At 44.5% G+C, this 127,627-nt stretch overlaps 2 protein-coding genes across 4 annotated transcripts; both read right to left on the reverse strand.

Moving 5' to 3' along the window:
• Positions 1-14,560: 14,560 nt before the first annotated feature.
• On the reverse strand, positions 14,561-16,277 carry LOC146019435 (uncharacterized). Its single transcript, XM_083151968.1, has 2 exons — positions 15,662-16,277; positions 14,561-15,577 (listed from the first exon to the last, which is right to left on the reverse strand). Exons 1-2 carry the CDS (start codon positions 16,064-16,066, stop codon positions 14,987-14,989), a joined length of 996 nt encoding a protein of 331 aa, XP_083008094.1. The 5' UTR covers positions 16,067-16,277; the 3' UTR covers positions 14,561-14,986.
• A 3,339-nt stretch (positions 16,278-19,616) lies between these two features.
• TTYH3 (tweety family member 3) lies at positions 19,617-117,218 on the reverse strand. 3 transcript variants are annotated; one of them, XM_083152958.1, is made up of 15 exons: positions 116,805-117,218; positions 77,168-77,337; positions 68,425-68,536; positions 64,643-64,863; positions 63,692-63,787; positions 55,041-55,113; positions 50,018-50,093; positions 39,434-39,489; positions 39,022-39,114; positions 38,375-38,467; positions 38,152-38,288; positions 34,742-34,918; positions 34,112-34,187; positions 29,802-29,903; positions 19,617-25,252 (listed from the first exon to the last, which is right to left on the reverse strand). In XM_083152958.1, the coding sequence occupies exons 1-14, from the start codon at positions 116,928-116,930 to the stop codon at positions 29,823-29,825; spliced, it is 1,587 nt and encodes a 528-aa protein (XP_083009084.1). In that variant the 5' UTR covers positions 116,931-117,218; the 3' UTR covers positions 19,617-25,252; positions 29,802-29,822. The 3 variants fall into 3 exon arrangements, with proteins under 3 accessions (XP_083009084.1, XP_083009085.1, XP_083009086.1); XM_083152959.1 differs by lacking the exon at positions 29,802-29,903 and having other exon boundaries at positions 116,805-117,217; XM_083152960.1 differs by lacking the exons at positions 19,617-25,252; positions 29,802-29,903; positions 34,112-34,187 and having other exon boundaries at positions 34,771-34,918; positions 38,148-38,288.
• Between the last annotated feature and the right edge of the window lie 10,409 nt (positions 117,219-127,627).

Consider the following 127,627-nt stretch of genomic DNA (forward strand, 5'->3'; position numbering starts at 1 on the left):
GGGCAGATGTTACTTGTGCAGAGAGAATTAGATTTGGGTGGGGTTTTACTTCAAAGTGAGATCTATATTGCAGTGCAAAAATAAAGCAGCCAGTATTTACCCTGCACAGAAACAAAATAACTCACCCAAATCTAATTCTCTCTGTACATTTTACATCTGCCCCTCTGCAGTGCACATGGTTTTGTCCATCTAAGAAGGATTTTGACAGAAAGAGTGAACTAGAATAAGGCCCTTAATAAGCCGGTACCATGGAAAATAATTTATGAGGCCTATAAGAAAACAGACATGTACTGTACTGCACATGCAGAAGGTATACCATAACTAACCACTGGGGGCGTCATTCAACTGATCGCTGGGATTACTTCACATTCAATGCACCATCTCCCACTGGGTGTGGGTCATTAGGTCAACATCCAATCGGTCGACCACTAAAGGTCGTGCCTTAGTAAACATGCCTTAGGTTGATACAAGAAAAAGGTCGACATGTTTAAGGTGGACCTGGTTGGAAGGTTGACGTAAGTATTAGGCAAGGTTGACAGTCAAAAGTTGACATGAGTATTTCACTTTTTTTTCCATTTTGAATGTCGACATGGACACCATCTAAGTCAGGCATGTCCAAACTATGGCCCTCCAGCTGTTGTGAAACTACAAATCCCATCATGCCTTGCCACAGTTTTGCTATTAGGGAATGCTAAAACTAAGGCATGCTGGGATGTGTCTCATTTTCTAGGCTGCAATAGCGAAATGATCAACAGAAACTGATCGGTTGCTATGAGCAACAGCACCTCATTTATAAAAGCTTTAGTAAATTTTACCCTTCAATTCGCTGCCATATAGGAGAGATTAATGTACCAATCCTTAGAGAGTGATAAAGTGGAGAGAGATAAAGCACCACGATTCCTAAAGCCCAGCACTCCGGTTGGCTTACTTTACTACTAAGATAAAATGAACACCAGTTGACAGTAGAACAGCGCCACCAAGAGGATAAAAGGTGACACTCTTTAAAGACACACTTGATGATATTCATTAAAACTGTAACAAGTGGAAGGTGATTGAGGGACCGGACCTCCATGTGGCAACCTCTGCCACTCTGGAGTTTGTAGTGTGCGTCCTCTCCATCACTGCCCGTGGGGGGGTGTCTGTGACAGCTGTTACCAGGGATACGGGAGGGAGATATCAGGGGATGGGGGTAAAAACCAGAAAGGTCCGGACCAGACAGGGAGGCTGTAATCTCTCATCACTGATTAAACAACACTACACTGATAACGCTGGGCTCACCGGACATCATCGCACTTCATATCATTGTGACTTTGGAGGTTATTCACACCGAATTTCCACAGCGATCAATTATTGAACATGCATATGGATCATAGCAGGCATATATAAGGCCACACAGACAAAAATCAGCTATTACTCTATGGAAGTTGATTGACAGGAAGCCGGTGTTTGTGGGTGGTAACTGGACGCTTTTGTGGGAGTGTCAGAAAACGGCAGAAAAAAACCACAGGCATGCCGAAGTGTCTCCAGGGAGGCTCTGTGACATCAGCCTGTGTCTATCACACACACGTGGAAGGGTCAGCCTTACACACACACTGTACACACTGGAAATAGTTGGGGTTATTCTAGTAGAGTCGCAATACTGCGAGTTCGCAGCCTTGCAAGTCCACCAAATGCCGCCACCAATTTGCAAGGGCGTTTCCCTCGCAGAGCCTGTGAATGGATGTTACACGCTCGGGAGGAAGTGGGTGGGCAGCTGACATCCGCCTCCCCACCCCCGCATCATCGTGGCATTTGCATGAGAACGCCCAGCATTCTAATGGGAACGCCCATGAAACGCAGGGCGTTCCCATATGCAAATGGCCCAGCCCGCCACCACACGCCCACTGCCCGCAGTCTTGGGTTTGTGCGCCTGGTGAACACCATGTTCACCGTGGCCACACACACCCTGCACATGCACAGATGCCAAATATCTCTTCCCGGGACCAAAATAAAGTCCATTATTCTATGGTCAGTGAGTTGCGATATTTTCGCAGGCCATTGGCAGACTTGCACAGGGCGGGATATCAGTCTGTCCCCCTGTCATGGCTTGTGGTTGGAACATTTGTGTTGATCACTGATTTGGTTATAGTCTACTGATGGGTATGGGTCATAGGGTCGACATACATTAGGTAGGCAATGGGGAGGTTGACAGTCAAAAAAGCTTGACATATGTTTTTCACGTTTTTTTGTCCCTAATTTCAACGGAAGTTGACTCTCTGTGCTCGCCATGCTTCGGTCACACTATTATGTTCACCCTCCACGCCCCCTAGTGGATGGTAGGGTATGAAATACCGCCTGTGAACATGAAACCTCATGTCAACATTTTAACTGTCGACCTAATGCGTGTGTCGACCTTCAACCCTGTCAATCTGCTTGATGGAATGCCAAGCCTCAAAGGGACTATGGGGGTTGATGTATCAAGCAGTGAAGAGTGGAGAAGTGGATTAGTGGAGAAGGTCTCCATAGCAACCAATCAAATTGGATGCAGCATTTATCAAGTACATTCTATTCTGGATGGGGATTGATATCTCTACGGTGTCTAGATAGACAGTCGGTAGGTCAACAATCAAAAGGTCGAAGTGAGTTTTTGTACATTTTCTGGGTGCCCACACCTGTCGACATGGACCATCAATTAATGTAACGCTAACCATCACATGTCTTGCTTCTCTCGCCATGCTTCGGGCTCAGTGCTTCGCTACACTCGGAACACTATATAATTCTCCCTCTATGCAGTGCCTCAATACGCTCGGAACACTATTATATTCTCCCTCTATGCAGTGCCTCAATTCGTGCGGAACACTATTATATTCTCCCTCTATGCAGTGCCTCAATACGCGCGGAACACTATTATATTCTCCCTCTATGCAGTGCCTCAATACGCTCGGAACACTATTATATTCTCCCTCTATGCAGTGCCTCAATTCGTGCGGAACACTATTATATTCTCCCTCTATGCAGTGCCTTAATACGCTCGGAACACTATTATATTCTCCCTCTATGCAGTGCCTCAATACGCTCGGAACACTATTATATTCTCCCTCTATGCAGTGCCTCAATTCGTGCGGAACACTATTATATTCTCCCTCTATGCAGTGCCTTAATACGCTCGGAACACTATTATATTCTCCCTCTATGGCGTGCCTCAATACCCGCGGAACATTATTATATTCTCCCTCTATGCAGTGCCTCAATACGCGCGGAACACTATTATATTCTCCCTCTATGCAGTGCCTCAATACGCTCGGAACACTATTATATTCTCCCTCTATGCAGTGCCTCAATACGCGCGGAACACTATTATATTCTCCCTCTATGCAGTGCCTCAATACGCTCGGAACACTATTATATTTTCCCTCTATGCAGTGCCTCAATACGCTCAGGACACTATTATATTCTCCCTCTATGCAGTGCCTCAATACGCTCGGAACACTATTATATTCTCCCTCTATGCAGTGCCTCAATAGGCGCGGAACACTATTATATTCTCCCTCTATGCAGTGACTCAATAGGCGCGGAACACTATTATATTCTCCCTCTATGCAGTGCCTCAATAGACGTGGAACACTATTATATTCTCCCTCTATGCAGTGACTCAATAGGCGCGGAACACTATTATATTCTCCCTCTATGCAGTGCCTCAATAGGCACGGAACACTATTATATTCTCCCTCTATGCAGTGCCTCAATAGGCGCGGAACACTGTTATATTCTCCCTCTATGCAGTGCCTCAATAGGCGCGGAACACTATTATATTCTCCCTCTATGCAGTGCCTCAATAGACGTGGAACACTATTATATTCTCCCTCTATGCAGTGCCTCAATAGGCGCGGAACACTATTATATTCTCCCTCTATGCAGTGACTCAATAGGCGCGGAACACTATTATATTCTCCCTCTATGCAGTGCCTCAATAGACGTGGAACACTATTATATTCTCCCTCTATGCAGTGCCTCAATAGGCGCGGAACACTATTATATTCTCCCTCTATGCAGTGCCTCAATACGCTCGTAACACTATTATATTCTCCCTCTATGCAGTGCCTCAATACGCTCGGAACACTATTATATTCTCCCTCTATGCAGTGCCTCAATACGCTCGGAACACTATTATATTCTCCCTCTATGCAGTGCCTCAATAGGCGCGGAACACTGTTATATTCTCCCTCTATGCAGTGCCTCAATAGGCGCGGAACACTATTATATTCTCCCTCTATGCAGTGCCTCAATAGGCGCGGAACACTATTATATTCTCCCTCTATGCAGTGCCTCAATAGACGTGGAACACTATTATATTCTCCCTCTATGCAGTGCCTCAATAGGCGCGGAACACTATTATATTCTCCCTCTATGCAGTGACTCAATAGGCGCGGAACACTATTATATTCTCCCTCTATGCAGTGCCTCAATAGGCACGGAACACTATTATATTCTCCCTCTATGCAGTGCCTCAATAGGCGCGGAACACTGTTATATTCTCCCTCTATGCAGTGCCTCAATAGGCGCGGAACACTATTATATTCTCCCTCTATGCAGTGCCTCAATAGACGTGGAACACTATTATATTCTCCCTCTATGCAGTGCCTCAATAGGCGCGGAACACTATTATATTCTCCCTCTATGCAGTGACTCAATAGGCGCGGAACACTATTATATTCTCCCTCTATGCAGTGCCTCAATAGACGTGGAACACTTTTATATTCTCCCTCTATGCAGTGCCTCAATAGGCGCGGAACACTATTATATTCTCCCTCTATGCAGTGCCTCAATACGCTCGTAACACTATTATATTCTCCCTCTATGCAGTGCCTCAATACGCTCGGAACACTATTATATTCTCCCTCTATGCAGTGCCTCAATACGCTCGGAACACTATTATATTCTCCCTCTATGCAGTGCCTCAATAGGCGCGGAAAACTATTATATTCTCCCTCTATGCAGTGCCTCAATAGGCGCGGAACACTATTATATTCTCCCTCTGTGCAGTGCCTCAATACGCTCGGAACACTATTATATTCTCCCTCTGTGCAGTGCCTCAATACGCTCGGAACACTATTATATTCTCCCTCTATGCAGTGCCTCAATAGGCGCGGAACACTATTATATTCTCCCTCTATGCAGTGCCTCAATAGGCGCGGAACACTATTATATTCTCCCTCTATGCAGTGCCTCAATAGGCGCGGAACACTATTATATTCTCCCTCTATGCAGTGCCTCAATAGGCGCGGAACACTATTATATTCTCCCTCTATGCAGTGCCTCAATAGGCGCGGAACACTATTATATTCTCCCTCTATGCAGTGCCTCAATAGACGCGGAACACTATTATATTCTCCCTCTGTGCAGTGCCTCAATACGCTCGGAACACTATTATATTCTCCCTCTGTGCAGTGCCTCAATACGCTCGGAACACTATTATATTCTCCCTCTATGCAGTGCCTCAATAGGCGCGGAACACTATTATATTCTCCCTCTATGCAGTGCCTCAATAGGCGCGGAACACTATTATATTCTCCCTCTATGCAGTGACTCAATAGGCGCGGAACACTATTATATTCTCCCTCTATGCAGTGCCTCAATAGGCGCGGAACACTATTATATTCTCCCTCTATGCAGTGCCTCAATACGCTCGTTACACTATTATATTCTCCCTCTATGCAGTGCCTCAATACGCTCGTTACACTATTATATTCTCCCTCTATGCAGTGCCTCAATACGCGCGGAACACTATTATATTCTCCCTCTATGCAGTGCCTCAATAGACGTGGAACACTATTATATTCTCCCTCTATGCAGTGCCTCAATAGACGTGGAACACTATTATATTCTCCCTCTATGCAGTGCCTCAATAGGCGCGGAACACTATTATATTCTCCCTCTATGCAGTGCCTCAATAGGCGCGGAACACTATTATATTCTCCCTCTATGCAGTGCCTCAATAGGCGCGGAACACTATTATATTCTCCCTCTATGCAGTGACTCAATAGGCGCGGAACACTATTATATTTTCCCTCTATGCAGTGCCTCAATAGGCGCGGAACACTATTATATTCTCCCTCTATGCAGTGCCTCAATAGACGTGGAACACTATTATATTCTCCCTCTATGCAGTGCCTCAATAGGCGCGGAACACTATTATATTCTCCCTCTATGCAGTGCCTCAATACGCTCGGAACACTATTATATTCTCCCTCTATGCAGTGCCTCAATAGGCGCGGAACACTATTATATTCTCCCTCTATGCAGTGCCTCAATAGACGTGGAACACTATTATATTCTCCCTCTATGCAGTGCCTCAATAGGCGCGGAACACTGTTATATTCTCCCTCTATGCAGTGCCTCAATAGGCGCGGAACACTATTATATTCTCCCTCTATGCAGTGCCTCAATAGACGTGGAACACTATTATATTCTCCCTCTATGCAGTGCCTCAATAGGCGCGGAACACTGTTATATTCTCCCTCTATGCAGTGCCTCAATAGGCGCGGAACACTATTATATTCTCCCTCTATGCAGTGCCTCAATAGACGTGGAACACTATTATATTCTCCCTCTATGCAGTGCCTCAATAGGCGCGGAACACTATTATATTCTCCCTCTATGCAGTGCCTCAATAGACGTGGAACACTATTATATTCTCCCTCTATGCAGTGCCTCAATAGGCGCGGAACACTGTTATATTCTCCCTCTATGCAGTGCCTCAATAGGCGCGGAACACTATTATATTCTCCCTCTATGCAGTGCCTCAATAGACGTGGAACACTATTATATTCTCCCTCTATGCAGTGCCTCAATAGGCGCGGAACACTATTATATTCTCCCTCTATGCAGTGCCTCAATAGGTGCGGAACACTATTATATTCTCCCTCTATGCAGTGCCTCAATAGACGTGGAACACTATTATATTCTCCCTCTATGCAGTGCCTCAATAGGCGCGGAACACTGTTATATTCTCCCTCTATGCAGTGCCTCAATAGGCGCGGAATACTATTCTATTCTCCCTCTATGCAATGCCTCAATACGCTCGGAACACTATTATATTCTTCCTCTATGCAGTGCCTCAATAAAAAGTAATGATCATTTTTCCTGGAGTTATTTTTGAATCCACTTATTAAATGCTATGTTGCAACATCCTTTGTTTCACATGTCACCCAGACCCGTTACGGTTAGTACATAGGATTCTAGTCTGACATTATTTACTAAGATTTACTCAGTCAAAAAGTGCTCAATAATCTAAAAAAAAATAATAATCAATTCTCATATAAAAATTGCTCATTGCTTAAAAGTTTGGGAATTTCCATACTCCTGTGCCCGTTACATGTACTCTAAGTGGGTGTGAGATGGGCCTCCATTGTATGCTAATGCAAGGCAAGTATTAACAGAACATAATTATAAGTCAGCATTGGCAAGCTGTCCCAGCCTGTCACACAAGCAGGAATAAACATTAAACTATTGAAATACCAATGAACGTATTTGTTTTATTGGGTATTTCATTAGTTTCAAGTCATAACTTTCAGTGCCGCAGGGACACTGATAGTCTGGTAACCGCCGTAATGAATATTGGGGTGCACCGACGGCACCGTCACTGACATCCCCAACATTCGATGATTGCAGCCAATAGCAACAATTTCTTTGAAAGTGATGAAGAAAAACAAATCTGTTCCAGACTCACATAAATCTCCAGCAACGTGCGTGCAGTCCATTGTGGTGCTGTCGCCGTAGGGTACAGATGATTTCGGTATCATACCCTTTAATTAAAGACGATCTGTTATTACAAATAAAATAAATTTGTACAGTCAGACTTAAACCACAAGGAAACGCTGCAAATGTTCTAACCGAATAATCCATTACATTCCATGTTCTGTCAAATAATGTGTCATGGTATTATATGAGCATGGATCATAGTGTAGACAGTAATTAGGCTAATAGAGTCTAGGTCGACCCCAATTGGTGGACAGGCACAATATTTACCCTAGAAAAGTGTCAACATGAAATGGTCTACATATGAAAAGGTTAATGAGATTTTTTGGGGGTAATTTTGTTGATTTGAGCATATGGACCCCCAATTAGTGTATTGCGTACACTTGCATGTCAGGCCGATTTGGGCAAGGTGTGTTGTGCTGACTGCAGCTGCATTAAGAGATTCGCCTGTGGGTGTGTTGTGCTGACTGCAGCTGCATTCAGACATTGGATTCACTCCGGATAGACTGCTACACTGGGTTTAACCCCATATATTTGTGAAATCTGACACCAGAGATTGTGTCTAAGGATCGCTGGAAAAATATTCGATCCTAGATATATTAAAAGTGATGACACTTAATACCGGTCTTAAACAGTTTGCTCCCTACAGTTGACGTAGTGGTAACGGCTCCCCTGATGAAGTCTTTCATGACGAAACGCGTTGGGTCTTTTTCCACCTTGAAATAAGAAACTGGAATGCCATGTCTGATTGTGTATTTAAAATTTTAATAAAAAGTTTTTACATTGAACATACATTGTGTAAGGTTTACACTTTAAAGGTGGTGGCTAATTAGCGCACTCTATATCCATATATACAGTATATATATATATATATATATATATATATATATATATATATATAAAAATATATATAAATATACATGAGCTGACAGGAGGTGGCGTGTATTTGTGCCTACCCATAGTGTATATATAGAGATTTCCCCACTACGCTTGGCTTTCTGTGGGAATATTTTGCTATAAACACAGTAAGGCCGCCTTTTTCTAAAGTAAACACTGAACTGTATCTTCCACAGCGCCACAGGCCCTCTGTAATAGCATTGCCGAGATGTTTTACAATGAGAAACACTGTCCTGAGCCCCTTCATTTACAGAATATTCTATATAACATACTAGAGCCCTGAAGGTGGAATCTGTCTGACCCCAGCTCATCCCATTTTCACACTGGTTCCCAGGAAGAGTGATATTGGAAAACCAGAATGGTTGTCAGATGCGAGACAGATGTGAGTCTGTAAAAGTATTCCTCAGAGTGTGGTAGATAAAACTAGTCAGCGCACACAGAATATCACCACATGTCACTGATCTCTGCCTACACATGGACATAATACCACAGAAAGCAACACAGGCTGTGGGCCCGATTCAGTACTAATTGGTCCCCATCGTCTTGGTGCTGGGGACCAATGGTGCGGCTCTGTGCATGCGCATGTGCAGGGCTGCTGTACAAACGCTTTTGGTGATTATCACAGTCGCCGCGGCATTCATACGTGTAGGGGAGGGGGCCAATAAAAACGCTGGGTGTTTCCCTGAGAAAACAGGCGTGGCAATGCCTGCTCAGGGTGGGTGGCTGACATCACATGGCTTCAGCGTATGTCCTGAATTCAGCAGATAGCGTAATAAAATTTAGTCTAGACTGACTTTTATTACCGAGGGTGGGAGAACAATCATTTGATAGTCAGATAGTCTTTTAACCTGGGTCGGAATGCCGGGTCGCTGGACCCTGGTTTTTACAAATGACCCTTTAACACCGCACAGTGACCCGGGTAATTTGTGCAGAGTGAAAGGGGTATTAATGAAACAAAAACATCCTGTTGTTATTAGGGGTTGGGATCGTTTGGTCGAATGCATTATGGTCGAATGTCATTACATCGAATCCATTAGGTCGAATTGCTAAAAGGTCGACATGATTCTAGGTCGACATGGGAAAAGGTCGAAATGATTCTAGTTCGACAGGTCATTAGGTCGACAAGGTCATTAGTTCGACATTGTCTAGGTCGACATTCACAAAGTCGACATGGGGGTTTTCACTGTTTTTTTACCTGAATGTCAACACAGTCGACATGGACACAGTTTAAAGTGCTCTGCATCCCCTCGCATCGCTCGCTGCGCTCGCAATGCGTCGGGCACGGTGCCTCGCTACGCTCGGCACACTATTTTATTCTCCCACCACGCCCTAGTGGATGGTAGGGCATGAAATACCGCCTGTCAGCACATGTCGGCTCAAAAAACAGTGAAAAACCCCATGTCGACTTTGTGAATGTCGACCTAGACAATGTCGAACTAATGACCTTGTCGACCTAATGACCTGTCGAACTAATGACCTTTCGACCTAGAATCATTTCGACCTTTTCCCATGTCGACCTAGAATCATGTCGACCTTTTAGCAATTCGACCTAATGGATTCGATGTAATGACATTCGACCATAATGCATTCGACCAAATGACCGCATCCCGTTATTAGCAGTAACACTGCTCAAAGGCTGCACACTGCTGGTCTGTGATCAAAGAGCACCACCTGCAGGTGGTGAGAGAAACTACAATTATGAATAGGTAGAACATTAAAATACCACATACCAAATAAACTATTATATGTGCATACAAGAAAGTGTTATAGAGAAAAGCGGAATGTGTTGGAGAATACAGAATAGTTATTGGGCAGGCAGACTACCTGTTCTTCCAAAGGAATTCGTTTCAATTTACTAGAAGAGTGAGTAAATATCACGTTGAAGATTTCACGTCAGGGTTGATTCAGTTATTTTATTTGTCCCTAATGCGGTGTACACCTGGTGCAATGTGCGCTATCAATTTTGGACTATATAGTCAAAATCACATAGGGCAAATCATACTGTGTTTTGCAGCACCTGATCCTGATTCGATTCACTCTAAAATGCCTTGATAGAGGTTTCATTGTGCTATGCGCAGATTCAAGGCGCCACATTCCAGACGTAGCAAAGGAGCTGAAACATAGCCACGCCTCCTCTATGAGGTCACAGTATGTAGTTCTTTCTTTCAGATTTATTTTTTCATCTGTGAACAAAGATCTTACGTGACTTGCCAAAAATATTTGGCTCATTTGTCCTAAGGAAAACTCCTCCTGGGTCACCTGGTGCAATCAGATACAGACATACGTCCTCTTGGCATTTAGCTTGTATCTCTTTGGGAGTTTCCGTGGCCTTTTTTAATTTTTTTTTACCATTCAAACATTAAATGTAATCTGTGGTTCCTACCTCTTGCGGCCTCATCCAAGTTCCCATGAACTTTAAATTTTTTAATAATATTTTCAACTATAGTCACATGATCATCACTCGGATTGCCTAGCAGGTCCTTTCTGATCTATTCAGACCACTCCCTCGTTTGTTTTCGCTTTCCATTTTTAGTGTGGTGCACATGATGATACCAACCAGAGTGACTACTCATCTGTATTTAAATAGTCTGAATGATGGATTAGAGGGATAAAGACACATGTGATGGTAATGCAAGATATACATTTGTATGAAAAAGCACTATAATCCAGTTATATTATTGTTCTAATACAATACAGTATGTGTACGAGTGATCCTTAGTAATCGTATACAGCACTGTTGCAAACTGTATGAGGTGTGCTTTCAAGCTTCCCACTTGTAATCTGTTACCGAGCAATTAATACACTCACTTCAGCCCTGGGGTGGGATGTAATAACAAGCCGCAGAGAGAGATAAAGTAGAGTAGTTGCCCAAGGATCAAATCAGCTTCTGCCATTTCAAAGACTGTGCTAGATAAAAAAAAAAAAGCCAATTGGTTGCTATGGGAAACTTCTCCACTTTGTCTCTCTCGAAGGCTTGATACATCATCTTGTTAGCACATATCACACTTAGCAGGGCCGGATTTGTGCCTAGGCCCGTGAGGCACAGGCCTCAGGGCGGCACCAATCGAGGGCGGCACGGCAGGCTGTCATTCTTTTAAATAGCAGCATGGCAGAGTGGGTGGGCAGCGGCAAATGACAAGTGGCGCGGCCGCCGACATGATTCATCATATGTCGACGGCAGTGCCGCTTGTGACCCGCCGCTGCCCACCCGCTCTGCCATGCACAGTACATCATCACCAGCCATCTCCTTGGTCCTATGGCCCCCTGCTTGTCCGCCGCCGCTGGATGAGCTGAATTGCTGAGGCTCACTGCCGCCGGGGCCCATTGGCTGCTGTATACACAAAGCCTAGTAGCTGCTGTTTATCCAATGGGCGGGGAAAGCAGCTGAGCGGCGCAAACCTCCCTGCACTCAGTCAGTCACTGTTAAGGTGCGTACCCACGGTACGATTCATGTTTCGTCCGATATCGTATGCGATGTCACGGGAACGCACTATAGGCTAAAAACCATCAGATTTGGACTGAAAATAATGTACGATCTGCAAACGATATGGTATACGATCTGACGTCACAGCTACTTGGCTAGATCCTGGACGATCACAGTGTTTGCATAATGGGCAGGGATTTAAAAAAAATAACAAACCCCTCATTGGCAGGCTGTAGAAGTGGGTGTTTGCAGGGTTGTATAAAGGCTCAGCAGCCATTTTAAAATTATGGCATTTGTGCAGAGTGACTAGTTTGTATTTCCTCATCAGGTTATTGCAGCTAGTGTGCTAATCAACCTTTTCCAAGGTCAATAATGGATACTTTTCATTGCAATATGCTGGCAGCATATGCAGGAGCTGCTGTGATAGCAGAAAGGGAGAGCTCTAATGATGAGAGAGGAAAAGGCCCCAATAGGGCAAGGCGATCCTGCTGGACCAAGCATTGGCTTTTACAGAGGGAAACTCTCTCTCATATGCCACTACTTGTCCAGATTTGTGAAAACAACCCAGTAGACTACCGTAACTACCTGCGGATGGATGACAGTACATTCCAGGAACTGCTGGGACTGGTGAGGCCCTATATCCAAAGACAGGATACCACCATGCGGAGGGCAATACCTGCAGAGGACAGGCTGATCGTCACTCTGCGTTTCCTGGCAACAGGTAGATCCCTAGCGGATCTGAAGTTTGGGTCCTTGATTTCTCCTCAGGCTTTGGGCCGTATAATTCCTGAAACCTGCAGGGCCCTATATGCTGTCCTCAAGCCACAATACTTGAAGGTAAGGACAATTTAAAAGTCACATTAGTTGTAAATATGTATTCACAGCATCCTCCGTAGAGTATATGCTAATGCACATGGTCCCATTGTGTTCCCACTTAATTGCTTTATTTGAAGTGTCCTTTGTTCTCTATGTATGCTCCCCGCATGCTCTGAAAGCAGCAGCAGACATATACCTAGAGAAATGAGCACACACCAAATACATTGTTTAATGTTGTAAAATCTGAATTAAACCAGACACCGCTTAAGATTGCTGACCACCCCAGCGGCAAGGCTTACGGAGACGAGGAGGGGGAGAGTTGGGGTGGGGTGGCCCGTAACTGTGTGGTGGCTTTTTTATGGGGCAGGAGAAATCTGCCCAGGTTGGTTTGTTGTACCCCAGTAAAACACAACAAGCATGGGCTTAATACAGGCCTGGCCAACCGCTGCCTCTCAAGATGTTGTGCAACTACAAATCACATCATGCCTTGCCACAGTTCAGCAATAAAGAAAGGTAGTGTTTAAACTGTGGCAAGGCATGGTCGCATTTGTAGTTTGGCAACATCTGTCCATCCTTAATATATATCATACATGGTTTGCAAAGTATAATTATGTGTAGAAGTGTGTACTGCCAATCAATTGTCCTCCTTGGGAAGGCTCAATTGTGAGCATCAACAATGAAATATGCTATAAAGTGATGTAAATATAAACCTCAAATGAAAATCATTTTTCTTCAACCTTTTTTTCTAGTTTCCTACTACCCGTGAGGAATGGCAGGGTATTGCGGCCGATTTTGAGACCAGATGGAACTTTCCAAACTGCGGAGGGGCCATCGATGGGAAGCATGTCCGCATTACACAGCCACCCAAATCTGGTTCCTTGTACTATAACTATAAAGGGTTTTTTAGTGTAGTACTGCTGGCGATAGTGGACGCCAATTATGAATTTGTTTATGTGGATGTGGGTAAAAATGGCAGGGCATCAGATGGAGGTTCACTGAAAGACACTCTTTTTTACCAGCACCTTGCCACAAAGCGCCTAAACCTCCCTTCTAGTGATGATTGCCAAAATGGACTAAATTTTGTTTTCCTAGCTGACGAGGCATTCGCACTCCATGAGCACATCATGCGGCCCTATCCTCAGAGAGTGCTTAATCAGGAGCGTCGTATTTTTAATTACAGGCTTTGCAGGGCGCGACGCACTGTGGAAAATGCCTTCGGCATAATGAGCAACAAGTTCAGGATTTTCCACAGTGCAATCAATATGCGCATCGACAAAATCCAATGGATAGTGCTTGCATGTTGTGCCCTGCATAATTTTTTGAGGCGCAAATCAAGACACGAATTACCTGTAGTGTCAGAACCGGAACCAGCACAGCAGTCTCAGGACATCGATGGGTGGACCTCCCTTAATGCAAACCCACTGGCACATGGGTCATCACAGCGTGCAAAGCAGGTCAGAGACCAATACCTGGCCTACTTCAATGGAGAGGGTGCATTGGACTGGCAGCTTCAAGCAATTGCCTGATACTGAACCTGCTATTTGTACATATTTGTTTAAGATACATTACTTTGACTGCAATGTCCAAAAAATTTGCATGTGTTGTATTTTTGGAACAAATGCTATGTTTCAAGTATTAAATAAGTTTAGCTTACTATTTTATAAAGTTTATTGTATGTTACCCAAATGTATATTGTTTTTATTGAAAACCCAACTGTGATAGCTGAATGGTAGTGTACACAGATTGTGACGTACTTATCAATACCTTTGGGGAAAGCAGTAATTTATGAGAACAACAAAGTTTTGCAGAAAACAATATTTATTGCCCTTTCCACAAAAAATTGCAACCAGGCAATGTAGATTTTTTCTTTACAAAATAAAATGTGGTCCTTTCCACAAAAAATTGCAACCAGGCAATGTAGATTTTTTCTTTACCAAAAAAAATGAGGTATGATTTGTTTTCGGATCATAAAAACTATACTTCAAAGTAATGTGTTACAAGAACTTTCCATCAAGCCACATATCACTACTTCCTAACGGCTCAGCATTAACTTCTAGATATCAGGAACAGAGATATCTTAACTACCCAAAGGGACTGCATATATTATAACATTTACAAATTGTACAGATCAGGCTCACAAAGGAGAGTGGCCTGTGCACCCACCCATACAGAGGGGGTACCACTCGGGCCGGGAGTGGAAGTTTGATATTGGGGCTGTGATGAGGTAGCACTTGGGCTACAATACAAGGGTGGGCTTGTATGTTCAGTAAAACTTGGTGGTGGGTATGATGTGCGAGATGGGTATTGGTTAGGGGGAGGACGTTGGCCTTGCTGCGTTGTATATGATGCTGATGATGCAAGGTTAATATCACGCCTTAATTCGCCACTGCGACCCCATATCATCAGATCATATACAATCCTCTTGAAATGGATGCGCTGGTCTGGTACCATTGCCTCCAATTCCTGTGCAACATGTGTACCAAAAGCATTGAATTCATTGGGTAACTTATGCAGAACCTCCTCTGCACTTTGGAGAAACCGCTCGGCACGGTTTGGTGCTGAACTTGAGGAAGCTCTAGACTTGATTGTGGTGAGGGTCCTCTTGGGTCTTGACGGAGGTGTGCTTTCCACCACCACAGCAGTCTGCTCGGCTTCGGTTTGTTGGGTGTTGGGTGGCTCTGTCTCCGCATCCGAAAGAGTGACCTTGAATGTGCACAAAAATAAACTGTCAATAACAAATTACATCAAGCTAAATAACACAGTAAATAATATTATGTATACACTCACCACGTTGCTATTATCTGTTTCCTCCTCTGGCAATAGCCCAGGAGAGACTTCCATCATTGAACACTGTGACTGACTTAGGGGGTCTTGATCCTGTAGGAAATGGAGCTGATCATAGTACCATAAAGATGGTTTTTCAATCTCCTCTACCCCGGCTCCAGAGCGTTTGGAATCCTCATATTTCTTGCGTTCTTTTAAGTATAGTGTACGGAAATTTTGAATCTTCTTTTTCACAAACTTTATGTCGGCAGAAGCATTTATGCCTTTGACGTATGTCAGCATTTCCTGCAGTGCCTTGTTGCGTTTCTCCTTATTAGCATAATTTTTGTCCTTGACCCGCCACAGACACTCATTCGCCTCATACATGTCCAGAAATCCTGTCCAAAATTCCTGGTTTGGGGTTGCCATTTCTTAAAAAAAAAAAAAAAAATAATTTAATATCAACACAACACTGACATCACATATACTGTAATAAAGCACTTTCTTCACGCAGCTCTCCATCCCCTGTGATAATGCAGCCTCACCCTCCATCCCCTGTGATAATGCAGCCTCAGCCTCCATCCCCTGTGATAATGCAGCCTCCCCCTCCATCCCCTGTGATAATGCAGCGTCACCCTCCATCCCCTGTGATAATGCAGCGTCACCCTCCATCCCCTTCATGCAGCCAGGTCTCCCATCCCCAACCAAGCACCATTTTCTTGCAGGCACCCCCACCTACCCCTTGATGTATGCAGGCGACCCCTCCCAACCAAGCACCATTTTCATGCAGGCACCCCCACCTACCCCTTGATGTATGCAGGCGACCCCTCCCAACCAAGCACCATTTTCATGCAGGCTCCCCCACCTACCCCTTGATGTATGCAGGCGACCCCTCCCAACCAAGCACCATTTTCATGCAGGCTCCCCCACCTACCCCTTGATGTATGCAGGCGACCCCTCCCTACCAAGCACCATTTTCATGCAGGCACCCCCACCTACCCCTTGATGTATGCAGGCGACCCCTCCCAACCAAGCACCATTTTCATGCACGCACCCACACCTACCCCTTGATGTATGCAGGCGACCCCTCCCAAACGAGCACCATTTTCTTGCATGCACCCACACCGCAGCTGAAACACCCATGACAAAATGTACTTGCTTTTTGTGCCTGTCTCCAGCTCCTCGTGCCTCCTCTGGGTGTGTGCGTGCGTCATGGTTTTTTTCCCTTGCTCCAGCTCCTCGGGCCTCCTCTGGGTGCGTGTGCGCCGCGGAATGGCTGATGGGGAGTGTCTGGGCAGTGTCCAGGAAGTGGCCAGGGCGTGCCGCTGATGACGCGCATTGCTTGCTAGAAAGCATACGATACAGTGTGCCGTACGATATGCACTGTATCTTATGCTTTCTAGCCAAAATTCAGTTGCATGCTCACCCGACCAGCTCCCTCCCAGACGACCGGCGGGAGCGCGCATCGTACGTCGGATAGTGCGTACACACGGTAAGATATAGTGCACTATCTAGCATGCTATTCGAAACCAGCTAGATAGTGTGCTAGATTTTGCACTATATCTTACCGTGGGTACGCACCTTTAGACTGAGAGACTGCAAATAAAGTTAATACTCTGACTCCCGGCCACCCTCCCTCTGGGTCCTCCATACAGTTAGCAGTCCAGACTGCTTTAAATATTTTTGAGGTGGGCTACAGTAAAATGTGCATGAAATCTATAAATAACATTATATATATATATAAAATGAGGGATTGGTGGTTGGCACACCAGTGCCTAGAAGACATAACTGACGCCCAGTGCCTTCCGAAGCTTACCCTGTACACAGGGAGATAGGATAATACTGGTGGGTGGGCGGCACTCGTAGGCTATATAGTGTGCAAGTCACCCTGCTGCGTTCGCGGGTCAGCTGACGTCGGCGTATCATACTACATTCATCCAAGACCGTTATGATGTCTTCATCCGTTCCATGCCTGGCTGGCCCGGCGGTACGCGTCCTCCGACCTTTTCATACCCCCACTATCCACGTTGGCGTGGAGTTGACTTTGGATAGTGTGGCGAGCGCAGCGAGCCGAGCCCGTAGCGTGGCTAGCCCCGTGAGGGGACATGGATTACTTCACATGTATTCTGCGTCCGCTCAACACGCTTCGGGCTCGGTGGCTCACCACACTATCTAAAATCAACTCCACGCCAACGTGGATAGTGGGGGTATGAAAAGGTCGGAGGACGCGTACCGCTGCGCTCGTCACGCTTCAGGCTGGCGTTGATAGTGGGGGTGGTGTTAACAATGGGGGTGCATTTAACATAGTTATCACCCATCAGGGTGCTTGTACAATTAAAAAAATCACATCACATGCCATTTTAATGGTATGCGATGCGATATTTTATTGTACAGTGCGGGTCTTTGGACCCGAAAATCAGGTCCCATCGCATACCTTAATTAGTGGTATGCGATGGGCGCCGTGATAATACACAAGTACCGGGATTTCTGTTGACAGGCGGCTTGCCAGCCCAACTTGGCTTTGCCTTGTAAATTATTGCCGTTTTAAAAATACAGCCACTCTCCAACAAACTCTCACACCTCTGGCTTCTCGAACCCGATTACATTTACTCTCTAATGTCTCTCATTGCTTCCTATTCTACAAGGAGGTTTTCTCTTTGCCCCCTGCAGTGTTCCCTAGTCTTCCTTTCCTCATAGTTACCATGTAAGTGCCTCCAACATGATTTGTTCTGTTATCCTTATATTGCAGTTTAATTAGAACTTAAATAAAGCTTTAAGATGTAAAAAAAAAAAAAATATTGGGGCATATTGACATGAATATTCTGTTGTGGATAGAACCACAGAACAACTGTTTTGTGACTTTCCCAGCATGCACTGGGTCCACCTATATCTGGAGGGGTTATATAAATCTGTGGGGAGCAAAGTGAGCCCGCAAGGGTACAATCCAGCTGAAATAAAACACATACGTAAAATACAAATAAAATAAAAACTGCTGTGGGGCATCTAACCACATCCACCCTCGCCTAAAGTTACATCATACCCACAAAACAAAAGTGGATCTATACACAACCATGAATAATACAGTACATACAGCGCTCCTGACCCTAGTTGTGTCCTGTGGAGGTATAAGCCTTGGGAGGTACGTGCTTACGTTATAAGACCTATAAATTCTTTGATTACAGATGTACAACCCAGACTATTGAACACAAGAATACAAAAAGGTTTTTATTGTTTCAAACTTTTTATTTAAAACATGATACCCAAGTTGAATGGTAACCACAGAAATTACATTAATGATTCATTTGAAAGTTTTTGTTTGCAAAACAAAGCACAGTAAAAATAGCTAGCAACCATTCCACGTGTCACAGAATGGGTTATATCCTAACAGGATACTAGCAAAATACAGAGAGGAAAGTAACCGGTCCAAACATCAATGTGAAAAAAAAAAAAAAAAAATTAAATAAAAATATTGGCTTAAGTACAGGAAAATATCAATGAAATTAGCAACTATGTTAAAAATATATATTTAGAATTTTATGCAATAGGATAGACACTTTTTTCTGCAAGATTACATTTAGGAAAACAGTATGAATTTATGTGGTTATACATTTGGCAGAATGTTTTTTTCTGAAGTAGATCGGTTTGCAGAAAAAAACAGAAAATAAAAAAATTGCCACCATAGGCATTTTTTTGTAATGATCATTTCTTTTTCAAACGACACCTGCTTGCCCATCTGGGACACTTTAACATGCAACAGGAAATATATTAACCACACATGTACATTGCTTCCCCAGAAAAGAGACTAACGTCCAAGTACAACTTTATTTACATTTAAAAGTTCAGGTACCACTGCCAGAGAGAGAGATAGGGCAGGATCTTTCTGGTTTACATTATCAGGAGATCTCCACTCTCTGATTAGCCGAGAGTCATCCAATCAGATTATTGGACATTGAAGGACTTAATATCAGCAAGTTTGTTAAAAAGGGGGAAAAATACCATATAAAAATTATTTTCACTTTAATCTACGTATAAATGCAATAAAAACAAGTGAAAATGTGACGATACCCACACGCATGCACGGAAGGGCTTGGTAATTTGGCTGTGTAAGTGCTCTAGGTTAAGCATGTCCAAACTGTGGCCCTCCAGCTGTTGTGAAACTACACATCCCAGCACGCCTTGTCATAGTTTGAGCATTCGATAATAGCAAAACTGTGGCAAGGCATGATGGGACTTGTAGTTTCATAACAGCTGGAGGGCCATAGTTTGGACATGCCTGCCCTAGGCGGAACGGATCAATGTCCATTCATGAAGGAACTATTTGTGGTAAGAAAGTGAAGAGGCCCATAAGCTACGCCATTGCTAGCCTCACATCCGATATCCCGGCAACTCGATCGAATGTGATACATCAGATGCGGCCATTTTATGTACCATGTATTGCAGGCGATCCCATTCACAGCTCCGGGTATGACAAACCCTTAATGTGGCGATGAGAATCTCTTGATACAACGTATGATGCACGGGACCATGCATCGGATCAGAATCATATGTAAATGATTGTAAAAGGGCCAAATCGTTCTAGTGTATGGGCCCCTTTAGGGTGGGTACACACTTATATGACGGTTAATCTCACAAATGTTAAGGGCGATTTACCCATGCAAGATGGCCGGTACACCTCAGAAACAATTAGAATGAACTACAGATCACTGCTCCATCATTCATTCATATGCATCGGCTTGCTTGTGATATCTCCCGGTTGGTTAGGTAGCACTTTGCAATCGCTTGAGTTCCCTAGAACTCTTCCCTAGAGTGTACCCGCCCTTAGTTAAATCACAACTCACAGCTGCATTCCGACAAATTAGTAGATCGCACCATTGGTAGCCAGGTTAAGGGGGTTATTCAATGTGGGATTCAGACTGTAGGGATGTTCCGACAGTCGGAATCTCGGACTGTTTAAGGTCAGCTCGCCTGCAACTGGACAAGCAGAATTCAATGTTCCGCCTGCCAAGTGGCGAAAAGTGGGCTTGTAGGTAAAAATGGCCATGGATTTCGAGAAACGGCTGTGAATTCGACAATCCATGTCCGTTTCTGACAAAACAGATCCGACTTGTTTTAGTCAGATCAGCCTTCAATGTGGTCGGAAACGGCAGCATTGAATCGGCACTGGGCGCTACCCCTGCCTGACCATGAATACCGCCCTAAATCTCATTGAAACAGTGGTTCTGAATCATCTGGTAATTCCAGGCAGGTTGGTTTCATTTCAATGTCCTAGTACACAGATCTAATCTTCTCATTTAGATCCAAAGGCAAGAATAAGTCCTCCCACGAAAAAAATAATATAAAAATAATAATTATAATAATAATAATGATAATGATGTTTTATTAGAGTGGTGATTTCTCCTCCTTTGAAGCTTACATTAAGTGGCATATATATTACTTGATTGCATGAGTTAAAAAATAAATAAAATAATGATATGTGGCCCCTTACTGGTCCTACGGATGTGTGCATTGGCAAGAACACATGCACGGAAAGGGGACTAAAAGCAAACAAAATAGAAAAACACAAATAAAAACATTCCTATTGCATAAGAAGGAAAATATGCAGGTCCCTTTATACACAACCCCATCTTCTGAGGGGACCACATGTGAACAATTAGTGGCTTTAGAGTGGACATCCACAGTTAGGAAGAAAGTGATGGATACATAGTATGCAGTCAGAATACATAGCAGTTGCCAAGTGGGGTGGTAGTTACCAGGTTTCACATAAAAACAAAAAAAAATTACATAACATGTAAAATTGTGTGCAAAGGTTTGGAGCAAACAGATCAAACAGGATTCCTCTATAGCACTGGTTCATGAGGAGGCGGATCAGGCATAAAGAGACCACATGATTTGGTCATAATGATCAGGGAAGTGTAAAAAACACATGTGTATAGCCAACTCTACTACTCTGGAAAATCAGTCCGGAATTGCATAGCAAGCATCATGAAAAGATTACAAAGCACCAATATATATACAGTAGGATGAAGGACCGTTGCGTTCATATTATCCCATTCAGTGTAACTGGTATGGTGTAGAATAGACAACTTAAAGCGTAAATAACATTTGTAAAGTTCTAAGTGAGTGACTGGCAGAGATCCAGTGGGGGATCAACCCAATGCCCACGGTTACTAGCTGTAAATATTAGATTAATAAAAAACAAAAAAGTAAGGGCTCTACTAAACCTTAAAATTTCAAATTGGCATAAAAATTTAAGAAATACATAAGGCTGGATTCACAAAATTTACATTAATTTTGCCAGATCTCTAGGAACGTATTAGGTTTTGAAAGTACAGTGTATTTTTACACTAAGTCTAACAATGACACAATTCTAGGTGTGTATATTTGGTTATGGTGATACATATCATCATCCGTTCCATCGCTTTCAGAAAACTCATCTCTCTTTAAGAATACTAGTCATAAGATTGAACCCAGGGTTATAAAATAATGAGGTATCATGCTTGGATCTGGTTGGCAGGGTAGGGTATAACTGTACATAGGTTATCATCCACCCATGTTATCCACTTGGTGGAGGATGGGTTATAGGGAGACCTGCACAAACTAGGGATCACAGAGTCATCACACAACCGATGAGCATGGGCTTTCTACAGAGCGGACAATGTAGCATGGAAGAGTATCTTATACACCATCTCCCTTCCATAGTTCTCCATCCAGGACATTCCCTAGGAGTAGCACACAAGGCCAGAATGCAGCCCGACCTTGGTCTACAGCGTCCAAAGGTTGCATTTGCCTGATCAACATGGTAGAGCCAACCCAAATGTGTGAGAATCTTTCTAACGCATGTTAGCAGAACCCACAAGAAAAATCCATTTGTGAAGTCCAGACTTAAGCCCGAGGTCCTTTGAATGGCAAGCGAGGTGAACCTATTGACATCACTCACAGGATACAAACACTACAGTAATATGCTCAAGATGGCGGTCTTGAGGTGGTTTGCTTTTACAAATACAAGGCAGTCTTTTACACTGAGCACAAAGCCCAAACATGCTATTTACATTTCACATTTTTTGAGATGTCTGTTCTAGAACAGCTTTGTGTCCCCTCCAGCTGCTCTAATCTTGACCATGAATGAAAAAGACTGAAGTCAAAACCAAGGTGCCAACAGCAGCATTGTGCTTCCAATATGATGTTGCGTAGAATAATGATTAAGAAGTCTATAACGGCCTTGGTTGTACCAACACGGCTCAGTTTTATATCCTGTAGTCGTTAAGACTTTGCTGGATTGAAAAAAAAAATCCGAGACACTTCTGTTATTGAGTTCTCTGTAATATTTGTTTTTAGCAGTATATGCTTCAAAAACACACAATTCCATGGTAATCCTGAAGCGCAATACATTGATGACATTTATAATATATAATTATTGTAAAACGTAGAGGCAATAATTGTAATATAAAAAAAAAATAAAAGACTAGTCCAAGGTTTTTGGTGATCTGGCAGCCGGCAGCAACAGCTGAAGATCAAGCTCAACAGCCTTAGCACCAGTGGTAGATGTTGCTAGAGTTCTAGGTGTTATACTGAAGATTGAAAGTTTCCAGTATGGTCCAGCATTACAAAGGTGTCCCATGTCTATTATCGGCACAAGATTACAGAAATAAATTATTGAACGGTGTTTAAAAATAGGAAAGACTTCCCTAAGGAAATCCATGCAGTGAAGAGATGTGTGGCGCAAATCGCAAGCCTCAATTAAGGAATAAGAAGGGTGATCGGACGCCAGAGGGTACTGAGATCTCCTTCATTACATACACTGGAGTTATTAAAGTTTATCCGAATTCTACGCTCCTACCTTTAAAGCAAAGATAGGCCGATTAAATGGAAAGGATAAAGACGTGAAAAGGTATGGATTCCAGATTCCAGCAAAAATGCTTTAAAAGTAAAATATTTTAATACGACAATGCCAACCTATTCTAGAATAGAAAACATGGTTACATTTCATCACGGATAGTGGTGCACATACATGGCGTTGGTAACAGGAGGTGGTAAACCTTGAGTGTTTGTCAATGTGATCAATATACCATTAACTACCGCCCTTATCCATGTAATCAAGTAAATCAGATGTTCAGCAGTGCCAAGTACAGTAACCACAATTGGTTAGTTAGAAAATGTCGTGTCAAAATGTACATGGGGGATATTTACGGTGATCGCTCTACAATGAGACAGTGGTTATCAGTACAGAATATTAGTAACACTGAAAGCTAAAAGTAGTGGAACAAGCGCTGGCCGCAGTGGTGTAAACATTTGGCAAGAGTAACAAAGGCTATAAAGAATTATACACATGAAATAATGGCTAAAGTTGTGATTACAAGAAAGCGATAAGTATTCATTCCAGCACTGGTTGTGCAAGGGGACAAGCGGCTTGAGGTCACTGGCATAAATCTCTAGAAGTTGGAAAGGTTATGGTTAAGTCTATCACAGGGTTGCCTACCCTCCCGGAATGGCCGGGAGGGTCCCAAAACTCGTGTCCCCCTCCCGGACTCCCAGAAAGGTGGGAAACCCGCTCCTCCCCTGTTCCCAGCTACCTCACCCCTGCCTGCGCTGTTTAAATAACCGGATTGGCCGATCTCCGAGGGGGCGGGGCTAAAGTGTCAGAATTGTGCCATTTTAGCCCCGCCCCCTTGACGGCAATTTCCCATCATGGGACGAGGCTTAATGACATCACGCTCAAGCCACGCCCCTGAACTACAGCTGAACGTCTTCTCTCCGGGCTTTTTCCGGAGAGATTTAAAAAGTCGGCAACCCTGCTCTATCAAGTTTGGCGAGTGGTTACACTGCAAAACCTCTAACTTTGAGCCGTAAAGAGATGGATTATACACAATCACAGCATAGCTAAATGCTTCACACAATACAATGTGGAATGTCCATAGAAACACTAATGGCTGCTAAAAAAGAAAAAAAAACCTTCCAGAAAACCAGCACAAAATTTAGTGCTTATACCCCTCCCCCATCTACCCCTTTTTTTAATTCCATAGATATCAGTACTGGCAAGTGTATAAATAATGCTGAAATCCAAATATATGATTAATTTAAATTGTAGAGAAAGGTTAAAAGTTCCATTGTATTTTTGAACCCATAACTAGTTACATTGCAGTCACAGGATGGCTTGAAAAAACAAACAAAAAAAACTAACTTATAAATGTAGATCTTTAAAAAGGCAACACGAGAAACAAAAATAAAATGTAAAAAAATGACTAATATAGGGTTTACAAACCCCAGACACCCTCCGGGTGTTTGATTCAGATATTATTTGAGAGAGATTCCTGGGTTGAAAGGAAATTAACGAATGCCTCATTGAGGTGAACAATTTGTTAAGCACTTCCGTTTCCATTTCTCGGTTTCCTTTGTCTTTCAATGTACGGGAGCCAGGGTTCGAAGGCATGGTTTGTAAGTTGGGGTGTCTACGAATGCCAACATTTACTGAACGACACACTGACTCACACGGCGGGAGCTCAGGATAACAGTAGGTTGGGATCGGTCTGACAACTCATGAACAACAAGTAGCTAGTGTGGAGGGTCGGTTTCCGGGCGGTTGGTGGCCAGATACTTTGCTCTCATGCTGGATGTGTACTAGAGAAAGACAAGCAAATCAAAATTAGCACCAATACCTTTGACTATAAAACTTGACTTTAAATGTCAAGAACAAAACTGACCAATCAAAACATGCAGGGAGAAATGTATCAAGCATTGGACAGACATTCAGTGGAGAAGTTGTTCAAAGCATCTAACAGTCATCGATCTAGCCACAGTCTTTGTTAAGACTGACACTAAACGTTTGCGACGGGCAACTACTTCACTTTCTCTCTCCAAGACTTGATACATTACCCCCTACAGTGTTTAATGAACATCCACCTATAGGCAGAAACAAAACACAGAGGGTGAAATTTAATAGGATGAGAAATTCAGAAAGTGAGAGATCAGGTAAAAAGTGGCAATAAAAAAAAAACCAACCTGTTTTTGCAGTATAAATGATTGCCGCTGTAAACAAAACTGGAGATCTCTTACCAAATCCTCACTTTCTGAAGCTCTCATCCTATTAAATTTCCCCCAAGAGGTGGTAACCTTTTACAAAATATTCCGTAGAGTGTTCTTTTACAAACTAAACTTCGCAGCTGCCTAGGTCCAGATGTATGATACAGTATAGGTGTGTACACACAGTACAATCGGTGGCTGCCAAAATCAATCCCAATATCGCGGCTCTGGGACCCGGCGGGAGCCATGCTGCATTATGCAGCATGGCCCTCACTACGATATAGTAGAAAAACACTGTGTGGCACTTGCGATACCGATTACGCGGGGATGCGCATCTGCTTTAAAAGCCACTCAACACAGCGCAATTTTGGCTAACTTGCTGTATTATTTTGCACCATAAGTACACACCTAATGGGGTCCCCCCCAACCCCCTCCCCCACACACAAAAGAAATAAGAGCCCTTACAGGGATTCCCAAGTTATTAGCAACATGTGGATCGGTTATCACCTGTGGTTATGAGATTTGATGACAATAATGTGAACGCTAGTAATAACTGGGGGGAAGCATTGGACACAATAGCAGCTTGAATTTAGCTAAGACAGTATATAAAGAGGGTTTGTAAGGCAGAACACGTACAATCGGCTTAATTGCCCATATCTAAAGGTGCTGCTGGAAAACATTTTTTTCTTCTTGCATTTAAATGAATGAGAAATCCTGGAATAGAGAATTACATTTTGCACACGTATTTGTAGGTTTCCCCGGGCGGATGGATGTCATTCGAACACATTGAGGTATAATATAGAACATATGAAGCACATTGACAATAGGCAGGTAACAAGCCGCTTGTATACACATTACACAAACCATTCACTGACATAAAAGGATCTTGCCATAGGAAGATACCTTGGCATTCGTTTTTCTTTCACATGGGACATTTCATGTTATGAGAGAACAAAGGGGTTTTCCCCATTGATATACAGTAGTGTTCATTCTAGCACCCTGCATCTTGCAAAAAACCCTGCAGTTTCTCTTCTCTGCCTGGGGTGTTGCTCTCTTTACCATCCCGGTGGATGTGGAGGGCTGACCATAATAAGCATGGTGAGCCATGAAGGGACACCTTTCCTTCTGATTAACTGCTACCGTTACAGCTGAGCAGCACCACGAGGTGATTCAACGAAAAGGTCATGAACCTGGTTCATATTAGGATAGGGGCAAACCTGCCTGCGCGCTTCTCCGCTGCAGTGGCACTAGCCCCATGCTTATGTTGGCATCTAAATGGGGTTCTAAGTTCCTGCAGATGACATTATAACGTTTCCACATTATGGGAAGTTTGATGGCTTTAAAAAATAGATCTTCTGAATTGTTCCTAGACCACTAACGAGCGTTATCGCCAAGCACCCTATATTGCGGCCTTTTCCTTGATTGCAACTGAAACTTTACTTCATCGTTTTAATTTTCCAGCATAAAAACAAAATCGGAAAGAATATGGTGTACATTTTTATATCTGTTCCCCAGAGATGCCGGATTCTCTGTTTCCAGATCACCCTAAAATAAAGTGTAATACAACCAGAGCCATGAGAACAATGGAAGGGGGGGTGGGGGGAAATGACACGATATCCACGGAATGGCCATTGTATTCTGCAGAAATGAAGGTCAAAATGTGTTAACACCTGTGGAGGGGAAGGAAACAGGAGAGAACAGCACACAAGGATTAAAGCCCCAGAGTTATCACAGTGATGGGGGGGCACAGAAAGGCAGAGGTGTGCAAGCCGGGCTGATCCACATGCACGCAGCACAGCTCTGCCAAGTTGTAGGTGGCAGCAGCCCATGCCAAACCCGGAGAGGCACGCAGCAAGCAATCTGACACAGCACAAGCACAGATAGCATGAGTCCGGTGCAGGAAGCGGGCAAGGATGGAGCAGACAAGTTCAGTGAGGGAGAGTGTGGGTTATGTGCGAGTGTCAGGGAGCTGAAATGTGACCATGGAGAGGTAACGTAGCTGCTCCGGCTCATTACACCCATCTGATCTGACTGCTTAGCTTTTTCATACAGGTCCCTAACAACCCCAGAAATATGGCTACCCTAAAATTGCTCCTGTGGTCTTAAACACTGTAAAAGGGCCCCCGGAGCAAATCAATATTCACAAATATGCTTTCAGCTCACAAAAGGGGCACCTCGCCCTGTTACTAATCCTCCGACTATGGCCAGCTCTATAGTGCATGGGACTATCATTTGGGCAAGGGGCTTGTTGGCAGTCTATCAGGATCTTTGCTCTCAGAGAGCCTGCGGAGAACAATCAGTGCTCATTCTATCACCCTGCACCTATCACAAACTGTGCAGTTCCTCTTTCTTGCCTGTGGTGTCACTCTCTGCTCTGCTGCTTTTAGAACATCTCTGGTCTGTGTGGATACAGTGATATACACAGCAGAGCCAACAGCACCACCACAGGCAGGGAAGAGGAACTGCATGGTTTGTAACAGCTGCAGAGTTCTAGAATGAACACTATAATGTCATCACCGTAGCCTTGCAAATGCTATGGGGTCAATTTACTTAAGTGCAGGTTCCTAGAAGTAGAGATGTTGGCCATAGCAACCAACCAGATTCTAGATATTGATTTCTAGAAGGTGCTAGGTAATATGTAGACTCTGCTTGCTTTTCTTCTACAACTTTAGCAAATATATCCGTAATTGTATAGATGAAATATTAACTCTAATTGTCAACGTTGCTGTGAGATCCTCAAAATATCTGCTAAAAATGCCAGCATCGTTCACAGCGACTGTTTCTTTTTTTTGGATGCAGTATTTAACTGGACTTCAATTTATTGACTTGTTGGAATTTGTATCTATCTATACTAAAAGAACGACGCTAGCATTTATAGTGGATATTTTGAGGATCTCTTGCAGCAATGTTAAACAAACCCTAACACCCCAAAATCTTACGTATATAAAATTCAGGATTGATCTCTGAATAGAAATGTGCCCTACATCATGCAAATATTTCAAGATCTCCAGCTACAGTAGGACAACAAGAGGCCTCTTACCAGTGAACAGGTAATAAAGTACTAAGGTAATAGGTGATAAAGTACCGGTACAGGGAAACACACAGAACAAACATAGAAAATAAAATATCTGGTATGTGCGGACATTCCCCAAGTTACTCTGTAAATAGGTCAGGCTCATTTCCAAAATATCTATATAAAGAGATCAACAACTTAATAAAACCATTAAGTAGGATGTTCCAAACCCAACCTACGACATTACTATGGTAGAGCCTGACAACGGGACCGGTTCTGCACGCTCAACGCCTCGCTAATTCCGCCTACTCATTTGGCCTCTGCAATGGCAAAATCAAAGCAATAAACTAATCTGCATATACGTATTTAATATTATGTGCTATGAGTTATTCTTTCTATTTTTGGGAGGCGTTAAAAAAAGGAGATTCGCTCAAGTGTCACACCGACAAATCCTGAGCGTACGGGTACGGGAGCGTGCGCCCTACGCACCGCACACCCAAAATCTGCAAACAGAACAGTGATAACAATGTAGTCAGTGCTCCCTAGATCCAAATCCTCTCCACAACATAAGACTGCTCATACAGTATCAACATCCTGTTATGTTACAGGACAGGCTATGAATGTAACAAGGGATTTCAAGCACATGAAGAATATTCTGGCTTAATAAACAGAATGACTAGGGGAAGTGTCTGACTGAGCCAATGTGAAACGCTTTGGGGTACTTTGTGATGTGCTCTCTGCAGTGAAAATGGCCGCCAGCAATCACAGCACCGTGTGCTCATTCCTTGCAACAAGTTAAGAGACACGCAACAAAAAGAAATATCAATGTACACAAAAACAGAAAAATACAGACGCAGACACTTACTGAACATTTTAGAGAGACTATCCATACTCATATCAGAGCATCAGACAGGTGTTCCGCTATTTATGGTGGTCTCTGTTGCTTACTGGCAAAGCATAGATTTGTGCCATTTCAGGCCTGGTCGGGGGGGAAGGGGAGGTGTATAGGGAGATTGCGGAGAGATGTGTAGAAATTAGGCGCCGGCCAGGGATAAGGAGGAGGAGAACAGTGCAGGAATGGAGGGCAGGGGAAGGGTTGAGTGAGAGGGGGGGAGGAGCACCTTTGTTAAGTACCTGTTCCAATAGCGAACGCTGTTACCAGTAGGTCCGTGCACTGTCCGAGGGTTTAAACTGCCAGCTCAAATGGCTGCTACTGTCCATGGCAGCCAAATACAACTGTGATGTTGCAGGAAAGAAAGAGAAAAAGAGAGTGGAGCCTCAACGTGCATGAAACATGATACAGTGCAGCCGACACGTCATGGGGCTTAGTACATCCATGAAGTGTGCAGGACGGAGGGCTCTATCGCTACAGGAATAGCCCTGGATCAAGAAGGGAGCACACAGGGGAGAGGGAAGACTGGGAAAGAGTTACCGACAAACACATGAGCATGTGAGGAGACTCTAGAGCATGGTCATCATGATGCAAATCAGAGAGGGGTATTTGCATAGCTCCGCCCTTTACATCTCAATACCACAATGTATTGGTGGAGCCCACGGACCCTGCTCAATATACATTAGTGTCATACTGACATAGAACACATTTAGACTTCGTGTGAATTATACCACCTCATTATGCCGTCCATGCAGGAGAACCTGCTCTGGTCATTATGGAATGCCTCGGAGCACTGCAGCACTTTGGGGTTGACCAGCTTTAACCTCACCATTCTAGTCATGTGCTCAAATTGACCTATGAACCCACAGAGCCATGGGCTCAGGCTCTCGTGCTTCCATTGGTCAATCCGAAGACAGACGCTAGTACGTCCTGCATTTCAACAGTAGCTGCATTTTGTAGTTATTAGAATTGTAACTTAAGTGCAGATGACTCAAACGGTTTTTCCTTCTGTCTTAAGTCCAGTCTTTAAACCGGACATGAAGGTTTCTGTAGACCATAGGCAAAGTTATTGCGTTTTGGATTACCATGAATTTATAGCTGGGCAGCAGTGCGTTTACCACAGGGACCGTGTGGTCATATACCATACTGATGTATAATACTGCAGTATAAAATGGGTAACGCTAAACAAATCAAAAGAAAATGATAATATAAGGTAATAATTATAGACAGATGCTGGCCATACATTAACCCCGTGGTTCTCAAACATAGCCATGTTTTCCAGGTCACCTAGCACAGTCACAGGTGTATCTCCAACTATCATATTTTAAACATCCACAGGTGACCTGGAAACATGAACTGTTTGGAGGCCAAATTTGAATTTGTGTCAAAATTAAACAAGGTCATCAAACCATCCTCCCACTTTATAACATTATAAATGTCCTTGTGTATTGCTTAAATGAATACTTTTTTTTGGTGAATACCTACACCGAATGGGGAGAACGGATAAGAATAGCACAAATCACTTAATAAAATCTGTTTTGCACAGTGCAGTCGCCAATCTCCCACCCCATTAATATACGGCTGTAATGAGCAGATGCAATGAGGGATGTCAAACCAATGCATTTTAATTAGTCAAGCCTCGCATGGGCCATTCAATCTCCTTGTTAATTTTCCCGTTAATGAGCAGCCCCAGGGAGAAGGCAGACAGTGGAACTACGGCAAGCTGCGCTGTGGGGTCATCTGTAATTGGCAGAGAATGGAAGCACGAAGTCAGTGGGAATAGGACGCTAGTAAAACTTATATAACATGATCAGCCATTGAGCGGTTAGCAGCGCCTATATTCATACAAGCAACCTGCATCAACGTCACTGTAAGGGGTAGATGTATGAAGCAGGGATAAGGGAGAAGTGAGCCAGTGGAGAAGTGGCCCATGGCAACCAATCAGGTGCTCTGTATAATTTTATATTATGCAAATTATAGATGTTACTTCAGTGCTGATTGGTTGCCATGGGCCACTTCTCCTCTGGCTCCCTGATCACTGCTTCATACATCTGCCCCATTGATCTCTGAATTACTGTGCTACATGTGGTTTTTCAAATATTATTGCTAATACCCCATGGTGTCCTGTCAGGCTTTGTGTGTCTTTACAACAGTGGTAGCCAACTCCAGTCCTCGAGAGCTACGAACAATTCACAACCTAGCTTCTGCACAGGGGCACTCATTACTCACTGACATACAGGTGGAGCTAATTACTTCACGTGTGATTCTGTGAGGAGACCTGGAAAACGTTAACTGTTGGTAGCTCTCGAGGACTGGAGTTGGCTACCTCTGCTTTAGAACAACCCCTCCTTGCCAGCACCTGGGGGGCATTACTAATTTGATTGGGCAGCTAGCACTTTGCAGATTTGGGCGAGGTTTAAATGCTCCGATTTAATGATCACTGTATAAAGTATTTCCACAGCAAACAAAAGGCTGCAAAGAGACATATACCAACAAGAAAAAAAGTATATTAAAAAATATAAAGCAAAATGTTACATTCCACTTTAAAAACACACATAAAAAAAACAGAAAGACATTACTACTTCAATTAAAAGTCAATTAAAACAAGATAGAATATACCATATGGTAAAAACTCATTAAAAAAAACTGAAATAATCTGGAATCCATGCTGATAATGGGAAAGCAGGCCATAGCCTATAACTATAGCATAATACTGCATTTTATTACCACAAATGAATGTACTCTTTTACTGCGAGGTTTAAACGGTGTGGAACTTTCATTTGCTTTCTATTCCCTCCTACACAATGGAATTATCTTTCAACACATGAAATAGGGAATTGGCAGTGTGGTTCAGCATTAGGCGTTTATTGGAATTTCAAACCACCGGGATGGCATGTGAAGTGGTTAGGGGTGTTCTAAATTGCTATTTTGGGCAATAAGGAGTATTATAAACTTGTAATTTTGTCAACAACACTTACTGTATGGTTAAGTAAAAGTGCTACATAAAGGCTGCTTCAAAAGTTGATGGTATTTTAGTGTTTGTGCATTTGTGCCACTAATATGTTATTAGTCCGTGCGTACACGTGCACTGCGGCTCTGGTTGGACGCCACAGAAAAAGATGGCCAACACCAGTGTCTGCATCCTCTGAACTAGATTTACTGCCCTCAGCACCATATGACTAACATCTGTGGGTCTGCCCTACAGTACTGGCATTTATGGCAAAGTATATATTACTTACCCCAAATATATTCCTGGACCCTCACCAGCTCAACCAACTCCGATCACAGCAAATGCGGTATTACAGTATGTATTACAGGCACACATATTGCTATATACACTTTCCTCACATGGCATATAACAGTGGTCAGGGAACTCTGTCCTCATTACCCCATGCAGTGCATGTTTTGCAGGTCTCCTCACAGAATCACAAGTGAAATAATTAACTCTACCTGCGGACCTTATAAAATGTGTCTGAGTAATTAGTACACCTGTGCACCTGCTGGGTTACCAGCAAAACATGCACTGTGTAGGGTAATGAGGACCGAGTTCCCTGAACACTGGCATATAGCTATAGGGCAGGCATGAGGAACCTTTGGCCCTCAAGATGTTGTTAAACGACACATCCCAGCATGCCCTGCAACAGTTTTAGCATGGGTAAGGGGACTGATGACTCCTATAAGCCAAACTGGAGAGATCCAGATGGAAGGGACCAGCTACGCTGAGAATACTACTGGAATAATGGTAACCAGTGTGTTTAAAGAGACTCTATCACAGCTTTCACAACATGTATAACAATTTGGGAGTGAATGGCTGCGGTAAAAGGAGATAAATATTCTGACGAGCAATCTAAAACGCTAAAGATATACCACACAATTTGGGCAACAAGCACAAAGCACACGGAGACAATTAGGCTTCTCACACACAATGTTACACAAATAAGTTATGTATGTGCCCTGCCCACGACAGCCATTTGTAAGTCACATGTGACATAATTAGCTCCACCTACACAAGCTGTATAATGTGTCTGTGGGTAATGAGTACACCTGTGCACTTGCCAGGTGACCTGCAAAACATCAATTGTTGGGGATTCTCAAAGAACCACTGTTCTAAAGAGTACAAGTGGAGGTTCTGCAAACCAATCAGCCTCTAGTTATCATCTGTCTAGTATATGCTATAGAATGATTGTTCGAAATGGATTGGTTGCTATGATGCCAACACCTCCCCTTGTTCTTATAATGGATGTTCTGCTTTAAACGCTATCTTTAATCAGATGCCATTTAACCCAATTATCAAGTAGTTTTAGCTATTGAAAACTTGTTGGGTATGATCAATGGTGTTCCAGCCAATCAGCTCTTGTCATGTGACCATCAGGAGCTGATTGGCTAAAGCATCAATTCATATACATCACAAGTTTTTAATAGATAAAACCTGGATTTGTACTTTGGCATCCATCGAGTGGGTCGATTGTGGCCTCTCCAAGTGTTTCCTCTGGCCCTAAAAGTCACTTCCAGTTTTGGCATTATGCATGGGTGGTATGAGAACATAACTTACTGAAGGAGGAGGTGATTCACGGCCAATCAGAGGAGTGTTCTCACAGCGGGGATTTTGGAAGTTCGCATTTTGACTCCTGCAAAGAAAAACATCTTCTATCAATGCCTTATGTAAGTTGTTTTTAAGGGAAGCACATGGAGAATACCGCAGAGCTGGAAATAGTAAGAATGTGGGTGAGTAATTAAGTTTCCAGTTGTATCCGCCATATTGGGAACACGCCACAACCCGCCTACACCACCTCACTGTTCTGGGTGATAGGCAGAAGGAGGAATTTAGCATATCAGGTCTTATGAGCTCTTACAGACCAGCCTTGCATGAGGTCCTATCTGGGGTGTAAATCTTAGGAGACAATGGTCTTAGGAGACCAGGAGCATCACACACACGTAACAGCAATTAACTCCATAGGATGCGAACAGAAAGACACGATACAAAGCCATTCCAGCATCACCTCACCTGTTCAGTCCACAGTACTCTCCGGGTAATAAAGAGGAGGCAGTGATGCTATATAAATAGCTAATAGAACACATTTATATTCTTGATAGCTAATTAGAGGCAGTGGAATATTCTATAGAGGCAGCGCGCAGTGGCCAATAGCAGGTAATCCAACTCCACAACATAATGGTAACTCACATGTACTCTGTCACAGGTGCGTTGCTGACTGTGTGCGCGGCTGCGGGGATACTGGTCTCACTGCCATAGCTGCTCCCACAGCTGTACAGACTGGGCATGTGCACCCGGTACAGATTATCATGAGTCTGTCGTGTCCCCGGTGTGGTGGTCTCCTCTTCCCCCTCTTCATAGCTGGCCCTAATAGGCAGAAAGAGGACACTCACATGACCACAGCAAAGAAAAGGATTCATTTCTAAATGAAAGCAACACGTAATGGCACAGAACATGCAAATGATTTATCCTGGGTATAACCCAGAGCCCACGTCCTGCTGCCTGTATCTATGTGCCACAAGCAATGTACAGCTTTGTAAATGGTAACATGCAGTAATGGAAGTTCTCAGACTGCTCCGTCTTATACATTAACAATAATTTTGGGTAAAGAAAATGAATTTGCTAATTACATTTGTATTGCAATATTAATAAATATCACGACTATACTAAAACTCGTATCCCTGAACAGAGATTATACATCCCCTCCCCATCCCTTTTGGGGTCTGCACATGTGCCGGATACCCCTCTGTGTGCTCCTGTCTGAGTCTGCCCCAGCCCACACCTGGATGACCCCAGAAAATAATCACTAAGGGGTTGGTCGTCTCTTGCTTGGAGACTTGGTCTGTTCCTCTGTGCGGTTTCTTTTATTTTCTATTATAACCAATTTATATTCTTTGTTATCAGCCTGTGGGATATTAGACAAAAGCTCTGGCTTCAGGCTCTGCCTGTCAGCAATAAATAGGTAAAAAGACCAAAAGCCTCTATAACGCAATCTGAACATGACATTATTTTCATAAGGCTCCCACCCTTATTATTTTACAAATGACTTTAAAGTAATAAGTTTAGTAAATGATGAAATAATAAATCTAAAACAGATTCACCTTACAGGTATGATATATGTTAACCGCATACTAAAATTATGCAAATTTAAGGCAATGGAGGATCATTTTGTGAATTCTCCTCCAAAAGCCCATTGATACATTTAACAGATACAAAAACAATGTGAAACGGGTGTGAAGACACCTGTATTTGCACAGTATTCTGGTAAAAATTATATTTATTAATAATATGCCCCTTTCTTCCCATAGAATAACCACAGAAAATCAAATTTGCTGGTCACAAAACAGCCACAAGGTGGCAGCAGAATGTCAATTTGTAATTCTATCAAATGGTGCAGGTAACCATTTGCTGAACAGAATTTTTTTTTTTTTTTTTAAAGGGTTTTATTATCCGGCCTAATATAGAACAGTAGTTAAATTCACGTTAAAGTGACAGCTTCTGCAAAGTACTTTCACTTTAATCTGTGTAAGTTTTTACTTTCACTTTGAGCTGTGACCATTTTTAACATTTTAACTCTCCGCCCCACCCTCTGTCCCTATCTGCTCCTACCTCCAACCTGTCTTCACATCTCCATCTCTTCAAATCCAGCAAGTTTGAAACAATTGCTTCCACTTTCTATTACGGAGTAATTTGGCCCGTCGAGTGGTCATTGGCGATATTTCACCTCATAGTTAGCCATATATACAACGTATCAATGCCATATCATCTCCCTATTACTGGACTGCAGAAATCCTACTGGTGTGACAACACTAACTTCGTACACTATAGAATACCATCAACTGGCATCTGTATGGGTGCAAGGTTGCTATGAGGGGGTGGAGTGGGTACTAACTCCCCAGGCCCTGGTTTGTCTGGGGTCCCCGGAGAAAGTGGAGAATCAGGACTGCCCCTCTCACCTCAGCAAAGCACATGGTATTACTCCTACTTACTTTAACAAACGATGACAACGCCCCTGTGTTTGGCCACACCCTTGTTTTGTAGCTGTGCCTGCAGTACGTCTCCGTGGCTTTTTATGGTTCGGATAATCATTATGTAAATGTAATTATGTCTGGGACTTCAATTATATTTCTACATTCGTTGCAACATTATTTTTCATAAAAACATCTGATTCACTAACATTATTAATTATTCTATAGGTGTCAGCCCTTGGCAGTAAACTATAATATTATTAATAGGAAAGTGTACAGTACTTGGAGGATTACTGTGTAGATTACCAGAATCCAACAGCACCCTCTGAATATCTCCAGGGGACCTTATGTAAGAAGAGCTGGCAGAGTAATTACTTTACCAACACTGAGTTCCACCACCTGTAATGTTAGGGGGAACTCCGTTCCACCTCCACACAGTGCTTGTAGCAGGAAAGCCTGTCCCACCAGTTTCCTTTTCCAGCACAGCGTTTGTGATGTCATGCGGCTACTGCCACTGAAGTGATGAAGAGCCACTAATGCTGCGTTCTCGTTGCCGCCCCTGCAAAATCCCGGGTTTTCGTTCCCGTATTTTTGGCGGGGCACAGATCATCTCAGCTCTACAGACCCCATTCATACTGCACCTCAGACCGGGGAAATTCCCGTGTCTGCCCCGTTCACACTGCTTCCCCTGGTATGCCTGCCATCAAGTGTGTGGCATCTAAGAGCAGCTTTGATTGGATCTTTAAAAAGTATCTTTGATTGGCTGTTTAAAAAGCAGCTTTGAGCAATGCAATGAACTTGCTTTTTTGCATTTTGTGAGAAAAACCCGGGTCTAACCTGTTCATTCAGGGGCATAACACCCGTGAATTTCACAAAGACCCTTTCACACAGAGACGTGACACGGGAAATTACTGCTCGTACCTGGCAAATACCCGGGTTTTTGCGGCAGTGAGAACGGGGTATAAAAGAAGCAGGCTCTATACATGCTGTAGTCAAGAGTAACAGCAGGCTGGAGGGACACAGAGAGGGTGGGAAGCCGCTGGAGGGACACAGAGAGGGTGGGAAGCCGCTGGAGGGGCAGAAGGCATGGAACTGCAACAGGGACATGGACAGGGAGCTGCTGGAGTGAGACAGATATGTATATAAGTAGCACTACTGTGGACAATATGAGTATAAAGAGCACTACTTGGGCAATAAGCGTAAGGAGCACTACTGTGTAGCGTAAATTGAATAAGGGGCAATTCTGTGTGAATAAGGGGCGACGGTATTATATGAATCAAGGGTGCTAAATGCAGTGTAATGTGAATATGGCTGTGCTACTGTGACAAAGTTTTAATTGGAGCTATGATTGTGTGATCACAACCATTCTGTGAAGGACCACTATCCCTTTATTAAGTATGGGATGTAGGCACAAATTTATAGTTTGCAGGGGGTGCCCCTGGCACTGACCCTATGGGGGGGGGGGTTGTAGAAAATGAGTTCCACCACCTCTCCAGGACCACTTTAAGCCCTGAGCGGATCAGTGTTGCTATTACTGTCCCTGATCTTCACACCCGGGCCCCTTATCAGCCTCTTCTGTATGCAGATGAGAACACACACAGACACAGAAAGTAATTACTGTTACTCACATACCTCCTCTGCTGCCAGGTATGGGGCACGCTGCAGACAATGGAGCTGAACATCAGGGCAGTGACAAAGGAGAAAAGTACCAAGTAGATGAGCCCCTCCACGCCATCATAGCAGAAGCCAGTGAGAGACTGGACATAGTCCTTACAGGGAACAAACACAAGTCACAACTTAGTATCCTGCAGGGAGAAGCCGGTGAGACCAATCACAGACCCTGCCGGCCGCTTACCAAGTGCAATCCGCGGCAATCCACCAGAGCGGTGAGGTGCTGCAGGTTAATCTCCGTTGAGTTAAGGACCCCTTGGATGTTTACAAGTTTGTCCTATAAGTGATTAAGGAAAACGTTATGTGGATAGTTGGTTTGAATATAATCAGTTAGCAATGACTGTCTACGTACTAATCGTAAGACCCAAGGCTACAATACATGCCACTCTACAGGATCATAAGCAAACAGGATCCTGCCCAACAGGAACAGCAACGAGAATAAAACAAATCGGTGATGTAAAACAGAACAATGCCTTGGATTAGGAACAGAGCTCCTTTTTCTATTCAGTTGTCATCTCAATCCTATCTAGATTGGTAGCCAATCACAAAATCAGACTCACAGAAGCACAGAGAAAGTCAGGAGCTATTCTTATAGGGGTCCCTGTTACCTATCCTCAAAGTGACTGTGCCAGCGTGGGACAGTACCAAAAGGTGCAGAAGAACCAGAAACACCAGCCAGTGATTTATATACAGGAAGAAGCAGGGTCCTCCCCCAGTGTCAGGACTAATATTGTGAAGCTCCGGTCACACGGATGCGGACAATGTGTTGAGACCAAGACCATATTCCACCTTGTTAAAATATTAGCAAAAAGAAAATATGGGGACTCTTACCATGGACTTTGGGTAATCTTTAACCGCTGAACGCAAGAGATCCAGAACATCATCCTGCATCTCCACCAGAGCTTTATGGCCGCTTGATAACATCTATAGGAGACAGACGGGGATGTCATGATCAACTTATACAAAGGAAATACATCTATAACCGGTGATGAGAAAAGCATGCAATTGGCTGTAACGTGTGTGTAGGGGGGAGTGGTCAAGGGCTGCCATTGCTATGGGTCCCGGAGGCCTAGGGAGCCCTGGACCCAGGTTATAAAGTTGCATTAAGGAGTTGGGTCTGATAGTGAATTGTGTGATATTATATGGTCAGTGACAGGAGTGTGCAGTGGATGTTATAATGGTAAGCAGAACTATAAATGTGTAAATGACATTGACATGTGACTACTGCGGCCGAGCCACGTACCTGTTGGAAGGGATTAGCAGATCCAGGGTTACAGGAAAGATAATAGTTTAAAATGTCTGAAAATAAAATAGAAAAACAAATGTAACATTTGTGTACTGAGTGCCTGACAATAAAGCAGATTGCAGCACAAGTGATATGATCAATATAATAGAAAACACAAGTCATTTTGTATAGAGAGCTGGAACCATGGGGAATACAGAGCTGGAAATCCTTTTACATTAAATATACATTGTGGGTTTACAGCCAACAGCTCTAGCGCTGCCATTAGACCCAACAGAAGTTGTAAATGGAAGCCTAAATACATCTGTAGAAAGTTAATTTACAGAAGCATTTATCATTTAAGTAGGGATGATAATAAGCATGTGGATGTGTGTTCTGCATTCACAGTTCAATTTCCAGGAGTGTTAATGTGCACCCAAGGGAACACGGCTTATGTTATGGTATGCTAGCTCTCCTATGCAGCCAGTAATACATACACTGCTTACCTGCCTGCTGTACAGGGCACAGGACAAGCAGTGCACGGGTAACCGGGGAGCAGGACAAGTATTACCAGGGTAACCGGGGAGCAGGACAAGTATTACACGGGTAACCGGGGAGCAGGACAAGCATTACACGGGCAGCAGCTCTACAGGGCACAGGACAAGCATTACACGGGTACCTGCTCCACAGGGCGCAGGAAGCGCATTACACGGGCAGCGGCTCAACAGAGCACAGGGCAAGCATTACACGGGTACCTGCTCCACAGGGCGCAGGGCAAGCATTACACTGGCAGCGACTCTACAGAGCACAGGGCAAGCATTACAAGGGTAACTGCTCCACAGGGCGCAGGGCAAGCACTACACGGGCAGCGGCTCTACAGAGCACAGGGCAAGCATTACATGGGTAACTGCTCTACAGGGCGCAGGGCAAGCATTACACGGGCAGCGACTCTACAGAGCACAGGGCAAGCATTACAAGGGTAACTGCTCCACAGGGCGCAGGGCAAGCACTACACCACAGGCAGCGGCTCTACAGAGCACAGGGCAAGCATTACATGGGTAACTGCTCTACAGGGCGCAGGGCAAGCATTACACGGGCAGCGACTCTACAGAGCACAGGGCAAGCATTACAAGGGTAACTGCTCCACAGGGCGCAGGGCAAGCACTACACCACAGGCAGCGGCTCTACAGAGCACAGGGCAAGCATTACATGGGTAACTGCTCTACAGGGTGCAGGACAAGCACTACACGGGCAGCGGCTCTACAGAGCACAGGACAAGCACTACAAGGGTAACGGCTCCACAGGGCACAGGGCAAGCATTACATGGGTAACTGTTCCACAGGGTGCAGGACAAGCATTACACAGGTAACTGCTCTACAGGGCACAGGACAAGCATTACACGGGCAACGTCTCAACAGGGCAAGCATTACACGGGTAACTGTTCTATAGGGCACAGGACAAGCATTACATGGGCAGCGGCTCTACAGGGCAAGCATTACATGGGTAACTGTTCTACAGGGCACAGGACAAGCATTACAGGGGCAACGGCTCTACAGGGCGCAGGACAAGCATTACACGGGCAGCGGCTCTACATGGCACAAGATAAACATTACACGGGCAACGGCTCTACAGGGCGCAGGACAAGCATTACACAGGTACCTGCTCTAAGTAGTTCCGGTCAAGCTATACAGGACCATGATAGTACCTACTGCCCTACAGAGGTTATCCATTGGCAATCTCCTATCTGGTATTTAGTCACAATGTGGACATCAATTTCTCGACATAGTCTGAATAGAGAAATTCAAAAATTTGACATGGAGGATTTGTCAACAGTTAAAATACTGACACTAATCATCTACATAGTGACTCATGGTGGGCACAATGTCACCAGCTCATGTTCCGGTACAGACCTAAACGCCAATAGTGAACAAACGGTCTTCTATGTACTCTACCTCGTCTAGCACCCTGCATCTTTCAAAACCTGTGCAGTTCCTCTTCCCTGCCTGAGGTATCACTCTCTACTGTGGTGCTTCTAACACAGTCGGGCCTGTATAGTAGTGTTGAAATACAGACCATACCGTGCTTGAAGCATCATAGCAAAGAGCGCCACCACAGGCAGGGCAGAGGAACTGCGCAGGTTTTGAAAGATGCAGGGTGCATCTTTCAGGGAGTACATAGAGGACCGTTTGTTCACTATTGGCGTTTAGGTCTGTACGTGTAGAGATGCAGGGTGCTAGAATGAACACGAGCTACATAGTAGCAACACCATTACAATTACATTCAATCTGTCTCCAAATCATGTTACATGCATCTAAAAAACATATCCAAAATACGACCCTATCTCACACAAGACACTACCAAATCTCTTATCCATGCACTCATTATATCCCGCATTGATTATTGCAATAGTCTACTAACTGGTCTTCCCAAGAACAGACTCTCACCACTGCAATCAATTTTAAATGCTGATGCTAGGCTGATCTTCTTTGCAAGACGCTCATCGTCTGCTGATCCGCTCTGCCAGTCCCTCCATTGGTTGCCTGTATATTACAGTATTCAATATAAAACACTTCTACTTGCTTATAAAGCTATTAACCATACTGCACCAGCATATATCTCTGCACTTATCACAAAATATCCCCCATCTCGACCACTACGCTCTACACAAGATCTGCGTCTCTCTTCTGCACGGATCACTAGCTCCCATTCATTATTACAGGACTTTTATCGGGCTGCTCCCATCCTATGGAATGCCCTTCCACGCACAATAAGACTCTCCGCTAGCCTCCAAATTTTCAAGCGTTCCCTGAAAAATCACCTCTTCAGGCAAGCCTATCATATTTAAGTTCTACACGCATAACCCTCTGAGGCACTTATGCGTTATATAGCTTCCCTTCTGGATTTGTAACTGCTATGCTATTACTGGTGCCTTATGTTTCCCCCCTATATCCCTATAGATTGTAAGCTTGCAGCAGGGCCCTCCTACCTCCAAGTCTGTCTGTTACCCAGTTTGTCTTATCACTGTCTACTATTGTAAAGCGCAACGGAATCTGCTGCGCTATATAAGAAACTGTAAATAAATAATAAAATAAATAATAACTGTGTAACAATACAGCACAGATTTACTTCCAGAACAAGGTAAAACAGCATCATTTAGCCAATGTCTGGATGAGAGGACCATAGTTTTTCATTATGCGGGTCAGTCTGTTTATGGAAAAACCAAGCTAAAAGCCTCCTTGAACAAGGGGTAAATTTACTAAGTGTGAGGTTGCCCATAGCAACCTAATTTTACTTGTTCATGTAGCACCTTCTAGAGGATAAAAGCTAGAATCTAATTGGTTGCTATGGGCAACATCTCTTCCTTCTAAAAACTCACACTTCAGTAGATTTACCCCTTGATTTTTGATTTCTGGGCAAAAATTTTACCAGGCGAAAAACCTGCAATTTTTTGGGCTAATTTGGACTCGCCCTATTCAATCCAGTGCCGATTTTTCGCCTGGGCAAAAATATCCAGCATGGACGAAAACCACGTGGATCGGCGCAAATCCACATGGTTTTGGCTGTTTTTGCCTATTTTTATCCCATGAGGTTTCACCAAAAAAAAAAAAAAAAACAGAACAAAAAACTGAATTGTTGAAAATGGACTTGAAAACGTCCGTGATTGAATTCTGATCTGCGAATTATTGCCTGGCCAGGAATTTCATCTGGGATTGAATACCCCCCCCAACAGGCAATTGCTTTCAACTAAATAACTGCTAAACGTACGTTTTTTAATTGAGCGATAGTCCCATTCTCTTTTGGATCTAAGGTGCAATGATCCTGTAAAACTGTGTTACCATTTTTTTTTTTTTAACACAACCAAATTATACCCCGGTGAGTGATTATTATTAGACTTTGATTTAGAAGGGGAAATAATAGAAATCACACATGCCTATTACAACAATCTTCAAAGAAGTTTCTATGCTCATTTCAACGGCTTGTTTAGCTACAGAGAGAAAGGACGCGCCATCAATAATTAAAGACTCTGCAGCAGGCTTGTCGGATTTGCAAATCAGATTTTGTTGGGAACAGACGAACGCTGAATAAATTCCAGGCGGGGGAAGGAGAGCGATATCTTGGGATATCCCAGATTTGATGCTCTCTGTTGTGAGAGAGCCTGTCAACATCACCTACCCACAGCTAATTAAAGTCTTGCTTGAACATTTTGGCATGTTAATGAGCTGTTCTTCAGTCAGATCAGCCCCCAGTTCTCACCTCCACCAGGCGGGAGAGAAGAATATAGCCTTCAAAATGAACGGAAGGTGCAAGCATACCACAGACACAAATAAAGAAATCCTGTTGCAGGATATAGTCGTTATGCAGCATATTAGCAAAACAGCTATTGTAAAGAAAATATAATGTTTTATGTTGCAAAAGACCAGGACAGGCCAACCTGTGCCTCTCCAGATGTTGTGAAACTACAAATCCCAGCATGCCTTGCAGGCCCGCCGCTAGAAATGTTGGGGCCAGGGACTGACCTTCAGTCCGGGCCCCCATCAGCACAGCGCCACCCACGAGCACCCCGCCCCCATTACTTACCAGCATCAGCGTCTCCCTCCTCCACAGTCCAGAGCGCACTGCAGTGCACAGTGCAGCCTGCAGAGCGCCGAGTCCCTCTGTGTCCTAGGCTCGGCGCTCTGCAGGCTGCTATTGTGCGTGCCTGGCTGGGGTATGCTGGGTGGGGGAGGCCCGGAGGCAGGATGCATGGTGTGGGGTGAGCCATGCCGCTGTGGGCAGCTGCCCAGGCCCCTCCAGAAGCCAGGGTCCGGGACAGCTATACCCACGGCACCCCCCTGTCGGCGGCCCCGATGCCTTGCCACATCCGGTGATGTCAGCTTCCTGCCCCCGGCACCCGTGTCACCGCGCAATTTCCATGGGAACACCCATGAAACGCTGGGCATTCCCATAGGCGCGACTATCTGCCGCCACCCCATGCCCGCAGTCTTGGGTGCGTGCACCTGGCAAACAATGTGTTCGCAGTGGCCGTACACACTCGGCATATGCCAAACATCAGTCCCTGTGCGAATAAACCAGAATAAGGGCCTATGTATGATCTGGAATGGATTTGGTCTATAGGAGGTACACCGGAAAATCAGCAATTTTGAGCTACTGTAATATACAGCGATGTGCACATCATTGCCCACCGTGTAGTTCCTTCAAACTGGGTCATTGGGTCGACACATATAAGGTCGGCATGCATTGGGTCGACCACTGAAGGTCGACGTGGTTTCGGTTGACTCATGAAATAGGTCGAGGTAGCCAAGCTCGACAGGGTTAGATGGTCGACACAAGCATTAGGTCGACAATGGGACGGTTGAGAGTCAAAATGCCGACATGAGTTTTTCACTTTTTTTTGTCCTGAATGTCGACATGGACACCGTCACAGAGCACCACTGCGCTCGGCACACTATTGTATTCTCCTACCAGGCTGTAGTGGATAGTAGCGCGTGAAATACCGCCTGTCGGCACATGTCGGCTAAAAGAAAAATGGGAAAAAACTCATGTCAAACATTTGACCTTCCTATTGTCGACCTAATGTTTGTGTCGATCTGCCAACCTATTTCATGTGTTGACCTACAGTCACCCTAGTGACTCTATCGCCCCCTCAAAAGGACAAAACAGCTCAGGCCCCTGTAAGAAATAGATAATCTATTGTTACCAGTGCCAGATTAAGCCTTCGGGGGGCCCGGGGTACTTTAGACAGGGGGGCCCCCCTTGCACTTGTCATTACTGGCCGCAAACTGCATGGGAGAATATTACACTGTCAAAACACAGGCAGAATAAACTTGGTCAATGGTTAACTGCAGGGGAATATAAATATATATATATATATATATATATATATATATATATATATATATATATATATATATATATATATATATATATATATATATATATATATATATACACATACATACATACATACATACATACATACACACACACGAAAAGCCTGTGTTTGTCCCTCTGCACACTCTCTGTAGGAGACCTCACAGTCCTAGTGCTGCCTCGGATTAAAAACCCTCCCATGACTAAGCTGCTGCTGTTCTCCATGGGCCTGAGAAGCATGTAATGAGTCGATCAGAGCTCAGCGCAAACCTCTCAGCCTCTGCCCTCTGGTGTAAAGTGTCCTGGGACTTAGTCAACTCCCGGTAATGCATAGCACACTTGTGCAGTCAGTGTGCCTTGGCTCCCGATGCTCAGCACCATTAATCATTGTCACATTGGCAGATAGGTGAATCTGCAGCACTGCCCCACTCCCATGCACAAAACCTTTTTTTTTTTTAAATGCATGCCAACCACAGGGGGCCCCTAGCTAGAGGGGGGCCCAGGGGCACTGACCCCTTGTGCCTCCATTATAATCCGGCCCTGATTGTTACATATCGCGGCTTTGGCTTGAATACGTTTGTGTACATGAATGTCACCTGCCGGCTTATCCGGCCCGCTGCTGCGCCTGAAGACGCATTGTGGGATCATCCAAGTAACCCCTCAGTAATGTGATCAGGATGGGCAGTGTCTTCATTCTGCCAGGATCAGTGAAGTCACGCCAGTGGCCTTGACAACCTTTGTGGAACGCTGGCCACCACCACCCCTGCCCCCAAGCTGCAGCAGTATGCCAATCACGGTGTGGCTTTGGGTGTACTAAGGCTGCCATTGCAGATAATCTGCAGCTCCGGAAATATCAGCGATGAATGCAATCAAATTGCGGCCATCTCTGAATGAGGCCCTTTGTTCTTTCCGATTACAGTTTCTGCATCAGAGTATTTCAATACCCAGTTGGCATATTACAGCGGCTCTCCCGGTGGTGAGACTGTGGTACGAATGTGTAAGTTACACAAAGCACTTATCCGTGATGCTTCGAACAAGAGTTTCAATATAAAGAATTAAAAAAAAAAAGGTTATTTTATGTTCTAGGCTGCTCAACATATAACATTACGTGTAATACAGCTCATGAAAATATGTAATTATGTGGTGGTGTAGATGTAGTAATGTCTAAGGAAACTGTAAAGAATGAGATCCAATGATTTGTTGAAAAGCAATAAAATAAATGCGGAGCTTTGTTGTTATGGAAAAACTACAAATCGGCGAATCACTTATTTTTGAACGATGACTTAATTTCTGCCATCTCGTCCGGCACAGATAAATCTATATAAACATGAAAAGGTTTAAACCTCCACCGACACCCTCACCACTATCAAACGTGTCATAGGAGGAGGGCGTGGCTTCTGTATGTAGATGGGAAAGGTGTGGTAGCATGGGACAAGACAGGAGGCTCCACCTATGAAGAATCGGCAGGTCATGTTGACCTTTTGATTGTGTGGACCTTTTCTCACAGCTGACGTGCCACCTATTACCTACATGGGCTGTAACCTAGTTATCTGTATGTCATTGTTACAGAAATACAGTTATGGCCATTCTATAGCAGCAGTGTTCCTTTAAGCTCCCAGGACCATCTCTCAGCCTCCTGTTAATGCTCTCTTACCTTATGTCTGAATGAAGACACCTCTAAATATTTCATGCAGCTCTCGGGAGACGCGGTGCGTGCAGGCCCTGGCGTATGGATAGGAGAAGGAAGCATGCAAGCGGCTTCTGGAAGCAGCCAATGGAAGCTGACAGATGCTCTCTATAATTCATTACTCCACTCTGGGGCTGATCCCACCAGCTGCTCACCTTCCCGGTACAATCTTTCCTGTACCTCTCTCCTGCTGCTCAGCAGAGCCATTAAACTGTAATTAGCCAAAGACAGCACAATTGCCCTCTGTAGGCTAACCTGCGCTTACAGTTTACAGAGCCATGTGCATTGTGTGGCCAAGTGCTTTCCTGGCAGTACAGTACATAATATGGAGGCGCTTACGCAAAGTCTGGACTCCATTAACTAAGAAATGTAGACGAAGCATCTAATGCAGTATGAGGCTGTGGCATTGGGCCAGATACAGTATATCAAGCTTCAAAAAGTGATCAATTGGAGAGTGATAAACAACCAGACAATCAGCTCCTACCTGCCATGTTACAGGCTGGGTTTGAAAAATGACAGGTAGATGCTGATTGGCTGGCTTTTTATAGCTCTCCAATTGATCACTTTTTGAAGCTTGATACATCTGACCCTTTGGGAGAGGACTACAATGAGAAACGATTGAATACATTTGTTTTATGCTGTTTATTGACATTTAAAAAATAGAGATAAAAATAGGTAAGGATAGCCAGTATCTATACTTTAATGGTCCACCGGTTTACTCTTCTATGCCAGGCTTGAGCCGGTGTATTACAATGGAGTTAGTGGTGTTGGTATGCCCTAAACAGCGCTGAACCCTGGCATGCTGTGACCACAGAAATAAGCCTCTCCCCTTATATGAGCAAGACTCCGCCTCCTGTATGCGCTGACCCGCAGAATATGCAAATTTCTTGTGCATGCTGCATTACACGTATGGAGTGCTATGAAGCGCACAATGGTTTTTAAATGGCTATAGGACAGTGGTTCCCAACCTTGGTCCTCAGGACCCCCCCCCCCAGGTTCCAGGTCACCCGGCAGGTGCACAAATTATTCACTGACACATTTTAAAAGAGCCACAGGTGGGGCTAATTACTTCACTTGTGATTCTGTTTGGAGACCTGGAAAACGTGATTTGTTGGGGGGTCCTGAGGACCGAGGTTGAGAACCACTGCTGTAGGAGATACTTTTGATCAGGTCTGCTTATTACTCTAGCGCGTGCGTGCGCACACACACACACACACACACACACATACTTGTATAAGCCATACATGAACAGCGGATCTTTTAGTTAGAAGTGTTCTTTCCAGGCCGCCGCCAGCCACATATTCAGAGCCAATCAAACACAGTACAATAAAATGCCAGTGGACTTTGTATGTTCTACACAGCTGTCCTCTATCATCTGGAGAACCCTGAACAATTGGCTCTAAGATGAAGCACAGAGGAGCTTCATGATGTCCGCAGTCAGCGTCTATATAGAAGACTAACGCCTTTCTTTCTCATGTCCTAGGATGTGCCATAGATTGTAACACAGGCATAAAAGCAGCGATCACCCCGGCTCTAATCTCCGTGCACCGCTGAGGCAGCGAGCAAACTTGGACATAATAACCCCAAGAGATGAGGGGGGTGGGGGGGTGCTGGTCTGTAGTGATAATACGGAAACACTACTAAGCGCCGTCTGTGACGCACAGAGTGCAGAAACTGGCAAGACCATTTCTCCCACATAAGGCCGGAACATCGCATGTCCTTTTTCTTTCCATCATCTGAAAAGTAATTACTGAGTATTGAAGTTTAGTGTGATTCCAGGATCTTCTGCAAACTGCAGGCTCTGATATATCAAACCCTTGTGCTGATCTTAAGACGTTTACGCGGCGTGCTATTATATAAGAAACAACAGGCCTTACAGATAAAGGCTATAACCTTACCAAGTGGCAGAGAATTGGGAGGGGGTGCATTATCTGGAGAAGTTTCCCATAACAAAAATATACTGTACATTCTATAAAATGACAGGTTGGAGCTGACTGGTTCTCTCTTACCCTCTAATGGACGTATCCCTTTAAACCCAGGTGACCCCAAGCATCAGCCGGTGTAATCAGTGGTAATGTAGGCTGGGGAGTAGCTGTACTATATGCCCAAAGGGAGAGGTTTAAAAAAGGTGTGTGGTGGGGAGGAGAGAACAGCCAGCGATAAATCTGTGACGCCTTCAGTGCTGCAACGTCCATAGTGGTTAATGGCGGGCCAGACCATGGAGCTTTGATTCAGGCCCTAACCCCCCCCCCCCCATCGTCCGAGCCCCTCTGCAGGGCTGCAAACGGATGTGTAGGGGTACACATCCGCTCGCTAGCACTCGCACAGAGGAAAAATCATTTGATGGTTACTTATTATCTAATGATTTCTCCTCCTGTCTCCAGTGCTCGCAGTCACCATGTGACCCCAGGAGTCACTCGGCGGCTGCTGGGTTCTTAGAGAATTCGGTGCGGACACCAACATCATCCACCCACCCCGAGCAGGCTCACTGGAGCTTGCCCAGTGTTTACCGTTTTGGTGGGCACACCCATGATTACTTATAAGCCCTCATTTGATAATAGCCAATATAATGGATTTATTTAAAAAAAAAAAAAGCCACTAACTGTGACATGTTCTTTTATTATGAATACATATTTACTAAGTAGGACAGTTACAGGGGCAGTATCTGCATGTCCTATCCATTTACACTCTATTTAAGATGGACTATAGTACAGTACAGTGGATATTTTGCAGTTATTGGTACATTTTGGGCTGACAGTAATATCACAGGCATCAATGTGCCGCCCCCAAACATGTGCCTCACGTGCCTAATGGGAAATTCGGCTCTGGGTCCACCCCAGAATGCCCCCTGCCTGTCACTCAGGCTGTGAGTACCTTGGCGAAAGGAAAAGTTGCCGAAGGCACTCGCAGCCGGTTCCTGCACATGCGCATTGGCGACTATGCGCAGTGGCAAACCATCGGTCCGGGTGCGAAATCGGACCTACTGCGAGGTGATGGTGCTGGAGAGTTCCAAGCTACCATATAACATCACATAAGAGAAATCTCACCTGTATTCAGGACAGATTGTTCTTCTACCACTTTGGTGACAAATGAGTTGGGATCCACACAGAAGTCGCTGGAGCCCTGCGCAGAGAGAGAGAGAAACAGTATAACAGAATATAAAAAACAGACAAAAGTAACTGTACTAAATGGGCGCACAAAATACATAAAATAACACAAAAATATGGTTTAGGTGCCAGGGATAATTTGAACAAATTTAGGGTATTTGAGGGTGTATGGATCATTGGATAGACACCAACAAGATAGACGAGCATTAGGTTGATACCACGTGGTCACTTTTTTTTTTTACTCGAATGTTGACATGGACAATGAACGTAGCACCGTGTCCCCTCGCATGGCTCGTAAGTGCTCGGCACACTATTTTATTCTCCCACCACACCCTAGTGGATGGTAAGGCACGAAACACCGCCTGATTGCAAATGTCGGCTCCAAAAAAAAAAAAGGTGAAAAACCCCATGTCGACTTTTTGACTGTCAAACTCCCCCATGTTGATCTAATGCTTGTGTTGCCCTACTCGCAAAGACTCAATATTAGATTTAATACTCACAAATGGTGACAGGATATCAGACATATATGTGGGTGAGAACCTGGGATCCAGTGATCATCAAGCAGTATGGTTTAGTATCAAGGCAGGGTCCAACTCCAGTCACACAAAAACTAAGGTGTTGGATTTTAGGAAGGCTGACTTTGCAAAAATGGGGAGATGTTTAAGCGACTCATTAGCGGATTGGATGAACTTGAAAGGAGTGCAGGAGAGGTGGAGAAAATTAAAAAGTGCAATACTAAAGGCAACGGACCTTTGTATCAAAAGGGTTAAGAAAAGTACCAGGAAAAGGAAGCCAGTGTGGTTAACTAAAAAGGTATCAACAAGTGTAAAAGCAAAAAAGATGGTCTTTAGGACATACAAGCAGACTCAAAATAATAATGACAAAGAAGTGTATCTTGCCAGACGCAAAGAGGCTAAGAAAGTGATCAGGCATGCCAAGGCACAAGCTGAGGAGAAAATGGCTCAGTCGGTAGATAAAGGAAACAAAACTTTTTTTAAGTATATAAGTGAAAGGAGAAAATCAAATGGAGGAATAATAAGACTGCGGACAGACACTGAGAATTTGGTGGAGGGAGACAAGGCAATTGCAGATCATCTAAATAATTACTTTTGCTCTGTATTCACTATAGAAGGAGAAGGGAAGGGACCACAGTTAAGTTGCAAGGACATTCATAAAAATAAGGTAGATGGAGGTACATTTACTAGGGAGAAAGTCCTAACAGAACTTTCAAGACTGAAAGTGGATAAATCAATGGGGCCAGAAGGAGTGCATCCAAAGATACTAAAAGATGTGTTGGTAGCGCCATTAACAGATTTATTCAACCAGTCACTAGATACAGGTGCAGTTCCAGAGGACTGGAGAAAAGCAAATGTAGTTCCACTGCACAAAAGCGGAAGCAAAGAAGAAGCAAGTAACTACGGACCAGTGAGCCTTACATCAGTAGTAGGGAAAATAATGGAAACACTATTAAAAGAAAGAATAGTGGAACATCTTAAATTAAACAACTTACAGGATCCAAAACAGCATGGTTTTACTGCAGGGAGATCATGCCAAACAAGTCTCATTGACTTTTTTGACTCCGTGACCAAAATACTAGATGAAGGGGGGGCTGTAGATGTGGCATATCTAGACTTTAGTAAGGCATTTGACACTGTCCCACATCGCAGGCTGCTAAATAAACTTGAAAGTGTGGGATTGGATTATAAAACAATTAAATGGATAAGAACCTGGTTGCAGGATAGGAAACAGACAGTTGTCGTAAATGGAGTGCATTCTATGGAGGGACATGTTACCAGTGGAGTACCCCAGGGATCTGTACTTGGACCAGTGCTCTTTAATATCTTTGTTAGTGACATTGCAAATGGTATTGAAGGGAAAGTATGCCTTTTTGCAGATGATACAAAGATATGCAACAGAGTAGACACACCAGGATGGGTAAATCAAATGACTGATGTTCTAAGTAAACTTGAGAATTGGTCAAGAGAATGGCAACTACAGTTTAATGCTAAAAAATGCAAAATTATGCACTTGGGACTCAAAAACCCAAAGGCTCAATATAGTATCAAGGGTACTATAATGGAAACTACTGAGGTGGAAAGAGATCTAGGAGTCACTATTTCAAGTGACTTAAAGGCACGGAGGCAATGTAACAAAGCAATGAGGAAGGCTAGTCAGATGCTTGGTTGCATAGGGAGAGGAATCAGTAGCAGAAAAAAAGACGTAATAATGCCACTTTATAGGTCATTGGTACAACCTCATCTGGAATACTGTGTCCAGTTCTGGAGACCATATCTTCAGAAGGATATAAATACATTGGAGAGTGTACAAAGAAGGGCAACTAAAATGGTTCATGGCCTACATCACAAAACTTACCTGGATAGACTAAAAGATCTTAACATGTATAGTTTGGAGCAGAGAAGGGAAAGGACATGATAGAAATCTTCAAATATATCAAGGGTTTTAACATAGTACAGGTGGGAAATTTTCTTCAAAGGAAAACAAGTAATAAAACACGAGGACATGCACTGAAACTGGAGGGAGGTAGGTTCAGGGGAAATGTTAGAAAGAATTACTTCACAGAAAGGGTAGTGGATAAGTGGAATAGCCTCCCATCAGAGGTGGTAGAGGCCAAGACAGTAGAACAATTTAAACATGCTTGGGATAGGCATATGAATATCCTTACAAAGAAATAAGGATTAAAAAGGGTTGAGTTTACCTGAAGGGTAAAAAAGGGGCAGACTAGATGGGCCAAATGTTTCTAACCCATGTCGACCTAGTGACCGTATCCCATTTGAGGACATTGAGCCCAAAAATGAAAGTAGTTTTTTTTAAAAACTGTTTTTAGATAATTACTAGGGATCCTAGCCGTACCATGTGCATAAAAGAATGGAGTATGGGTCATAGGGTCAACATTCACATTGGGTCGACCACTGAAGTGGTGTTGGCTGGTGATGAATTACCCACCACTGATGCTCTGTAGCAGGTTATGAGACTGCACTACACACGCATTGGGCTTATCTCATGTAGAACAGGCACACCAATTTTATTATAAAAAACCTAGGGTTCATGTGATATAACTGAAGTCCTATGACAAAACCAATGTTAGGGCAAAGTACTAACATGGGAGGCTATGACTGCCGAAGCTGCACAAGCATTATACTGTACATCACATTGCTAGCTGGCTAGCAGATACTTCTCTGTGGGGTAGATGTATGAAGCAGTGATAAGGGAGGAGAAGTGGTCCATGGCAACCAATCAGCTGCTCTGTATAATTTTATAGTATGCAAATCATAGATGTTACTTCAGTGCTGATTGGTTGCCATGGGCCACTTCACCTCCCTTATCACCGCTTAATACATCTACACCTATGATCCGTAGCTGCTCTGGTAACCGAGGTGGTTTTTAACAGTGCCCATTAACTGGTGTGTTGAGACTGGTGTGTAATGACCAGTTGATACATGAAAAAAAAGTAGACATGGTCTAGGTCGACATTGACAAAAGTTTGACAAGCAAAATGTTGACATGTTAGTGATCAACATGAATTTTTCATGATTTAAAAGAAAAAAAAAAACCTGACTTGTTCTTACTTTATGGGCATAGAGTTAGGTTATAATAGTGCACTTGAAGCATGGCAAGCGCAGCGAGCCATACAAAGGATTACTGTTGCCTAATGATACACCTCTCTAACTTTTGTTGCAGGAATCCTGTCCAAATAAGCAATATAAATACTCACATGTACGATCAAGCCTGCTGACATGGGACTCTGTGTGGTACAGAAGATCTACAGCAGTGGTAGCCAACGCCAGTCCTCGAGAGCTACCAACAGGTCACATTTTCCAGACAACCTAGCTGCTGCACAGGTGCACTCATTACTGACTAACACATTTTAAAAGATCCACAGGTGGAGCTAATTACTTCACTTGTGATTCTGTGAGGAGACCTGGAATACATTAACTGTTGGTAGCTCTGGAGGACTGGAGTTGGCTACCCCGGATTTACAGTATTTACGTCAAGTCAATAGGTCAACACTAAATAGTCAACGTTCATTAGGTTGACGGTACAAAAGGTCAACATGACAGTAGTCGAGAAGTTCATTTGCAGTTGTTGGGTTTAATTTTTCTATGTTTGGCAGCACTCTACTCAGCCGCCATCAGTAAAAATGTATTCCCTCAGGGTTCACTTCGACATCAACTGTGCGCAAGGCTACTATTACCATCCGGAGTCCACATTGATAGTAAAACAAACAGAACAATGTTAGCCTTTTGTACCTGTCAATCTATTTATGGTCTAACTGAACACTATAGATCAGGTCTGGTTAACCTGTGGCCCCCCAGCTGTTGTTAAACTACAGTACAAGTCCCAGCATGCCTTGCCACAGTTTTGCTATTACAGAATGCAAAAACGGTGACAATGCATGCTGGGATGTGTAGTTTCACAACAGCTGGAGAGCCAGGTGGGCCAGGCTTGCTATAGATCTATTATCTGGATACCTATGGGACCATAGCAACAAGTCTTACTGTGGTTTTGTAGGACACTTAAGCCCCCATACACACTAAGTGACAGGGGCTAGGGCCAAAATAGCTCACAATATTGGCCGTGGGTCCTGATATTGCGTGTTCATACTGAAGGATATCAGGACCTGCTGAACAGGGAGCGGGAGAGTGAGCGTGCATCATTAACGATATTGAGTATACACACTAGGTGATATTGTGAATAAGGGATCAGATTAGATCCCTCTCTGATGGAAATGTGGAAAGAAGCCCATTAGGTTTTTATTTAGTAACGCCGTCATAAAGACCAAGCTCCAGAATGTATCATATTCCTGGGCTTGGTACATTTCACTTTAACATTCCCAGACAGAGTGATGGCTGTCGAAGAGAAAATAATCCTTCCGATAGCCAGCGGAAGAGTTATTCTAAAACCAAGGGTCAGTACATGTGGGAATAGCTTCTACAGTACTTACCACGGCCACTGCAAGCTCCAGGCCCATGGATGCCCAGCTTATGATGAGAGCCAAGACGCCAAGGAAACACACACTGCCGAAACAGAAGAGCGAAAGATAGCACATTAGGAAGACAATATAATAAACCTAAGGCTTCTTCTGATAGGTCTATAGCAGAGCTTCCCCTAACTCCGCCATCACATTCCAGGACCAAGTATATCCAGGAGTCCAGATGGTTGAATCAAATGGACTGAAATATTAAGTCATCCTTGCTCAAGCATTGATAGCCTTAAAACTTGGCCTGTAATGGCCAAGATTTCAGAAACTGGAGTATGATGACAAAAACCACAAACAATTGCATTTCAACTGGTAAGGGCGTTAATAACATGGGGAACAAAAATACACACATATTTACTTATGTGGGGTCTTTTAACCTCCATATTATTATATAGGATGAGAACCAGTTTAGTTTATAGTTCCACAAAATAAAATACAAATCGTTATTTAAAAAATGAGCGGCACCAGGATCTAGAAACGAGGTTCCCAATCCGCAATGACCACACGTTCTGTCCTAGTGTAATGCAATAAGTAATCATTATCAATAAGTCCAGTATGTAACCAAGTGGTCTCTTTGCCGCAAATCTCCGTCACATCCCTTTACCTGAAACCAGGGGTTCCCAAACCTTTTTAAATCAAGGCGCCCTAGAGTATCAGACTTTTTTGCTAAATTTAGGGGGGGGGGGGGGGGCGGGTCATAAATTGGTGTAAATTGTGTTTCTATGCCATCTTTAGGGTCAGTTCTGTTATGTGGAACTGGATTGGCTTCCGTTTGTCCTCATAGTTTCTGATTGGCAGACTCAAGCACTGGTTTTGCCAATTACAGTCACCACAAATAATGTGAATGGATCCTGGATCACCAATCCAAGAACCATGACTCTGAACGGATGAAGAGAAAACAAAAAAGTATTTAAAAAATTCAGAAACTATAGCGAACACACGGAACAAAAAGTTAGTTAAAAAAAAAAAAAAAAGCACACAACTTTAACCCTTTTAGTCCAAAGTTTTTTTCAATTCAAAAACAAAGCTGATCAACAGTTACTGAGGCTGCACTGCACTGTGAGGAATGAAGCGCTGAAACACGCCTTTAATAAGTATTATAAAATAAAAAAATAAAAATGCTGAACATTTCCTCTAAAAGCTCAGTGTGGCTTTTGATCACTCAAGAACCACATAATGCATTTGTATAGGAGGGCTGGATATATTAGAGGCCATTGAAACCACCTCTGCTATAATTGAAGTCCACTCTAACATCACTCTATAAGAACATAGTGTCCAAATAACCTACACAGCAGGTTCCCGTACAATTAACCTATTATACTGATCAGTGACCAAGATAATACCTTCAAAACAAATGGTGAAAAGGTACCATTGCTGGCAGATTTCCTTACAGATACTGAAAAACGTTGACGTGGGAGGGCCTCAATAGCGCAGGTTTAATAGTAATCGGTTAGTGCAAGGAAAGCAAATCTGCCATTGCCTTTTCAGCCAGATGAGTCACACCTGCAGTACTTATTCATATACATATTGTTGTAGTGACAGTATGGGAACAGACTGCAGTGTTGTGCAGATTAAATAGCAGCATGTATGCATAAATGTATGTATGGGTGTATGAGTGGTCATTTCTGCAGATGTATAAGCACCAGCTAACACCTTTTTAAAAACCTCATACACACACACACACACACACAGCAAACAGAAAAGTAAAGCTGGCCATACATTAGGATGACCTGCGTACAGTCAAAGAGCGGTCGAACGAACGATCGCATGTGCTAAAAAGCACATACGATCGCTCGTTCGACTGCAATAAGAACCGTTGGAGGAGATGTGCAGCAAGTCTCATCTGTGGGCCGGCCTCACGACACACGGGAGTGCGCCTCGTGCGATCATGTGCACACAATCTGTCGCACGACCAGTCGAGATTGGATTGTAGGATCTCCTTCTGGTGCATGGAGGCCCTAACTTGGGGCCTGTTTCGGCCCCCATCTCCTCTGTGGCAGCGTTAATTTCCTATGATTTGTGGCTATTCCGGCAGGGATGGGGTAGGGTTAGAGATGCACGTTGCTTCATTTAGCACCACCCCGCACATTGCGGGATTTGCCATACTGGGGGGTGGGGCTTGATGACAGCTATATCAGGCCCCTCTCCTGGAAGTGCTGCTGACAGTCGCCCCTCCGGGCTTCTCCCAGAGAGGAGACTTTAAAAGTAGGCAACCCTCAGATATGGTAATGCAGCAGGAAGCGCCTGGTATACAGTACGTCAACACCGCCTGCAAGCAGGTGTGATCCAAGGACGCAGCACTGTTCACTTGCGACACTAAGGGCTGAATGAGTGACTCATGAGGTCATGCAGACGTCCGTCGCAGCTCTGTCCAAGAGGCGAGAAAATCGTAAGATAGAGACCCTGATCTTGGCACTCGCCTCCAACCTCCCCGATCCAAAACGGTTGCAGACTGTCAATCACTTCTCCAACGATGAAGGACCGATACTGTATACGCAGTACTGCTCAGGTGCATATGCAACGTACTTGGCGTCTCTTTTTCTGAAGCAGGACCTGAATCTGTCACTTAAAAGATTCTATGACTGTTTAGGGCCATGGCGTAGGAGGAGGAGTTAATAAGTGGGTAGATCTTTATTCATGCAAAAATAAAAAAAGCTGCAAAATACTGTATACCAGATCATCATAGAGTGTCAGGATACACACTGGATACAAGCCGTGTAATGACAGACAGCTGTTATCTCAAACTTGACTAGATTACAGAACTGGAAGCAGAGGATTTTCCTGTGCTGACCTAGGCAGGCTTTAGGTCTGAACATTTCCCAGAGTGCTGGGTTTCTGCCATTGTTGGGAAGAGATGCAGCATCAGCAGACCAAACCTCACCCACAAAGTACTAGGAAGGGCTGGTGTACGAACAGCAGTTCCTGGTCGATTACCTTATGTCCACTTTTTGAGCCAGAAGCATCAAGCTTCAAAAAGTGATAAAGTGGAGAGTGATAAACAACCAGTTCCTAAATGTCCCGACTGCCCGGACTCAGACAGCGGGGGGAGCGCAACAAAGCCCCTTGTGGGGTCGTTGCGCTCGCCACGCTGCGGGCACAGTGACTCACTGCACTCACCACCTATTCTATAGTCCCTCTATGGGGATCGTGGACCCCCATGAGGGATAATAGCAGGTGCCGTCGGGATCCCGAGTGTTGGGGTTTTAACAGCGGTGTAATGACTCGGAATCTCGACTGTCTGTCAGCCATCCGGCACCCTTTTCTCTTACTCATGTAAAAAAGTGTACCTGTGCAACTCAGACTGTAATTATAATGGTATGAATCATTTTTATTATTGCAGGATAAAATGTATTTGTTTTGTACTTTGTGTTATAGTGTTGTACTGTGAATAGCTGTAAAGAGTTGTATTATTTGTAGTGTTCCTACTAAAACAGGGGTCATGGAACTTTACCTTTTGCCTCAAAATATATGTAGATACCTCGACTTTACCCCCTTGATTTGAAAGAAAGGAAATCATATCATTGTAATACACACTGTACCCCCTAAAATTGATTGATGTACTGTACTAGCAGGATAGCTAGTACGGTACACAGCCTGGCAGCAATGATTATGATTACCATGTATGGCTGTGTGTGGTAATCATCATCAATGGCTGCCATTGATAATGTGACGTCCAGTCAAATATTAGTGCCACTATTTCAAGATGATATAGTGACAGTCTGTGCAATGTTTTTCCCCTAGACTAGAGATGGGTATACCTTGACAGGAGTCTATAACCAGACAAAGAAAGTAAGCGCTGCAGCAGCAGTACAGACTGCACACTGCCGAGATGGCGCAGCAACTAGTTGACTCTACTGAAGAAGCGGGCGGACTTGGAGGCGGGGCCCGGGGCATCACATAGGGAAGCATGTTATATACAAGGGCCTGAAGCACTGCACTGCGTCAGGTCCTTGTACACTACAGTACTGTAACACACAGCCGGGCATGCATATATAATCTATAAAAGTGAAGTGAAATTCCTGGGGGTAATGGATGGTCGCACTGCAGAGACACAGCCGGGCATGCATGGCCGTCCATTACCACCAGGAACTTCATTTTTACCCCATTTGGGGTCATTTACCCCTGTTCCCTGACCACTGTACTAAAAACTTTTATCAAAAATGTACATGTCAGGACATGTCACATATGACTCTTGTGTACAGATGGAGCGTGTCTCATCTTTGGCTGGCGCTTGCCAGGTCCCTTGCGCCGGCGATAGAGACTGGGTTTCCAGTCACCGGGGGGACGGGAACTCTGTCCGTCTCTGCTTCAGGGAGACGGACAGGGTTAGGGGTAAGGGTGCGGCAAGGAGGCGGGGACCCGGGGCGACCGTCGGCGAGGACCCGGGGGGAGCCCCATTGTAAGGCGGTTGGCGGGGGATGGCGGCTGGCGAATCTTCCGCCATCCCCTGCAAAGATGGGCCACGCTCCATCTGTATGTCATTAGGTCAAGTCAAAATGACAACTTGGTCTGATTATTGACATGGGCGTCATGGTATAAATACTGCAAAAATGCTATACTGACAACCCCACTATCGACATGATGATGTCAACATTGCCAGCCTGACGACACTGGGAATGCAGGCTTAACATGTGAAATGGCAACATGTCATACCATACCCACTTAATTATGCTAGCTGCCATGTCCTACAATGATCTCAAAGAGAGAAATGGTAACACTTGTTTGTAATGAGTGATAATCCACTCAGTGTACATTGCTGCGTTATGTTGGAGCTTCGCTTCATAATTAAAAAAAATTATAATAAATAAAAGATTACGCCCATATTATGCAAGCCTTACCTCTGTGACCTCTAGTCATGCTAAACACCAGGTATTGTGGCTGTTCGTACCTACCTGAGGGGGTAGGTTACAGGAAGGGTAAGTTGTAGGGGGGGGGGGGGGGGGGATTAGAATACTTCCACTCGGGACTGCCTGCCGTCTGACCACCCGCATCCCAGTACCATCCCGTTAGTATCTGTTACCCATTTTACATTTACTGGAAAGTCGGTAAGTTACAATAGTCTTCCTGATATAACAGGTAAAGGCAGCGAGATCCAGGAATCAGAGTTATTACAAGGATCAGTCCTTCATCTAGATATGAACGTGAACCTGAATCTTTTACTCCTCTTCTTTCCTTTACTTTGTGGGAAAGTTTCCAATCACACTTTTTGACTTCTGTAACCTGCAAGCAGAATATGCCTCTTGCAGGCACCCGGGACGGAACAAAAGAATGAAGACACTTCAAAGTACAGCTGTGTAGTCACTGAATTAATAATGAGGATTAGACACTTTCAAGAGCTTTGAGCTCAAAGCCAAGTTGAAAAATTCCCCAAAGCTGCGGGGCAAAGGTAACCCAGGGATACAGGGAAATCCTGTTCTACGGAGTTGAGCAGCAAATTTTCTGTTTAAAGCAAAATCACTCAGAAAAAAGACTGAGCAAAGACCTGATTACTGGATAAGTTGCTTAACAGGAAAGAAGGGTTCTCGAATTGTTAATTTGGCGCTACCCTACCTTTGTGCAGGGGACATCAAATTCTAGATCTCCTCCCAACTTCTCCTGTCTCTCGTGGGTCCAAAAGTCACTCTGCTATCTCCTCATTGATGTTGCTAATCTACCTCAAGCTAAGAATGCCAAAACCAGAGCTCCTCACCTTCCCACTGTCTAGACTCCATATTGCCGCACGTATCACTCATGGTGATGACCACACACTCTCCTCTGGTTCGTCTTGTTCGCTTTCCGGATGATCTCAAACATTAGAGCTTGCATTTACCTATGCAGCCGTGAGTACAAGCTTATCGTGTCATCCTTGCAAACATCACCTTCCCATATAATCTTCACTACCAAAACTCTCCATCCACTCCCTTATGTCTCATCTGTCTCCACTTCATTTTAATCAATAGTAAATGCAATGGAAAAATGGACATTCCTCTCCTGCAAATCCACTTACATCTTGTGGCTTTTCATAAAATCCAATTAAATCTCCCTTGCTAGATCTCCACACCTAACTGTCCACTGCCTACTATGGTCTCCACTGAAAGAGAAGATCTCCTCAGTCTCACCATCTATATCCCCAAACCTAACTCTCCACCACTTACTATGGTCTCCTCTGAAAGATCTCTTCAGCCTCACCATCTATATCTCCATACCCAACTGGACACCACCTACTATGGTCTCCCCTGAAAAAGATCTCTTCAGCCTCACCTCTTTATCCACAAACCTAACTGTCGACCATCTACTATGGTCTCCACTGAAAAAGATCTCCTCAGCCTCACCATCTATATCCACAAACCTAACTTTTGACCACCTACTATGGTCTCCACTGAAAGAGAAGATCTCCTCAGCCTCAACAACTAAATCTCCAAACCTAAATGCCCACTATGCTCTCCACTAAAAGACACAACCCTCTAACCTGAAATAAACTTCCAGTACTTCCACTGTACTCCTGAGATTTTGCCATCTCTTATAGACTTGTATCCAGCTAACTTCAATAAAATCCACATTGCAATAAATTTCCTGAACCACTCCCCACCTTGTTGGCTTGGCATGTTTGAGGGGCCTCTAGTAAGCTGCTGAGGGGGACATAGTATTTTTAAACATTTATGAAGGGGGTGTGGCCACGCCTCCCAGATTTGGCCCCGCCCCCTACCATTGGTACCCAGGCCCATGTCAGCTCTAAACAGCCCTGGCTGTCTACATTCATATTCTCTCAGCAGAGGAAGCGGAGGCAGATCACAAACATGGTAGTAAACCGCAAGCCCACAGAAGAAGTACAATGCTTCTTAGTCAGGAGCTAGTGCCATTTAGCAGGATAAAAAATAGGATGAGTAATAGTGAAATCTGCACACATTTTACCACACGGGTAAAAACAGGATTGGATGCGACAACAGGAGACGAAGATGGAGATTTATCTGCGCTGTACTGACAGTCACTATATTAATCATTGGTGGTGAATAAAATATGCCTGGAGACACAGTGCTGGTTCACTGCTTCCTAGTGGAATAATAGGCTGTATGCGTATGACTATTTACTTCAGCACACAAAATGGCTTCTCTGTAGACAGACAATGAGTGCTTTGCAGAATACACTTTGTGGTGGGAAAATGAAGCAGAATAAAACAGAAAACAAAAAATGATAAAGGAATTTCCATGGCACTATCTGCTCTTACGGGCTGGCTTGCACATGATTGTGCGGACACGCTACCCACAGGCCGGCATCCGCTACAGAAAGCTTTCCTAGGCTTGATGAGCTAACCGCTATTTGCCCTGTAAATTGCTTTTAAAACACACTATCTGGTAGGCAAAATAAATCTTTTAGAGGTCCACTTTAAACATGCGCACTTCAATGTTCACTTACAGAGGAGAGCGCCAATAAACTCACATTTATTACAAGTAAAGGCTGCCTTCCAAGAGACCAAACTGGCATTTACTTGAAAATGCTTTCGCCAGACAAACCTGACAAAAATAAATCTGGTGCGGATGCGGCTGCTTTGTGAAACCATGGTAACCACATCAAAATCCTGGTGCCCGTTAGACTTCTACAGTGTATTACACAAGAACCCATTCACTGCCAAAGCATCTAGCGATAGCAAACAGGCCCATTACACAAAACTAATAATACCGCTTAACATTCCTATAGATCTCACTGTCCAATGTGCTGCTCTTGTTTTTCCAAAATGGAATAAAGTGGAAGATAGCATAGTACAATTCTTGATATAAAATAGGACATATTGGGGTATATTCCATGCCCCATGGCGAGCTGTGACGGTGAGCAGTGCCTATTGCTCACTATCACAGCTCACGGGTCAGTATTCAACTGACCCCCCCTGCACTCGCCATTTTCATGCTCGCTGGGTTTTTCCAGCAAGGTGGAAACTGCGAGTGGGACTGTAAAAATGGGAATCCTCGCCAGCCTCTGATGGCGAGGATTCTCCCGGAACATTGAATACAGCGAGCAGCTGGCGAGGGAGTTAGGCAGCGAGGATGGCTTGGATAGCATCAGATGGACAGTGACAGGCGGCCTGATGCAGTCTGGAGGTGGTGATGGCCACCATATCTAAAACCGGAGGAGTGTCAACACCTTATAGGGGGGAGGGAAGAGGCCAGGATCTCGGTCGTTAAGCAGATATTCCCTGTCCTCTTACAAGGATCTCCAACAGGCGGCTTACGCGACCGATAGGTGCCGCAAGTCGCCCGATTGTGTGGCAGTGATCCAATGCTGCTCAGATCAGTATTGCAGCAGGTGGCCTCTGCCTGTAATAGACGCCTCCTGCTGCATTTACATACAAGCGCTATTGCTACAGTGATAACATCTCCTACCACATCTGAATTCTCCCCAGTGTAACAAACCCCTGCACATGCATAATTCAAATCCACCCAAAAGGTGCATTCTAGAGGTAGGTTCAATGATAGGTGCATTCTGGGAAAGAGTTGGAACCCAACATAAGGGTTTAAACATCCTTCCATTCCTTGGTCATGTGTACATGGACTTAGTACGTAGCACTCCACCAACAAACCAAACAAAGATTGTTCTATACATATGCAGAAAAGTTCAGGACAGCGTGGGCAGTGACTACTCACCCTGCCAGTATGGCCTTTGAGTTCCGAATAAGGCCGAATAGCACCAATAGGCATATGAAGACGTGGAAAAGGAGAAGGCCCAGATAACCCAACCACCTGCAAACAGAGAAGACAGTTAGTTTGCTTTGAAAATATCAAAGTCTTCGCTGTACAGCGTCACGGAATAAATCAACACAAAAATAGTTCCAATAATGAATAGCAACTAAACATTGCAGACTTCAGTCGGTTGTTATTTAGAGGGTTAATGCACATACTTATATCACGTTCTACCACCAGATGGCAACCTTCCGGCGGCAGAGCCCAGTTTCTTCTCATTTGATTATATAGAATCAGGAAAGCACCCAAGCAGGGCGTTTTTGGTGAGAAAGAAACTATAAGGTCCATTTAAATGGTGTGTTTCATAAAGAATCTAATGCGAAGAACCTGGGCTTGATTAAGAACAGCTGGTTCAATTCCCCAATACGCCAGATACAGAGCCGGCCTGTGCCTGGAACACGTTCCAGGAGACTGCTGTTTCGTTCTGCATCACACCAGTGAGAATTTGGGATTTACCGCTAGAATTTAGCCAGAGCCTACCAAAGGCACTCTGCTTTCCATGGGGACTTTAAGGTTTAAAACACAGTCTAAACGTGAAAGCTGTATTTCATTGAGGCTTAGTCAAGCACAAAATGTTTCAGAACGGTTCTACTGAACGGCTGTGTAATTCGTTCTTTTTCCTCTTCCCTTGTTAATACGGTTTACAGATATAGTAGAATTTTATCTTCAATGTCTCTATTCCCAGCCAGGAGATGAAGTAAGCTTAATTAACTAACAAATTCCTGGTTAGTAATGATCTATGTCTGCACCATGCAGCCCATAACACTGGCTACATGTATATATTTAAATGACGTAATTATCCATGCGCATTGCACGTGTGAACGATGAGGTACTATATAAATTTAAGTCACTCACCTGTACCAGTCATACAAGTCCACCTGGGCAGCTAGGTCATCCATGGAAATATTGGCATTCCTCCAGAAGGGGATCTCAGATGTTTGTTGGACCAGTACGTCCAGGAGACCCTGAAGTTTCTGAACTATGTGAAGGTAATCTGTCTGCTTTGTAAACATGGCTTCCAGTTCTAGTAGATTTGGTTCCACAGTTTGGTTTAGAGCTATGGTGGTTTCTGACACCTAGGAGGAAGAAACGTGTTAGGGATGCAACCGAAAAGGGTAACGCAACAAGAAACACAAGTGCAGTTAACTATTTACCTGAAGCCCACCGTTCTTGTGTGGATCGATTTACCTGCAGCCTAGCGTACTGGCCTGTAGCAGGTCACCTATTCCTCCATCTTACTACAGCCTGGAGCACAGGCAGATACGGATTCACCTATTCTTCGATCTTACTGGAGCCTAGAGTATAGGTGGGTAACCAGTCACCTACTCCTCAATCCTACTGCAGCCTAGAGTAAAGACGAGTAACCATTTACCTATGCCTCCATCTTACTGGAGCCTAGAGTACAGACAGGTAACCAGTCACCTATTCCTCATCCTACTGCAGCCTAGAGTAAAGACTAGTAACCATTCACATATTCCTCCATCTTACTGGAGCCTAGAGTACAGACAGGTAACCAGTTACCTATTCCTCCATCCTACTGCAGCCTAAAGACTAGTAACCATTCACCTATTCCTCCATCTTAGAGCAGCCTAGAGCAAAGACGGGTATCCATTCTCCTGTTCCTTGAGCTTACTGGAGCCTAGAGTACAGACAGGTAAACATTCACCTATTCCTCCATCTTATTGCAGCCTAGAGCAAAGACTGGTAACCATTCACCTACTCCTCCATCTTACTGCAGGACCCTTTTCATCAGGCCAAATGTATATGAGAATTACTTGTCAATATAGTTAATATCCCCAATAAACCTTGCTTTTTATAAAATGTATCATTATGGAGGAGTGTCCATCCACACAATAACCTTTATTAGGCTGATGTCACATTGGTGCATAAAAAAACTACAAAGCCAAGTAATGTCTGCCATTCCACAGCTCCTGTGGTGAGGAGAGGAAATGCAGATGGGAAAATGGGTACCAGTGTCCCCCGATCACCACTATCGAGGACCACACAATCTATTACCTGCAATGCATTCTAATACATTGGTGTGTGCTCTAGCTAAGCAGCCTGACCAATCACTGATAACCACCCTAAAATCTAACTTTGCAATAGCAGACAGCTTGTGGGCATATGCATGTGTGCAGGATGATCTCTGCTGCTTACAGGATATTAGGAGATGACACTGCAATTATTATATTCCCGTAAGTCACAAGGGAAAGGTTGTGCACATTATCACACTATACATAACAAATAAATGCTGACGAGGGAAAATGGTGTTCCCTTTTCTCTATAAAAAGGAACGAAAAGGAGTATAAAGTTTCTTTCCTACAATTATTGGCAGACGTACCTCACCAAACCAACCACTAACCTATATTTCTAGCCTCTGGCTTCCATACTTTCAGCTGAATGTTTGAGGGAAGGCTGGCAAAGGTTACAACGTGTTGGCAAGAGATAGATTTACAGTGGAGAGAAGAGTACTGTAAACTTTCTAAACTACATGTAATAGCACCGTACAACCAAATGTGTATGTACGTGCAGAAGAGGGGAAGATTGGGCACAGAAATGAGGTGCGTCATTCCGCGTGACTCACATTATATTTAACGTTACATTTTAGACGTTTAAAAGCACCACACACAAAAATGGAGCTGAAATGGAACATTTAAAAAATAAAGAGCATTTTGCTCTCCAAAAGCGAGCAACCCTATTCAATGTGAAATATTCGCCGTCTTTCTAAGTGATTTTCGCCGTCTCTCGCCGTGTAGCAATTCTCCATCTTTTCATGGAGAGCTGGAATGTGAACTTTTAAACTAAAAGGTTTTTTTTTTTTAATTTTGGTGTCAAAAAAATCAGGATTTTTTTCTGTGAAAGGGCATGTTATTTTTATTCATGTGCTTAAAGCACATGAATATATATTTAATAAAAAAAAAAAAAATTTTTTTTTTTTTTTTTACACAGAGCAGCCAGCAGGGGGCCGGAGCGCTCGAGCCGCTCATTAGATATTCATATATTCACTGCATCCGATCATTACATATGCACGATCGGGTGCAGTGAATACTGGGTCCCCCGCTGGCTATAGGGGGGGCAGCTTGTGCTGCCTGGGTCTCGGGGAGCCCACCTCCCCTCCACATATGTTCTGGGGCAGCCAGGGAGACTTTAATCTCTCTGGCTGCCACCGTCCCATGGCTCCCTGCTAGCTCCCTGCCGCGGACGCTCATCCGCTGCAGGGGTTAAGACTCGCCGCGAGTGGCGGCGAGTCTTAACCACATCGAATAGAGGGAGCAGGAGTGGCAGCGAGCCCTCCGGAACAGGGCGAGTGCATGGCGAGAGAAAAAATCTCTCGCCATGCACTGAGAATTATTCACATTGAATACTGCCCTATATCTCTGCCACTGTTACCATTGCGTCAGTGTCCGCTGCTGCTACTGTCTTTTATTTACCACGTACTTGTCCTAATTTGCATTTGGACTGTAAATTGTTTTTTTTTTTTTTATTTGCTCATCTATGTATTGTCAGGTACCCAAGTCGGGTGGTCGGACGTGCAGCAGGTCCGACCACCCGACGCAGATCTGATGCGCACGGGACCGCGCATCGGATCTGAGGGGACATCAAAACTAGCCGATTTTGGTCCGATTTCGGCCAGATCCGACTGATCTGGCTAAAATCTGACCAAAATCGGCTAGTGTATGGGGGCCTTAAGAGTTAAATGTATGAAGCTTGGAGAAGCGCTATCTATCCCATATAGAACGTTATGTGAAAGGAGATAATGCTCCAGCCAATCAGCTCCAATATGTAAATTGACAGTTAGGAGCTGATTGGCTGGTGCATTATCAGGTCATTAGCAGATGTATTAAGCTTTAACAAGAGATAAATGCAAGTGTGATAAGGAGAGATACACGTCCAGCCAATCAGCTCCTTACTGACTTTTTTCAAACACAGCCTGTAACATGGCAGTAAGGAGCTGATTGGCTGGAAGTTTATCTCTCTTTATCACCCTTGCATTTATCTTTTGTTAAGGCTTAATACATCTGCCCCAATAAATGTTTGTTATGGGGATAGATATCACTCTAAGCTTCATACATTTAACCCCTAAACGTATTTTAGAGACACGAACAAAAAAAAAAAATGAATGTTAACCAAACTACACTTAAAATCAATTTTGACAGGTGACTCATTGTACATACAAATGTGACTCATGTTACATTTATGTCCCCGGTCAAAGGGCTCTGATAAACATTAATCCACATGGATTCTACTTGTTTGAGTAATCAGTGTAGGCCTGTATCTGCCTAATAAAGGGTTGGTGTGTATAAAATCTCTCATCTGGCGATGATGGCCTTTTCCAGCTGCTGCCAGATCAGCATCACCTGCGCATTTGTCATCAGTCTCTGCAGCCAATCGCGTTAGATTGTCTCAGCAGAGATTACAGTTCAGTCTAACGTTTCACCTTGCAGCGAGGTCACATACAAAGGTGTACATTTTACAATGCAAACAGAATGGATTTCAGTTTCCCTTATGAACAGAACCCAGAGAGGTAGAAAGACACATATAGATATACACACACGTAACGCTCACATTCAGGCAGAACATGGTGCTAATAAGCTGACAAGGTATGAAGCACAAGTAGTAACCTATATACTACTAACCCGATCCTGGATTCCTGCCACGGTGCGGTTGACATGTCTCAGCGAATATGTCACTCTGTGGATGCCATCACTGGTCTCTCCATTGCCATAGAAACCAACAGCAATGCCAGCACTGTGGGGGAAACACAGCAGTACAGCATTATGGCAGACACATAAGGAAATGCTAGCAGTTCTTTTGTGCAACTGGCCAATGGCCCTGGTTCTGAATTAACGGGCAAGCCAATTTTTTTTTTTTAATAAATATACATCTGCAGCCCACACTAAACTAAAACAAAACTAAACAATTAAGAGAGCGCACTGTATTGACCTATTAATTATTTAATGAATATAAATATAAAAACGGAGACAGATGAATCACCTTACCATCAATACCATCGATGGTCAACTTTTTAGTCTCCGTCACATAAAGCTACCTACTGGAATGAATAGATGTAATATCATCAGTGGGAGAACGGAGCCGATACGGTGATGGTAAGTACTTGTCCACTACAAACGGCGTGGCTGTGTTGGACTGAGCCGGCGCCGGGAGCAGACAATATTGCGCTGTGATGACAGACGAGTCACCTTACCATCGATATGATCGATGGTCAACTTTTCAAACAGTCCAAAACTTCTAAGTGCCTTATACAACTATGGAGTCTTTTCGCATTTATTGGAGACATCCAATTCTGCAAACGATAAATATAACATTCATTTGGCTCTCCCCACTTCCAATTGGACGAAGTCTTCAGTGGGTAAGAGCATCAAAAGGGCTACAACTGATATTAAATTGGGGAATTCATTCTTAATTGTGTGGTTTTTTGTCAAACATAAAAAAAAATTTTTTATGATTAGTGTACTTCGTGTCTGTGTAAAGGTTTTAATTATGTTTAAATGTTTTTAAATTGATTTTTATATTTATATTCATTAAACAATTAAATCGATCAATGCAGTGCACTCTCTTAATTATTTCGTTTTTTTTCTGTAGAATCCAAGGAATTCTTTTGGGAGCAGCACAATTTTGTAATTGTAGCTGTGGTCATTAAGTGTATATTGATCAATTAAGTTTATTACATAATTTAAAATTTTTGCGCCTGATATACTTAGAGTATATTTAGTTTTACACTTATATACACACACACACACACACACACACACACACACGTTGGCTGCTATTTAATCTGCATGGCACTGCAGTCTGTTCCTATACTGTCACTACAACAAGTCTGTATATAAATTAGTACTGCCGGTATGACTCATCTGGCTTAAATGGCAATGTGGCAAGGATGACCATCGGGTATATTTGTTACAGAAGACCGGACCTTAATTAGACCATGCTGATACTTATCAAGTTTTTTTTGTACAATCTATTTTGGAACCGATTCCCTCAGGGGTTCTTTAAATAATTAACCACAACTTAAGTTTGGCTATGAAGTCTTGGTTATGGTCCCTTTTGAAAGCTGTGTAGCGCATCTGCTTTCTAAAAGTCTTGTGGGAAAAGACCAGCTGATGAGGGAGTGCATAAATAAGTGGTACATTCATTGCAGAACGTAAAATACAACCCGTATAATTTACAAGCCATGACTGATTTATTGTATATCTAGACAACTTATTTCTTGTATGTACATTATTATACATTTATTATTGTTGACAATTCATAATTACTGAAATCCTTTATTATATAAATGTTAACTCCACAAAGGTACTCGTTGCGGATTGTATGTATGGAAGGAGAAAATTGAAAATGTATGCATAATATAATGTTGTACAATGATAAATTTTGTTGTTGTACTCCATTTTATGCTCGTCACGTTTCAGGCTCGGTGGCTCGCCACACTAAATAAATTGCATCCATGCCGATGTGGATAGTGGGGGTATGAAAAGTTGGGAGGACGCGTTCCACTGCGCTCCCCACGCTTTGGGGTGGTGTGGACCAGAGATGGTCGCTGATGAAAAAAACTGCCGGGGGAGCCTGGCAGTGGAAATCAGCCGGTCGCAGGAGCATGCTCCTGTGACCACTAAGGGGAAAAAACGGGAGCGCGCACCCGGCGATAGATCGCCAGTGCACACTCCCATCGCGGGCAATATTAGCAAAAATCGCCCCCGTGTATACACACCATTACACATGCTGTAATCACACACACACACACCCCCAAGGTGGAGCAGAAGCAAAAACCAATACGCAATCAGCAGGGACACGCCAGGGTTGGGTATGAAATCCCAACAGCCAGGATGTAGATTGTCAAAAAATCCAACAATGGCATCCTGACTGTCATAATCCAGATAGATTTTTGCAAGTACTTTAACCCAATCCCAGCCCTCCAGCAGCCTAACCCAAACCCTAAACTCCCCTCCCATTGCCTAACTCACCTTTTCTTCCCATAATCTCACCCTAACTTCCCTCTCCTGCAGGCTAACCCTAACCACCTCCCCCTCCCACAGGCTAACCCTAACCACCTCCCCCTCCCACAGGCTAACCCTAACCAACCAACCTCCAATAGCCTAAATCTCACCTTCACCTCCTTGCCATAACCTAAACCTAACCACCCCATCCCACAACCTACCCCTAACAATTAATGGTGGATTGTGTAAAAATTGTAAAATGTAAAGCAATCGGGATGCTGCTGACGTTATTGTGATCGTAGACAATATGGATGCTGACTACACAAGCGTGTGCGTGTTTATCCATTTATCTACAATGCAGAGATACTCCATATGCTGTATTCTTCAGTCACAAACTTTTGTTAGAGGACTCCATGTAGAATCCTCAACTACATCCGTCACGGACATACGATCAACCACTCTCGCTGTAATATGGAAAACTACAATAGCATGTGTGTTACTTTGGCAATGTTCCTAATGGAAAGTTACATTAACAGAAAAGCGAAAAAAAAAAAAAAAAAACAAGTAGAAGTGAAATTTCAGGATCGATTAAAAACTGGCGTCCAAGATCTGAGGAGCGGAGAATCCAGGATTTAGTGACCAAATGAAAAATATGTGGTTATCCATATTCATCAATGGAGCAACAGGGTCTCTAGAGGCCAAATAAACAAGAAAAAACAGCTTGCATGTTACTACTGAACACTACTAGCTTTTAAACTATTGGCAATGACAAGGAAGTACTTAGACAAGAGGTTTTAATTTTGTTTAAGAGCCGACGTGCGGTATTTCATGCCTTGCCATCAACTACAGCGTGGTGGGAAAATAAAATCGTGTGCCCAAATCTTGGCTTGGGGACGCAGCACACTTTAACGGTGTCCATGTTAACACCTGGGACTAAGCAGACATTCAGGACACTCATCACCAACCAGAGAGCAGTCATTGTGGGTGTGTGCAAAATATAAAATTTTTGTCTCCTACATAACTGTATGGAACAGGGCCGGATTGTAGTGGGGGAGGGGCCAGGGAGCGGTACTGCCAGAATATTACCCCAACCTGGTCTGCTCCTGTTAGCAGAAAAACCAATAAAGGACATTATCCACTAATACCAACCAGCAGCACGGCAGACAGAGCAGCCTAGCCACTAACCAGGAACCAAGACATGGCAAAGACAGCAGCCTAACCACTAACCTTTTGGCAAAAAAAAAAAAAACCAGGATGGCAGAAAACAACCTACTCCGCTTGATACATCTTTAGCTGGCCATACACTTATGCAATTTTGACCAATTCAGACACATCAGGCAGAGAAATCGGCTGAAAAGTAGCAAATGGTATGCGGTTTAGATCTGATGCACGGTCCCGTGCTCATTGGATTAGAGCCCCTAGATCGCAAGTGCTGTACTATAGATATATCGGATCTGCCAGCACTTGCCGGCGACACATCATATGCAAAATGACCATAATAAGGCGTATCGTATGCAATCTTGCTGTAGGAAGCTACGCAGTAGTGTATGGGGGCCTTTTCCTTAGGTTAAAAATGATGGGGCGATTTAATTACATTTCCGTGAGATTTGTAGGTAAAGAGGTTTGCTCAGTTTAGCTTGTGCTTCCCAAGGGTACTGCACATATCACTGCTCTGTGACATGCATGATCCCTTCCTAGGAGTGAGACTCGGGTTGTGGTTCATTCCAACCCTGTAAGTACATTGCACACCTGTGTTTACTCTACCGGCAATTCAAGCCAAGCGTCAAACAGAACAAAGACAAAACTGGAAATGAGGGTGTTTAGCGAGCGAGGGGAAAGCTGATAAAATCCATCCATTGAGAAAACTTTGGAGACTTCTATATGAAGAATAGAAGCAGCGAGATAACATAAAATTACAGTTATCCGACACAGACGTTCCATTCTTAGCAGGAGAAGTGTTAATTAATTTGGCTGTCTAATTACTGTCTCACTCTTCAGTATCCGAAGAAATATTCTATTCTGAGCAGAGGGAACAGCCTCTAACGGGCAGCAGTCCTTCGTACGGAGAACCCTACAGGCTACACCCAATGTGTAACAAAGAAGGGTCAGGGCAGTGTAGAGCCACGGGCTATTCTCTGCTATTACATGTGTTCAGGGTTTCATTTCAATACCGAACAGACTCCTATTCTGCTGCTTAAATATTCTGGGGGAAAAAAAAAATCAAGGCCAATATCTAATTGCTAACACGCCAGCCGACGGGGGCCGCAGACGATATAGTTAACTATATCGGCGTGGGTGGCCGGTATTGTCCGTACACTGAAAAACATCAGTCCCTTCTGAGCGATATGGTTTACAATATCGCCTAGTGTGTATGGGGCCGTAGCAGGATGTGCCACCATCACCATAAATAGAAAGGATACTGAGAAATCCAGATGTCAGCAGTGATTGTTGAAAAGGTTCCCATACACTGGACCGATTCCAACTGATCAGCGCAAATTGGATAGGCTTGACGTCCCCTCGGGTCCGATGCAAGGTCCTGTGTGCATCGGACCTGAGCTAGAGGTCAGACCTGCTGCCCGTCTGATCACCGACTCTAGGCCCCCCTCCCAGCAGCGGGGAGCAGAGTCGGATGCTATACATTACATGTGAAAGGACTGCATGCGATCCTGCCAACCGGGAAGGTCGGATGGCCATACACTGCTGCGATATATCACAGTAGTGTATGGCCACCTGAAGGCTTTTTCCTTCCTGCGTGCAAATAGTAAAAGCATATTGATTATTTGAATAAACTATATGTCGTGTTCATTCTAGAACCTTGCATCTTCCAAAATCCTTGCACTTCCTCTTTCCTGCCTGGGGTGTCGCTCTCTGCTGTGGTGCTTCTAGCACATGTCTGGTCTGCATATAAGTGCTGCTATACAGACAACACTGTGCTAGGAGCCCCACAGCATAGAGCTGTATTCTAGACAGGGAGGATGAAATGCAAAGGTTTAAGAAGATGCAGGGTGCTAGAATGAATGTACATGCAATAAAGTCCCACTGAAGAAGTCCATCCATTAATAAGGATGTAACGCGTATGAACACATTTGGAGGAGTACTGTGAGGGTGACTACTTATATTACATCTGTGCAGTAACATCTGTATCTATAGATTTGCTTTACTGCATACGTCGCTATTAAGGATATAATACAATTCATTACACAATTGGTTTTAAATACGCTCTGTACAATTGTTCTAACCTATTCAATATACGTACTTCATCTATTTAATCATCCGTGGAATATGGATTGCTGTGTTTGACCAATAGATCTTAAACTACATTTAAGACTTGGGTGTCCGTCTGTGCTATATTTACCATAGGCCCTAATCAAATCTCTGAGATTTCATTCATCCACTGTACAATCAATCTGCACATGCATTTGACCCGAATAGCTGATTCAATTATTGTCCGCACATTATGGTAGGCAGACTGTACAGCTCCACAGGCTGCAGGAAGAACTTGTCTTCTGCTATGAATGTGCACAAAAGTAGCGGCAACTAACACCGAACCGAATATTGATTTACAGTTTCTTCTATAGCGCAGTATATTCTGTTGCGCTTCACAATTGGAAACAACACTGATAAAAGAAACTCTGTAGAAACAATCTGACAGAGGTAGGAGGGCCCTGCTCGCAAGCTTACAATCTAGAGCAGTGGTCTCCAACCTTTTTTGGGTCGGGAGCTACTCGCGACAAAATAAACCGCCCGAAGAGCTACTAAAGTAAAAAAAATTTAAAAATCTGCATAATATCCAAAAAAATGCCCTTTACACATAATGCCACAAACCGTAATGCCCCTGACACATTATGCCACACACTGCAATGCCCCAGACACAATATGCCACACACTGCAATGTCCAATATGTCACAAACATACCTCCCAATACTGGAGGCAGAGGAGAAGAGACATCTGCGCGTGCCGAAGGCACGCGCCAAAAATTAGAGGGTTCAGCTACTACCGTGGAACTCCTGCGAGGCTACATCCCCCAATTTTTTCCGCTATGGGGGCATGGTCAGCTCTCTAAGAGCTGTAGCCACATGGGGTGCGGCCATGGAAAATGGGGATGTGAAACACATATGCCCTCAATAGTGCAGTGCCAGATACACATGACCCCAATAGTGCAGTCCGTGATACCCATTATAAATATGCCCTGCACCGTGATGCTCCATTATACAAATGCCCCACACCGTGATACTCCATTATACATATGCCGCACCGTGATGCCCATTATACATATGCCCCACACTCTGTGATGCACCATTATCTATATGTCCCATACCGTGATGCTGCATTATACATATGACACACACCGTGATGCTGCATTATACATATGACACACACCGTGAAGCTCCATTATACAAATGCCCCACACCGTGATACTCCATTATACATATGCCACACCGTGATGCCCATTATACATATGCCCCACACTCTGTGATGCACCATTATCTATATGTCCCATACCGTGATGCTGCATTATACATATGACACACACCGTGATGCTGCATTATACATATGACACACACCGTGATGCTGCATTATACATATGACACACACCGTGAAGCTCCATTATACAAATGCCCCACAGCGTGATGCTCCATTATACATATGTCACACACATGATGCCCATTATACAAATGCCCCACAGCGTGAAGCTCATTATTAATGAGCATCAAGGTGTGGGGCATTTGTATAATGGGCAACATGTGTGTGGCATCATGTGTGTGGCATATGCCCCACACACCTTGATGATTATTAATTAATGAGCATCAAGGTGTGGGGCATATGTTTAATGGGCATCATTTGTGTGGCATATGTTTAATGACTCATTAAACATATGCCACACACATGATGCCCATTATACCTCAAGCAGTGAAAGTAGAATGCAGGCTGGAGTCACCCCTAATGTATTGCGCACACACAGTTTAAAAAAAGATTTTTACCTAACGCAGGAGTTGAGCAGGGCTGTGGCGTCGATAAGTGCGGCATGTTGCGCGAATTCTATACACTGTGGGGACGTCAGGAGGTCACTTCCGACAAGTGAGGAACGCGACATGAAGTCACTTTCTGACCTCCTGCCGCCAAGCGAGGATGCACTACGCGGCAGGAGGTCACTGCCGCAAAGTCAGGTAGAGAAACGCGGCATTAAGTCCCTTTTTGACCTCCTGCCGCCAAGCAAGGAACCGCTATGCGGCAGCGGCAGGAGGTCACTGACAGCCCTGAAAAACATGCCGAGCTACTGGCAATCACCCGGCGAGCTACCCGTCGCTCGCGAGCGACGGGTTGGCGAACGCTGATCTAGAGGGATACACAAGGATAGGATTCCATAGCATGGCAGTCCCACCAGATTGCAGGACAGTCCTGACGGGATGCAATTAGATATGAATTCTAATGGCGGTTATATGTGGGTTCTGGAATAGGATAGGCTTGCCTGAAGAGGTAAGTTTTCAGGGAACGCTTGAAAGTTTAGAGGCTAGAGGAGAGTCTTAATGTACGTGGGAGGGCATTCCATAGGGTGGGAGCAGCCCGACAAAAATCCTGCAAGTGTAAGTGGGAGCGAGTAATGAGTGTGGATGAGAGACGCAGATCTTGGGCAGAGGGGAGAGGTCGGGTGGGGATATATTTTGAGAGAAGTGAAGAGTTAGAAGATGGTGCGGTCAAAGTAATGACTTTGTATGTAAGAAGTATTTTATATTGAATGCGGTTATATACAGGCAACCAATGGAAGGACTGAGAGCGGACCAGACTTTGAACGAACTGCATTTATACTTTAGACTTGCTGGTCCTTCAAACATAGGATACATTTCCATTAATGAATTTGTAGTTTGTCATAAAAAAGTGCTCCGTTAAAAAATAAAATTAAAATCTGTATTATCTGTTGCTACTGCCCAGGAACCTTCGTATGATTAAACGCCTTGCTAGAAGTCCTAATCATGTGGTGAGGGCAGCCACAAGGCTCTGGATGGGGCAGTCCTGTAATTACTTCAGCATGTTCTTCATCTTGTCCGAAGCCACAAACAGTTCTCATAGAAAATTTATGGCTCGTTTTTCAAGATCAGTTTAGTAAGAAAAAAAAAAAAAAAGAGTATTGTATAAAAAGTATCTTAAAAATTTGATAATTTTTTAAGGAAATGATAAGGATTTCCAGCTACGTACTTCCAGAGACAAAGTGGTTTTTGGTATGGCGGTTTACAAGGAAGAGGTTACGGTGGTTTGTATATACTATATATACAAATTACGGAGCAAAAGCAGTTCCATTTATATGCTACCCGGGTATTTATCTGCATTAGTTGGTGTCAGGTATTTTTGGTTTTACATTAGTAGTCTAGGGTTCTAACAATTTGTTTTCCACCAAGAAAAATACTTCCAGTTTAGCTCTCACCTGCAGACGAGGGTTGCAATGATAACACACCACGCAGTACAGCAACAATCTGCATTTGTGTTCTCCTCGGTCTTCCGGTGGCGGCAACAGAACCAGAATGAATAGAAGAGCAGGAACAGAAGGTCTAGAGCCAGGCAGGAGAGGGCCACACAGCTTAGGAGCATCAGAGACTACAAGAGAGAACAGAAACAACGTTCTTTTATAGTGACACATCACAACACTAAAACACATCAAAAAATAATAGCTGGAATGTTTGGATGTATGCAAGTGAACAAGGTATTGAACAAAAGAAATAAAAAAGCGGATCAAACCAATGAAAATATATTTAATAGAGAATTAAAAAAAATAAAAAAATTAAACATAAATCACACTGCTAAACCCCTAGATGTAGATGGTTGAGAGAACTCAATGCAATGCATGATTTAGCCATTTTCTTTAAATAAAATTAAAAAAAAAAAAAATCGCAAAAAAAAATGATTGCCTGTTTGGGAACAGGCAATCATATTTAAGTCACACAGCCCTTCATAGCAAGGCAAAATCTACATTAGGAAATAGCTTTGCATAGTAAAGAAATGAACACATTATAAATAAGTGGTCTTGTTCATTTGCAATATTTAAAACACTAGGCATATTCATGCAATCTAGGTATGTCTAATGGTGTGTACACACTGGCTGATGTGGTGGCCAGCAGGATGCCGTCATCGGCTGATAGGGAGAGAGGGACGGCCAGGGTTGGACCGGCCCGCAGGGGAAACCCCCGGTGGGCCTCACTGCCTTGCCATTATTAATTTAGCACATTATTAGCATTTCAGATATATACAATGATATTGTAATGATAATTGTTAGCCAAACCTCTGTTGCAGCCAAATACACCCCCTCTGGAATTAGCCACACCCCTAAACAAGGGACCATATAACTGAATTCCCTGGTGGGCCCTTCATGTCCCATTCTGACACAGGGGATGGCATGTGCGTGGGAAGGGGGTGATGCGGGGGCCATGCTGCATTGAGCAGCAACAATGCACAAACACACACACACACAAATGCAAGTGAGCTTTACTGCAATACCCATATTTCTGAAGTAGTGCATCCTTTTCCATGATTTTCTGTGCAGCTGAGGAAGTGTTAATGAGGATCCGTGGAGTGGGTAAGGGGGAACCGTGGGTGGAATCTGTCTAATTTAACTCAACCGTTTACTAATGATGACAAAACCTTTTATCCTTACTGTAGGTGGCACAGGGTACTCCTACGTGCTGATACACTGCAACACGAAAAGATTAGCACATGCCAAAAACACTGAGTCACAGGCCAATTACTGAGCCCTCTTTGTCATCCACACCATTATATCATTACAGGGCCCCAAAAAAACCCTGCTTTTCTCATATGTTAATACAATCATTCAAGGCCCTTCATAGAAGCCCACAAACAAAACCATACGTGGGAGGAGTAGGGTTACAAGGACGGCGTAAATCATTTTATAGGAATTTAGAAATAAGAATTAACATCTATAACTGCTGTCCTTCACTAGTGGCTGCAGTCTGCTTAATGCTTAGAACATATCCAATGCGAGGACAGGGCCGGGATATGGTCACCAAGTCAACCCTACCCTAGCATCCACTATGGGTTGGAGGGAGAATATAATAGTGTGCCGAGTGCAGCGAGCCATGCAAGGGGATGCGGTACACTGGTCAGTGTCCATGTCGACTATGTCAACATTCAGGAGGAAAAAAAAAAAGTTTAAAGCTCATGTTAACCTTTTGACTGTAGACTTTCCCAATGTCGGCCTAATGCGCGTGTCGACATTCCAACCCTGCCGATAATCACCGCCGACCTATTCCAGGTGTCAACCTTCAGTGGCTGACCCAATGCATGCTGACCTAAGTAGGGTTGACGCATTAACCCGTGCCTACAGGGCCAGTAGTGTACGCTCTGAGGGCGAGATGTACCAAGCTTAAAAAGTGCTAAAATGTAGAGTGATAAACAGCCATCCAATCAGCTCCTACCTGCCATGTCACAGGCTCTGTTTCAAAAATGTCTGGCAGGAGCTGATTGGCTGGTTGTTTACACTCTCCATTTGATCACTTTTCAAGGCTTAGTACATCTGGCCCTCAGTACTTACCTAGTACAGAAGGAGCACACTCCTGGCCCCATGCACAACACAGGAGTTATTAGAGGCATTCCAACATAAACAAGAGTACAGCAAGAATGTCGGCCAATTCCAGACAGATGCATTTATGCCAGATAAAATGTTATTTGTATGTAGTCGAGGTCAATAGCGGAGGGTTATGAGCCCTAGCAATGGTGGACTGCCACTGATAGGATTGGTGCTTCATTCGTAGCTTGGGTATAAATTATATCTCTGTGTGAATGTTTTGCCATTTCTGGCATACAAGACGTTGCAATGTTTTGGCCCTTCCAAAGGTTTCTTAAGTTTCAGGACCAATAGGAAATGTGTGTTTTGTAAACTAAATAAAAAGGTTTAAAAAAAACAAGGGTGGAAGTACGTGACACACACCCAGTGTAAGGTGAGTGAATTGGCCTCTATTAACTGTACAATGCTAATTGTACAACAGCCCTATTGTGTGTAACCCACTTCTGATGTAGGGGACAATGATAATCATCTCTGGGTCCACCGCCATCAGCCTTTAGCAAAATCAAGGTTGGTTTGTCATTAGACAATACAAATTTCAGCATCACAATTAGGTACTGACATCGCAAGATGGTGTAATTTCCAGCATAGGTGGTCAGGCCTGCCATCAGAGATTGTGGGGCCCGGGACTGAGGAAATAGGCAGGGCCCCCCCTTTATCTTTCTTGAAACCCCGGTTTGACTGGTGATACCACCGGTGTCCTCAGCCCTGGCCGCATTACTCTACAGCCACATTGCTTCAAAGCAAATGTGAACTTTGTTTAGGATTATACTTTATAGACTCCAGTCCTGGTCCCCCTTTCTGTCTGGGCCAGGGACAGTAGCCCCCCCCCCCCCCCCTAATGGGTGCCCTGCAGGTGGTTAGAGCAATAGGGGGTAACCAACACGCCCACTGGTGACAAGAATTGCCAGGTGCAATTGATTTTGGCTAAGACCGTACAGGTTACACTGAAAGCAACACATTGGGCCTTATTTTGGTTCATTCTTTCTGACAAAATCCTTCTTAGATGGGCAAAACCATGTGCACTGCAGGTGGGGCAGGTGTTACTTGTGCAGAGAGAATTAGATTTGGGTGGGGTTTTACTTCAAAGTGAGATCTATATTGCAGTGTAAAAATAAAGCAGTCAGTATTTTCCCTGCACAGAAACAAAATTACTCAACCAAATCTAATTCTCTCTGCACATGTTACATCTGCCCCCCCTGCAGTGCACATGGTTTTGTCCATCTAAGAAGGATTTTGTCAGAAAGAATGAACCAAAATAAGGCCCATTGTTTGGATTATCTCCAGGCCGATGCAATGTGCTGGAAAATGTTTTTATTATGGTATAATGATGACGGTACAATGCTGTGCAGTAATCAGATTCTGTATAAAACTGAATTGTAGACTACATTAATCCACACTTCATCCTCAGGTTCATATGAGAACAATTGTGCTCTAGTGGATGTAAAACAGATTCTGGAACCTGAAGAGTTTAAGATCAAAACAAATAGTTTTCCCAGTCAAGCACATCTGGTTTATAGAGGAAGAGGGGAATGAAGGACTACGTAAATATTTACACACTTGTATTACCAGCTCTGATGAAAAAAACTGTAATGAATTATATTATTTTATACTTATTTATCCAAGGCTCAGGAAGTTTTGTGTAACATGAGGGCCACAGGCGGCACCGGGCCTGGGAGAGAGCCACAGGCGGCACCGGGCCTGGGAGAGGGCCACAGGTGGCACCGGGCCTGGGAGAGGGCCACCGATTCAAGGGCAAATTTACTAAAGCATCTAAAATGTAAGGTATTATGTTGCCCATAGCAACCAATGAGTTTTTGTCTATCATTTTCTAGAATGCAATAGAGAAATTGCAGACAGAATCTGATTGGTTGCTATGGGCAACAGCTCCTCTTTTGGTTTTTAGATGCTTTAGTAAATTCTCAATATCTACATCAGTGGTTTCCAAACCATCTTGAAAAGTTCCTTTTCCAAAATTTGTCACAATTATTAAATTAAAGGAATTGTGCTTACCTGACATACATATTAGGTTCAGGTATGAGGTGATTGGCAGGATTGGGTTATAACATAGTCTATGATTGGCAGTCACCAGCACTGCTTTTGTTACAATGGTCATAATTGATCCTGGAGCACGAACTCATGGCATCCAGTTTAAGAACCACTGATCTACATTATAATGTTATTATGACTGCATCCCCTGGAAGGAATGAAAAAGGTTATACAATGGAGACTAAAAGAATAACATTAACTAAACGCACTGATCACTTAGGCCAGTGGTTCCCAAATGCATTTCTCAAGGCACCCCAACAGTGCAGGCTTTAAGGATATATAGCTTAGACAAAAGGCGACTTAATTAGTCCCTCAGTCCATTTGAATGTATTATCTGTGCACAACCAGGTATATACCTAAACCCTGGACAGTTGAGGTGCCACGAGGATGGCGTTTGTGAACGGATAACTTATACCCCTTTCACACCAGCCTAAATTCCCGGGTTGAGTCCGGGAACAACTCAGTACTAGTGCTGGTGAGAAAGGTTCCCGGGACAAATTACCGGGCTAATTTGCCGGCAATCCAACCCTGCTAGGTAGCAGGGTTGTTCCCGGGGACCTAGCTGGTGTGAATGGGGTAGGGTATATTTACCCGGGTTGACGGTCCTCGGTGTCCTGTCCCATCCAAGCAGGCGGCTGGCGCAAATGACAGGACAGGCGGTGGATGATGATGACTGTCCCGTCATTTGCGCAGCCGCCTGTGTGGATCTCCGGCCTGCACAGAGGACAAGCAAACGGGGTGAGTATTCTCACCACCTCCGCCGACTGCCCGACGCCATCCCGCCGACTGCCCGCCTCCTTCACACACCAGAAAATGCAGAGACTTTTCTGGTGTGAAAGGGTCCCAACCCGGGAATGTCCCTGCTTGTCGCGGGAATGTAATTCCCGGGTTTGTCTCTGCATTTCTGGTGTGAAAGGGGTATTAGGCAACGGACCCATGGGGGAGTGCCAGCTCAGGACCTCTTTTCAGAAGAAGTGCAGTATTTGAAGGGGTTCAGTAACATTTTTCGACGGATGTTTCACCAACGGTTATTATACCAACACCCATTGACTGCTTCCCATTTGAGGCAAATATGTAATAATGTTTTGTGTGGTTACATGTATGGTTCAGTGCATTATTTCTGTAGTGTAGGAAATACATTGCAATAAATAAGAGGACCTTAAAGTTTTTGTAGGTAGCCTCTGACTTTAAAAGGTTAAAAACCCTTAGTCTAAATTACCGGATTAAATCTAGCTGGGATTTGGTTGCTATGGGTAACGGATCCTTCAAACCAATAGCATTGTGACCTAAAATAAGTCTTGTTGCTTAATATGGGGGGGGGGGGGGTGCTTGGGGTGTACTTAAACAGTTTCAAAACTCAAGGAAGTACTTATTGCATGCCTTCCTTAATCTGTCCCTTGTAGGGGTTGCCAGGCTCTTGCAGGGACAATGACATGTTGAAATGGCCTGCGGAGCCTTTATCCAGAAGGTTAGCCACTTCCGATTATTTGAATGGCTGTTTAAATAGCTGCTAGTGTAGAGAATTTGGCATATTTCACCACTGTTTAAGAAGGTTCCATTAAACTTGGACTTGAACAACAGGCCCGGAATTAAGTACCTTACATCACCCAGGCAGCTTACAAGAGACAAAATTTCAGCACTTTGTTCCAAGTTTAAATCTCAAGTACAGCTAGGAAACCCTCACAGCGCCTGTCAATGGGGGCATTTCTAGAGACCCTACAAAAGGCTTTGGATTTTGGCAAGAATCAGCCCGTTTGAAGGGTTGACAGAATCTATGGCCAAAAGACAAACACCACACAAAACATACACCTTTCCTGTTGGAATACGGCTGCTTCCTGCAATTGGTTTATAGGAGCTAAACTTTCATTAACCACATTTCGGAAGTTGGCGTCTTATCAAAGAATACAGACTTTGAAAAGCTTAATAATCGCTAAAGCCAGCTCTTAAATGGGATTCGTTTTGTGCATAGATGTTGAAGCTGGCACTAATACTATAGTTTTTACTTAGAGGAAAGTTTGATTATACTCTAAATGAGCAACGTGCTTCTGTGTAATGCGGGTACTGCCACACTGCCCACACCAAGAATTGTAGTTCCGGTGCCTAGAGTAAAACGGTTCTATATAAGAAGGGTATAAAACTTCTTTATGCTAACTTGCAACTGTAGTGCAGTAGGTGCATTTAGCCAAAACACAATTAACAGTATAAAATAATTACAAATCTAAATCAACATCAATTGCAGAAAGAGAAAACATAATGGGCAAAATGTACTAAAGGGAATTCTTGCCAGGGTCAAAACCACCGTATGTAGTAATACCCCTTTTCCAACAAAATGCCAGGTCCAACCTGGGTTTTGAATAGTTATTAGCCATATCACAGCAGGGTAAAACACTCATTTATGGACCCGGATTATTGTGGGGTCTTCAGTTGTCGGTGCTGGCAAATATCTCCAAGTATGGTCTATCACTCTGCAAGCTTTTAGTGTGGTCTGGGTCGGAATAATCTGTTTACACCACAGGCTACTCAGGGCAGTGCTCGGTTCCACCATGGTATCTAGGGTCGTATTACTGGACCCATTCACACCAAACTTGGACCCAGATTGCCCCAGCAATAACCTGGGTTAGAGATTTGATGGGCAAGGGTATGAAGGACATTTTGACCTCAGGCCTGGGAATTAGAGAAAGGCAGAGTTTCTAGAAAGAAGAATAGGATGAGGATGACAACTATTTTTTTTTAAACATTAAAAGAATTGGGGGGGGGGGTGTAAAATCAAATTTTGTTTCAATGTTGAATCCATGTGGGTCTTCACAAGTGAACTTGTCACTGGGACTGGATGAGCAGCAGTAACAGCCCATGGAAGGTCAATGTGAGACAGGCACAATGAGATCTGTCAGACTGGGAGGGATGTGCAGGGAAGGGGGGGGGGGGGGGGGTTACGAGGGATAACAACATCTATAATGCAGAAACTGAAACAATGAAATCAGAGTGGAGGCAAATTTAGATTTACGACTATCCAACTTTAAGAGGTATGAGAACATTTCCCGCGTCCAAATCCCACTTGGCACCAGGAGCCACATTCCCGATCCACGCACCAGCTGAGCAGCTTCTATAAAAACCTTCAGAAGAACGCCAACGAGCAAGACTGAGATCGGACACGGTCTGGTGTCTTCCAGACAGCTGGCAGCTTGATAAATATACTCCATGGATGTTACTTGAGATGACTAGATAATGCAGACAAACTGCTAGGAGGCAGGCGCGTTTCAGCATCTGCGTGACAACGGCTCTCGGAACATTTGCTTTTGTAATGGCTGACCCACGATTTGTAATCAGGTGGTCACATTCTCCTGCCTGAGTATTTAGGTTTTGGTTTTCTAAAGGAATAAAAGATGATGATTTCCAATGAAAAGATACAATTATACTTTATATTTGTTCCATTTAACACACGCAGCATGCAATGGGCAATTAAAAAAAAAATGGGCAGAAGGAGCGATAGGCCGTGACTTTCAGCAGTTGGCACACCTTTAGCTTCAGTTCTACTCCATGAAAACACCACTATATAAAACGGGACCGCTCAAAGCCCCCATTTATCAGCACCCCCTTCGCTGCCACCAGATATTAGGAGGGGCACACACACACACACACACACACACACACAATACCACAGCACTGAGGTCATGGGTTTGATTCACACTATAACTGTGTGGACAAGTCAGACCAAATTCCCTTTGAGTTCCCCCGGCAGCCCCCTGGGAGGCTCCCTTACAATTTGGCACTTGATGTGCCATTTTTACATGCTTATAAATCGCATATGATTTATCGCACATAAAAACCCCTGCGAGCTGCAGCAGCCGCCACCTGCCGCTCACTGCCAGAGCACATAGGTGTATGACAGCGGTTCTTCACTTATGGCACACACCTACAGAATCGGACCCAATACACTGTTGGGTGCTAAAAAGCACCAGCGATCTGCTGCTATTGGTTCCGATCCGATAAATCTTTAGTGCAACAGGTTTAATCCGATTTATCAGCCCAAACCGTCGGAATTGGGCAAAATTGGACCAAATCGCAGTAGTGTATGGGGACCTTTAGTGTAGTGGGAAACATCAATGTTTATCCTATCTTTCGTATAGGTTTGTATTCTAAGAAACAAAAAAATATACAGAGTGTAGGTTGCGCTAGAATTGATGACAGGAACAGAGTAATAATAAAAATAATGTGGTGTACATTTATTAATACATATAAACACAATAAATTCTAAAAATTATAATAAAAAGGATTTGGAAAAGCTGCGTCCGGACAGATATAGATTTTGTAACGTCACCTTTTTGGAGTGCTCAGTCCTGTATTTTGGGCCCAAAAGTGTTGGTTTTAGATGTTTATTGTGGTAGCCCTTGGGGTACTTCCTCCGGAATCGGTACATCTGTCAGACCAGACTTAGGTCTACAGTCATAAGGTCGACCCCGGAAGGTCGACTGGGGCCAAGGTCGACATGGTTTTTTCACCTTTTTTTTTTTTAGCCGAATGTCGACATGGACACAGTTGGAGTTGAACCGCAACCCCTCGCCATGCTTCGGGCACAGTGACTCGCTATGCTCGGCACACTTGACACATGTCGACCTTCAACCCTGTCGACCTTGGGGCCAGTCGACCTTCCGGGGTCGACCTAATGACTGTCGACCTAAGTGTGGTCTGACAGATGACCGTTTCCCCTTCCTCCATACGGGTGGTGGGGGTGGCGTACCTCCCAGCTGGTTGGAATATCTGAGGCAACGTGGGTGTCCACTTGATCTCTTAGGCAGGTCTTTGAAGAGGTGGCTTTCCTCCAAAATTGTAGTGCTGTGCCTAGGTACAGGTACGCTGCAAAAGGCTGAAGTTGTCCCGTCTGTTGTGATAGACACTTCAGGTAACTGTAGGTGGTGTCTGGAGTTGCAGCGTAAAAAGAAGTGGTGGCAATGTGCCTGGTGGCGACGCGTTTCGCTGCTATCAGCAGCTTTTTCAAGGTGATGTATTCAAAGAAACAATTTTATGTAATTTGCATCTACCCAACAGCCACCAACTCCATTGCATTCTGAAAGCTTTTGAATCCAAAAGCTCAACAAAAGGAATAATAATCATCCTATTAAGATGTGGTCTCACGTACTAGACCCCACTTGCTGACTAGATAAATATAGGTTAAAACCATGAGTCCCATAAGCTGTTAATTGCTGTCATTACATCCGACCACTTAATGGTTCTAACACTGCTGTCCCTTTTGGGGGCTGAAGCCAACAAGAACCAAAAGGAAGCTGCGATTTCTGGGATTGCAGCCTCCTGTTGTTCCATGCATCCGCACCCATTTAAATGGCCAACCAATGGCATTCTCTCTGTTAAACGGCAGAATAGCTTTATTTAAATTTTTCACTCACTCGTAAGAAGGCTAATTGCCAAATTCATACAATGGTAGAAATTACAAGTGTCATTTCATTAGTATATTTCAGTACAACCATTGCTGGAGATGTGAGCTCCAGTGAATTAGACGATATTCAGAATACTGCAGATACAGCGGAAAATGTATCCGAGAAAACAGCTATTTCTGTACATGTCGCTATAGTTTCTATTCTCGCTTTCCACTGTAACAGAGGAAATTAAAGACAATTTACATTGTTCCTGTTACGTTTCTGAAGCATAAGACTTCTTGTATGATAAACACCTAGAATATTCTTACAATTTGCCGTCTAAATATATTACATTGTAAAAGGCGCAGGTTTTTTTTTTAAACAATGTACTAAGACCACTAACTGGCACTTTTTATTGCTAGATATTTTGTGACGAGACGACAATAAGACTACTGATGTTTGCCATCCACGATGCACAATTCTTGAACAAAAACATGACCTACATACCTAGGACACAGCATCGGATCATCTGGGAGACCATCGGATATCTGGTTAAATCATGCATCCGGAGTCAGTGAAGCTGCACCAAGGCTACAGCCATTGACCTCAGCATGCCCAAAAAGGGGCCCACATGCTAATAATTCTGTTCCCCTCTTAGGGCTATTTCACACGCTCCGGCTCCTGCTGGGCGGCGAAACCCCGCATGGCCAGGAAGCAGTGCCGCACACAGCAGTTTACAATGGTAGGGATGGCCACAGCCCGGCAGCCGCCCCTTATAGTGGTGGGATCCGGCTGCAACCGGGCCGTGGCCGTCCCGTGTGAATGGACACAATCGTGTCCATTAACAACTACTGTGTGCGGCACGGCATTTGGCCGTGCGGGGTTTCGCCGCCCAGCAGGAGCCGGAACATGAGAATTAGCCCTAAGGGGCACTAAAGAAAATGAGCAATATTACAGTCTACAGTTGTGACATTTCCCAACTGCAACAAAGACACTTTTGCAGGCAGCGCTGTACACGGAATCCTCACAATGAAACCAGCATGCCGCAATGGAAAAAGTGAAATCTTGGTTATATTTAAAGCTAGAGGTTCTCTTTTTTTTCGCCTTTGTTCACTGTGGCAGAGTATACGTTTTCTATAATCTGTGACATTGTGCTCTGCACAACAAGGGAAGAAGGGCAGCAGTCCAGACGGATGGTAACACGGCAATCTATTGACGGAGGTTAGCAAGAGGACAACTGTATTGTGTAACGAAACGTGCATTCAGCCTTTTTGCTTAAAACATAATATAAAAGCCAGGATTTTATTAACCGGATTTCAGAGTTGGGCGTAAATGCATACGCAGATAGGACTTCGCTTGCAGTGCAATTGTGAAAAGAAGTTATACAATCAAATGAAGTCTTGCGCTTAGAGACACCAAACGCCAGCATACATACAAAAGCAGAAACATTGGACACAGTCCGACCGAACATCACTCGATGCCAAGGCCACTCCAGCTGGAAGTGGCTGATTGTAGCACACCAATAAAACGTTCTAGAGATGCTAGCGTTCCTCTAGCTACAGCAGCCCCCCAACCTCAGGTATCGTCCCGATCAGTGTTCTGCACATACCACCTCCGTGCGTGCGCTATTGCTAATCAATCTGCGTATGTGTGCAGGGAGCTTCAGGGCGTGCACGGTGGGAAATTCTCCCTCCCCTGCAAACATCATCTACATCAATCATGCCCCATAGAATTATTTATTTTTCTTTTGGCTGCACCAGCGATGTGTGCTGAGCGATCTGTCACTGCCCATGTTCTCAATAGAAAGAATACGGCGATGACTAGATATTTTGAAACATGCTTGAAATATCTAGTACGGGGATAGCGCCAGGCTCACTATCGGGCATAATTTATAAGCCATCTAGTCAGATCGCTTAGAAAATAGGCAAATATTGCCACTTTTGTAGGCCAGGCCCCATAAGTCGGCACTAGAATGAGGACCATGAGGACATGATGGACAATGACCTAATAAACTGTGGGGTGAATTTATGAAGCTTGGAGAAGTGTTATCTATCCCCATAAAGAACGTTAAGTGCAAGGTGATAATGGCTCAGCCAATCAGCTCTTACCTGTCAATTTACATATTGTAGCTGATTGGCTGAACCATTATCACCTTGCTCATAACGTTCTTTATGGGGATAGATAACACTTCTCCAAGCTTCATAAATTCACCCCTGATCCCCTACAGAAGAGCAGAGTGACAACATAAGCCTGTACACCACTCGACGACCCGCAGGACCAGATATCCTTAACAATATTGGCGGACAGACTGAACAATGTGTCAGTGACATCAACAGGACCCCGCTGAACATGGCAGCCAAAATAGACCTTCATGTTCAGCCAACAAGGGGGCAGTGTGCATCGTTAAGGATATTCAACAGACACATTACCCTTTGTTTTTCCTTTAAATATATTACTAAAAAGACTTCCGGTTCCGGGTTCATGGAGTGAGGAAGCTGGCGCCGGAGCTCCGTGGAACCCGATCAGCCAAACCCTCGTAACGGCTATCTTAGCCTCCACAGCAGCCCACATTTAATCCCCTGACACTCAGGGAGCGGAATGGACCGCTCAGCGCCATCCACCTCACCCGGCACAGCGCTTCCACCGCGCCAGGAGAAACGCCGCGCGGACGCCAACATGGCGGCTGGCAGCGGCTCTCCCCTCCTTACTCCGGCACACAAGAAATCAGCAGCAGAAATGCGGGACCCCACGCTGCAAGACACCCGTTCTCCTGAGAGCCCGGTAACGTATGGTGACATCGTTTCTGCTATTAAAAGCACTATGGAGCCTTTGCTAACCAGGGCAGTACAGGATATCACCACACAACTACATGCGCTTTCGCAGAGGGTGGACAGAGCTGAAAACCAGATAGGCGCAGTACAACATGAGGTCTCTGGTATCACTCAAACTGCAAAATCCCTGACTTCTGACAACTACCACATTTGGAATAAGCTGGATGAGATAGAGAACAGATCACGGAGAAATAATATAAGACTTGTTGGACTCCCTGAATCGATCAAGGGCCCTGCCTTAGCACACTTGGGCCCTTATTCTGCTTCGTGCGGTACGGCCCGCGTGCGGCCGTACCGCCGATGTTTTTACTCTGCACATGCGCAGAGGTCAATCTGCGCATGTGCAGCCCCCTTCGCCGCAGACGTATTTCGTCCGCCGCAAAGGGGGCGTATAGGGGCGTGAGAGGCTTCATGCCCTCATTTCCCTATGTGTACGCCCCGCGTTTCATGGGCGTTCCCATGCAAACGCGGGGCGTATGCATGGTAATGAGGGCATGACGCAACTCATGGGGGCGGAAAGCTGACGTCGCCGGATGTCAGCTTTCAGCCCCCATACAAGCTACCACACGGACGATTGTCCGTGTGGTCTCAGCTTGCGGGAGCTGCCGGGGCGTGCGGACCTGCCTTCGATGGTCGACGACCATCGAATGCAGGGGGCAGCTCCCACCATGGTGGAGGCGTACGCCTCCACCATTTTTATGCGGATCGCCAGCCGTCCGTATACGGACGGCCGTGGCGATCCGTAGGGTGGGCGGGGATTGGTTTGTGCGGCCGGAGCCCCGTGTGCGGCTCTGGCCGCACCAACCAGAATAAGGGCCTTTGTGAGGAATACTCTCCCAACACTACTGGGAATAGCCCCCGAGTGCACAGATCTAGTGATAGAACGAGCACACAGGGTGGGTCCAGTCCCAACCCCCAATAAGCCGAGGCCACGGGTAACCCTGTTCAGGTGCATGAACTACCTACATAAACAACTGATCTGGACAGCCTCCAGAAGAATTAAAGATATTCAATGGGAGGGAAACAAGCTGTTAATTTTTCAGGACTTTTCTATGGAGCTGACTAAGGCCCGGAAAGCATTTTCCCCTGTTTGCTCCCAACTCGCGACTGAGGGCCACAAATTTGGATTACTCTACCCGGCCAGATTGCGCATTTATGAGGGTACCTCCCATAAAGACTTTCTGGTCCCCAGAGACGCCGAGGCCTATGTCCGAAACATGCGATCTGATAATAACCAAGATATAAGTGACCAGGCCCCACCACCCACTGCAGGCACTTGATCTGGAACCCCCCGACTCCAGAAATCCCAAGTTTAGCACTTGGGCTGCCATCCTCTCATCTCCACCAAGTTCTCCTCCCCACTATAGAAATGACCGCAACCTGTAGCAGTGCCTCATCTGGACATTGTCATAAGACTTATAGGATCTACAGGTCTGTCACGCAGAACATCAATCTCCCAGAAGAATGACATCTCGGGCATTTTACCCTATGCAGCAATACAAGTGCGCCCTTCTTATTGACTCTGCTTTTTGCCACCTCTCCATCTTGACTACACTGAATGGACACCAGTGACGTGTGGTCCCAACTGACACTTTCCCCCTCACAAGATGGGTTCTGATCCTAAGGGTTTATGTTGTCACTTAAGTTTATCCTAATGCTAACCTAATATTAGTGTCAACCATATACTAGCTAAATATTCCTACTACTGCTAGATTTAGGGCTGTTTGACAAAGTTATATATTTGCCTCATTAAGTTGGCTTGTTATTCGGGTTCTGGCGGAGCCCCATAGCCGGTCCCAATACGACATGCCCACTTTCATATTCTTTATGTTTGTGTATTGGCGCTGGTCGCCACCAAATATCACCCGGAAGTTGGTCACTTATCTTCTTCTCATCTGTATCTGGTATGTTAGTCTAATGGTATTAAGTGACCTGCAATCAAAGCGACTTCTTCGCAATTGCCCTCAAGTTTCCCCCATGTTTGTCTTCTCTCCCCCCCCCCCTCTCTCCCTTCCCTGCCTTCCCCATGATTAATGATATATTGTTGCAGATTATGTCCCGCCCGAGAATGCCAAAGCTGTTTGCATATTCGACCTGAAGATAGCTTCGTGGAACATCGGTGGCTTCAACTCGCCGGCTAAACGCCGTAAAGTACTGCTCCACCTGAATAAGAAAGGTATCCAACTGGTCTTCTTGCAGGAATCCCATCTAGTCCCCTCTGAAATCGCCAAACTCAATATGCTAGGATGGAAGGTACTAGGATCAAGCCCCTATAATTCTAAAGCTAGGGGTGTAGTCACACTTATCAGAGCCGGTATTCCCCATGAGGTTAAGGAATCATTGACTGACCCTGAAGGGCGTTATCTAATTCTAACAGTAAACGTTCAAACCAAATCTTTTGTCTTATGCAACATATATGCCCCAAATGCTAACTCGAAACCATTTTTACAAAACATACAGGCTAAGCTATCCCTCAAACTTTCTGAACCTTTAATAATATGCGGGGACTTTAACATGATCTCTTCACCCACCCTGGACAGGTCCAAATCCGCATCTGCCCCCTCAAAACCCCCTAGATATGGCATCCCGGCCCTTTCAGAAGCATTACAAGTAATTGACATTTGGAGAGCCCTCAATCCAACAGAAAGGGAGTACACGTGTTTGTCAGCGGCCCATTCTACTCTATCAAGAATAGATTACATCCTTCTATCTCCCTCTCTGCTTCCCATGGTTAGTAATGTTGCGATAGACCCGATAGTGATATCGGACCATGCTTTGATCTCTGTCACTATCGGTATCTCCCCTAAATCCCCGGAATCCCGCAGTTGGAAGTTCCCGGCCTACTTAGCCAACTCTCGCAAATTTCAGACACACCTACGTTCTAAATGGGAGTCTTTCAAACTAGACAACCAGGCACATCTGGAACAGAATCCGACCCTATTTTGGATGACATCCAAAGCAGTAATCAGGGGTGAAATTATTTCCTATGTAGCCAACCTAAATAAACAATACACCTCCACATATCTGACACACCAGGGGGCACTGACGTCGGCCTTTCAGAGATACAAGGGACAGCCAACAGGTCCAAATAAATTAGCTTATCAAACGGCTAAACTTAACTATGAAGACTACTTACAAACGATGGGGGACAGGCATTTGTTTTCCATGAATTATAGATTCCATAAATTGGGAAATAAAACAGGGAAACTTCTCACAAATTTATTGCACGGCACTAGGCAACCCTCGGTGGTTCAACCACTGAGAAATCACCTAGGTAAACTTTCCACAAATAACGCAGAAACTGCAGAACTCCTACGTCTCTTCTACACTAAACTTTACACAGGCCCCTTACCCCAACATACACCCCCACCGACCCTTCCACCAATCCCACAATCCTTCTGGAGCTCCTTACCCCTGCCACAGATCTCAGAAGAAGGCGCTAATATACTAATAGCCCCTATTACACATTCTGAGGTAGAGAAGGCAATAGGCCAACTGAAAAGAGACAAAGCACCAGGGCCTGATGGTCTGAGTGGTGACTATTACAAAATACTGTCCACTGAATTATCCCCTATTCTTACCTCCTGCTTCCAATCTATCCAAACATCTGAGGAACCCCCATCACACTTTAACTCGGCCACACTCAGGGTTCTACCAAAACCGGGCAGAGATCTCACCCTCCCCTCATCCTATCGTCCAATTTCCCTACTGAACCTTGACTATAAGTTGTACACTAAAATCATAGCAGATAGGCTCAAGACACTTCTCCCTAGTATTATCCACCCAGACCAGACAGGATTTATCTGGGGTAGACACTCAGAGCTCAATGTGCGCAAAGCATTAAGCGCAATATCTGTCTCTCCCTCTCTACCCCAGAACACCAACCCATTGCTGGTGACCCTTGATGCGGAGAAGGCCTTCGATCTGGTAGACTGGCAGCATCTGCACAACACCCTTCTAAGCTTCGGCTTCCCGGGGGGCTTTCTCTGCATCATCCGCTGTCTGTACCATCTTCCACAAACTAGAATTGCATGCAACGGCCTAATGTCTAGTCCTTTCGTTATAGAAAAAGGAACGCGCCAGGGGTGTCCTCTATCCCCACTCCTTTTTGCGGTGGCGCTGGAGCCCCTGGCTGTGGCCCTTCGTTCTTCCTCCCTGTTCACTGGGATTAACATTGGTTCAATGGAAATTAAATTGTCTCTGTTTGCAGACGACATGTTACTCTTCGCAACCAACCCACCCTCTTCTATCCCAGAAATACTGAGACTTATAGATTCATTTGGCTCCCAATCAGGTTACCGCATCAATCTAGACAAATCAGAACTGCTCCTTCTTACCTCCCCAGACGCCTGCACATTAGAATATCTCAACACCCTCCCTCTATCCATCGCCAAGTCCCATATAAAGTATCTAGGTGTCCTGTTGCCTTCAAACCTCTCTTCTCTTTATACCATTAACTTTAAGCCTGTTATATCCAAAGTGGTAACTATGCTAGAGGGATGGCTACTCTTGCCGATTTCACTATTGGGACGCACTGCAGTTATACAAAGCATTATTTTCACGAAATTATTTTACTTTCTGCAGAAGCTTCCCCTGAAACTAACTCCCGCTGACTTGGGCGCTATCAACAAGATCTTGAACAAGTTTTTGTGGAAAAACTCTAGGCCTAGGCTGGCACTAGCTAAAATCGCGAAGCCCAGACAATTTGGAGGCATTGGCATCCCGGACTTCATGGCCTATAACCTGGCTACCTTGTTCCGTTGTGTCTCTGATTGGCTGACTAATCAGTCCTCCTACACTGATATAAACATAGACAGTGCCCTATTCCACCCGTTCTCTCCTGCAGGACTCCTACATTCCCCTCCACAATCCATACCTGGACATGTCAAATCAAACATTCTCTTTAAGGATATATACTATGCTTGGCGCCATGTCAACCGTGTGCTCCATAGAAACCCCCTGTCCACAATTAGAGTTCCCATTTGGGGCAACCCAGCCTTCCCGCCTTCACTCTCCAACAAATGGTTCTATACCTGGAAAGAAAAAGGCCTTCAAGATTCATCACAGATATTCGACCCTGGCGGCCAGATTAAGTCTTTCCTGCAGCTCAGTCAGGAATACCGGCTCCCCCAAAAACACTTCTTCATGTACCTGCAAACCAGGCACTACCTGTTGGGACTGCAACCCCACAGAACGTCAATTGCCAATTGGCTGATAGCTGACCCCATCCAGAGAATCATAACTAACTCTGAATCCTCTCCATATAAAACTAGACCCCTATACTACCTCCTTACAGAACTCCCTAGCCGAGCTCAATGGGACAAGCTTAAAATCTCCTGGGAGTCTGATGTTCCCTCCTTAACATCTTCCACTATCCTCAGCACTAGATTCAACGCCACAATGAAAATACTTAACTCATCTTACCTGCAAGAGGTCCATTTTAAGACCATTTATAGGGCGTATATATCCCCAGCACGCCTGGCCCATTTTGTTCCATCAGTATCTGGAGAATGTCCTAAATGCCACGTATCCAAAGCAGATTTTTATCACTGCTTCTGGGGCTGCGGGAAGATCAGACGTTTTTGGAACAAAGTGATGGCATACCTCTCTTCCCAATTTCATATCCAGGTGTCACCGGATCCATTAGCTTGCTTATGTGCCAATTTCGACAACTGGGATCTCGACACCAGAAGACTAATTCTGACACCAGTCCTAACTGTTATTGTCACCATTGCAAAAAAGATTATATTGTCCCACTGGATATCCCCCTCCTCCCCCACCCTTTCTGAAGTGCAAGCCAAAACGCTACAAATAACGTATTTCGACAGAAAATCTGCTATAATCACATCAGAATCAGGCGTGAACAAGTTTTACAGAAAGTGGGGGCTGTTTATTGATGCTCTGCCCCAACCTACACAATCTCAGATATTTTCTGCGTTTGAGACCACCGAATGGTTCCTACACAGACAGCTTTTAGGTTCTATTGCTAATTAATGCTGGTTTGACGTAGTCTGCTATACACCTGTATATAAACATCTACACTTCCCCCCCCCCACCACCACTTTCCTCATGTCTCTTTCCTTGCGCCGCCCCCCCCCTTTTTTCGCATCCCAATTCATAACCTATGTTTAACTAATTTGTATGATATTGAAGATATGCAATTCCTTTCTTGTATGTGTATCAGTCCACTTTTGCTAGAAGACGGCTCACTTGAAGCCCCAGCTGTAATATTGTAAGTTTTATTATTTTTGGTTCATTGCGGAGATTGTTTCCGTAAAAAAATTGAAAAATGTTTTGTGTTACACCAGTTGACATATTGCTATTGTATGACAACTAAGACAATGTCACCTTAAGATTATTTGTAAAATCTACATCTGTTGTCATACTGTGATTTGGACTCAATAAACAGATTTAACAAAAAAAAAAAAATATATTACTAAAAAAAGGGACCTTCTGAGTGAAATCGAGTAGTATGTAGTGGGGGGGGGGGGGGGGGACCTCAGTAGCCAGTCTGAGTGGCCCACCCACCCGCCTGGTGGCTTTGCAGGGAGTCAAGTACAGGGGTATTTTAACGAGAGGTCGGTAGTTCTCATAAGATTCCTCTTAAACAACAGCAGCCAGAGACGGTCAGTCCTATTCAGCGGCAGCCGCAGGAGCGTGGGACGGCTGCAGCAGGACAATTTGTAAGAGAAATTTTTACATATGGCCCCTGAAGGACTTTTTCCCCATACAAATGACCCTTGGCACAAAAAAGGTTCCCCACCCCTGCTCGGTACACTATCACAAGTACTTGCTGCATGTGCTTTAAGTCAAATGAAATAGAGTTGATCAACTTGCAACTTTAATAACACTTGGTAGGAAAACAGCAACATTTATATTTTATAAACAAATTCCTCCAGATGTTAAAAGACAAACAGTGCAGTAGTTACACAAGACAAACACATTAGTCAGCACAATTCATGGGTTATAGTGAATAAAATGACAGTTCTGAGGCTCTTCACATGTTAATGAATGCATGAAATAACTGCTCATTCATACCCCTTTCACACAGAAAATGAAATACCCGGGTGAAGCAGTTCCACCCGGGAATGTCATTAAATACACGGGTCCTTTTTCTGTGTGAAAGGGCACACCCGTGTCGTAAATCCCGTGTCTCCGACCCGGGAAATGACCAGGGTCGAGGACACGGGATTTATGACCCGTGTTGACCCTTTCACACAGAAGAAATACCTGTGTTATTCAGCAAATTACCAGGTAGAAATTTTCAACCCGGTAATTTTGTTCTTCTGTGTGAAGGGGGGTCAGGCTGCTCCCGGGAAATTGACACGGCATTTGAAATGCCGTGTATTTGCCGGGATTTTCAGACTTTTCTGTCTGAAAGGGGTATTAGTGAGCATTTGGTGCTCTTTTCCCTGAACTATATCCAGTGTTTCATAGATTATTGGGGAATTACACACCCACATAATAGGAAGATGAATCAGCTGGTCGGCAGTGCGCTCTCTACCTACCTATTCTCCAATAATCCACTAAAAAACTAAATCTGCCTACAGCAAACCTCTATAGGATTTGAGAGATCTTTGTTAAATACGCCATAATTAGGACTTAGAACACATGTCTTCAACCTGTGGCCCTCCAGATGTTGTAGAATTACATGTCCCAGCATGCACTGACAGTTTTGGTATGGTCTCATAGGAAAAAAATGTGCCAATGCATGTTGGAACATGTAGTTTCACAACATCTGGGGGGCCACAGGTTGAAGACCCATGACTTAGAACATTTTATGCTCTAACAAACAGACAACAGCAGCATCGGTACTTGTGTATTATCACGGCGCCCATCGCATCGCATACCATAAGGCATACGATGGTATGCGATATCGCGCGATGTTGTACAATGGCATACAATTTTAAAATTGTATGACATTGTATATGGCATACAATGCGATTAAAAATTATATAAGCATCCTAACGGGTGCTTACAATGTTAAATGCACCCTAATGGGTGCTTACAATGTTAAATACACCTCCACGTCACCCCCCACTATAAACGTGAACCCAAAGTGTGGCGAGCGCAGCGAGCCCGCGAGGGGCAGCGGTACGCGTCCTACGACCTTTTCATACCCACCACTATCCACGTCGGCGTGGAGTTGATTTCATAAAGTGTGGGGAGCGCAGCGAGCCCCGCATAACTTCACAGGTATACGCGTGTGCTCGCCACGCTTCGGGCTCGGTGGCTCGCTGCACTATATAAATTCAACTCCACGCCGACATGGATAGTGGGGGTATAAAAAGGTCATAGGACGCGTACCGCTGCGCTCGCCACACTTCGGGTTCACGTTTATAGTGGGGGGTGGTTGTACAATTTTTAATCAAATAGTGGTGTAAAATCGCGTTGCATTGCATGCCATCGGGTGTATGGCATGCGATAAAAACATTGCATGACCAACATCGGGGGCGCCGTGACAATACACAAGTACCGCAGCATCATCATCAAGTATTACATGAGGAAACTCCAGGCCTTGGGCCATATATAAAAGAGGATTTTATACAATGTGCCTGGGCATGCTGTTGGGTCTAACTGGGAATTTAAAAGTGTTTGGATGGTAAAATGTACCTGAATGACCACACAAGCACCTCCAATGCTGAGGGGTGATTAAGATCAGTAGGAATAGCTATTGAGCCCTAATTGGGAGGGCAAAGAAAAACAAAATTAAAATGTACAAAAAAGTCCCCAAAAACACAAATACTGATAATCAAATATACAGTAAGAAAGCAATAAAACACTGAAAAGAATATAAAGAGAATACCCCACTGGTACGAATGTGTAACTGGCAGGTCAGTGAAAGTTTGCAGAGCTTTGTACAGTGAATCACTGTTTGCCTTTGTCCTTGGTTCCCACTCCAGTCAGCAAACTTTGATTATCTGAGATCATGTGTTACATGAAATACAAGATAACGGGCAGCTTCTTTCTAGGTATTTGGCAGAGTGGCTACTTACTAATACCATGTTCCTACCGGGTGAGAGCTGGCACCACATAAGTAGAGGGGACTGCAGCATGATGCTTCCAGTGGGATACGGTCATATTGTCTAGAGCATTTAGGTCGACAGGGTCATTAGGTTGACATGGGGAAGTTCGACAGGCAAAAGGTCGACATGGGGTCATTTTACTGTTTTATGAGTCGACATGTGCCGACAGGCGGTATTTCATGCCCTACCATCCACTAGGGTGTGGTGGGAAAATAAAATAGTGTGCCGAGCGTAGCAAGGCACCGTGCCCGAAGCATGGCGAGCCATGCGAGGGGACGCGGTGCTATGTTGACGCTTAAAAAAATAAATTGAAACCATAAAACCATGTCGACTTTTTCACTGTCGACCTAATAACCCTGTCGACCTAACACATGTCGACCTCATGACCCTGTCGACCTAATGGTGTAGACCTAATGCTTGTAGACCTAAATGCAGTCTGACGAATGATCCCATTCCCTTCCAGCTTATTCATTGTCTGGTCAGTGAACGTTAGAGATGACTCTTCACCTACTTAACCCAAACGTTCTACAGCCTTGCCTGCAAGTCAGAGAGGATTGTCGTCCCAGAGACACCAGTGGGAACAGGCAAGTAGGCCGATACTGCTGCGGAACAATGCCACAGTAATGGATTTTCTCCCAACCATTTCATAGCCAAAAAGAAGAATTGCAAAGAATACTACATACATATATGCACACGTGATAAAAGTTAAATACCTGCGTACATAAAAGGTGGTCACACTTCCACCCACACATGGACTCCGATTGGGAACGGTGAAGTATGATGAAGGCCAAAAAAAAAAGTCTAAACGACCATTGCTATATCAAGCTTTTACTTGTGAAATGTTGCCAATGCAGATCTTTTGCCGTCGACCTAATGTCTACCTAGACAAGGTCTGGGAGTCATCCGGATACCAGCTGGCAGCAACTGGAAACGGCCGTCAGCAGATGGAATATTTGACACTTCTGCACAGTTAATCAGGAAGATACTTCATCGATGAACCTGCTGGGCTGATTTTCTCCCTGTCCAACGATTTTCGCTGCTGTGAACGGCTTTCCATAGCAGGACGCTATGGAAAGCCATTCTGCGTGTAATACACCAGCAGATGAGTCGCGGCCGCCGGCGATGATGCGAGTGCTTGCATCACCGATCACTGCTCATCGCCTGCCCATATACACTCCGCGGTTTTTGAACGGAATGCAGCTCGAACGACAAAAGAGCTGCTTTTAGCTCAATATCGCCCAGTGTGTATGGCAGAATTTAGGCAGATACAAGGGGGGTTAGTTTTAGGTGGCGGGGTACTAACATAGGCACTAGCAGGGAGGGTGAGGTTGGTAGGGGGAAGAGCGTTAAAAAGGTATGTATGGAGCCCCTGTGCGCATTATCTGTATCAGGATGCTGGAATCCCCTCCGCTGGGATATCATATGTAACCGTCTCCATTACAGTACCCTTTATATTATATTTAGCCTGTGGGCCAGATTCAAATGTTTGCCGGCCGGCACATACCCGCTCATCTGCGCTATTTACATGTTTCTGCTGAGGGGCGTGCAAACACCTTTGCAGCTCGCTTCCCCTGGGGGTGGATAGCTGAAAAGATGAGAAGTCACCCATCTGGGCGTGAAAATGGGGCTTTTCTCGTCGCGCCTTTCCTCGACGTGTTTAGGCGCTTTGCGTGATTAAACTCGGCCTTACTGGGCAATATCAGCGAAAAAATCAATTGCCTATTGCCGACGATCTCCCGTCACTTGAGACCTGAGATCAGGTGCATATGACATTTGAATCAGGCCCCTTGTGTTCTTGATACCCACATAAAAGGATTTAGCATTAGCTAGCATTCAGTGTTTTAGACGTCACCGGTGCTCTGTCTGGGCCATCTAGGTTTGTATAATGGCAGCTACAGTATATATATCAAAAGGTTAAGATGTGATTCAATTGTGTTCAGACAGATCTGGCTGCTTCATAAGTGAGGTCAGGCCCTAGATGTAAATGACCTCTGATCCCTGTAAGGCAGCTTATTTCCTACATACAGTGGTTATCAGCATTACTATTAAGCGCAAACTCAGTTGTTTGTAATCAGCAGTAGTGTTCATTCTAGCAGCCACCATCTTTGAAAACCCATGCAGTTCCTCTTCCCTGCCTGGGGTGTCGCTGTCTGCTGTGGTGTTTCTAGACCACACTGTGCTAGAAGAACTAGAGGAGAGAGCAACAACCCCGGCAGAGAAGAGGAACTGCTAGAATGAACACTCAGCAGTACTGTAGCTTTAAATTCTTCAAGAAAGACATGCCGATAATTGGTGGATTTAATTTAAAAGAAAAAAAAAGTTATAAAAAAAAATCCCCATTGACTAAATAATCCCCACCTCGTATTGGTTTCTGAAAGGACACTCTCTGTATTAGACAATAAAAGGGTGGCTATTTGGTTACACCACCACCGAGATCTCCCTTTGGCTCTGCCGTATGCGTAATACTGAACATTAATCCAAGACACAAAGAAAATGTATGCGCCCTTCATTCATAAATACAGCATAGATGGGACATATTAGTCCACAGATGTAACCATTACATTAACACCACACCGTAGGATGAATTGTAATTTGCTCATAAAAGGTCACACTTTCAGTAGGATTAGCCTGCACATATAAAGATATTAAATGTCACAGTGAGATTCAATTAATTAGAGAGGAAAACACACATCAAGCTTCATTTACCAATAAGTTGTAAGCCCTATAGAACATTAACATCGATGTTTTACAAGCTACAAATGGCAATAGGTCATTTTTTTAGTGCTGGGTATCTGGTAACACACATACAAAAAAAGAATCAAGACACGCTGAGTAGACCAAGAGCCCCATAAATCTAGACATGCCGCATATCATTTTAATCAACAGGGGCTGCTTGTGTGTCTTACTTGCACAGCGCTACGAAGTCACACATTGGTATGGCGTGACTAGAAGGGCTGTTTAATGTGCAACGCGGCTACTTGTATGGGGACACGTCTGTATCACATACAATTTTATACACACACTCAAAAAGTATATATGTTTATGCGTGTGTGAAGATTGTTAATCAATAATGAATTTATTTTTACAAAAGCACACAAATAGCCCTCAGTGCCAAGAGAATATTTAGCCATTCACATTAGTCCCAATCACTACCCTACACACAAGGATTCAATTAACCTACAGTACTAGTACTAGTTACTATTTATGTATGGTGAGAGAAACTGGAGTTCCAAGCGGAACCCCATACAAACAAGGGGAAAGATACAAACGCTAATGCCTGGTACACACCAGGACGACTAGGGCCCGATCCCCTCAATCTAGATCCAATTCCGACCAATTGGATGTAGATTTTGTGGTGATTGGGCCCTTTTCTGTCCTGGTGTGGACCGATACTGATCCGATGCTCGGTCCCGCGGGTCTGTCGGTCGTTATTCAGATCCTACCTGCTGCAGGTAGGATCTGAATAACGACCATACTGCCGGGAGCGGGTCGCCATTGGATCAGACCCGCTCACGGTGCACATCGTGAGCGGGTCGTGCCCCCCGCATCATCGTGAGCGGGTCTGAAGAAACACTGACGACCCGCTCACAATGTGCATCGTGAGCGGGTCGTCGTGGTGTGTACCCTACATAAGAATCCAACCACGATAAGAATCCAACCCAAGACTTCAGTGCTGTTAGGTAATAATGTTACCCATTGCGGAACAGTACGTTCATGAACCGGTATAAAAAGGTATAAAAATATATGCTTTTTTTTTTTTTTTTTTTAAGGAACCACAGTTTAGTAGATAAATCAAATAATTTTTACACTGCAAACACAAAAAGAAACAAAATTACATTTAAAAAATTTCTTTACGTACAGTAAAGGTACAAAATCGACAAAGAAGGAAATAGAGAAAATATTATGCAATCAGTAAAGAGATAACAAAGAGGTTTCTTGCTACACAAATATAATATAAGCACAAAGCAGCTTACAACGTAATCCATTTTAATAACTGAAAATAAAAGCACGGTGCTGGGGATTGCTAGAAGTGCTCAGAGAAACATGACTACATAAGGTGATCAATAGAAAACCACCTATGTAAATATTATTACATTTGTGGAGGGTGAGGGCCTAGATTTGTGGATAGAGATTGCAGGTCACCTCTTTCACCAAAGAGCTGCATCAGGTGGGCCCATTGTGCTCATTTTTGTACAGAAGTGACAAAACAATTTAATAAAGCTTCTATATATTAAAAAAAAATGGGGTTTCCCATAGCAGCCAATCAGATTATGACCATCATTTGTTTATTGCATCCTAGAAAGGGATATACAGAATCTGATTGGTTATGATCGGCAACATCACCTCTTTTCATTTTTAGAAGCTTTAGTAAATTTTCCCCTAATGGCCCTCAATACACAAGTGCGACAATTTCACCTGAAATCTGATGAAACTTGGTGAAAATCGAGCCAAATCACATGAGTCTGACATTCAATCCCACCAGATGCATGGTCCCGTGCGCATCAAGTCATAGATCTTATGGCTGCGCATAAGACAATTCATGCAATTTACGACTTCTCATTTAAAAAATGTGAGCCCCCCCTGGGAAGCTGCCGGGGGACCTAAAAGGTAAATCAGGTCCATGTATGGGGTCCTTTAGTTCTGCCTAATTATACCACTTTTACACCAGAACTGCCGGGTTGCACCCGGGTTTTTGGACTCCAACCCGGCAGATGTTCCCTTTCAAACCATCATCCCCCACCATTATGCCAGGCCGGCGAAGGCGGGCCCTGAGTTGGCGCTTGGGAGACATTGCCAAGTACCAGGTAACCCACCAGCCAGGACCCCTGTGACGCAGACCAACACACTGGGGGCAAGCCCAGCACCCGGGAAAGCTGCTGGGCTGCCTCCAGCTTCGTGCTGTGAGGTGAATGGATGCCGCACACAGGCATCCATTCACCTCCTCCCAGCCTCCGCTGCTACGCGGCCCCTGCCCAACCTCCGGACTGACCGCAGGACACTGCGGTCTGGAGGTATAAGCTCCCCTGTTGGTGGAAATGGGTCCCCGGATTGAATGACCTGGGTTACCCATTTACACGGCCATGACTCCGGGGATACCCCGTGTCCAACCCTGAAAATTTGATGGGTAGGACACCCGGGGAAAAGGACAAGGGTTATTTTATTTATTTTTTTACCCCATTTACACCAAGCCCCGGCACGGAGTGGAGCGGCAATAACCCGGGTCAAGGCACTGGTGTAAAAGGGGTATTAGAAATGCAAGGGATGAAGCAGGTGAAGGTGAGCTCTGGTTTAAGAGCAGGCACAAAAGGCTTCACTTCCTGTAAGAGGGCATGAAAGTACCAGGTAGTAAGGGCCATATTTACTATGGGGTGGGTGGGGTTACAGCCCCAGGTCCCCACATTAAAACGGCCCATTATGATAACAAGCCTCGTATACAGTTAACCATAAATTATAGGTATTAAAATTGTATGTATATTTTGTCCCAAAATTGTACAATTTGTCTACAGTTACATATTTAGGGAGACAGCGGGGCTGGTAGTATACACAGCCACGTGGCTCTCGGCACACCCACACAGCACTGGCCACGCCTCTGCCGCTTCTGGCAATTTACCCGGGATTATTTTCAGAGCCACTCCCATGTGGACTTTTAAGCCGCCCATATCGGTAGTAGCAACATACAAACACATAACAAAAAAAATAAAGAACCTAAGAAATGTTCTATCCATATCCACACAAAATTAGCTTAGGCTTAAAATGATAGCGCCCCCACACTAGAACGCTTATCAATCATATTCATTATACCGCCTGTAAATGTTTATCTGCTAAATGGGAAACCATAAACACAAACTCAATTACGCGATCAATACGCTCGCTGCGCTTGTCTAGCTCATGATCTACTGGGGCTGGGACTCAGTTTTTTTTCTAAAGATTTGTCCAAATCGTTAAATAATTAAGTTTTCTACAGAAGTACAAAGCTGCTCAATGCCATAATCATGGCTAACGTATTAATGGAATTTAGGACAAGACCATAAATAAGTGACAAGATTAAAAGACCTTTCATGTTACCCAGCCGCTAGCACGGTGAGCGGATGCATCACTTGCACTACAGACATGTATGAGAATAAGATCAGGCCAGTCCCATGGGATAAAAATGAATTGGAAGGGCCTAAATCTAACCCCGCCTCTCCGCAGCATATTCCTAAACTCCTAAAAAGTATGCAAATGTCTCAGTTTAGAAGAATTGAGGAGACGATCGGCGGCTTTGCTAATCTCAGCATCTGTGTAAAAGACAGCGCGGTCACAGGATCTTTGATCATTGTCCTTCTGAGGAACTCTATGGTCAGGGAGAACCGGCGCATGTACGAAGAAGCTGGCGCCATCTTTAATGAGTTAGGATCGCAGACACATGCGGCGATGCTCCACAACCAATGGCGGTTTCAGAGGAGGGGCTGCAGCACAGTTCAAAGCCACAGAGCAACAGCAACTGCCAGTGAGTCAGTTTGGAATTTACACTGGCCACAACACATCTGAATTTTCTCCACCAGTCCCCCATTACCTCCCCTAAATGGTCCCGTCACTGACTTTACAAATAAATACATTAATCTGCTAGTTCAAGTTTCACATTTCTGACCACACATTACTGCACACTTGGCAACAGGCCAGTGTAAAGTGGTCCTACGCAAGCGCTTCCATAACAGTACTATAGAGCTACAGACAGTGCGCAAGACACATACCTTCCAACTCTGAAGGGAAGAATCCGGTTCACATTTGGAAAAGGGGCGTGGTCACAGATAAGCCACACACCCTTCCTATTCTTTCAATGGATAGTTGGAGACCCTGAAACCCGGTACAAAGCCCTTTTTTGGCCGGTAAAGGCCTTAAAAACAGGTACTGTACTGGCCAAAAAAGGTACAGTTAGAGCAGGGTTGGGCAATAAGCGGCCCTCCAGCTTTTGATGAACTACACATGCCAGAATGCTTTGCATCAGTTTCAACATGGCCAAATAGCAAAACTAAGGCAAGGCATGCTGGGATGGGTAGTTTTCATCAACAGCTGGAGGGCCGCTTACTGCCCACCCCTGAGTTAGGGTAAGGAGTGTCTTCTTACCCTCTAACGTCTATAGGTAACTCTTGGGTATAGAACCGGGCAAATTAAATAACTGCTGAGTGTTGAGACGTATTAAACACCATCACAAAATATTCCCATTTCATTCCATTACCATATTGCAGATAGTGACGAAATTCAATACAAATGAATTCCAGGTCGGCCAATCAGTTTGGCACTGCTGTATTAGATACAACACAGATCAGCGCAGAGCGACATCCCGGTCAGGGAAGGTTACAACCGCTAGCTTGGCAGAAAAAGAGGAATGGATGGCATTATCTGCAACCTGTCCATCAGTGCACGTCACACACTGTACATAATCTGGCAGCTCCAGCTGGAATAAGATAATTAAAAGGATAGGTCACAACGATCACGTAGTGACCCGCGGCCTTCCTGATCTATCACTGGCCTGGTCTTAAATCACAGCGGTTCTTGAAGAATCCAATAAACCAGCTAACACCATATTGATTTTAGGGGGGAGGAAAAAATATGTTCTGCTCGGACCAGTTGGAAGGACAATATATTCTAGAAGCTGATGAATTCCAGTGGTGGATGACGACGTACGTCATACAATCAAGCAATCAGAGTCACCAACACAGAATAATAAGCAGAAATAAAGAGGTGGAAGCAATGCAAATGACGGAACTAGGACATAATTACAGAAAGCAGCTACAGTATTAACAGGATACCCCAGTTCTGTATCCCATCCCCACCTCCCGATTTCCCTGCCATATTGACCAAAACCAGATTTACAGTTGGTTTCCAGCTGGATGAAATAAGCCAAATTGCAATCATGTGTGTTTGTGATTTACAAACATTCCTGATCTCCACTGTATACAATGAGGCAAAACAGGAAGTCTGCAGCGAGCAGCACAGGCCACACGAAGCATGCTGCAGGTCAGTGCTTGTGCGACACAGTCACTAGAATGTAACAAGGAACACGCATGGAGCTCTGCAAGGTTGTCAGAGATCAAACAGTTCACACACATATGGCCTTACTCAGATTTAGGAGCAAAGTAAAAAAAAAAAAAAAAAAAAAAAATTAGAAATTTCTAAATTAGTAACGCCCCGTTGGACTGTGGCCAGAGAGACAGCTTTAAAAATGTACAGAGATTGGGGCAGCTGTATACTAGCTAAAGGCCTGATTCAGACCTGATTGCTGCTGTGTGACCAGGGCTGTAGGTCCCGTGACCAGCCTTGCAATGGTCACTGGTTGCAGGAGCATGCTCCTGTCACCAGCAGCTTCCCCCCCGCAGTGTCTTGTTTTCAGCAGCGACCATTATTCTTCGCTGATGAAAAGGTTGACATGATGTGAATGTGACAATGGTTGACACATGGAAAGGTCAACATGCTTAACTATCCAGGTGAACTCAGACAAGGAATGGTGCAGCAAGTCACCTGGTCCAAACCACGGCAGGCGAAGTAAGCTGTGCAAGTATAGGCACGAGACTAAGCGTTGACATTGACACCAAAAGAACATGAACAACTCATGCTGACCTTTTCCCATGTCGGACTTTTATGACTGTCGACCTAGTGCACATCAACATTTTGCCAATGTTGTCAAAGTGTATGTCGACATTTGGTGTTGGCCTATTGACGGTCTACCTACACATTGTCTGTGAGCTAATGCTCACCCCTAGCAGGGAGGCATAATACTCAAATACAAGCAAAATGTGCCATCATTCACTGGCACCCAGCTCAAATGCAGCAAGCTCATTATGAATGTAATACCCTCGGTGTATCAATGTACAAAGCGTATCCTGCTGACAAAAGGAGAACAGGGCTCAAACTAAAAAGAGTCAGAGGGTGAGATTTCATAGGATGAGAGACTCAGAAAGTGAGAGATTTGGTCAGAAATATCCAGTTTTTTTAAAGCGGCAATCATTTACACTGCAAAACCAGTTTGATTTTGCAGTGTAAATGATTGCCGCTTTAAAAAACCTGGAGATTTCTTACCAAATCTCTCACTTTCTGAATCTCTCATCCTATTACATCTCACCCCTTGAGTCTACTAAAGCCTTAAAGTGATTATACATTTATCGATTTAGAAAATAAAGTCCCATCAATAAAATCAATACAAGTGAGGTAGTCAGAGAAATGCAGTGATTAACTGCTGCACACAATTATGGACTATGATTAATGTTTTACATGAGGGGATCCAAAATGTATTTTATATGTATGTGGGGGCATATAATACGCTTGGAGCACATACGTGGTATAAAAACTACTAACTGTGCTACAGTATTATCCATTCCGTGCTGACTGCCCAATGTCTTGTCAATCAAGTAACAATGTTTCAATGGGTGTAGAAAGTTCATTCAAAAGCATGGCCAATATTCTGTAAATGAATGACAAATGCTCAGCCAATCACAAGTACCACCTACTTACTGGCAATTTGTTATTGGCTGAGAGTACTAACAGAAATGGGGGTTGGAAGCAAAAAAAAAAAAGCAAACTAAATAATTGTTCCTGGGTCACCAGAGTTTCCTGGGACTTATGATATCCAAGCATCGGCATATCCAAAGGTAAAACCATGATTTCAGAAATATGTTTACTATATTTACATAATTTTCCTATTGATTTCAATTGGATCTTTGATCCAAATGAAATTATTTGCCCATTGAAATAAACAAACTCTAAGATTTTTAGGAAATCTGAATTTCCCTGGTGAATTTGTACAAGATTTCTGAGTGTAACAATTGGTTTTAGGAGGTTTTAGAAAAGTGAAGATTTAAGTAGAAATTTGACTTCAGAAGAAAAACTATCTTTTCACTTGTTTTACAGACATCAGAGGGCATTTAGCCCTAAGAACGGTGATCTGAGAGACATAATTAACAGGTCTCCGGTGGAATGCCGTGTTGACATGCAGCACATTTTAACTTTACTGCTCGTGATTGAAAATTTCAATTTCAGGGTTTAGTAGTCATGGTGAGATCTACAGAATAGATGCCGCCATTTTGTCTGCAGAGCCAATCTATACCCGGAGAATGCAGCCTACAAAACTACTGAGGCAGGACACAGAGCTGCATAAACACGGTGGTCTCATTCACAAGACATGAAACTAAGGTTTAAGCAGGTTCATTTCAGACAACTTGTGTTAAAGAAATTTGGATTTGTACTTTAAAGGGTTTCCTCATGCCAACTGCAAAAAAAACACACACCATAATCCAATTTTTCGCTTGTTGAATGTGTTTAACCCTTTGAGTGCCAAAATCTGAGAGATGTGCAAAATATCCACTAAAAATGCCAGCATTGCTCAAATGTGTTATAGAAATAAAAAATGTAATAATAAAAAAAATATATATTTCCTATATAAGGTAAACACTATAGGTCATTATGATGAATAGAGATTTTCCAATTTTCACACCTATTTTTGACTTAGCACTCAAAGGGTTAAAAGAGGAAATCTGTGCTCCCTCTGTCCTTACAAAGAATGCTGGGCTCTAGGACCCAGAGTGTGCAGGGGAGGTGCCTTCCCCAGAGGTAGGGACCGGATAAATCGCAAAAATTTCTGTGTCAGTCCATGGCAAATTAGGAGGTTCTAACTTATCATCTCCCAGGAAAATAGGCCAGATTGACTAAAAAATTGTATGTCTAGAACAAACGATGTTACTATACAGGGGAGCAAACACATTTATATGGTTTCTCTGCAGGGTAAATACTAGCTGCTTTTGCATGCAGCTCGCAGATTTATTTATTGCAATTTAGATTTCAGTTTGAACAAACCCTGCCCAAATCTAACTCTCTCTGCCCCACCTGACGTGTGGCATGGTTTTACCCATTTGCACGCTTTTGTGCTTTGCTAACAAACTCTGGAGTGCCATGTTTCTAGCATGACATATCACACCAAATCACCTGGTAAGAATATATAATACCAATGGCACAGAAAAAAAAACCATCTGCAACGCCAGCAGTAGGTGTGTAGCTTAAACAAAACCACAAATCCCAAACACGAATAAAACAATGTGAAGTAGCTGGTTTTATTCAACTTAAAAATAAAGAAAAATAGACAGTTGGTGTAATGGTGAGCATTACTGCCTCACAGCACTAAGCTCATGTGTTCTAGTCCCAACATGACCCTACATGTGTGGAGTTTGTATAGTCTCCCTGTGCCTGTGTGGGTTTCCTTCGGGTACTTCGGTTTCCTCACGTATTCCAAAAAATATACTGGTAGGTTAATTAGCCCCCAACAAAATTAACCGTAGAATGTCTGTGTGTGCGTGTACAAGTGGTAGGGAATATAGATTGTAAGCTCCACTGGGGCAGGGACTGATAAATGTTAAATATTCTCTGGAAAATGCTGCGGAATATGTGTGCGCTATATAAATAACTGGTGAGAAGATAATAATAATAATAATAATAATAAACGTAGCTTTCCCACGCACCCCCTTTCCCATCCTAATTACATCACACCCTGTGGAATAAGAAAGACATTACACATACCACAGACTAGCAAGGAATGTAAGCAAGGCCACAGCTATGAGTCACAGCCCTCCCAGCTCTGGGATGCTAAACACATACTGCACTTCCATGCCGCATCTATATTTTATATCACATAAAGATAAGAGGAACAATGGGCTGTGCATTTGCACTGTATGGATGTTAATAATACATAGCCAGCATTCTCTCATAGACGAAGGACTGGAGAAAAAAAAAAACCCTTCAAATATTCTGCTGATTTGAAGCATAAAGCTATCAGCCGATAAATAAATCTGACATAAAAATTAAATACAACAATTCGCTGCAGCCTGGAGGAGTATGTCCTATAAATACAGCTTTTATTGCAGATAGCAGTAACACCACATTAGGCAGACCTCCTCCTACACGTATATCAGCGGAGAATCTTATGCTAGGCACACACACACAGCAACTGGCAGACACATGGCTGCACACATTGGCATATAATTCGTCCCAGATCCGCGGTCAAGCAGCCTGACCACTAATGACCACAGTGCGCAGGGGTCCCACGCTGCCGGCTAGTAACTAACCAATGTGGTCCACAGTTGACCACATTTTCCATTTGGCAGTGACTTGATCAGCCCTCCTTAACTACCATCTGCGCATTTAAACCCTGCATTTATATTGTACAACATATTTCAATTTCCACCCTAACATCTGACAACTTTACAGAAAGAGGAATCAGAGAGCAGGTTTTGGTCTATTCCATAGCGCAGGCATTTCCAAACGGTGGCCCTCCAGCTGTTGTGAAACTACACACCCCAGAATGCCTTGCCATAGTTTTAGCATTCCCTAATAGCAAATATGGGGCAAGGCATGATGGGACTTGTAGTTTCACAACAGCTGAAGGGCCATCATTTGGACATGCCTGCCATAGCGGGTATAGATCATACGATCGACCCAATCAAAGAACACATACGGGATCTACATTCATATTTAGCTAAAAGTTCCAGAACAGCACGTATTGGACAGGACAGTAACATAGCAAAGCATGAAGAATACACAGGCAATAAGGTAACATTGTGGAATACAGTACTAAGGGGGGTGATTCAGTTTGGTTTGCAAAGCACATTTGGTTTGCTAATGGACAAAACCATGTGCACTGCAGGTGGGGCAAATGTAACTTACAGAGAGAGTTAGATTTGGACAAGATATTTTGTTTCTGTGCAGGGTAAATACTGGCTGCTTTATTTTTACACTGTAGTTTATATTTCAGTTTGAACACACCCCACTCAAATGTAACTATCTGCACGTTTCATCTGGCCCACTTGCAGTGCAGCATGGTTTTGTCCAATATCAAACCACCCTGAATCACCCCCTATATGCCTGGAGACTGCACTGTACTGCTTTCTCCTTACTGGCTCAGGCTTACTGCTACAATCCAAAGACATAGCGGTAGGCTAATTGTCTTCTGTCTAACTCATCCCTGGTGTACGTCTGCGCGCCAGCTGTGAGCTCCACCGGGATGGGAACAGATATGCTTAAGTAAGAAGTTCTGACAGCACCTCCCCTAGGGGATATTTTGGTGGAATATGAAGGAAGATACTATAAATAAATGTCATCCGAAGAAGGAAAACCCTTATATGTGGTAAAGAACCCCCCAAAAAATATCATACCCATTACGTAAATCTCCGGAAATAATGAGAAACATTCATAACTTAAAAAAAAAAAGGCAGAGCAATTCTATTTGACTGCGAAAATAAAGAAGCACAATGGACCACTATCACCATGATATACATATATGCAAAAACCTTCAGCAGGCAACGTAAATGGCTCGTTAGCATGGAAGACTCAAAATTCTAACTAATTAATGCCTGTAGCAATATTTTTGCATTATAAAAAAATAAAAATAAAAAAGTGTATATATTATTTTGCATTCCTTATACAATAACATTAACTAAAGACAAAAATATAAAGGTGGGATGTAAAACATCTCTTTCACATCTGTTCCAACACAAAATTACAGAGCGGTTTCCTGTTGAAACACCGAAACTAGTTCCCAAGGTAACCGCTTCATGAACAATACCCCCATCTGGGAGGTAATACAGTGCCCACATATTTACTTTATTGCTGGACGCGTCCCTAGCACACCCAGCATGCGTGAGGAACACCTATATGCCCCAAGCAGTGCGCGTCGCTGCGGATCATCCAAAGGAAACGCCAGCCTTCACTTGTGTGCACTGTGCAAAGTGAGCCTAACCACTCATAAATCCCATCACTGTGAACACACATCCACCTGGCAAATAGGAATAAGTCTCCACATCCTGGGTACACGCCAGAGAGTCAATCTACGAATGATCTGACCACAATCTGCTAAACGGGGGATTTAATACCAGTAACTGCAAACTGGGGCCAGCAACTCTAATCACAAACTAAGCGAAGAAATACAAGGCAAGAGAGATCCACAGAAATGACAGCATGGTGGCCTGACTGCTCTGGGCCGTATTCACAGGCGACACCGCTCTCAGTGGTTGCTATAGTGGGGGGAAAAAAAAAAACTTAAATCCATTTTTATGCTCTGCAGCAGTGATGGGGATTAAGATACACTTTAGAGGTTGCATGGGCCTACAAAAGGGCAGCCTATTAGCCGCTCTCAGTGGGCCAAATTCAAAGGTGGATGTGATGCCAATGTTTTTGGATGTAAGCATGTGTACTGTGCATGCATTACTTCCGTCGGTCATTCTGAGCCTCAATGCGAGCGATGCGTGGCCAATCAGGCATCTTTTATACTTAAGTGGCAGGCTAGAGATGCAGCGCCACAAGCAGGCTGCCATTCACAGATCCAGTAGATCAGCTCTAGACGGTCGGTCACAATGAGACAGTACAGCAGACATTGCATGTAAAATTATCACCTCAACAAGCTTATTGTTCTTATAGGAAGTTGGATCATTTCTGCTGTCAAATTGTGAACAGTTTTTGTTGTGACTCTAATAACTTTACTCATCCCGGCTACCAAACATGGCCGTATCCAAGGAGGGGCGACAGGTGCAGTTGTCCCCACCCCTGAATCGTGCACACTGCTAGTACTAAAACCATGATTCAGATGTGTTTTCCCCACTACACACAGAGCCGATTCCATGCCAGTGCTGCCCCTGAAGTCACAGTCAGTCTCCCATGGGATTCCACAGACACCTCCTGATGGCATTTCAGTGATGTCCAGGAGCTGAGAGTTAGGCAGCACCATTTCTCTCAGTCTCAGCTCCTTCCTCAGCTGCGCCGGTAGTGGGCTTTGAGCTGTGTGGTGCCAGACCGCCCTACCGCTACCCCCCTGTGGTGCAGGCAGCAGCTGCAGCATTCAGGTGCCTGGAGTCCTGACCAAGTACCTATCTACTAATGCGTTTTATTAAAACAAACTTCAGTTATTATTACTAAATAGGTTATATAATATATATATACTATGGGTGTTATTCAAACCATGGGAAAATAGCATCTGCCGCCTATTCAATGCTGAGGTATCCAACAGGTATTGAAAGTCGGATTTGTTTTGTCCAGAACCGCCTTAAATGCTGTCTGATACGTCAGCATATAAGAGGTTCTCAACAAAACAAATCCGGCTTTCAGATCAATTGGATCTGTTTTGTCAGAAACTGCTGTGGATTGTCCAAATCACCAATATCTCGACAATACACGGTCATTTTAGTCGGCAAGTCCCCTTTTCGCCACTCGACAGGTAGAATATTGAATTCCGCCTGCCGAGAAACTGTCCAGCTGGGGAGAAAATATGACAGGATTCCGATGGATTCCAATATTTGGAACATTAGGGGACATTTTGTGTGATTTGGATTTTGGTTTTTCCAAAAATACTAGATCTACTTTCTTAAGGAATTGAACACAATCATACTACGGATTAATAAATTATACTTTATTTTTTTTTTTATAACCGCCATTATATCACTTTTATTGATAGGGGGCCCCCACAAGTTTGTTGTCCAAGGCCCCTACAGACCTTAAGCTGGCCCTACTCTCCACCAAAGAATCTATTCTATAATATAGGCTAGAAGAGGAAATCTGGATTTGTAATGTAAGTATACCCTTTATGTAAGGCTGTTAGTAACCAGAAGCAGATCGTCATCATCACCGTATCCCATCATGAGCTAAAAGGGTTCAGCACAGGCACCAATCACTCACTTTTGAGTTTTTAATAGATTGTAAGGTTCAGCAGTTCTCTGAGCATGACCTCACCAAGACAAATCACTGGCAAACTCATATAAACGCCAGCAAAAAGCTTAGCCCTGAACGAAGACTGGGACATCCGCTTACAAAATGACGCCATCTTTTAAAAGGCCACTTAAGCTGGTCACCCGCAGGCCAAGCTGGTCATGTGTTGCTATATGCAACTGCCTGGCAATTGTAGGGGAAGGGACAGCCCAATTTTGAATGAGAGATGCAACCTATATAAAGGATGTGGTCGACAGGTCAACACTAGGTTGAAAGGCCATAAGTTTACACATGAAATAGGTTGACATACCTTAGGTCAACATACACAATAGATCAACATGGAAAACACCTGAGAGTTTTTCATGTTTTTTCCAGAAAAAAAAAAAGAGAGTTTTTCATACTTTACCATCCAAGTGGACATAAAGTTAGATTATAATAGTGGGCTGAGTAGTGAGCGGACAGGGTACACTTCTATGGTGTCCATGTCGACCGACCTAAAAAAATGTGAAAAACCCATGTCGGCATATTGCTTGTGTTGACCTTTTTTCAAGTGTTAACCTATGACCTGTAAACCAATAATGGTCAACCTATGGACGGTCGATCTTATTAGTGTTGACACAATCACCCATACCCGTATATAACTCCATTCCTCAGGGTGGGCTGTGCGGAAATGAATAAAAACAAATGCTGTTGGGTCATTCTCCGTGTCAACATGTGGGGGTCATTGGCCAAACAAGGGGGTGAATGCTGAGCTATATAGCTGGGCACACATACAATTTGGTGGGGATGAACACAGAGTTGTACATTGGTAAATCAATGGTGGCATCCAATATTATACTGCACATGTAAAGCACTCAGCCATCAATAGCAAAAATTTTGCCCCAAACACTAAGACAGACAGCTGGTTTCCATGGCGCAAGAGTGAAGTCAACATACAACAAGCTTTATTTGGCTGACAGACATTTTCTAATGGATATTTCTGCTGGGCGAATTTGCACTGTACACGCAGGGAAGAGCAAGGTACATGGAAAGTATACTGCCCTATGGCCCATCTCATTATTGTTTGGCGCTACAGTACTTCCAGCTCTGAATCAGTTACCTGTAGCTGACAGACCTGAAGGCTCTACTTAGGACACTAATAAATAATCAGTATGTGGAAGTTTCCTCTCATGGCTGTGTTCCCAGACAATGCTACTTTCGGTCCTGCAACGGCCAGAAACAGAACACAAACGTCTGCAGAAACAGATAGCAAAGCTCTATACGAAATACAATTAAACATGGAAACATGTATTAGTATATGCTTTTTCATTCCTAATTAAGGCTTTGCACCCATTAACAGTCTGTTGCTTCAGCTACAGCGCATGCAAACGGATGCAGAGATGAAGATTGCTGCTACAATTTCTGTCTATGCCTCAGGCAGCTCAGCAATCTCAGCCCCCATATCCTGCACTTTATCTCTCCCTGTTTCCAAACAAAACCTAACCAAGAAACCAGATGTGCTAAAAGGGACAGGAGATGCAGGCGTTAACCCTTTCAGCGCGAGGCCTACAATCAGGCCTAGTTAACAATCATTCATGTCCACAGTAAAAAGATGCATACCAGTACCATAGGCTTTATATATGTATTTTTATCCTATTTATTTCCAAACACAGGAAACAGTACATCCACCATGCAGCCATAGAACATCACAGCCCTGATTCTGTACCAGGCAGCATACTGTCACAGCAAATTAAGGACAGCTGGAGAGAGGGGTGGAAAAAAAAAATAACACTGAATGGGTTTGGTACAAAAAAAAAATATATGTGTAATAAAACATGATTTTAGACGGGAAAGGAGACCTACACAATGCATAGTTCCAACGTCGGCCATTTTTACAGAAACCCACAAATATGAAACATTTATTTTCACATTTTGTATGGGCAACAGAACTTCCCATTATTACCTACACAGGGAGACCTTGAAAGAACCGGGTTATGCAAAAGATAATAACGTTCCACTAATAATATTCCCATATTATTTTGCAGCAGGTAATGACAAGAACGCTGGCAGGTATTGTGTGATGTGGGCTGATGTCAGGGATATAGTTACATGTATTATTATTATTATTATTATTATTATCAGCAGCAATCAGAAGGTGAGTTATTGTGCCCAGCTAGTAGTTACCCAATATGAGGGGTCAAGTACTGGTCCATTCACCCCTACCTGGGGAGCTACCTCCATGTACAATGTCCTCATAGGGGGAGGCTCTACCAGTGCATCCTAATTTGACATGATCTCATCGGGTACAGATGGAATGTAGGGCACAGGCTGGGAGATAGGGCCAGGGCTTTAAGCATGCATCATATGTAGATAGATAGATAGATAGATAGATAGATAGATATTACATAGATAGATATTACATAGATAGATAGATTGCAGGGGAAGCGATGGGGACCCTGCAGGGGGTGCAGCGACATGCAGCCCCCAGGTGACCCGCTGACAGGTGTCTCACCTGCTGGTAATCGGAGTCCTCTGGCTGGAAGTCCCCGCTGAGGGTCTCCCATTTCAGGTTGAGGTGGGGCAGTCGGTGCAGGAGGGTCACCCACCATGGCGGGGTGTAGCTCATGGCAGCAGCCATGTTTCTGGGCTCACGCCGGCGGTCCACCTCTCATGGGGTAATCCACTCCTCAGGCTCGCTCAAACAGCCCCATTCTCCGGGCTTGTTACCCGCACCAAGCCCCGGGGGCGATTGTACCCCGATATTCACCCGCTCATCCTCGGCCCGTGGGATCGTATGGCCGGTGCCCGACGCTGCCCAAGGAGCCTCCTGTCTATGCCAACGCCGCCTCCCCCCCGACCAACGCTGCCCAGCTCCGGCTCTTTGTTCCCTGAGACTCGGTCTCTCTCTTTCTGTGCCAGACTCCCACCCTCCTGAATTCGGGGCTATGGCCGGCCCCTTTCCCCGCCCAACCTCGGCCAGGCCCCGCCGTATTACCGCCCACATCAGCCTGACCCCGCCCTCTGGCGGTCCTACCTCGTGCTGGCACCGCCCCTTCACTATTTTACACGTTTGACCCCGCCTTCTCTCCAAACTTCCATAGCCTTGCCCCGCCCATCACCCGCTCAACCTCCGCCCCCCGGTCCCTCACACCCGCCCGGGGCGGCCGCCCCTCATTCTGTAGCCCGCCGCCCTCCTCCCCGCCCCTCTCTCCCCCAGCTGACTTACAGCCGAGCTCCGTGTATGTACATTGTGGTTATCCCCCTTATTAGAGCCATGGCTGTAAGCAATGACATCACTTCCCAGGCTTACCATATACAACAGTGACATCACATCCCTATACGGATGAGGCATATCATATATAAAGGTAACATAACATCCCAGGCTTACCATATATAACAATTACATCACATCCCCATATGGATGAGGAGTCTCATATATAAAGTGACATCGCATCCCAGGCTTATAAGGTAAAACAGTGACATCACATCCCAGGTTTATAAGGTGCGACAGAGAATGCTACACACCTGAGCATTGCTAAGACAAGAGAGGTTTTTATTATAACATTTATATTAAATGTAGAGTCATGTCTCCAGCAGAGGCGGAACTACCAATGATGCAGCAGCGGGTGAATTGCACCTGGGCTCGAGGACTTATGGGCCCACTCAGTGGCGTAACTACTGTAAGACAGCCCCAGCAGCCGCTTGGGGGGGGGGGGGGGGGGGGGAAGCAGCAGCAGGGTCTGTGTGGGCGCCGGCACCCGCTTGACGCACTGAGGATGCCTGCCACTGCCCAGTGACTGAACACTGGACACGAGTCAGCTGCAGCGCGGGTGGAGCCATGGCAGAGATGACAAATTCCCCCACTGATTCAATTGACTGTACACAGAGCCGGCTATTGGCTACTGTGTACAGGATGGGCGGGCGGATGGGCGTGCTAGGGTGGCCTGGGATGCGTCGGAGCCAAGGGAAGCAGCAGTGTATGTCTCTCTTCCTCTCTCCTGCTTTAGTTTCTCCGTTATACGTGTGACGTCATCACGTCACACACTGGGGAAACATGCTGGAGAGGAGCCTGGAGGGGGAGAGGGGAGGTTGCGCCACACACTTTTTGGCAGGGGGGAAGCATAATTTATAGTTACACCACTGGGCCCACTGCTGCCACCCACTGCTGTATGGCATATTGTGTTACTGGGTTGGGGTGGAGGAGGGTAGCACAAATTGTATTTTGCACCTGGGCTAACAAGTGCCAACACTGGTTGCAGGTACAGTGGACCAGGGGGCTAGTTATAAAAGAGAAACTGCAGGGACATACGGCAATTCTGGCCAGTAGCCCATAAGCATGAACTCACCGAGTTGCCAGCCCTTTGGGTCCCTGGCAAGGATGTAGCCTTGGTCACCCAGACTCAAGGTTTCCAGGCGCAGATGCACTAAATATTCCGTACCTAAAGAAACAAAAAAAAAAAATACAAACTGCCAGCGCCGCTGAGGAAGGAGCTGAGACTTAAGCTGTCTACACACGCTTAGATTTTTCCGTTTTCGATTCGATTTTGCTTATAGAAGCAAAATCGAATCCACATTGAATGGTTTTTAGGACACTTTTGATCTTCATTCGATTCGATGCACGCTCCCGTTATCTCAAAATCGAAAAGAAAAAAAGACTGTGCATCCAAGGAAATCTCAAATTCGATCCAGTAAATCGAATGAGTACATTGTGCCTACACTGTGAAATCGAAATCGAATGCAAAAGGACAGATCTAATGCCAAATTGAATGGGAAGATCTAATACCAGATCTAATAGAAAATCGAATCTAACATCGAATCAAAAGCAAATCGATGTGTGTGTACAGGGCTTAAGTGAAATGGCGCCGCTCCACTCTTAGCTCCTGAACGTCATAGAAATCACAGCAGCCACGGCAGTGACTGTGAAATCCCGCAAGAGGCTGATGGTGACTTCAGCAGCACCGCAGCTGGTGTGTGTGTGTGTGTGTGTGTGTGTGTGTGTGTGTGTGTGTGGTGGGGAAATCGGAGCCATGGCTGAATCATGCTGTGCTCCCATTTCAGTACCAGTGATGTGCATGATTCAGGGGGAGAGTGTGGGCGCCCCTCCTTGGATTTGGCCATGGAGGTTGCTTCGAGATGGTAGGGAAGTTTGGACGCCGCGGGGTCTGCAGAAGCTAATGCCTGTCTGCATTGAGTCCCGCTGCTCCTCCTGTAAAATGGCCGCCCACTTCACAGCAGACAGTTAAGGTTGCTAGAGGAGGCAGCGACCTCCTCTTGCATCCTAAATAATGGTCTGCTGTAAGGTGGCGGCCATTTTGGATGTGACATACAGTGGATGAAACCATTTTGTGTCCCCAAATATTTTTTTTTCCGATCAAAGAACATCAAAGGGACTTTGGGAGTGTGGGTAGGTCCGTGTGATGTCATGATGTCACACGGTAGTTGCGCAATGCTCCTCTGGGAATGTTTTGGATATCTTTGTGGGGCCCTTTGGGACCTGCTGGGCCCTAGGTAGGCGCCTAGGTTGCCTTGTGGAAAATCCTCCACTGCACATTTGAGCAGACAGGTAGGTAGATGTGACACAGTTTGGAAGACAGGTAGGTAGATGTAACAGAGTTGGGCAGGTGGATGTGACACAGTTGGAAAGACGAGTAAGTGGATGTGACACAGTCGGGCAGACAGATAACAAGTAGTGATGCCGTAGGGCAGGTGGCGGTGACCCATGACAGCTGCTGCCCCTGGGATGCAGCGCCGCTAAAAGACAGCAGGGGAGAGCTGGTCAGCAGATATCATCATACAGTACACACTGTATATGTTGTATGTTAAACTGGGAATACTGGGCAGATGCAGTGCCAACATTTCTCCCACCTCTGCGGCGAGCCCCGCGGGGGTCGGCGGAACGCGTCCTCCGGACCTTTTCATACCCATATTATCCACGTCGGCGTGGAGTTCGTTTTATATACTGTGGTGAGCGACGCCTGCCACCGAACCCGAATCGTGGCGAGCACTGCAAGCCCCGTGAATGGACGCGGAAAACAAGTAAAGTAATCCATGTCCGCTTGCCACGCTTCGGGCTCAGTGGCTCTCTACACTATATAAAGTCAACTCCACGCCGACGTGGATAGTGGGGGTATGAAAAGGTCGGGAGGATGCGTTCAGTCACTGCTCGCCACGCTTCGGGGTGGCGTGGATAGTAGGGGGTTCCTAAAAATCACATTGCATGTCATTGCAGTGTAGTAAAGTTAATGGCATCGCACCCCAAAAAAATCGAGTGCAATCGCATGCAATTTTGCGTCAGGTGCAATGGCATGCGATGCGATAAGCCTGGGGCGAGAGAGCAGTAAATTACTTAGGAAGATTGCATCGCACGCATCGTATGGCACTAAAATGGGACATGGGATGCAATGCGATTTCCTTACGCAGAATAGTCCACTAAGCAAATTGCTTAGTGGGCGCCCTGGTACTACTTAAGTAACATAGCATGTGCGGAAAGATTTAGATATGGCAGGGTTGCCTACCCTCCCGGTATGGCCGGGAGGGTCCCAAAAATCGGGTCCCGCTCCTGGCCCCCCGTAAAGGACGGCAACCCTCCCGCATTGTCCTGCATCTCCAGCAGACTACACGGACGGACGGACGGATGGACGGGGGAACTCATCCATGGGTCAAATGACGCGATCGCGTCATTTAAACCCTGCTCCCTGCAGTACCAATGCAGAAAATACCAACATTGCACGGGGGATGGGGGGGGGGGTTCGTGACTAAAATGATGCGATCGCTATAACCACGCCCCTAAACTTCTCATGACTCCGCCCCCGCACCGGCCCTTTTTCTCCCGGATTTGGCCCCGCCCCTTGCCATACTGAGCTGGCTGCCCTCTCCCGCAGAGGGCAGCCAGAAAGTCGGTAGCCATGAGATATGGGTGTGTCATTTTTAGGTGTTAACCATTAGTGGTGGGCCTGATCACTGTGTGAACACTGCAGGCACATCCACCAGTGTTTAGCAGCAAGAGGTTTTTAAACTCCATTGCAAAGGAATACAGATGGAGCCTGGTTTCTCCAGAAGCCTTGTCTTATTGCCTCAGAAGCCACTAGGGTAAAAGTGTTGATTTGGGGAGAAAATCAGGCAAGGCAGAAATGTTAAGCTGAAGAATGTAATATGCATTTTAGTCTCTCTCATGAAAAAATGTTAAAGTAACAATAATTTCCAGAGTGACAGGAAGAATAAACATGCCTGTCTACTCCACAGTCCAGCCAGCAATTACTAGGTAATGCATTGCACAATACAGGAGCTGCTTCATCTCCACATGTCTGCACTGTATATATACATACAGCTAATAACATACAGTATATCACATAGCTATAAGCTCTGCTATTGAACGGAGAAACGATTGCTTCCTTCATTTTACCCCAGTGACTTGTGGTGCCAGTGATTGCAGACAGGGGGCGTGATTTACAGATGTTCGCAATGCCGATTATCAGCCGACTGCACACGCTCAGGGCCGTCTTTCCCATTGGGCTTAATGGGCAGTTGCCCAGGGGCCCAATGAGTGTAGGGGCCCACCCCATTGGGGAAGACGGCACTGCCCTGGGGAACGGCGGCGGGTGGCGGGGATCCAGGCAGCGGTGGTCAGCGGCGACTCAACCGTGGTGGCGATGATCCATGCAGCTGGGGGCTTGATGTAGCAATCCGGGTGGCTTGTGTCGGGGATCCGGGCAGCAGCTGTCAGCGGCGACTCAGCGGTGATCCAGGCAGCGGGGAGCTTGATGTAGCTATAAGGGCGGCGTGTGTTGGGGATCCAGGCAGCAGCTGTCAGTGGCCGTCCAGGTAGCGGCTACTCAGATCTTGATGTAGCGCTATTTGCTGCGCAAGAAGCGCTGCTGATTTTGAAAAGTCTGGCTGGATGCTGATTGGCCGGACGCTACACGCCGCTTGGATAGCTAGATCAGCCCTCTCGCTGCCTGGATCACCGCTGAGTCGCCGCTGCCTCTGACTGGACGGATGCCGCTGACAGTTGTGCCTGGATCCCCGCCACACGCTGCCCGGGTAGCTACTTCAAAATTCCCAAGCCCCCCCCCCCACTGCTGCTGCACATAGGTGGGTGGAGGGGGGTTGTGAGGAGGAGAGGGGGGCCCTAAAAATTATTTTGCCCAGGGGCCCACTAGATGGTTAAGACGGCCCTGCACACGCTTCACAGTTGCACTGCGCAAAACACAGATACAGTACCCGAGCAATGTCAACGAGGATTTATCTTCAAAGTGATTGACAGTCCAGGACAGTTTTAGGGCAGTAACGGAGTAAAACAGATGTGTTGCAACTATTTTAGGGTGTCTCAGACTACATCTGTCATCTCTGTCATCTAAAAACAAAGAAAGAGGGGTATGCAGAGCTAATTAAAAAGTACAATTACGTTGGATTGACTTCACATATTTTTATATTTCATAAAATACAAGACAATTTAATAAACAATTTGAGTGGAATATATCACATAACAAAATAAAAAATAAGAACATTCATTCCAAAACATTTAAACTGCATTTAAAAACATAGTTGAGGGACTGTTTGAAAGGGTAATGGATATCCTCACTGGCCGTTCCTAGTGACACCTGGAAAAATAATGGACCAACTCTATATTGATGTAGAGTGGTTACAGTTACCGTCCACCAGTAGGATATAGGGTCATGGATCCAAATTGTGCTGTAAGTTGTTTCTTAATTGGTCCAAAAGTCCCTTTTGTATCCAATTGCGGTGTGGCTTGTACCATTGGTGGTATAGGGTGTGCAAAGTTCTGGTCCATCCAGGCTGGTTCGGGCAGCTGATGAGAGGTCAAGATACCACTGAGACTTGTAGTCCTCCTTCACTAAGGGTTAGGGTCCACCACTGACGCGTTTCGCTTGTAAAGCTCTCTCAAAAGGTAGCATGCTACCTTTGAGAAAGCTTTACAAGCGAAACACGTCAGTGGTGTAAAACCCCACCCTAATCTGACTCTCTCTGCACAAGTAACATCTGCCCCACCTGCAGTGGACATGGTTTTGTCCATCTAAGAAGGAATTTGTCAGAAAGAGTGAACTAGAATAATCCCCTTAGTGAGGCAGCTCGTGTACATTGCGCCCCTATGGGTACACGCTCTTAAACCTGGTGCAGGTAGAAAGTGATACCCCCCAAAAAATTTTTTACATCTGTCATCTCATACACAGAAAAAAATGGTACCAGCGTCTAAATTCCCACATCCATTCTGCAGGACCATATCGTTCCTCTGGAATCCATTATCAAAGTATTTTTAACCACCGCTGAGTATTTGTACACCAGCTGCTTATATGTGTGATATTGACCATACACACTGAATGATATCGGTAAACAATATCGTGATGTCAGCGAGACCTGCTGAACATGCAGCCAAATTGACCTGCATGTTCAGCAGACATCAACGGTCGTTATCGACATCCGGGAGCGTGCACCGTTAACGATATTGAGCGTACACACTAGGTGATATTGTGAAAGAAAGGTCTCAGAAGCACCTTTCACAATACCCTCTAGTGCACAGGTTCTCAAACTCGGTCCCCAGGACCCCACACTGTGCATGCTTTGCAGGTCTCTGCACAGACTCACATGTGAAATAATTAGCTCCACCTCTGTGTTAATGAGTGCCGAGTGACCTGGAAAATGTGAACTGTGTGGGGTCCTGAGGACCGAGTTTGAGAGCCCCTGCTCTAGCGTGTATGGTGCTTTCCATTATTATAAATGGTATACATTTTTACTGTATGTTTTCATATCGAATACAGATATTATTGAAAAGTCCCAATATAAAGGTTGCTACTGAGCAACGCCACAGTTCAGATAAATACTAATCAGTAAATACTCACAATAAAGGTAATATTTGGCATGAAAAATAGAACCTCCAGGGTGACGGATAAACAGATCAATGACTGGTATCAGATGTCCGAGAAAATAAGAAAAAGAAAAAAGTTTGAAATGTTATCTTCCAGTACACAGAACAGGGTCTGAAAGCTAATTTCCTGCCGCAGATACAGTAAGTAGTGGACGCAATATCAACAATACAGCGATAAAGCCCAGCCTGTGTATTCTGCAGCTCTGGTTTCTCACAGTAATAATTTTGTACAGTGATATGACATTTTAATAATAAAGGAGACTGATATGATTTTGCCTTCGATATAGGAGGAGGTTTTTTTTGGCATAGAGTTATTCCAATTGCTTGCACCGCTGAGTCATATAAAGAGCTAAATGTAGGTCTTCATAGAACAGGAAATTTGTTTCTTGAAGTTTTGGATCAAGTCTGACCGACGGCAAATTGTTACTGGCGTGTGAGTTTAACATGTATTGAACCGGTCTCAAACCCATTTACTTATTACGGGGTGAGAACAGGTTTTTTTTTTTTTTTGGGGGGGGGGGGGGTGGTGGTTCTGTTACCACTCCTCCCTGATTTAGCCATACACCCTACCTCCGGTACCCAGGCCCATCTCCGCTCTTGACCAGAGGCGGGACTACCATTGGTGCAGCAAGAGCAGTGCACCGGGGCCCCTGAACACTAATGGGGGACACTGCTGCCCCTGAAAAGGATCCCATTCACTATGGTGAGGTATCAATCCTGTCTGCCGGGTGAGTTGGTGGGTCCCGGGACAGCTGTACTTACAGCACCCCCCTGTCGGCGGCCCTGGCTGCCTCCGAGCAGAAGTGACAGCCATTGACAGCCGGGCAGAGAGTGGGAGGCTGCCTAGCTGTATTCAGAGCACTGCAGGTCCTGGCTATTTGAAATAATACCCCTTTCACACCAGGAAATGCAGAGATTTACCCAGGAATATGGTTGTAGGATCATGCAGGGACATTCCTGGGTTGGCCCCTTTTACAACAGCCTAGTCCCTGCATTTTCTGGTGTGAGAGGGAGAGAAAACCACCCCCTCTTCACCCCCCCCCAAACAGCTTTATCGTTTAACCGGCTATATCTTTGGAAACAACTGACCCATTCACATGAGACCAGTATCATATTGAAGAACTTTTGAGTGGGCTTCGAATGATTTTGGTCATGTTAAACTGTGACATTTGGTTCCAGAGAATTCTGCCCTCAAAGAACATGAACAGCCAGGAAATTACATTTCAGAATTCTTTTTAAAATCGAATTACCCCCGGAACCAACTGACGCGTTGGTTATTTCCCCCCTGAATCCGCCCATGCCCTAAGCACTGAACAACACGGGCACGTTTTTGACGGTTGAGTGCCAAGCAAACAAGTCTTTCATATAATTACCCCTATACATGATCAGTATAAAAGCATTGGTGTATGGCACTAATAACAAAGAGTCTTTGATAACGATCTGCTTGAATTTGTATTTAATTTTACATTTTTAAGACACATGATAAACATACAAATAGGATTGGCATAAAATTCACACTATGTACAAAATAATCATTGCTTCTGGTATACAAGATTAAAAATATGTTTCTGTAAGTCTTAAATAATTACTAGTCATGTTAAAAGAGGAACGTGACATAGGGCAGTATTCAATGAGAAAAATTCTCCGTGCATGGCGAGAGATTTTTTCTCTCGCCATGCAGTCGCCCTGTTCCGGAGGGCTCACTGCCACTCCTGCTCCCACTATTCAATGTGGTTAAGACTCGCCGTCACTCGGGCGAGTCTTAACCCCTGCAGCGGACAAGCATCCGCGGCAGGGAGCCGGTGGCAGCCAGGGAGATTAAAGTCTCCCTGGCTGCCCCAGAACATATGTGGAGGGGAGGAGGGCTCCCCGGGACCCAGGCAGCACAAGCTGCCCCCCCTATAGCCAGCGGGGGACCCAGTATTCACTGCACCCGATCGTGCATATGTAATGATCGGGTGCAGTGAATATATGAATATCTAATGAGCGGCTCGAGAGCTCCGGGCCCCTGCTGGCTGCTCTGTGTAAAAAATAAATACATTTTTTTTAATTAAATATATATTCATGTGCTATAAGCACATGAATAAAAATAACATGCCCCTTCACAGAAAAAAAAATCCTGATTTTTTTACACCAAAATTAAAAAAAAAAAAACCTTTTAGTTTAAAAGTTCACATTCCAGTTCTCCATGAAAAGGTGGAGAATTGCTACACGGAGAGACACGGCGAAAATCACTTAAAAAGGGATGCAGTTACAATCCCGGCGGTCGGGATCCCGGCGTTCAGAATCCCGACGCCGGAATCCTGACCGCCGAAATGCCGACACTTTCTCCCTCCTGGGGTGTCCACGACACCCCTGGAGGGAGAATAAATTAGTGTGCCGAGCGTAGCGAGGCACCGGGCCCGCTGCGTGGCGAGCCCGCAAGGGGGGGCGATCCACGTCCCCCCCTTGTCGGCATTTCGGCTGTCGGGATTCCGGCGTCGGGATTCTGAACGCCGGGATCCCGACCGCCGGGATTGAATACTGAATCCCTTAAAAAGACTGCGAAAATATCACATTGAATAGGGTGGTTCACTTTTGGAGAGCAAAATGCTCCTTCCAATGTGAAAATAGCACAAACTCGCCATAAAACACAGCAAATTTTTCTCATTGAATATTGCCCATAGTATTCACAAACTGAGCCCTTACTATTTTGTGCATTATAAAGTGCCTGTACCGTCTCTTCTGGCTTGAACACACTGCTATGAATTCAAATATTAGATACCAAGGCCCTTATTCTGGCAAAGGCAACTTCCTTCTAAAATGGACAAAAAGTGAACTTGAATAAGGGCCCAAAGCTCAGAATGGATCACACATGGGTCAGTAATGTCCATGCGTAGCTATCTGGGTATTCTATGAAAGGTAAACCCAAACCGCTGCATCCAAGTAGAATAAGTGCTTAGACTCAGTCAAAACTATGAAAATTGAACACAGACAATTTTTGCACTACTGCGCAGGTGCAACGTCCACGGTGCGTGTGTGTCCAAGTTCGAATGCATCCTGGAAAGATGTGATCGCAGTTCGATTGACCGCTGCGGTGCGGCGGCGGCGGCCCTGTCTACAGGGCACGGTCTGGACAATGCAGAGGTGTCTGGACCGTTTTTGGGGCAGCTTGTTTGACATCACATGCAGTCACTGTAACCCAATTCATGGTGGTAGAGCATCTGACTTCATAGCAAGGCAGGGGCAGCCCTAATCGATACAATCACAATTAGACTGCGACTGCAGAGCAGGCATTTTCATGTCGGGCTACCTTACCCTGTGCCGGGTGCCCCCAGCAAGCGAAAGAAAACAATTGAAGTTTTGCGGATGCTGACATAGCCCCTATAAAGTTTGTACTGGAGTTCAATGGAAATCTTTTGCAAGTCATCTAATGTGTACCCAACTTAAAATTAGATTATACAATCTGTGCA

Source organism: Crinia signifera, chromosome 7 (genome assembly GCF_055691185.1).
Source record: "Crinia signifera chromosome 7, ASM5569118v1, whole genome shotgun sequence".
Classification (NCBI taxonomy): domain Eukaryota; kingdom Metazoa; phylum Chordata; class Amphibia; order Anura; family Myobatrachidae; genus Crinia; species Crinia signifera.

Coding starts and splice junctions, on each gene's coding strand:
- TTYH3 (XM_083152958.1), bottom strand. CDS start 116,930: ATGGCTGCTGCCATGAGCTACACCCCGCCATGGTGGGTGACCCTCCTG. Junction 50,094..55,040: donor TGGAGCTTGCAGTGGCCGTG/GTAAGTACTGTA, acceptor CTCTCTGCGCAG/GGCTCCAGCGACTTCTGTGT. Junction 34,919..38,151: donor CATACCTGGCAGCAGAGGAG/GTATGTGAGTAA, acceptor TCTGCCTATTAG/GGCCAGCTATGAAGAGGGGG.
- LOC146019435 (XM_083151968.1), bottom strand. CDS start 16,066: ATGGCAACCCCAAACCAGGAATTTTGGACAGGATTTCTGGACATGTAT. Junction 15,578..15,661: donor AAACAGATAATAGCAACGTG/GTGAGTGTATAC, acceptor TGCACATTCAAG/GTCACTCTTTCGGATGCGGA.